This window comes from Barbus barbus (genome assembly GCF_936440315.1).
Source record: "Barbus barbus genome assembly, chromosome: 22".
Taxonomy (NCBI): Eukaryota; Metazoa; Chordata; class Actinopteri; order Cypriniformes; family Cyprinidae; genus Barbus; species Barbus barbus.
Genome location: NC_136750.1, coordinates 1291933 through 1436111, shown reverse-complemented (window position 1 = coordinate 1436111; position 144179 = coordinate 1291933). Strand labels below are relative to the sequence as shown.

The window sequence follows — 144179 nt, the reverse complement described above, 5'->3', positions numbered from 1 at the left end:
AAGATGGTGCTGTCACAATTTAGGCTTACAGTGTCCAATGCTGATGGTTTAAAATAATTTTGTTTCTGTAAGAGAGTACATGGAAGATTGAATCTTCAGTTAATATTAACTCACCTCATGCCAAACCAAACCTGCATGCTTGTGTTCCTGGGAATCTCCATGCAACATTTCCTAGTAATATCTGTCAAGCACCAAATCTAACACAAAGCACTATAAAAGCACAGTAAAAGTTGTCCATGCACTTGTGCTCTAAGATTTCTTGAGAAGCTGTTGTTTTCAGTTCTGTTGTTTCTGGGAATGCCTTTGGTGCAGAAATGACACACTTTAACTCCAGAGACTCGAGGCCTGTCTAGTTTTAAATGCAAGATTAATTCTGGGTCGCTCTAAATCAGTCAGATGGTAACCTGCACTTTCTCAAACCCAGACAAACCTCAAGCACCATGTCAAGCGTGCTGCAAACGAGAAGCCCCTGAGGTTGTGTTTGATCTGGTGCTTTGTCTGCTGGCCGTGACAAGGACATCCTCTCATCTTCCCCTGAAGCTCTGCGGTTTTCTGACTTCACTAGATCTATAGCCACAAACACAAGACGGCACAGGTGTGAAGCCTCGGCACATCTGAGGTGACTTCACCTGCGAGCTAGTGCTGTTGACGTTCTGGGGACCTTCACCTGTCCCGAGGGCTCTGTCCGCTCCGGTGTGTGTGAGCGCTGAGAGGAACGATAATTGAAGAGATGGAGCACTCAGTATTCAGGAGTGTGTGAAAAGATTGAAGCTGATGGAAGGAGACGATAGACAATGGTTTGGAGTGACTTTCCTCGATGCCGAATGGCAAACTAGCACCAAAAAAAAAAAAAGTTGGTTTTCTATCCAACAAAATGTTGAAGTTTTGAATTCAGTTCAGTTCACTTTTTTTTCCCTCGCCCTTAAAAACTGATGGTATATATTAACATCTTGACATTATTATTCATCATAAAGGCCAACTTGACTTTTGTTTTTGTTTTTTATCTCATTATTTTATTTTATTTTATTTTATTTCACGAATTAAGAAAGGGATCTGAAAACATATAATATGACATTGATATTATTATTCATTAAGGCCAACCTGACATTTGGTCTTATTTTCTTAAAAAAAAAAAAAAAAAAAAAAAATATATATATATATATATATATATATATATATATATATATATATATATATATATATATATATACATATTTGTTTTCATAAATTAAGAAATTGCTGTAAAAATATATAATATGACATTGACATTATTATTCATCATGAAGGCCAACCTGATATTTTTACATTATTTAAATTAAATTCAATTAAATTTTGTTTTATTTTTCATTATGTTATTTTAAAAATTAAGAGAGGTTTGTAAAAAACATACATGATGACATTGACATTATTATTCATCATAAAGGCCAACCTCACATTTCTTATTTATTTTATTTTAAATTTTATTTTAAAATATACTTAGATTTATTTTGTTTTCTTTCACAAATTAAGAAATTAAAAAAAATTACATTAACATTAATATTCATCATAAAGGCCACCGTGACTTTTTATTAAGAAAGACTGTAATTTGCAATTGTGTGTGTGTGTGTGTGTGTGTGCAAGAGAGAGAGAGAGTTCCCCTACAGGAACTCGAGCAGCGTTGAGAAATGCTTTGGGAACGCCTCTGCGTGACCGCGTTCAGAAGCACGTGTAAAATCAGTCCAATAGAGAGCAAGACGTGATGAGCGGGGTGACGTGAGCAACCAGGAAGCATAAAAGCGCATCCGGCAGAGCGTAAGTTAGCTTCTGCTCTTCAGTATCGCTCTGTGTATGTGTCAGTCATATTTACTGCTGTCTGTCAGTCCACCAAGCATATCAAAGTCTGTTTCAAAGTCTAAAGTGGCGAGCGAATGGCATTTCAGATGTTGTGTTCCTCCCTGCTCATGATATCTGGCAGCGGGGGACACACACGATCTGTGTGTTGTTTATTTGGGAGCAGAGCATGCACGATCAGCTCTCGAGGGAGCTGATTGTCATGACTGCAAGTTGCTCTCGCTGCGTGTGCTTCGCTCCCGCCTGGCCGTTTTTGATGAGAGCAGTCAGGCTCACGATCCCGCTGGTAGCAGTCCCGCTGTTGCCGAGGCACAGTGTAGACTGTTGTCATGGGGATGGCAAGTGGATTTAGTGGAGGGATCCGAGACAGGCGCGTCCTTATCTCGGTCCTCACCCGCAAGAACCGCGGCTCCCTCTCAGGGATTGGAAGGCTGCGTCGCGGTCTCTTCCCCCCAGAGAGAGAGCCAAACACTTCATCTATCCTGCTCTGAGAAGGTGGATGTGATGAGTGTTGAGACGAGGAAGCAAGAAGCGGTGTTCCAACGATTCCTCCCTAGACGTTCCCAGGTCCATGGGGCTGCTGAGCAGGAGCAGCCACCGCCGTCATGCTCCTCATATCGCCAGTCTCAAAAGCAGAAAGAACGGGGGTCGGGGCGGCGCTCTCAGATGGGGTCTTCAATACTGAAAACGGATCTGCGGACCGTTTTGTCATCGAAGAAGACCTCGACCTCGACTTGGGCAGCCCCACCTGGGGAGGAAAGGATAACACCTCAGTATACTGTGCCCGATCCTCCTCAGTGCCCTCGCGGAGCTTTACTGATACCCCTGTTACCCTCGGTGCTTCCGGGCTCAGTGAGCTCCGACAAGCAAATTTCCCAGCTGCCACCCGGCAATGGTACAGCACGGCACAGGAGAGCTCATCTCCTCAAGTGAGGGCGCTAGAGCAGTCAGGTCGTCGTTCCCTGCCGATCATCCGCTTCAGGTCACCGAGCTAGCTCCTCTAGTGACACCAGAGGCCAGTCTCGAGAGGCTGGTTCCCTTAGTAGACTTTCTGACAGCATGGAAGCTTCTGCCAAATGTCTCAAAATTGGTCCTGCAGACTGTAGAAAGGGGCTACAGAATCCAGTTCGGTTCTCGTCCACCTCGGTTCAACAGGGTCATTCCCACTCTAGTGGGCCCTGAGCAGGCTCTGGTAATGGAACAAGAAGTAAACACTCTCTTGAGGAAGGAGGCTATTGAGGTGGTCCCTCCTCGTGAAGAAGAGTCCAGGTTCTACAGTCGTTACTTCATCGTTACGAAGAAGGATGGGGGGTTGCATCCGATCTTAGATCTGCGTCTTTTAAACCATGCGATCAAACGCCTTCGGTTCAAGATGTTCACGATCAAGCAGATATTATCTCATATCAGGTCCGAGGACGGGTTTGTTACGATGGATCTCAAGGATGTATACTTTCATGTATCCATCCTTCCTCAACACTGGAAGTACCTGAGGTTTGCTTTCAGGGGCGAAGCATGCCAATATCGGGTTCTTCCCTTTGGCCTGTCACTCTCACCCCGCATTTTCACCAAGTTTGTAGATGCTGCTCTGGCTCCACTTCGACTCCAGGGCATCCGAAACTCAACTACATCGACGATTGGTTGATACTAGCTCAATCGGAGCAGATGGCGAGATGTCGTCCTCGCCCATATGAAAGAGCTGGGGTTAAGTCTAAACGCCACTACAGAGAACTAGTGTTGCTTTCGTCAACAAAAATTATGACTAAATATCGTCGTCAACGAACCTTTATCACGTGACGAAAACGAGACGAGATGCAGCGTAAATGCTGGTCATGTGACGATGACTATAATTAAATGTATAATGTAATATTGTTGACGAATAAAAACGAGACTAAATGTGGTTTACAAAATAAAAACCATGCTAAAATGTCTCTTCATTTTCATTGACCAAAACGAGACGAAACAAAATGTTTATTTGAAAAACATTATTTTGTCTCGTTTAGTCGCGTTATTATTATTATTGATAACTGACACTGACAGCATTATTTAGAAGACGACAACAAAGTTAAGTCTGACACAGAGAAAGGGACTGATGGTCGGCCAGCCGGGGTTCGTCTTTGGGAGATGTGTGTGTACTTCTAACATGTTTGGTTGGTAAAATAAATGTAGTAAATTCAAATCAGAGCATCTTCCGTGTCTGGAATGGATGTATTACAGAGTCTATAAGGTGACAATAATATAATAAGATAACCTTGTTTGAAATGGGTTTGGCTAAAATAAAATTTTGGTTTTGTCTATACTACTAGGTACTTATACTATATTGACAAGGTTAAATAGAATTGTATTACTAAAAAGAGACTAAAATACAATTTTCATTGACGAAAACTAGACTAAAATGTCATCAGTTTTCGTTCACTAAAACTAGACGAAAATAGTCATGGGTAATTCTGACTAAAATAAGACTAAAATGTTCAGACTTTTAGTTGACAGAAACTTGACTAGACTAAAAAGAGTATGAACGTGACTAAAACTCATAAAAACTAAAATGACAGCTTCACACAAAGACTAGACTAAAAACAACACTACAGAGAACCACTTATCTGGGTGTGGTGTGGGATTCAACCACGATGCAGGCACAGATGTCTCCTGCTCGTATCGAGTCGATCCTCATGGCAGTCAAGAGAGTGAGAGAAGGCCCGTACTGTCAAACAGTTTCAGAGGCTGTTGGGTCTGATGGCAGCTGCGTTCAACGTGATATCTTTTGGCCTGCTGTACATGAGACCCTTGCTGTGGTGGCTCAGGTCCAAGGGTTTTTCCCCGAGGGGAAATCCGCTTCGCATGATCAAGGTCACGCGGCGATGCTTACGTGCCTTGGACATGTCTAGGAAACATTGGTTCCTGGCTCAAGGCCCGATGTTGGGGGCTCCTTGTCGTCGTGTAATGCTAGCGACAGACGCCTCCGTCACGGGCACAGACAACCCATCGGTGGTCTCTTACATCAACCAACAGGGGGGTCTGCGTTCACGCCCACTTTACAGGCTGCCACGCCGGATCCTCCTGTGGGCTCAGGGAAATTCAATTAATCTCAATCTTTGGGAAGGCGCATTCTCGTCACTCGTTTCCTCCGTGGCACCCTGAGGCTGAGGTCAGTACAGCACACTAAGGTGCCCTCTTGGGACCTAGCTGTGTTTCTGGAGGGCTTGTGTAATGCCCCCTTTGAACCCATAGAGAAAGTTTCAGACAAGTTCCTCACTCTGAAGATAGTCTTTCTCCTCGCTATTTCCTCTCTGAAAAGGATGGGGGATCTTCAGGCACTTTCAGTGTCGTGCCTGGAGTTTGCCCCGGGCATGGTTAGGGCATTCCTTTACCCGAGGGCCGGGTATGTTCCTAAGGTGCCCACTTCTACACCAGGGCAAATTTTGCTACAGGCATTCTGTCCTCCTCCATTCCAGGAAGCAGGCCAATAAAGGCTTAATCTGCTCTTTCCAGTACGTGCACTGGAAACTTATACACACAGAGCTGCCCTGTGAGGCAGATCAGCTGTTTGTTTTCTTTGGTCCGCCCAGGAAAGGATCTCCGGCGACCAAGCAGACTTTGAGTAGGTGGGTGGTCGAGGTCATCTCACTAGCCTAAGAGTCCTCTAGCCTCCTGTCACCTATGGCGGTTAGAGCACACTCGACCAGGAGTATGGCGGCCTCCAAGGCATTCAATTTAGGCATTGCCCTGCAGGATATTTGTGCTGCTGCGGGCTGGTCCTCTCCGCACACAATTATCCGTTTCTATAGCCTGGACCTGGCATCTTACACAGGGTCCCAAGTCCTTAGCTCATGACAAATCATTGTTTCCTCCCAATGAAAATCACTCTCACAAACATAAACAATTAATCATTTGTGGCGGGGGGATAAGTTAAAGGGAATATTTAAAAGCAATATAATAATAATAATATATTTAAAAAATATTAACAGTCTCTCTTACTTTAAAGATTGAACTTGGAAGTACTTTTCATTAACATTTTGTATTTTCAAAAAAATACCAATGAAAAAAGAAAACTAAAGAGATAAGCATGTTTATTATGTATATTACTAATTACTAGGAAAATGCAGAATGTATAGATTTGTAGTAATTCTTAACCCTGCAAGCCAAAATGATTACAAACACACAAGAATCTCAGAGTAGTGGTGAACAAAAATCCGTCCTGAAGTACTCTGCAGTCTAGTAGTGTTCGACAGGATGAGGCTCAATCATCCTGATATTTCTTTGCTGCTTGACCGTGAAGGATCCAATCAGACTCCAGCACTCTTTCCTCCTGTTTGAGACCCTGTTTAAATTTTTTAGATGTTCTGGTTTTCTTTATTAGTGTAGATCCTGTGACAGCCTGGATGGATGAGTGGCGTTTAGACGGAGCAAAGCAGCATCTCGCCTTCACTCAGCGCTCCTCGAGGGGACAGAGATGAGGAAAGAGAGTCGTTTTGTGTTTTCTAGACCAGGCTTTGATTTGCAGCTCTTGAGAGCCCTGGACTAGATTTGACTTGCTTAGACAACACTCCTGATAAACATTTTATGCCGTGAAAGTTCCCGCCGTAATTATTTGGACGGAGAATAATGGAGACAGAAGTGCATGCAAAGCTGGGCAAATATTCCTGAGGATTGCTGAGCCTTCTGGGTCAAATTATACACAAACACAGCTTTTATGTCACATCTTTTCCTTCATGGAAAAAAAAAAAAAAAGGAAAACTCGAGCCCAGCAGCTGTTCATTCTGATATTTACATCTTCCATGCAAATAAATAAATAAATCAATAAATAATCCAAGCCGTCTGGCATCAAAAAGGCTGAAAATTCCTTGTCCTTTCAACACAATGCTCCCAAAGCTATACTGCTCATTTTCAACCCAAATGCTGCTGTGGATTTAGAGCATCATGAAAGCGATATTCTCTGACTTTAAACCTGGCAGAAAAACACCATTAAATGTGTTGGGGAGGTTTCAAGATAGAGAAAAAAACTTGTTGTTCCCCGCAAAGCTTGACACTGTGATTAAACCGTCAAGTCTTAATTGATTTTTCCTTTAGAAGATACATTAAGCCCAAAGGAGTACTGCATCAGGATAATCTACAGAGCTGATGGATCAGTTAATTGCTATAAGAGGATGTGTTTGGATTTCTATATTATGTTCTACATGCTAACAGCCTGGAAGCCAATGCATCTCTGACATAATCTAATAATCTAATGCATTTTCAATTAAAAAAAATAATAAGTAAATAAAATAAAAAAATCAGATGTGCACAATATCATGTATCATTTAAACTTCTCATCTAAGGTTCACTTAAAATAACCCAGATATGTCAACACATCATGCTGTCAGCTAAATGCACATTTACTTTTCACATTTTAACAATGTCACATTGTGAGCTGACTGTGTGAGTGAGTGTGTGTGTGTGTGTGTGTGTGTGTACAGTAGTATATGGCTGCCATCAGCTGGCTAGGACAATAATCAGCATTTCCCCATCCGTCTCACAGTTGCGGGTCATTTTTGAGTTTGTTTGTTGTTTGCATTTTTCAGCTATAGCAAAGAACACATCCGTCTTTACCGAGACAAAAAGAAACATAAATGCAAAAATCAAATGAGCAGATTTCACAGTCAACATTGCCCCCAGCGATCGTGTATTATGTCATATTAATTGTCTGTCTTTTGCAGGAGACGAAAAGAGACCCAGAGAGACATTACATTTATTTCTGAACATGTTTTGCAATTAAATAGCCTCTAGTTTGTTTGTTATTTTGACAGCATGTTCTGCAGGTCAAAATACTGCTTTCTTAGTTTGTGGGATTTACGTTAAGTGCAAAAGTTTTGAAGCCTCTAGAGTGGCCTCACAATCCTGCATTAATGCATCTGAACTTCCTCAGCCAAACATCACAAGCGTATGAGAGAGAGGTTAAATAATTCAGCCTGGAGTGAGACACACACACACGCACACACACACCTAATGTCTGCTGTTTGCATTTACACCAGAGCGGACGCCCCAGGACCCGCGCAAACAAGTCAGCTATCAAAGAACATCCACTGCGCTGTACACTCACATGCTCATAGTGTTTCTATGCATGTGTTGATTTGCGATGGCTGGTTGTGCATGCGACTGATGTGCTTTTTCCTCACATGAGACAGAAAATAGACAGATTTGTATAAGCTTACAGATTTGAGAATGCAAAATAATATCAGATCGCATATCACAAAAACTATATCACAGATTATATTACTATTTCAGGCAATTTTTTTCACACAGCATATAGATGTTGTCACAATAGAAGCTCCTTCCATTAAACCACAAACTAAGTCAAATAGATAGATAGATATATCGATAGATAGATAGATAGATAGATAGATAGATAGATAGATAGATAGATAGATAGATAGATAGATAGATAGATAGATAGATAGATAGATAGATAGATAGATAGATAGATAGAACGACAGACAGACAGAAAAGATAGATATGGGGAATTTGTTTAATTTTGATTATTTGTTAATTCAATCATTAATTGAATTAATTAATTAATTGAACACTCAAATTATTTATAATTTAATACATTTTTACTTTTTAACATTAATACAATTTTAAATTATTTAACTGTAAGTTAAAACTGGTAGAATAGAATGTTCATTTATTTATTTATTTATTGTTTGTTTGTATGCATTTATTTATGCATAAATGCATTTTAACCTCTAACTTTTTGTATTTCCACAATTTCTCTATGACTGTATATTGAAATTTAATACAATAACATAACATTGTACAAGTGGAAATAAAGAGTTTCACTTGTTTTATTGTTAATTTTTTATTGTTACTATATTAAGATTTATTTATTAGTAGAAGCACTATTTACTCTATTTACTCATTTATGCACCGATTTATGCATTTAATGCATTTTTTATTTACAGGAAATGCATTTTTTGGTTTGCATTTTTGTCTAGAAAGAGTGTATTTTTGTCGTCTTACACAGTATGTGTTATATCATAATAATTTAACTGTAATTAATCAACTGTTAATGAAAACTATAGATCCCCGGTGCACCACTGTTAAATCTGAATCCATGTTTATCTTCTGTTAAGTATGAAGCCGTCACTGATAGAAGCGCATGGAAGGTGCGTCAGTGTTAGTGGGGACGAATGATTCACATGAGCCTGCAAACTGCCCTGCATCTATCAGAATGATCTGAAACATCCAGAGGCGTCTCTTCACAGACGGAAATAAGATACAGGGAAATGTCAGAGAACGTTGCTTTATAATAAGGTTTTGTGCGGCTGGAAGAGAAGCGTTCCCCTGGCTCTGGCAGAAGCTCAGACCAGCAGGCCTGTTCCTGATGAATGTATGACCTTTACAACCTGATCTGGCATTAGTTGTTGATTAAGACTTTTTGTGCTTCCGGCTTTTGTAAGATGTCACATATATCTGCTTCTTTGCATGACTCAAACATTCTGTCGGTTTGTTTTAACTTTGATACGGTGGTGGCATGGGATGCCGCAGATACTGCAGCCGGTGACAGAATAATGAGGCTTGGACTTCACCACGCTGTAATTTATGAGACACAACAGCCTTTGGGTGTTTTTCCACAGACAGAGGAAAATGATCATGTGGAAAGGTATCAGAGGTAAAACTAGGATCAGAGAAATAAGAGAATCGATCCATCAAATCTCCAGTTTCTGAGCTGTAATTAAACAACAAGATACAAGCTGCACACATTGTGCCTGCAACCCCTATTGCTTTCTAACACTATCTTATTTCATAAAACAGCATAAAAATTAAAAAATAAATAAATATATGTGCCATCCTTATATAGCTAAAATATTTTTTTTTGACAGAACAGAAGTCTCTTTTGCTCACCAAGGCTGCTTTTCATTGATAAGGAAATATATACAAATAAAATAAATATTGTGAAATATTATTTTGAATTTAAAACAGCTGGTTTCTATGTGAATATGTGTTAAACTGTAATGTATTTCTGTGATCTGCAGCTGTATTTTCAGCATCATTACTGCAGTCTTCAGTGTCACATGATCTTCAGAAATCATTCTAATATACTGATTTACTCCTCAACAAACATTTCTGATTATTATCAATGTTGAACACAGTTGTGCTGCCCAATATTTTTGTGCAAACCGTGATGCATTTTATTTCAGGATTCTTTGAGGAACTGAAAGATCAATAGAAATAGAAAGCTGTAACAATCTTTGTCTTTACAATAATGTCTTTACAATTTTTCTTGATCAATTTGAAGCATCCTATTTAGGGATGCACGATATTTATCGGACAGATAAATTATCGACCGATATGGGTGAAAATGACGTCATTATTATTGCTCCAATAAATAAATGAAATCCGATAACTAGATCCGATAAAGTATGCATGCTGGTAAATCAATCAATCAGTCTGATTTATTTATGCAAGTGACCGCAGCTTTAAACTGCAGTGACTCTCAGCCTGTGTTGTGCTCATTACGTCATCATTTGTGAACATGTCTTCGTCGGTCTGGAAGTTTTTCTCGGTGGCAGAGGAAGACAATGCCATTGCTATTTGCAATGCATGTTCAGCGAGGATTCCGAGAGGAGGAAAAAAGGCATCAAGTTTTAACACAACAAATCTTATATCTCACTTGAAAGGTCGTCATCGCGGCGAAGCTGTATTAAAAGAATATGAAGCAGCAGCTGCTAGTGCTAAGCCCAAAACACGGAGCGTCAATGCCCCCATTCAGCAGGCCTTTGAAAACTGTAAAAAGTTTTCCAGAGACAGCGAAAAGGCTAAAGCCATAAACAACAAAGTTATGGAATTTATAGTCTATGATGACCAGCCTTTTTCCGTGGTAGAGGATCGGGGTTTTCGCGGGTTAGTAGAGCATTTGGAGCCGCGTTACACCCTTCCAAGCCGCCGCTTCTTCTCTGATGTTTCCCTCCCTGCCTTGTACGATTTGGTCGCCACACACATTCATAATTTGATCGACAAGAATGGACTACATATAAGTTTCACCACGGACATTTGGACATCTGACGTTAGTCCGGTCACGCACAGGAGTGCTCCGGATCGCATACAGGGGCAATGATATGCCAAGCTTTTGAAACCATGTTCGAACAGTGGAGAATAACAAAAGACAGAGTGCATGCTGTTGTCAGGGATAATGCACGCAATATGATCAAGGCAATGGAGGAAGGTGGGCTTGCAAGCTTGGGCTGTATGGCACACACCTTACAGCTCGCTGTAAACGAGGCTGTGCTGAGCCAAAAAAGCATCACAGACTGTGTTTCGATCTGCAGGAAGATGGTAGGCCACTTCAAGCACTCCCAACTTGCCACCTCCCGTCTTAAAGACTTACAAAAACAACGGGGCATGAAAGACACAAGGCTTCAACAAGACGTGCCCACGAGATGGAACAGCACGTTCTACATGCTGAGAAGTTTGTTGGAGCAGAGGCAAGCTCTTGCAGCATATGCAGTAGATTTTCAATTACCTGCTTTTCTGAGCATACACCGATGGACATTAATTGAAAACATGATGACCATTCTTGAGCCATGTGAACAGCTTACAAAAGACATTAGCTCATCTACAGCCACAGTAGCCCCCTCCATTGAAGCCTTAAAACGTCTGTTAAACAAGACCGTTGCAACAGATCATGGAGTTAAAACTTCAAAGACCACTCTACTGCAAGCCATAGAACAGCGATTCAGTAATACCTACAGAGAGCCCCTGTTTTATCTTGCCACAATCTTGGACCCTAGATATAAGGACTGCTACTTTGACCAAGCAATGAAAAGGGAAGTAACAGAAAAATTGCGGGCCAGGGTGAGCTGTCCATCAGAGAATGTGGATGAGCTGAAAGTGAAGAAGACCAAGGCAGATTGCAGCAAAGTTTTTTGTGATGAAGCAAGTACCACGACTCGCTTCAGGGGGAGGGGAAAAAGGGAACGTGAGTCTGTGAAAATACAAAACGATGGCTCACTCCCACAGCACTGTCGTGCAGGGAGTAATTTATTTACAGTGCCAATAATCCAGACGGTCCACAGTGAAGAATATATACAGGTGTGGGGGGGGGGGGGGGGTGGAGAGTAAATTGAGTGTATGCGTGTGTGTGTGTGTGTGTTCAGGCCAGTGCCGCTCCCTCAGCAGTGACAAACAGGTGCTTTGTCACACAATGTATGAGGAAATCCTTCAAGAAAACTACGATGTCACAAAAGAGCTGACCCAAGGCCAAACAGAAGGGCAGCTAATTAAAATCATGTTTTTAAATAAAGCCTTGAATATCTCTTAAAATAGACAAAAAAAAGTAACATAGCCTAACATTGTTTTTTTTTTCTTTGTTTATAGTCTACTTTAGGTAAATGTGTATCTCTCAGAGCCCCCGATTCCTAGATCCAAGAGCCCCTTGGAATACTGGAGAAGCAACAAATCCCGGTTCCCAGACCTTGCCTCACTTGCATAGACAGTGAACGTTTATTTTCTGCTGCTGCAAATGTTATAGATGAAAAAGGAAACAGAATTGGTTGTGAGAAGGCAGAGATGCTTCTGTTTATCAAGAAGAATCTCCCACTACTGCCCTCACAAAACAAACAGAAAAGACAATAGGTCATTAAACAGAGACAAGTGAAAAGATAGGGCAAGACATGTTGAGTAGTGCGAATAGGAAATCATTGTAAGTTTATTATTATTATTTGTTTTATGTTAAACTATAATTTCAGAGAAATCTCAACTATGCCCAATGCACTTTTGAGGATGCACGGATGCACTTTTGTTTTTTATTTTTTCGAGGTTGACAAATGTCAATGCATTTTATTTACTATGTATTTGAAAAACATGTTACTTAAAGTCTATATACCTTACTCATCCCTCATGTTTATTTTGTTAAACTATATAATTTCCGAGAAATCTCAACTATGCCCTATGCTCTTTTGTTGAGGATGCACTTTATTTTTTATTGAGGATGCACTTTAGTTTTTTTTTTCTTTTTTTTCAAGGTTGACAAATGTCAATGCATTTTATTTTTCATGCATTTGAAAAACATGTAATTTAAAGTCTATATAACTTCCTCATCCTCATGGCCTAAAAAGGTTGAATAGATGCATTTCTTAATGCATTAAATACTTGAATATAACTTTGTTGTTAATGAGTTATTGCAGAGAAACCATAGTTCTGTCATAATTCTGTTAAACCATTTCTGTTATTAAATATTGTGGTGCCTTACACAAAAATAAAAACATTTGAAGAGTCAGGACTGATGTTTGCTATTATAGTTAGGCCAGAGCTACTAAAATATCAGTGAATCTTAGATTTTGTATTTTCCTGGGTGCACAAACTGCAGATTATATGAAAATTATAATATAAAAAAACTGTTTTGGGTGTCGGTATCGGTCATGAGACGGACTTAATTATCGGTTATCGGTATCGGTTAAAACTTTTCATATCGTGCATTCATAATCCTATTGAATAAAAATATTAATGTATTTTTTAAAATCCTAAAGAAAGTGAATAAACCAAAGTCAAAAGATTTCTGATTGTCCTTTAGGAGTTGTAAAATGTCCACTTGTGGAATCGTTCTTTGTTCAAACTTTGCTCCATATTCACTTGATCTTGTTCTGCCAGCTTTAGCTCAGCTCTGTTTCTTGACTCTTCCTTTATGCCTTTGTTTTACTTTAATGCATCTATATCTATGCAAAGTGCTCATTAAAGCATTTTAGAATGAAATGGTGTAATCTCAGAAACGTATTCAGGAGGATTTAATGGTATAGACAGATCTGGGTGAAATATGTGGCACTGCGTGTGCAAACTGGCCTTTCTGTGGAGTGTATTTTGTCTTCTTCTGTATGTGTTATGTATCATAATTACAGTATATCTCTCAGCAGTGTGACTGTGGGGCTCTGCAGCTATATCACAAAACCCGATGGCCTCCAATTCACTTCATCTTGTTTTCGTTTCTTAGTGTCTCTGCATCTTGAGTCTGTGAAGCATGTGGGGCTCCTTCCACAAGCTGTAAGATTGTGCATCATCTGCTGAGCTTCCTGGAAAACTGGAGAGTGACAGAAGGGGAGAAAAGAGAGAGAGGGATAGTAAGACACAATGGGTTATAGCAGCAGACGATGGAGTGATGGAGATAAAAAGAGAGCTAGAGAGTGAGGGAATCAGAGAGAGAGAGAAAAGTGGCAGCGATAAAAATTAAAGAGGTGGCAAAAAGAGAGAGAGACGTGACAGGGAAAAATGTGAAATATGGGTAAGATAGAAATGTGAGAGGAGCTGCTCTCAGTGTGGGATTGTGGGACTCTGTTCATTAGGACAGGAGCTGATGACTTGATTACAGATGATCAGATGAGTTTGTTTGGAGCTCGTCTGGAGCTCGTCTGCCTGGAGGAGGTTCAGTTAAAGCAGCTCTTCATAGGCTGTGAGAGTCCCTTTCATTCCTGTCCTATCTCTCTCGACATATGCTAATAGGGTTTGACCTTAATTGAAGAAGAAAATGATTTCTGCTACAGTGTATTTCCCCGCGCTGTGTGATGCAGTGGCGATAAACAGCCAGAAGATGGCAGGAGTCCACTAGTGTTATATTGAGTTTACAAACTGCCAGTCATGCGCTACCGTGAGACCACCTGAAATATACACGATTTGTTTGTTTGTTTGTTGATGCATTATGCGTGCATTTAATTATTAACACTTTTATTTTAATTTATTTTTATTCTGATTTTAGAAACCATAATCAAAGGTTTTATAAGTTCTTTCTTCTCTTTTCTTTTTTTTTTTTTTTTTGTAACTAACTATTATACACCACAGTTCATGTCACCCCATATTAATTGGGACATTGGGGAAAATTCATTTTTAAGACTGAACTGAACATCAAAAAAGCAGTATTTATTTTGCATGTATTCATTTATTTATGCATTTATTATTTTATTTTCTTTCTTTCTTTCTATTCTAGGAAAGTTAAATGAATGCAAAATGAATGGTCTTTGCACTGCTGGAGTTTTCTGCATTTAGTAACAGTTGGGCCCATGTCCAAGCCACTTTAGCGTCACTCTGTTGTTTGGTGGTGGTGTTGTTCACAGTTTCCTGGAGCCTCACAGAAGAGCTCAGCCACAAAAGAACTGGGCCATCGTGTCACTTCCTCCAGACCACAGACGTTCTTCCCTCCCTGTACCGCTTTACTAACTTCTTCCACTTACCCTGCAGAAGAAAGTGTGTCCATGTACTCTTCTGTCATTTTTGGCCCATTTATCCAGTGTTTTGCTTCATCATAACCTCCTTATCTGTGGCTGGCACACACTTCAGGAGCACGTAACCAGAGGCACGATGCCAACTGGAGCACACCCATATTAATGCTGAACGCTCGGCTCTAATGTGCTGCTAATGAGTTTGCTCAAGGATTAACGCTTTGTCTACACTAAAAGAATCTCTTCATTTATTAGTCTTACCTTAGGAAGTTTGTTTTGGGTTCTTTAAGGGTTTTCCTTCAGTCTGTGGATGTTGGTGCTATGCAATAAAAGCATTCGTGTTTGCACTTTTGGGTTCATTCATTCATTTATGCATGCATTTATTAATTTATTCATGCACTTTATACAATTGACATTTATTTATATTATTTGAAAATAAACAACGTTTTAGCACTAGTTAAAGGGGTCATCAGATGCCCATTTTACACAAGTTGATATGATTATTTAGGGTCTTAATGAAAAGTCTATAACATACTTTAGTTAAAATTTCTCAATGGTAGTGTAAAAAACACCTTCTTTATCCTGTCAAAATCAGCTCTGTCTTCAGCGCGCTGTTCTAGTTCATGTTTCTTTAAATCCTAGTGAGTTCTGCTGACTCCGCCCCTCTCTTCCGTGGAGTGACGAGCAGACCATAGATATGTGTAGATTCCCTATTCGACCACTCCAGATACGTTGACGCGTCAGCCATCTCGCATTCACCATAATAATCAATGAATATTTAAAGATATACAAGCGTATAACATGCTGTTGTAGACGCACACAGTCAATGCGCTCAAAGATTCGCAGACCATTCCAAAAATGGTGATGGCTTATGTATCGTGGCCCATAGAAACAATAAGGAGGCATCTAGCTATATATATCTATGGAGCATACTTCAGCCGCGGAACTAGCTAACTAGCACAATATTAGGAAAGGTGATTTGAAAAGATTCATAAAAACCCTTATACTCAATTCTTCTGTAGATAAAGCTGGATCACGAATGATTTGCGCGAACATAGACACATTTATGTAGATCAGGGATCATAACATTCCCTTCAAAATAAAGTAACGTTAATCCTCTGCGTCTTCAGCAGCTCAGATGTTAGGAGTAAATAACGACTGCTATATTAATCTGAGACATCTTGTCTGCCCCTGCACCGGAGTCGACACAATGGAGGACGGATGACAGCTCACTCAGGGCGGGTCTAAGGTAAGACGGTGTTGTCAATCAACTCTCGTGGGAGGGGCCTGTACAGAACTACATCATTCTGACAGGAATCTCAGAACAGCATGATTAGAGAAAGGGGATTTTAAAATAGGGATTAAAAAAAAAAAACACTGGGTGGATTTTTATCATTATAGGATGGATGTGTACACTTCCAACACACATTTATGTTCAAACAACTTGAAAAGTGAATTTTGCATCTGATGACCCCTTTAAATATGAAAAGTATATATATCACCTTATAAATAACATATATGGCAATATCACTGTTGATATAGGACAATATGTCATGTATTATATTTCCATATGGGTTTCCTCAAGAAGTGAGGTACTTCACCAAAAAGTCTTGCAGAAGCAACTGTTTTTTTCCCAACACAGAGGTGATTTATACGAGGTGCTGGTCCGCATGGTTTTAGTGTTTAATTTATCAAATGAACATCAATAAAGTATGTAGCAGTAACTGCTGGCAATGAAATGTGTTTTGCTGGTAATGAACTCTAGTGGAACCGCGAGCCTGAGATTGATTGTGTCTTTAAAACGGACACATGCTGACCAAGTTTTGTCACATTTGCTGATTGACAGCGTGGCATGTGGTGTGGTGTAATAAGTTCATTTTTTCTAACAAACAGCTTGCGATATACAGCACATTGGTGGCGAGCCAGAACGAGGGCAAACGCTGCCAGATCAGGCTTCCTTTAGAGGAAAACACCCCGTGTAGTTTGCAGAAAACTAGCCAGTGTTATTTTATCACTGATATACTCTTATGAATTAGATTCTATTGTTATATTTATTTGCATTTTTAGTTTGTTTGTGAAGTTTAGTGATTTTGTTGTTTTTATATTATTATTAATTTCAATGTCTATATTGGTTTTGTTTGTTTTTATTTATTAGTTTAGTACTTTAATTTAAACTAATTTAAAATGAGAAATGTTGCCTTGGAAAGTAGATAAAAAAAATTAATAAACTTTTTATTTTATTTTAGTTAACATTAATTTGTTTTAAGTAGAGCTATTATAGTTAACATAACCCCAACTAAAACTATAAAACAAGTGTGTCACTTGAAATATATATAGTATTTTATTTCAGCTCGTTGTCAAGTAAACACTTTTTTTTCATTTTTATTTAGTTAAATAAAAATACATACATACAGTCAAATAATTATTCTTAAACTAACTGACAAATGAGAAATATTGCCTTGAAAAACAGCTTTAAGTTTAATATTATTTTAAGTTTATTTTAGGTTTATTTAATTTATTTATTTTTTATTTATTTTTTTTCAATTGACAATCATTTTTTGTTTTAATCAAAGTTATGGTAGTTAACTAAAACTTAAACTAAAACCATGAAACAATTAAAAAGTTTTTGTTACTTGAAATAAAATATAACTTAAAATTATTATTATTATGAATTTTTATTTATGAATTTATTTCATAATTATTATTATGAAATAAATTATATATTATTATCATAATTATTATTATATTTTTGTATGTCAGTAAGCATTAATTTTCCTTTAAGCAGGGCTATTATAGTTAGCAAAATCCCAACTAACTAACTAAATTAATTAATTTCAGTTGTCAAGGCATTATCTCTCATTTTCATTTAAATTAACTTGATGTACTAAAATAACAAATATTGAAAATAAAATAAAAATGCATTAAAAAACTATATAGAAAAAAGTTTAAAAAAAAGAAAGAAAACAAAACAAAAACAAAATCACAACCTTAAATGAAATTAAACTTTTTTTATTTACATTTTCCATGGTTTAGTATTTGATTGTAGCCCGTGTTTTTGATGATAACCCTGCTAAGTCAGCTAAATATATCTCAGCAGTAAACTGTGCTCCAGGTTGTTCATTTGATCGGTTCATTTAGATATGGGAGAACTGCGGAGACCTCATCATCAGAAGTGTGTAAGTGAATCTCTCTCCTCGTCCTGAAATAGAAGTGCATCTGTTGACATTAACGACGCACAAATCCTGTTCGCCCCCATGTTTTAATCACGGCAGTGGCCTGGGCAACACAAACACTCTTATCATGCTCTGAAAACTACTCGAGAACAGCTGAAGAAACTCGACACGCAACGAGAGAAAACCCGAGTTACAGAAGAGCTGTAATGTTGTGGACAGGAGCAGACTTGGTGATTTGGGGACCCTAAGCACATTCCAGGTATGGGGCCCCAACACAATAACTATGTGCTCTCCTTACCCTTAATTTGTTCTCTTGCCCTCATAGGTTATAGTTTATGTATCTCTTCACAACCAGCAGTGTTGGGGAGTAACTAGTTACATGTAATGGAATTACATAATTTAATTAGAAAATAAATGTAATTGTAATTAGTTACAGTTACTGAGATTTTTTTTTATTAAATTGCAGGTAATTCTGAAAATGTTAACGATTACAAAGAGGCAAGAAAAATAATTAGGCAGCATCTTGCCGCACAGCCGGGTCTGGCCACAACGCCTCGTCAACATCACAGGCAATATCTTCCCTTGCCAGACATCGAGGGAAGAAGCGCCTTGAGTGCCTTATCCATCCCTGAATTGCACCCACATCAATCTCCTCACATGCCTCTTCCATGGCCTGCACAAGAGGCATGCGCACAAAGGGCTGCCGGTCGTATACCTTCCACCGCCATGCCGAAAAGAACTCTTCTATGGGGTTCAGAAATGGTGAGAGGTATTGCACGAGAAATGTTGGGTGGTCAGCAAACCAGTTTTGGACTGGGGCTGCGCGATGAAAGCTCACGTTGTCCCATACTACAACGTACCAGTTTCTTTGATGGCCTGCATCATTCATACGCTCTGGTGGTATGAGAATGTTGTGAAGTCTGTCCAGAAATGTGAGAATATGGGCTGTGTTGTATGGTCCAAGGTTGGCATGACGGTGGAGGACACCATGCATACTGGAGATGGCAGCGCACATTGTGATGTTCCCACCACGTTGGCCAGGAACATCTATAATGGCTCTGTGGCCAATGACGTTTCTCCCCCTTCTTCTGGTCTTTGCTAGGTTGAACCCAGCCTCATCTATAAAGATGAACTCATGTGGGATTGCATGAGCATCCATTTCCAGTACTCCCTGAAAACAAAAATCAGTCAATATGGTGTTATCCAGTACACTGGGATACAATGTTGCGTGTGGTGTACTGCAGTCAATATAGTACTTACATCCACATATGCTCGTCTGAACTCTGTTTCTTTGAGAGTTGCTCTCAAACGGCACCTTATAAAGTTGTTTCGTTCTGATTTGGTTTCGCTTGAGAATGCGAGCCAATGTGGACAGACTGACTCGTTGAATGTTGTTGAATAAGGTGTTGTCTTGGATGATGTGGCTTTGAATTTCTCTTAATCTGATTTCATTATTTTCCAAAAACAAGTTTGCAATGCCAGCTTCCTGTACCCCGGTGAACATTTGGCCCCTTCCTCCACCATGGTGTCGTCTCTCAGTCCTTTAGAAAAAATAAAAAATAAAAATATATATAGGGCTTGGACAATGCAGCCTAAATATTTTCCCCCACAGTAGAGTACATTGTACAGGAAACTTGTACAGTTCATGAATGGCTGATGTCATACACTAAGTAAACAGGTGTCACCCAACTGATACACTATGACATGGGGTATACTACATGTGTACTACATGAAATGTTGGTTACATACCTGTTCTCCAGTCTAAAGGTCCGGATGACAGAGGTGACAGTAAAACGATTCAAGTTTGGCTGCATTCTCTCTGTCCAGCCTCACGCATTGTCAGCCCATGGTTGATGACATGATTTACTAAGGTTGCTCTGATTTCATTTGAAAGTGTTTGTCTTCTTTGGCCATGAACTCCTCTATCTGCTCTACCCCTACCTTTCACTCTTCCTCCCCCTCTTATTCTCAACCTCCCTCTTCCTCTTCCTCTTCCTCTTCCTCTCTCTGCAATGTCTTCTCACAAAAAGGTTCTCACCTGTGGTCTTTTCATAGTGCTTACATCCTGATTGAAGTGTTAACAATTAACCATTGAGGTGTTTGGCCAGGTGGCACATGTAATTGGCCAATTAGTTCATGTAGTGTTATTTTGAATGGCAGTGTTTTGAAATGGCAAACATGTGACTTTATTTCAGATTGTTGTGTGTTATGCAGAGAACCGTGTTCAGTGTGTTTAAAAAGTGCCATTTTGAAATGCAAAATGTGTTTAGACTTTTGGAGACTTGAGAAGAAGTTTTGCTCTCTGTGTGTCAGTTTAAATAATTGTGCTGTGCATGTCATTTTAGTGTGTTAGCAATTGGAAAAAACTGTAAGTCCGCCCAGGTTGTGGAAGATTGAGCTAGTATTGAAAATGAAGCTGTTATAATAGGCCATTCTGGTCTTTTGTACAGTCAACATTTTTGCACAAAGATATGAAATTTACTGCTCTGTTAATTCCCTCGTTCATCAAATTATTTATTTGTTTTGTGTTCTACTGTGAACGAGAGATAAACATGTACAAGAATGGCAAAATGTTGTTTATTTTGTCCTTTTTAAGTGTTTATTTATTCATGTGTGCCTTTATTTATTTATGTATTTATCTCATGTCTCATGCAGAAGTTCTGAGAAAACTATTTGAGATCTGCTCACCAGGATCAGGCATGCTGTCATGTCCATGTTTACTATCCAGTTATTTTTCTAAATTTAAAAATAAAAGACCTCAGGGACAGACATCAGATGTACAGTGAGTTTTCAGCTGGAGTTCAATGCAGTTATTTGTACATATAAATATTTTGTTTGACAATGCTTTTAGAAAACAATATGAGTGTAACTGACCATATTTAAAGGGATAGTTCACACAAAATTGAAAATTCTGCAGTGAATGGGTGCCGTCAGAAACAAATCCATCTTTAAGGTGTTTTTAACTTACGGCTAAAAAAAAAAAAGTGAAACGGTTGTCTCATCTTAGGAGAGAAATCTGCACAGATCAAACCCTGTTTACAAGCCAGAACAGCTCTAAACAAATGTTTGTGTGTGTGTGTGTGTGTGCATGTTTATGTGGTTTATGATGACACAAATGTGTATAATGACATGGGTATGACAGAGGTATTACAATATGAAGGTGGTTTATGAGGACACTGCCTATGTCCCCGTAATTCAAAAGGCTTAAAAAACATACTAAATGGTGTTTTTTTGAAAATCTAAAAATGCACAAAGTCTCCTGTGAGGGCTAAGTTTAGGTGTAGGGTTGGTGTAGGGCAATAGCACACACAGTTTGTTCAGTATAAAAACCATTACGCCTATGGAGAGTCCCCATAAACCACAAAAACCAACATGTGCGTGTGTTTGTGTGTGTGTGTGTGTGTGTGTGTGTGTGGATTTTGATGTGAGAGACAACAGGAGAAGGATTTTTTTTTTTCTCAAGGAAGTGTTATTGTGAATTATGGACTCTTATTTTAGTCAGAAGTTTAAAACACCTTGATGGATTTGGACTGGAGTGGTGTGGATTATTGTGATGTTTTTATTGGCTGTTTGGACTCATTCTTTCTGACGGCACCCATTCACTGCTACATTTCTCCAAATCTGTTCCCATGAAGACACAAACTCATCTACTTGGATGATCTGAGGGTGAGCACATTTCCAGCAGATACAAAATCTGAGAATCAAACAATAGATTATATTTGAGTAAAGTGAATACATGTTTTATATTTAAGGTGCATTTTCAATCTACTGGAAACACACGAGGATACTAGCTATTGTCCGATTGTGTGAGCAAATATCTGTAGTATTTCTGTTGTGTTGTGGCTTAATCTTGGTTTTGAATTCTTGTTTTCCATCAAAATTACTGCAGATGTTAAAAAGTTCTTTCTCTCTCTCTAAATTGAAGTTTCCGAATCCAGAGCACACGTTTCCTCTGACTGAGATATATTGTGATTTTTTTTGTTTTCATTTTTTCCATTGCGTTAGAAATCTGGAGTGCATAGTTCCCGTTAGAGGAATGCAGTTTTTATCACGGCTATTAGATGCTGTGTTTATTTCTCTAAGTAACAGGCTGTAAACACACATGCAAGCTCTCTGTGACTGGACCTATTCATCTTCTCTAAACATCATGAGCGCTTGCAGTCCTCTGCTTCCAGTCTGTTCTGGTACATATTTTCCTCAGCGCACAAATGTGAGCGTGATGAGAGCTTTGTAAACATTGTGATTTAAATAACTGCCATAAATTTGTCATTTGTTTAAAGCATATTTATGTCCAGCTCTTGTTTGAAGTAGTGAATGCGTCTCACAATGATGAATAAATAAATGAGACTTTCCCTGGGATATGCACCAGAGCCACATTTACACCCCACTATGAAACACATGCCTCTGTGTGTTTATAAGTCCCCAAATATACTCTATGCAACTATGTGAACACCAGCACTTTCTGTATATTGATCTGTGATGTTGCATATAATGATAAATACAAAATGTTAAACATTTACAGTCCACTCCACTTCCCTGCATTTCTGCAAACCTGCAGCTTTAAAGTATGTGCATTTTTTTCACAGCTTCACAGCTCAGACTTCACCAGACTTGAACTTTGGACAATTGCATGAGCTTGTGTTTCCAGTCTCCAGCATGCATTTGCATGGATATGAATAGAAGTCAATGAAATAAAGAGTGTAGAGTGACTGATCCATTATTAATAATATAATGCATGCACGCAGTTTTGCCACAAGGGGTTCTGTAGTGCACATTTCTCACAAACTTTCTTCTAGTGTCTTTCCCTGGCATGGTCGAGCAACAGTATCTTAATGAACAGGTTAGCTAAAATTGGTTAAACTGATGATGTGTTGTAACTATCTGAATGCATGTGTTGTAACTACCCACGGGACCCACCGGTGGGTCCAGAATTCCATCATCAAAGTTATTGTAAAATTTACTAAGTTGCGGAATAGTGATCTAAATATATATTTGAAAGCTTAGAACATTTATGTTACATAATGATTAAGTCTGAATTTGTCCCCCGAAAAACAAAAAACGATGCTCACTTGTCTATGAGCTTGCAAAGCCAAACTACAACCTGATATGTCTGAGATGAGCCAATCGTGTCGATGGACGATTGCGTCATCACGTAATATGTCATATGTCTGAAAAAGCCCCCAATCAGATCTGTCCAACAAGACCTCGATCACACTCCTAGACCAATCCGATGCCGAGTTATGCCTTTCCAAACACGAGGGAGCACTGAGCGCGAAACGGGCACTGCCCCCTAGCGCGCTAGCAGCTAGCTCGATGCAGAGTTACGATACTCTGGATTTTGAACAAATTTAATAATAATTATGAATTATTCCTGCATTAAAATGTAAGGTATTTGGTGAAAAATGAGACAATTTGTATCCATTTATCCCAATGTATGTGGGTTTGGGACAGGTGTGCCTTATCTGGCAGAAGGGATATATCCCTTGTGGACATACAGTATTGCCTCTCTTCAATTAAATATCCATAACTTTTAAAAAATAAATGATACAAAGAAAAAAAAAATCCTTGTTTACTGGCACCTAGTGGAATCAAAAGAAACTTTCTGCATGAACATGGACCAAACAGATCTTAAATAACATACTTTCAAATAAAAACTTAATAAAAAAAAAAATCTATACTAGATTTTTTATTTGTGTTTATAATAAAATTATGAAAAAGATACAATCAAAAATATTTAAAATTTGTGTGTTAAAATATAGGATGTTTTATTTTAAATGAGACCATTTTTATCAATTTACTCCAATGTATGTGAGTAGGGTGCTCTTTTAAATCCAGGTAAAAAATCCAAAATATGCAAAAGAGCTGAAGTGGTTAATATCTTGAGAAATTAACACAAGAATGAATGTTAATGGTAAAATCATAATTGTTGTTGTTTGTTTGTTTGTTTGTGCTTCGCGACCAACCAGTTGCATACATTGGCATACATGATATGCAAAGACAAAAAAGTGCAAATTGGCTAATTGGTTAGTCAAGTGCTCCCAAAAGAAGATGTCGGTTTATTGCACTGTTCAGCAGCAGGAGACACTGGGCTGCACTGACTAGTAATTCCATACAATTCATATATTTATGTGCACAGAAATAATTCCATACCATTTGTATATTCATTTGCACAGAAAACAAGTTTTCCACTTAGGCGCACAGTGCTGGGTAGTAACTGATTACATGTAATCTGGATTATGCAATTGGATTACAAAAGTTAAGTATTTGTAATTCGATTATATTACATTTTAAAGTACTTATAATCAGATTGCATTTACTTTTTTGTGGATTACATGATTATATATTATCCACACAATTACAGTAAATTATACATAATTTATTGATTCTCCCTAATTTTTATTTTTTCTCAACCCTGTTCTAAACCCTGATGTTTTGTTTGTTGCATGTTGTCAATAACAAAAATTGAATATATATCAATGTGCTACAACAACCCCAATCAAATATATAATCAAACCAATCAAATTTGTTTTTTCATGTGTGGTTTCAGTTGGTTCTAAATGTTATTGTAATTTTAGGTTTTATTTGATTTCTTGATTTCTTTTATTTTTTATTTTATGCAAATTTATTGATGAATCATGATTTCTGTGTGAAACTGGTTGTTTAAGGAAACCGGTTTTACTCAAATAGCACACGATCACTGAATGAGACCCGCAGAGTGTGAAGGTTTTCCAAATCAGCAGCATGTATTTTTGCAATTCCATAAATTCCACTCTTTACCTTTGAAGCCGTGCGTTTATGTGTGTTTGCGCAATTGCGCTTGTAAGTGTCTGTTTGATTGCGACTGCTGTCTAACAACAAAAACATGAGCACATCCCTCAGCAAGCGCTGACAGAGCCCAGCATAAAAATTCCCTGGGCTTCCAGTGACCTCACAGGTCAAACTCTCCAAATGTCCAAGTCAGTGACCCTTCGGCCAGATTTGGGCTCGTCTTCACTCCCGCAGCTGTTAGGGGGTTTATTAGGGTGTATGTTGCTAATGATGGTCCACTACATCACGGCCGTGGCACGCCAGGACAGCGGCCGAGAGCCACGTCACGGCTGGAATTACATATTGATTGCTTGTTTGCCAGAGTCTTAACAACCAGCTCTGTCAACACTGGCTCTGAGCTGTCGCTGGATGCTTGCACCATTTACCTGCTCTGGTAATTTAGACAGATGAAGAAACCGATATGCTCTGATATCATGCAAAGATTAGGAGACGCTACCGAGTATCATGGCCTTATGGGGAGAGAGAGATGAGCATGATTTACACACATCTTCTTCAAGCATGTTCTCGCCTCGGACGCGCTATTTTCTGAAATTTGCACGCTCTGCATTGGGAATTCTGACGCTCGGCAGACATTCTGGTCTAAATCCGTGTAATATTTCAGAAAACTAAAATAAAGCCCCTTATCAGACCTGTTGGGTGGCGTAAAGTCTGCTTCTTTGGCAAAGGCACGCAAAGATGTACTGATGTTAGCTCACTGTGCAAGAATGTGTGATTTATTTCCCTTCAACCTTCCACCCTTTTCTTCCCACATCTCCTGCCTACATCAGAGAAATAAACCCGATCATCCCACCTAAAGGCTCCTGCTTTGAGCTAATCGGTTCGCTTGCTGTGCAGTGAACTAATAGAGCTGCATATGTTTGATCAGAGCTCTGTTTTAGAAAATAGCACGGACTAGCATATTTCTCATGTTTCTTCTGTATGTACTGTACAGTAGTACGTGTCTAAAAATTATATGCATGTATGAAGTCTCACAGTGACCTACTTACTGCATTTGTATATGATAGAGCACAGCACATATAATGCATTGCTTTACTTTCATTTCAGGTTTGGTGAATGAATCAGAAACTTTTATAGCTACAATGTCCTTGATCTTAAGACATTTTTATTGAAAATTGGACAAAACATGCAAGCAACTGATTTCAATAACAATAGTGATGGGCTGATAGTAAAATGCTTGCCAATATTTGGCAAATAAGCCTATAAATATTTTATGATATTTATTTTAATGTTTTAGCCAATAACTTTACGTACCTAATAAAGGAAAAATATTACCTAAAATCATTTTATATATATATATTTTTTTGTATTATTATTATTTTTTTTTATGCTGGCCAATGTTATGTATGACAACTGATAATCTTTGTATAAATATATGAAAAATTAAACCCTAGAAACCCAAATGAATTGTTTTAAAATCAAAATAGGCATCACAACATGTACTTTATACCGTAAAGTTTACATTTGCCAGTGATATTTCTGATGTTATTTATAATTGGGGGGGATTCGCTCAACAGCTGCCCATGAAGCAACGATGACAGCATTAGACCTCTTTGTTTGAAATATTAATTGCTGCTTATGCATTCTGTTTCACATACTATGAAAAAATACATAAAAAGACAGCATATCCTGTGCAGAATTCACTATTCAGTAAACTAGTTTTCCATTCTGAACACAGCCAGAGACTCCAGAAGCAGTTGCTAGGGAGACTGTGTTATGTCACTCTACTGCCATCTAGTGCTTCTCACAGCTTCTGCATTCAGTTTTGCAAAAAATTCACGTGACATTTTTTTATTATTGTCCTCTGTTGCTGGGCAGCACATATTGCTTGCTTGTGTGTGTGTGTGTGTGTGTGTGTGTGTGTGTGTGTGTGTGTGTGTGTGTGTGTGTGTGTGTGTGTGTGTGTGTGTGTGTGTGAATTAGCACCTGTGTTCCCCCAAGTCTGCACACATTCAGGCAATTATCATAGTTCTCATTTTTAGATCAGTTTATAATTGCATGCAAAAGCATGTGTGTGTGTGTGTGTGTGTGTGTGTGTGTGTGTGTGTGTCTATAGGGGCTCCGTTAAGATCTCTGGCAGTCATCCAGCAGTCAGTGTAGTTGTTCCTGCATTAAAGATGTAGTATATTCCCTCAACACCTCCACATACAGAAATAGCTACCTTACTCGCACACCTATTTACAGCACTGCAGTCACACACACACACTCTGGACGAACAGAAACGTGCAGGCCGGTCAGCGAAAAGCCCCTCAATTAAAACTGGTACATGAACCCGCCGGGTCCTAATTTGCTTTCTCCAGTTTCACTGATCTGGCAACCTGCACAACCTTGAAAAATGTCACTGCACCATTTCAGCCGGCCAACAGGGAGGTGGTGGAAAAGGCAAGAACATGCATCTCAGTATATAACAAGCAAACAACACTTAAAGGGACAGTTCAGACAAAACAGATCATTTTGTCATTATTTATTCATACTCGTGTCGCTCCAAACCTGTAGGTAGAACGAAAAATAATTTTGATAACCTGACAACTTTGGATCCCATTGACTGTAAATGTATGAATTTATTTCATGCATTTTTCATGATATCTTCTTTTGCCATGTCGATGAGTAAATGATGAAATAATTCTACTACTACAACTATCACTTAATAAGCCTTTAAGATCCAGTCACATCAAGTCACTGTTCAGTGAATTTTCATTGGAAATCATTTCAGTAATCCACGCAATGGTGTGAAAGATTTCACAACAGTTTCAAGTTGTTCACCATTCACCACACCGACCAATAGAAGTCTGCTTGGTTTGAAAGTGACTTCTGTGTGAGCTGTGCTTCATCACTATGTCATCAACAATTCAGTGATTCTCTGAATTGGGTGCCCTTCAAGTCCCCCAAACTTACTTCAAAGATTTTCAATTAAAGGAAATCACAAAATGCATTTTAACGCTGTCAATTAATAGAACCAGGTGCCTTTGCATTATAATGCAACACAATTGCTTTTTTTTTTATTTTAATTTAAATATAATGGGTTGCTTAAGTAGTAGACAACAAGCATGTTTGCATGTCCTCACTAACCATCATTACATTTTCATTGAATATCAAACAAATAAAAAGTGCAATTTATACCAAAATGTTGCTGCTAATATAATCATATGTTGGTCTACTTAAACTAAAATATACATATATATATAAAAATGCATTAATTATATATGAAATTGCAATATTTATACACGTCCTCCAGTTTGTTTTCAACCCCGTCACGCCATACTATTTACCCCCCTATAAAAATAATGGATCAATCCCTGTGGCATCACATCCAGGCAGTGACATCACACAAGTCTCTTGAAGAACATGCTGCAAAGAAAGGCACTTGCCAGTATCTTTTCTTACCTATATTTCATGTTTTTCACTGTCAGATTAAGATTGTCAGGCTCAACATTTCAACTCTGTTATATGACTAAATGATAGTAAACAACGGTTTAAGAAGAATTAAATAATAGTTTTGCAAAACATTACAATTTTATGATGTCCTAAATGCCATGTGGTGCTACTGTCTTAGCTAAGCTAACTGTTTTAGCTACTGTTAGCCAAAAACTTCAACCCCGTCACATTCAACCCCGTCACATTTTTTATTATAACAGGGTTGAATCGTTGTGACAGGGTTGAAAGTTTGACACTTCTTAGTAGATTACTCAATTGTAGACTTGTTGTATTGTAATGTGAACTGTCAGAAATAATCAATTATGGTATTTTATGTTCAATATTTCCAAATGGAAAGATCGATTGATGTTAGTGATTAATTAATGCTTAATGCGTTTGATTTAATGTTAAATACTTACTAAAATGTTTGTTTGTTTTTGCCAACTTTAATAAAATGAAATGTTATTGAATGTGATATCATTAATTTTACAGGTAAGAAATCCATACTATATTGAAATAATGATCATCACTTCAACCCTGTTATCATTTTCAACCCCGTTATGCAGAGTTCAACCCTGTTATTTGACAGTTTTTATTAATATTTTCGTGATAAGAAGACAGATTAGGTCAATGTTTGTTTTGCTGTGTGCAGAATTTACAGGACAGTCGGAAAAAATATGAAAGCCTAATTAAATCCTAATGTTAATGCATATTTTGTGATAAGATATGAAGACCAATGTTAGATGCAGTTTTCATGACCTGATTTGGTATTCAAATGGTGAGTATTTAAAAATAAAATTCTACATGCAATAAATGATATCAAACAAGGGACATCTCATTGAAAAGCTTCTACAAAAATTTACTTGAAAATCTTTTTAAATCATATTTAAACAGGGTCCAAGTGGTCTGTGACGGGGTTGAACTCCAAAACAACTTTCAGTAAGAAAAAACACTCGATATCGATTAGAATTTCATGCCTGAGGTGGGAAAATGTATTTTCTTAAAGGTTTGACTAATCCACGATCACATGAAATGATCAGAAATATAACTATTTAAGGTATATAAAAAAAAAAAGGTATGACCCAAAAGGCACCCAATTCAGAGAATCACCCAATTAACAACGGAGCTTTTTTGCATGCTAAATGTGATTGCACCTTTATGCTGCAGTTTAACAAAGGTATTATCACTTTACTTATGTTTAAATCTGCATCTGTGATGTAGAGAAGGACACACGGTAGATTCGATCTATCCCATCGTGATGTCGGTGTATGGATGAGTAATATCCATTGATTGACAACTGACCTTTTTTGGCTTGCAAACATGTGCTTAAATTTTGCTAATGTGACTGCAAATTTTTAGCACGTAATGTATTTCTATAGAAATGTTGAAATCCTAGTGTGAAGGGCTTTAAAGAGTCCTTTCTAGAGTAAAGTGTTAAAGTTGTGGTGTTGAACTTTAGGGGATTAACACTAGCTGGTGTAAACAGCATCCTCTGGCTGGTGTAAATACACAGAGAGACTCGGTTGTGTGTTATTAGTCACATCTGGGACATTTGCTCATGTGCGCATCTGGAATAAAGTGATTTTGTCAAATTGGAGGATAGAGTGTCAGTAATGTATAAAAATAAGATTAAACACTCAATTTTCAGTTAAAGGCATTTCATTATTGAGTTCAGAGATGTCATTGTCTAGCTCAGTTCAGTTTAAATAGTATCTGCTAAATCAAATTGATGATAATCACTAGAAAGCAAGTGTCCCCAACTGAGCGAGCCAGAGGCGACAGCGGCAAGGAACCAAAACTCCATCAGAGACAGAATGGAGAAAACAACCTTGGGAGAAACCAGACTCAGTCGGCGGGCCAGTTCTCCCAGAGACATGGGTAAGCCACAACTGCATATTGTAAGATTATTGATTGTCATGCTTAATTTTTTGATTATTAAACAATAATATCAAAGAGTATGATCTCCTTCTAAAAATGTTTCTTAAAAAATGCATCAAATGTAAGTTTTTGGTATGCTTGCATTGTGATTTATTTATGTTCTGTCCCATTTATGTGCATTCATTTTGGTAGGAGAAGTCCAACCATAAGTGAACAGTAAATGTTTACTTATACTCATGCCTTTTGTGTTCCTCAGAAGACAGAAGGTCCTACAGGTGTGGAACCACATGAGTATAAATAAATGATGACAGGATTTTCAGTTTTGGATTAACTATTCTTATATTGTAATTGATACTTGTCTCTGACATTTCACCTGATAAATGGATGTGAAATAATCCTTTTTGTTTAGTTTTTTCTACTATTTTACAGGAGCACTTTTGTGATGCTGCAAGTGGGAGTTGGGTATCTTGCTTGGCTGAAAATTGCAGAGAAACACATCTCGTCTTGCTGAAAACTACTCCAAGGAGGTCTAAACGCCATTAGAGACTTTGTTCAGTGACATGCATTCTGCCTGGATGCTAATTAATGGGATGCTGTTGTTTAAGATGGTAAATGTAAGCATTATAAACCTTATGACATTAAATGCACATATGTATTTTGTGCCTTTGCACTGATTTGCTTTGACATTATGATGGTTTAATTGTTGTAAGAACAAGTTCTTTACATGCATTGAAAACATTGAATGGGAAAACGTTTTCATGCACGGAAAAAAATGTACAATGTTTCAATTAAAAATTAATAATTGTAAACGTGTATTGTTTCGTGGGTTTATTTTTTTATATTTTTACCTGACCATTGGTGCTCCCAGATGAGGGAGTTAAATTCACTCTTTAAAGGTGTAGGTTAATGTTTTAATCTGCATTAATATTTTAAAATAAGTATTTACAATATTTACATTAAATCAACATTAAATAAATACACTGGGTGTGTAGGATTAATCACTATATAGTGTTAAATGTGTATACTTGCCAGTAATAATTTCTTAACACCCTGAGTGATTGAAATTAAACACTAACACAGTATTTGTAGAATATGTGTTAGTGTTTAACTCATGTTCACCCGGAAAGTGATCATTTTAACACCCATGGTGACAAATCTCCCAAAATAATTTTGCTGTGTACATATGCATCTGTTATATACAGTAGAAATAGGCAAATTTTGGATTAAATGTATCCCATCATGATGTCAGCACTGATGATTAATGACCAATGACTCTTTCTTGCCTGTGAATTTTTCTAAAGGTCAGTCTTTGCTGCTTTGATCCAATTCAACAATACAAATACATATTTCCTTTAGGCTAAGGTGTATTTATTTAACTTTTGGTATGAAAGGGCTTTTACATTTTACATTTGCCAAAAATATACCTTTTTTACATTAATACCAACAAGCTAGCCCAGCCCAGATGAGAAAACGTAACGTAATGCATTACTCTCCATAAAAAGTAACTAATGCAATCAGTTAGTTTTTAGGGAGTAACACAATATACTGCATTATTTTCAAAAGTAACTTTCCCCAACACTGCTCATCGAAAAACAGACTGTTTTGCCTGTGAAACTTTACCAAAGTGACTACAACATTATTCTGCAAAGTTTGTAGCTCTTTAGGTATTTTTACATTTGCATCTGATGTAGAGAAATAGACAAATCGATTGGCAATGGACCATTTTACGCTGCAGTTTAACCAAGTTTTTAGCACGTTGTTGTATGTTGGCATGCATCTGTCACAGATAAAAGGACATGTAATGGATTCCATCTCTCAATTCAAGATTATTTGTATTGCTTTTTTCACGATACAAATCGTTGCAAAGCAGCTTTACAGAATCAGATCAGATGTAACTGAAGTACAAGAAAATTATTGGTCATCCAATCTTTAACATTTTTAACACACTTAGCTTAAATCATTTAGAAGTTTCATCTGGTCTTGTTGAGATAGCTGAGTATCATCAGCAGAACAATGTAAACTAATCCTGTATTTCCTAATACTGTAATATTACCAAGGGGCAAAATCTCTCCCATCATGATGTCAGCTTGGTTGATTAAAGGCCATTAAAGGACAAAGAACCTTTTTTGACCAAAAAGAATCACCAAAATGCTGCGGTTTAACGAAGCACTTTACATGTTTTTGCATTTGCATCTGTCATAGAGCAAAGGACATGTAATGGATTGGCTCTATCCCATCATGATGTGATTATGCATGATTAACTGCTAATGATCGATGAATGATGTCATCCGTGATTAACGCCTATTGATTCCAGAACAAACTGTTCTTCTAGCGCTATAGCCGTGAGTCAACACGGACATCCCATGGACTTCCCAGTGACAGGACACAGGTCATGCGCGTGATAATGATGTGCCATTACATAAGCAACAGCGATGACTATATAGTAAGCAGAGGGGTCGCTCGAAAGCAACTAGGGCTCCTTTGTTGATTGCAAACACACGCGCGCACTGAGCCGCTCTTCCCAGTCGGTGGCCGCATAGTTGTCTGATGAGTCAGGAATGTGGTTGCATGCTTTACACATGAGCTATTACTGAACACAGGCCCCAGTAGAGCACAGCCAGTGCGCTCATTCACAGACGGGGAGGGCGCGAGCGAGCGAGAGGGAGGAGGCTCAACAATAGAGAGGCTGGAGCGCGCCGAGCCAAAGTCAGAAGCGAAGAGACGCGCAAGAGGAAAGAGTGCCTTTTCATCTTCAGAGGAAACATCTCCACCTCTGCTCCCTGTCCAGCGCTCGTCTGAGCTCCGAGTGGATTGTGGAGGTTTTCTGCGCCTCGCCTGGATGCCCGTTGATTTGGTGATCCCTCCTCCGCTGTGGACAGACATGCACGAGAGCGAGATGAGGCTGAAGATGCGCGTCAGGCGCATCAAGGAAGGGCGAGATCTTAGAGGTGAGTTGGACAGAGAAAGTGCGCGTGTGGGGTTTAGATACACAGTGAGATTCTGCATGCCCTTGCATGATTCATGTCCCTTTCAATTTTACCTTGCCACTCTGGGTGCATGCACTTGCATGATTCATTCCCCCTTAATTTCTTTACGTTGCCACTCTGTTATGGGAAGTGTATCAGACTGAGTGCATCATTGCTTTACAGTATGCGTGCATAGGCTATATGTGCATGCATATATGCAAGCATGTGTCTTATTCGCTTCTTGTTATTGCATCTCTCTGACCTCCTTCTTATGTTTGGACATTGATGACAAGTTGCTTCAGGGGGTGCAGTCGATTTTTAGTTACCTGTCATCCTGAGTTTCAATCTTTGATTGAATGGTAAGCACTGCATTGCTTATTATGAGCAAAGTGAAAGTGAATGCAAACAAGAGTATAATTTAAATAATATAAATAAAAACAAATCATATATGGAATTTTGTTAGGTATTTTAAATATATCTAAATTAAATATATATTTAATTAGATATTTAATTAAATTTTCTATACTTAAAATTAAATAATTATATTATACTAGCCTAGAATATTACATGATTTTTTTTAAATAAACAACATCAACAATAAACATGTATGTTTAAGTACTTTACATTATACAACTATTTTGTTTATGTACTGTATAAGAGGAAATAGAAACTGTCTGATGTTTTATGAATAGTATTTGAATTTTCAATGTTTAGAAATATTGAAATATTTAAAATGAAACGTTTGGGTCATGCATATGTGATAGTCAAGTCAAATGATGAGGTAATGCCATCTGTTTTGTTGCGACATCTTCTCTCACATATCTAATTTAGGGACATTGCGGGACAAAAGTTCAGGTGAAGATTTGCAGAACTGTTTCAGCAGATTTTAATTGCCTTCGATCTATCATGCGCTGACATCAACAGCAGAAGTATGGAAACCTGATGGCTGTGAGATTTGAAATATGACATTTTGTCATGCCATAAATCTGAATGTGTCTGAACTCGCTCGACAAATTTAGCAGGCTTGTTGTAAGCTCCAGCTAAGCAAGGCCCTAAATGCTACAGATCTGTCTTTAGTCCTCACACACTCACATTATGCACATTGCGCTTTTTGAAATGAAATAAAAAATGAACAGACACAACTCTGCTTTTGTTCTATAAAAAAAATACAATCTGCACAAAACAAAATGCATTTATCTGAAGCAACTTACAAAAGACAAACAAAAGCAATTCCTCACAGAGGCAACAGACGTAATATACAATGGCAGGTTTATTAGACAACTATATTTGGATCACACCATATAAACTCTGAAAGTGGGTAAGTTTTCCAGCCTATAAGGGTAACTCCTGCGCACCATGTGGAGTGCGGAGGATATTTTTGGGGACTGATATCATTGAGATCTCTCTGCTCACCAGAGAGGGGATCTACGCTGCTTTTTCCTAAATCCTAATTCAGAAGCTGTATTATTTCAAACCAGATGTTCAGGAAAACCAAATCACATTTTTGTGGATCTTGCCATTAAGTTGCTAAGTCACTTGTTGAGGTTCACTGTTCTTTTTCAGTACGTTTGTCTTCTTTTTTCAGTACAAAAGACTAAACATTGTTAAATAAAGATTAATTTAATGGAGATGCACAGTGATTTAAGAAGTCTTGTTTTCTGAGAAACGGATCAAAATGAAGCGAGTTTATATTTAAAACAAGAACAAATATCTGAGTCAGAAGCCCCACTGTCATGTATTCCTTCTTGTTTTAAGCACAAACTGACTTCATTTTGATCCGCTTCTCAGAAACCAAGACTTCTTAAGTCATTTTGCCTCTCAAGTAATTGTAATATTTAAAAACAGATATCTGTACTGGAAAATAACAGAAATACTGGTTTGTTATACTTAATTGTGACACTGGACCACAAAACCCGTCATAAGTGTCAATTTTTCGCAATTGAGATTTATACATCATATGAAAGCTGAATAAATAAGCTTCGACTGATGTATGGTTTGTTATGATCGGACAATATTTGAAAATCTGGAATGTGAGGGTGTAAAAAAAATCTAAATATTAAGAAAATCTCCTTTAAAGTTGTTCAAATGAAGTTCTTAGCAATGCATATTACTAATCAAAAATGAAGTTTTGATATATTTACGATAGGAAATTTACAAAATATATTCATGGAACATCATCTTTATTTAATATCCTAATGATTTTTGGCATAAAAGAAAAATGGATAATATTGACCCATACAGTGTATTTTTGGCTATTGCTACAAATATACCCCAGCGACTCAAGACTGCTTTTGTTGTCCAGGGTCACAAATGGAATATTAAATGACATTTACTTAAATAGAATATTAAAGAAGTCAGAAATAACAGAAATACTGGTAAAAAAAACATTATATATATATATACAGTATATATATATAGCAGTTTAAATGTGACTGTGCATGTATTGCACTTGCACTCAAATCAGATTTTTCAATGCAAGCACTTTCTGGAAGTTTTGTATTTCAAAACAAGATGGTTGTGTTAATCCTACACTAAAATCAATAATGAAGTCATTTTTATCTCAGCGAGCCGCATGTCATGCAACCCTCAGAGCGGATTGGCTCCGGCCGTCTGTCCGCACTAGGACACGCTGACATCATGCCTGTGGAATGCCAGCCAACCAGGTCTGCACTAATTCAGTCAAGGCAATGTCTGCTCGACTTCTAGTTCTCTGTCCTTCCACATGCTTTTCTTTTGCTGCGGCCTGGAAACTGATTTCACTTTGGCTTGGGATGTCATAAAGCAGGCCACTTAGTCGTGGGATGTTAAAGCCTCGTGTCAGAGCATGTTCGCGCGCCGGTGCTAGTCAAAACTTCTGGGGTGCATGTGTGTGTGTGTCTCGAAGAGTAGAGACGGCCTGTTGAGCAATGATGTCATCCTGCTTGGCGGTTGCTTTTAATAGCTGGAAACAGGCAGCCCTCTTAAACAAAACACATTACTGATTTGAATATTGAGCTTGAGCTTTTATATAGTAAAAACTCCCCAAGCGAGTGGTTTGAAACAGCTTCCTGGTTGAACTCTTGGCGTCAAGTCAATGGCCTGGGGTTAGACCGGTGTAAATCGAGTAACACTTCTTTCCGTGACAAGAGCAGGTCATGATGTCATGTGTGACTCATGTGAAAAGGTCTTTTAAACAGGTCTGTTTGGTTTGACTCACATAGCATATCTAATGGCCTTGCCGAGTGATGTCATGTGAACATTGCATTGAAAGGTCCAGAACTCTTTCTCTGCTGTGAACTGGGTCAGTAAATGTTGAATCGGATGAAACGAATGGATTGATGGATGAATAATTGCCTTCTCCAGTTACATGCATCTGCTCGACTCTTACTTCATGCCGATGAGCTCATCTGCTTTTATTGCTTGTATTCAAATGTTGTGCTTCTTCTGTCGTTATTTTGTTTCTCGATCTCTCCCTGTTTCGTAACAATCATTCTCTCAGCTTGATTTGCATCTGCCTGCATGTCTCAGACTAACGACTCAGGCGAACGCAAACACTAATTCAGAGTGACGTCATTGCCCCGTCTGGGGTAACATGTCATGGACTGATTCCACATCAGCAGCTCCTTTTTTGTTGTTATTTCAGTTGTTTAAAGGAATAAGACAAACACAGTGAATCTGAATAGTGCTGGTTTAGGTCTGAGGTCACCAAATAAAGTTATTTATTATCCTATTATTAGTCATTATTATCCTAGCCTTTGGATAAATCTGCAATGCACTGAATAGAAAATGGTTATGTTAAAATATTGTACATGGTCCAAAAAACAAACAAATAAATATTGAGGCCAGTACATGGTTGGGTGAGTGTTAAGCAGGTCACAAATTTATTTTAAACGTTTATGCAAACAATTTTAATTACGTATTTGATATGAGTTGCATGCAACAGCATTTTATAGAGTAAACCTTTCTGTCAATGTGCTTTGGAATGATATTTATTGTGTGGAATATATTTAGAAAAAAGTATACGTATGATATTTTGATAAATGTTTATTTGATATTTAAATGATTTATGACATTTTAATCATTTGTTTTTAGCACTTTGTTAACAATGATATATAACATCCAAAAGTCTATAATATTGCTTTTTGGGGTCCTTAGCAATAAAAAGTTGAAAATTCTCTACTAGACTAAGACTAAAGTCCCGTTCACAACAGTTTTTTTCTTTTTTTAATTATAAGCTTGAGCAGCAGTTTTGTCGTCTACTGCTTTAAATGCTTGAGCTCTTTCAATCAGGATGGTGTCTGATTGGTTGTCAATGTTTTATATTTCTGAAAGCGGCTTTAACAATATCGTTCCTCTGTGTTGTTATCATTAGGCTCACTATTCTTTAAAACTATATCTTAGTTGTATCATTATATTCGTCGTCCCTGGTGTGAATGGGCCTTTAGACTGGAATCATTCACAATGAGAGTGTGTGAGAGAGTGTGTGTGTGTGTGTGTGTGCTTCCTCAGAGCTCTGGTTGGGTGTCAGTGTTCCTGTGGCCTGCCTCATTCCCGCTGTGTGATGCTGGTCACAGCGAGAGGAGATGAGATCATGCAGGAAGCAGGAGACCGGAGAACCAGACACTGACACCCTATCTGCCTCAGCTTTCACCATGCCCATTGCTTTTCTTATTTCCTTTTCAAAGAGGAGGTTTAACCCAGCGTCGACCGATACGCCAGCTAAAGCTATAGTGGTTACAAACTGGCAGTGTTGGGAAGGTTACTTTAGAAATGTAATTGGTTTACCCTGATTAAAATGTAAAAGTAGCGTAATTATTTAAAATACTTTATTTGATTATGTTTCTAAATTTCAAAATTTTTCAAGCAAGAAATAAAACAGTTATCAAATAAGCATATGTCCTGTTCCTAAACTCCTGAAATATTGGTGTCTCAATGCAATTTGGGAAAGAATTCAATCAAATCGTTATGCGTGTGAAAATATTCAAATGTAACCCCCTTTGTAAACTGTAACATTTTCATAAGTAACCGTAATTTAATTACACGTTTTTTCTCGGTTATTTTGTAATTAATAAATTACGTAATTCTGTTACATGTAACTAGTTACTCCCCAACACTTCAAACTGGCTTGCTTGAGTGAAAGAGTAAACATGGGTTCAGAGAGTGTAAAAACACTACCACAAAAGATGTCTTCATCCTGGCAGAGGGTCATCTACTGTACACTAAGTGTACACTGGATATTCTAGTGCAAGAATTGAAATGGCAGGATGTTTCTGTTGTGGCGGAAAGGCTTCTTGGTCCCTGTGGAGTTTGTGTTTGGGGTTCATGTGTAATTCAGTCGGTTAGGATGTTTGGAAACCCCCTTCATTGTTACTACTATTCCTTTCTTACTGTAAGTAATTGAGTTTGCAGCAAACTGTGTGTATGTGTGTGTGTGTAAGAACAATGTACGTACACACAATGTTTTATGTGTGGTAAGCTGAATCATATCCGAATATATTCATCCTAAAACAGTTCTGTTCTTCTCTGTTCTCTTTCAGGTGGCTTTGCAGCTTTCTCTTCCTGTTTTCCTGACCTGTGTGAGAGTAAACCAGCCACTATTCTACCTCTCAGCCTGTCCCAACCCTGTTTACCTGTGGCCAACATCGGTCCCACCCGCATCCTGCCCCACCTGTACTTGGGCTCCCAGAGAGACGTACTCAATAAGGTTGGTAGACCTCAAGAATTAAAATAAAATTAAAAAAATAAGTTGTATAACTATTGCATACAGACCCCTTGAATAACACCATATCAAGGAAATGCTATCAGTTTCTAGTGCTCGATAATTCCTGTCGTGAAGACATAACAAATTCATGAGGCACGATCAGATAACCAGGAATAGTTTTCTTTTACTAGGAGGGTGTTTGCGCATACCTTGGAACAACTGAATTGTAGCGTATCTCATCACTTACTTAGATAACATGCAGCTGAATGCATTCCGGGAAAATACTTTCCTTGTTGTTGGGTTGATTTAAATGTTAGCCCTGTCAAGTTGACATGAAACTCACCACCAAAACATTTTTTTTTTGACAGATTATCTTTCTACATATTTCTTATTTACAAAAGCATTAGCATGTGTGACAGACTCACTGATACAGCCGGAATCTGCTCGAGGAAGATGTTTTTTACTTATCTTTTTCCCTAGTTCTATATTTGTCAGTGGAATTCTTTGGAACTGGTCCGTTTGTACAAACTTCTTCAAAACTTCCATCTTTTAACAGGAACTGATGACTCAGAATGGAATCACTTATGTTCTAAATGCCAGTAACACCTGCCCCAAACCTGACTTCATCAGCGACAACCACTTCATGCGCATTCCCGTCAACGACAGCTACTGCGAGAAGCTGCTTCCTTGGTTGGAAAAAACCAACGAGTTCATTGGTAAGAATGTCAGACTTTGTGATTTGCTGAATGGACAGTGGAGTATTCACGCTTGTAAGACGTTAGAGAACTCTAAGGTTAGAGGTTTGGTTAACACGAGCCATCTGTGCATCAGCATTTGAGGGAGGTTTGAGTGATGTCAGCATTTGAGGTGGGCAATTGAGATGACCTCATGCTTTGTGTGCAATTTAACAGTGGAACTGCTTTTGACCGGTTTGCTGTTTCTCTCTATCCACAGACAAAGCCAAGGTGTCAAACTGCAGAGTCATCGTCCATTGCTTGGCTGGCATATCCCGCTCTGCAACCATTGCCATTGCCTACATCATGAAAACTAAGGGCCTGTCTTCAGATGATGCCTACAGGTAACTGCAGCTCTTTGGATGTTCAGATACTCTATGGACTGCCAGATCAAGCATAGACAAGTTTGTGTGCTTCCAGTCTAGCTGGTGGAGCAACATATTCATATATGACCATGGACCACAAAACCAGTCATAAGGGGACATTTTTTAAAAATTGAGATGCTTATATCAATGCTGTCCATTGATGTATGATTTATTAAGATAGGGCAATATTTGGCAAAGATACATCTGGAAATCTGGAATCTGAGGGTGCAAAGAAAATCTAAACATCGAGAGAATCACATTTAAAGTTGTCCAAATAAAGTTCTTAGCAATGCATATTACTAATCAAAAATTAAGTTTTGTTATATTTACTGTAGGAAATTTACAAAATATCTTCACGGAACATCATCTTTACTTGATATCCTAATGATTTTTGGCATAAAAGAAAAATCTATAACCTTGACCCATACAGTGTATTTTTCGCTATTGCTAAAAATATACCCGTGCTTCTTATGACTGCTTTTGTGCTCCAGGGTCACATATTTGGTTCACCAACCAAAAATGCTGATTAATCTAGTTACGGAGCCTAGTAGGATGCCTGAGCTAGATCAAGACCAGACCAGCAATTGCATAAATGTCTTTAGATTTGGCTAAAAATAGAAAACCCGTTGAATTTTGGCATCCAATTGAATTTGTTCATATCTGACGTTCCTGTAGGTTTGTGAAAGACCGTCGGCCATCAATATCGCCAAACTTCAACTTCTTGGGTCAGCTGCTGGAGTTTGAGAGAGGCTTGCAGATGAAGAAGAGTCTACCCTGTGACCCTGTGAGGTTTGCAGGGAAGCCGACTGAAGAGGTGGCAGAGGTCCGAAAGATGGAGAGCGATCGGACTCCACAAGCTGCAGAGATCACCCTAAAGCCTCCATCGCCTATCTCGCTGCAGAAAGACCTAAGCTCTCTTCACCTGTCCACCGAACGAATCCTTCAAAACAAACGGCTCAAGTGCTCCTTCTCCCTTGACATCAAGTCTGTCTACTCAAACCAAAACCAGCAATCTTCTCCCAATTCCTCATCGGACCCGGAAAGCATACCCAAACTCTGCAGACTTGACAGTCTAAAGAACAGCAATGGAGTATGCCAGTACCCTTCAACGTTGAACCACCCAAGCCCTGTGGAGTCACAGTGTACTAGCAAGTCCAGGATAAGCCAGAAAAGCAAGAGCTGGGAAAATGGTGGCATAGAGAGGTTAACTCTTTCCCTCAGTCTGAAGCAGGGTAACTGCGTGCCAAGACCCCAGGATCCCATTTGCGAGACCAACTTGAAGGCGCCTTCTTTCCTCAGCTTGCCGCTGGGTACATCTGCTTCTTGGACCATGCATAGAGGCTCGAATGAAGCTACCACTCCTATCACACCCACGGGTGACTGTCCTTGGTTATTAGGCACTAATTTGGCACCATCTGGAACAGGGAGCACCGTGCATTTTGGCAGCAGTCCTGCCTGCGCGGCTTACAGTTGCATTGGCCAAGCTGGCAACTCCAAGCCCAGAGACAAAACACTGGAGCCGCTGGACTTTCAAAACAGTTGGCTCGAGGACGGGAAAGCAGTAGTGTGCAGCGTATCACAAGTGGACACGAAGTACAAGCGCCGCAGCTGCCAGATGGAGTTCGAAGAGGGTATTAACACAACGCAAAGCAGCGAGGAATTTGGGAAGCTGGGCAAGCAGTCCAGTTTCTCTGGCAGCATGGAGGTCATTGAGGTATCCTGACAAAGATGACAATCTAACAAGAAGGCAATAACTCCAGCTAAAGCTGTTTATTTATTACAGAGTTCTGTTGTTAAAGAGCTTTGCATCTAAAAGGGACTCGTGTCTGAAGCCTTTTTCAAACTAGGGTTGAAAGGGTGTAGTTTAGGTGTAAAAGGATACACTAAAGACACTGTCCATTTGGGTTTGCAAAAAGCCAAGTCTCTGGAATGGTGCTGGACTACAAGTGTTTTTAAGGAGCTTATAGACTATATGCACTCACACCAAAGACCTCACAGAGTGACTTTTTTTCTGGCATGTCATCTTATGATAGACTCAAAATGAAGGAGCACGACAGAGGATATCCTTCTAGCATGACCATATAAAGACACTAAACATGAAAGAATGAGTGTGTGTATGTGTGTGTTTATGCTGCTTTTGATGCAAATTAGGGCAGTCGCACTTAACGGTGACTTCTGAAGGGGAACTGTATGTATGTTTAACTTTGAGAAGATGTAATTGCTGTGCGACGTTTATTTTTTTGTCATTGCCCAATGTTTTATTTAGCTATACATTGAGTAAATAAGGGCAGTTGCATTCAATAATGTCACTATTCAGTGTTATATATTTTATCAACAGTGTAATAAAAGAGTGAAAATATGAAGTGTATGTTCAAGCTGAGATACTCTCAGACCTACTACTGTGCACTGAGCATGCTCAGAATGGCTGGGTACCTACAAACAGACAAGCTGCATCCAGCAGCACTATGTACTAAGCTATAAATCTAGACATATTTACATATACATATATATATATATGTGTGTGTGTGTGTGTAAAATAAATTTACTTCAATTTAAATTGTCTATTTAAAGTTCCATGCATTGGTGGTTTAAGTTATTGTATTGGTTTCATTCTGGCAATGAGAAATAATATATTATATGAAAACCTTCTGGTCTTTGTCTGAGTCTCTGGTGCAAATACAACACAAACACACACATTTATAATGGCTTTTAACTACACCTACACACAATTTACGGGAACACTTTAGAATAGGGAACACTAATTCACTATTAACTACGGCTTTTCCCTCAATAAAAATCATAATTTGCTGCTTATTAATAGTTAGTAAGGTAGTTGTTAAGTTTAGGTATTGGTTAGGATTAAGGATTTAGAATAAGGTCATGTAGATTAAGGCATTAATATGTGCTTAATTAGTACTAATAAATGGCTAATATTCTAGTAATATGCATGCTAATAAGAAACTAGTTAAGAGACCCTAGTTAAGTGTTACCCAATTTACTTATGATGGAGACAAACCGTAAACTTCTATTGATTTTAAATTATAAACAATGTGAAGCGTACATTCAATCTCTTACAAGATAAACTTTTACAACATTAGAATAATAATAATAATAAAATAAATGAAAAAAATAAAAACTTTATTTAAAATTTTTAACAAATGAGGACATCCCTGTGCATCAAAAATTGGAGGTTTTCTCAGATTTTTAATTTTGTCTTGAAGGTAATATATATAGAGATCCAGCTAACAGGAAACATTATCGGGACGTTCTAACAAGTTTCTCTTAAAGTTATGAAGAAACGTTCCTCAAGTAAAGTTAATAGAACATTCATTCAACGTTATTTGGTCTTTAATATTCTCCAAAATGTTATTTAAACATTAAAAAAAAAAAAAAAACTTAGTGCTTGCTTGACATTTAAATGTAACGTCTGCAAAAAGATAAAACTAAATGTTGCCTAAACGCTGACAAAACCAAGAATAATGTTTTTATAATGTTTAAAAAACACACACACACACATATATATATACATACATTTACATATAGATTTAGTCTTTTAGCAGATGTTTTTATCCAAAGCGACTTACAAATAAGGACAATGGAAGCAATCAAAATCAACAAAAGAGCAATAATATGCAAAAAGTTTTTTTTTTGTTAATTATATAGATAAAAAGAATTAAGAAAGCAAGTATTAGGTATTTTTTGTTTCATATATATATATATAATTTACAACACATGCTATATGTGAATATGATGCATACAATATATATATATATAAAAGCATATCCCATTTATTAAGCTGCATCTACACTAATGCTGAATATCAAACTGACAAAGACTGTGAAGGGTTGATTAACAAACTGAGACAAGAATACCCTACAACAGATTACAGAGCTGAGGTTAATTTCCAAATATTAAAGTTGCAATCAACATCTAAATCTAATTGTGTATAAGTGACGTTCATCAGTAAGTGTTAGAGTCTGGTCTGGTAGGTGTTGCTTGGAGGAGACAGATTTGTGATGCTTTGTTATAGACTTTCCATTAAGCCACTTGACAGGCCAAGATTTGTGCTCTGTATTCTATATGGTCAGGATCTAATTTAGGCCTTGTTTCTGTAGGTGTCCATGTAAGTGTGTGTGTGTGTGTGTGTGTGATCAATGAAAAGACTTTCACATCAGTTACAGCAAATACATTTCAGACAGCTCATCACTAATGAAGGCAACCATTCACTCTCTAATGATCTGCACCTTACTGAAGCCACAAACACACACACAATAGACACTTAAATTTACAACTGTACTTGACTGATTTAGTGGTTTAAAATCTATGAGCCCTAATTGTCTTTTGCATGCCAGATTCCTTGTTTGACTGTAATTAGGAGAAGGACAAAATGATGAGCGTATGAGAAATATAACTCACCCAAGTAGAGTATCTTCCTCTGGCTTTATTTGGCAAAGACACACCGACTAATGCAGAGACTGCAAAAACACTGAGCAACCTTAGAAGAGTATGTGCTTTTATAAATGCTCCTGTTGTGTCTATATAACTATATATATATATATATATGCATCAATGTTGTGGAAGCTATACTTTTAAACTAGTTTTCCAAGCTACAGTTATCTAAACTGCAGTACTTAAAACTACCATATATATATACAGTCATGGCCAAAAATATTGGCACTCTTTGTAAATATGATCAAAGACGGCTGTGAAAATTAATCTGCATCGTTAATCCTTTTGATCTTTTATTTTAAAAAAATCACAAAAATCTAACCTTTCATTGGATAATAAGAATTTGAAATGGGGGGAAATATCATTATGAAATAAATGTTTTTCTCTAATACACTTTGGACACAATTAACGGCACCCTTTTATTCAATACTTTTTGAAACCTCCATTTGTCAGTTTAACAGCTCTAAATCTTCTCCTATAATGCCTGATGAGGTTAGAGACCCCCTGACAAGAGATCAGAGACCATTCCTTCATCCAGAATCACTCCAGATCCTTCAGATTCACAGCTCCATGACGGTGCTTCTTCTCTTCAGTTCACCTCACTCATTTTCCACAGGGTTCAGGTCAGAGGACTGGAATGACCAGCAGAAGCTTGGTTTTGTGCTCAGTGACCCATTTTTGTGTTGTTTTTGAGGTTTGTGTTTGGACTATTGTATGGTTGGAAGATCCAAACATGGCCCATTATAAGATTTCTAACAGAGTCAGTCACTTATTGATTTTTTATCTGTTGGTATTTGATAGAATCCATGATGCCATGTGTCTAAACAAGATGTCCAGGACCTCCAGCAGAAATATAGACCCACAACATCACAAATACAGCAGTATATTTCATTGTACACATGGGGTACTTTTTATCCCTGTGTTCACCAAACCCATCTTGAGTGTTTGCTGCTAAAAAGCTCATATTGGAGTTTCACCTGACCATAGAAGCCAGTCCCATTTGAAGTTCCAGTCGTGTCTGACAACTGAATATGCTGGAGATGGAGTTTTTGGATGAGCTAGGATAATTTTTCTTGTTTTCTTGAAACCCTCCCAAACACCATGTGGTGATGAAGGGGCTGTTTGACAATTTTGTTTTTAGGTTTTCTGACCCCGAAACTCAACCTTTCTCTACAATTCTCCGGCTGTGGTCCTTGGAGAGTCTTTAGCCACTCAAACTCTCCTCCTCACCGTGCATTAGGACGATATAGACACACGTCCTCTTCCAGGCAGTTTCATAACATTTTCTGTTGATTGGAAATTCTTAATTATTGCCCTGATGGTGGAAATGGGAATTTTCACTGCTCTAGCTCTTTTCTTAAAGCCACTTCACTAATTTGTAAAGCTCAATAATCTTTTGCTGCACATCAGAAATATATTATTTGCTTTTTCTCATTGTGATGGATGATTAAGGGAATTTGGACTTTGTTTTCACTCCTATTTATATTTCTGTGAAACATGAAGCTGTGGCTGGATAATTTCATGTTCATAATCAAAATATAAATCCATAATCCATACCTTTTCCTCCTGAAAAATATGCACAGATCAAGCACCATTTACGAGCCAAAACAGGATTTTGATGGATTTTTGATGTGAGAGACAACAGGAGATGGACTTCACTGGAGGAAGCGTTATTATCGATTATGGACTCCTATTTTAGCCAGAAGTGATGATTTGAAGTTAAAATGCCTTAATGATGGATTTATTTCTTACAAACACACAGTTTTTGTCTTCTCCAGATGTTAACTGATGGACTGGAATGGTGTGGATTATTGTGTTGTTTTTATCAGCTGTTTGGACTCATTCTGACGGCACCCATTCACTGCAGAGCATACATTGCTGAGACACTGATGAATCAGACAAATGTTTTATTGTTTTTTATATGAAAGAGCCTCAGTAACAACAGAAAAAATTGTATTGTAACTGCCATCACACTACCGGAGAAAAAAAAAAAAAGAATTGAGTAGAATCACCACTTTGTGCTAGCTACTCCTTAAAACTGATCTACATGCACATAATGCTATTCCAATTCACATTCAGTTCAAATCAATGTCAGCAAATAAGGAAGGGGTTTGGTGTCACCTTGCACTGAAATACTGACACCTAGTGGTGTGGATTACTGTGCAATAGTGGACACACTCTATGCTGAGCCATGATTCATTTATTCCATGAGCTAAATCATGTCAGGGATTTCCTATAAAACAAATAAAGTGAGTAATATTGAGCACGTCGTGTGATCTCAACAATGCGTCTTTCATGAGGAGACCTGCTCCACATGCAATAATAGGTTACTGATATGAGTTAAAAAAAAATTTGGTATGTGAAAAATGTTGAACAGCAGCTGATTTCACCTCGATTGAGCAAATGCACGGTGTGTTCGCAGGCCTGTGCATGAGAGAGCGTGTGAACAACCGATAAAGAGAACATTTGATTATATCCAGACGTGACACAGTAATGTGGATCTCTGGCGCCCGGATCCTCTGTATGGAAACTGTTAAAGAATGATGATGTCATCAGGACATTTTTCCCTTTCCGTGATCAAGAGCAAGTGACTAATGCTGCTTTACAAATAAACAACACTTCTCATCCCACTTTCCTCTCTCGCTCCTCCTCTGGACTTACATAAGCAGCACGCACTGAACTACTTTTCTTTCAACAAATACATGCCGGGGTAATTATGATAAATGAATAAAAATTTCATTTGAAGCAAATTGGCTTAAATGTTAGAATAAATCGAGATTAAATAGCTGATGGCTGATAGTTTGGGAGATGTTTACTTTTGAAATGGCCCATGAAGCTCTACAGGATGTGAGGAATTATGATTTGGCTCAGTTCAGGGTTATTATCGATCGTTAATTAAAACCGAAACCACAACCATAGCTTTCTCTTTTTGTTTACTTGAGGGAAAATAAAACAAACTTTAACTGAAATAAAAAAATTAGCTATCGCTAGGATATATACTAGACAATACTCGGCGATCACAGAGAGGAAGTCCAAGGTTTATAAAGCGTGTGTGATTGTGTGATCAGCTGTGTGTCGTCAGTGCAATGGATGATGGGAACTGTAGTCCAATGGTGAAGCGCCAGTAGTGTAGTGTAGTGCAAGAGTCCAGCAGTGAGCGAGTTACCTCTGGTGGTGAGCCAATGGAAGTTCATGGCCAGGATTCGTGACATAAATAACTAAAACTAAATAAACTAAAACCAAAAAATAAACCTACACATACATATTTTAATTAAAAAAGGAAAAATAATAAAAATGACAAAACATACAGTAACATTACTAAAAATAAATTATAATATAAATTCAAATGTAAAATAACTTATATATCAGTTGTAAAAAATTATATATAATTTATATTTGTTTTATTATATTTCAGCTTTATTATATTTAATTCAGTATTAAGTAGATATTATGCACTAAAATAACTAAAAGTAAATAAACTAAAATAAGAAACTAAAGCTACATGGACATATTTTTTGGTAATGAAAAAAAAAATGAAAACAAATAAAAAATAACAAAACCAAAAAAAAATTTAAAATTTAAATATAATATAATTTAAAATAAAATATTAAAAAACATAAAACAAAAAATGTTTATTGGACATTTTGTTTTGCTTTATCTATCTATCTATCTATCTATCTATCTATCTATCTATCTATCTATCTATCTATCTATCTATCTATCTATCTATCTATCTATCTATCTATCTATCTATCTATCTATCTATCCTATATATAATGTAGGCCAATGAAATATGTACAATAATACCAAAAACATGCATAAAGAAAGTAAATAATATCGGTAGCCTAGAAATCATGTTTTGCTCCCACTTTCAGTTTCTGGCTGTGTCTTGAACCATTCCCAACAGCGCTTTAACACTTTCTAAAGTGCATCTATTTTTGCAGTTACAGCACAGAGTGATCGTCCTTTGTTCCATTCATAATATATGAGCAGGTAATGCAATGCTATCTCAAGTCTCGTGTCCTTTAATGGCCCCCTGCACAACAAGCTCTCTTCATGAATAAGTAATAGTGTTGCAGCTCGCAGCTTCCGCAGTGGAGAGCAATGGTCAGCATGCGGTCAGATATCAGTGCGGGGTCACGGAGCACACACACTCCTCTTTAACTGGACCGTCCTCAACCTGTTTACTGAAAAAATAAAGTTTTAATAGATCATACAATGGAACTGATGTAGATAAATGTCAGATCAGTTTGTTTTTTGAGCTTATATTGACAGTGAAGGCCATACTGAGTTGTGAGATGTATCTTGGCTTTTCATTCAAACATGCAGCTATATGAGTATGCATAGAATGTCATCAACTGCTGCTTTCTTTAGTTTCATTTGTCATTTATCAGTGTCCAGCATTGTGTGAATCAGTGAAGGTTTTTTTTTTTGTATGTTTTTGGTCCAGTAATTTAATTTTCAGCACATCTCAAGTAATTTATTGTGTTTAGTATCATTCTGTGATGTAAATGGTGGTTGACATAACAGTTTTTTAACAAAAGGGACCATATTTTGTCTTTGCTAATAGAGTAATGTTGCATTTTATGTATATAAACTCAAATAAATTCATATCTATAAAAGTGTTATTTGAATTTGATGTTATTTTTGCTTAATTTGACAAAATTGCAGCTTGGAAATGAACACAGTAAAAAAAAAATAATAATAAATAAATAAATAAAAACGTTTAATACTTTTTACAAATGAAAACTGTCACCATCAACCCTTTTTCTCTTCTTCTTCTTCTTCTTTTTACAGATTTTCTCGAAAGTTAGTGTATGTGTTCAGGTCAGTATTTTTACTGTATTTCATAATATTTTCTAATATAAAATATCTAATATAGTCTATATATAATGATCTTGTATATATATATATATATACACACAAAAAATGCTACATTTACGTATTAGCAAAGAGAAAATGGTCTGGCCTTTTGTTCAAAACTGTCTATATTAACATATTAACATTTCACTAAATAAATATTGCATTAGTGTGTAGTTAAAATTTTATAATGGCTTTACATAATTTTCATAATTTTTGGAAAGATTGAAAATCTGTGTCTGTGACAAGGGTACAACAGTAAAATATATGTTTACAGTATATGTAATGCATTAAAAACATAATAAAAGTATTTTATAGTTTTTATTTATTTATTGGTTTGGTACTATTTTCATAAGTAAGGTGTTCAAAACTCTTAGTACAACACTTTAAACCGATCACACTTGTAACACCACTAGTCATTCTTTCAAAACCTGATCTCATGATTTCATTGTAGTTGCACATATTTTCATTCCACATAATCAATGATACAGAATACAAGATCATTGTGGTATGTATTGAAAATATTTGGCTTAATTGGCTATCTGATTCATTGGAGATTGCCAAAGGCGTTCCCCAAGGATCTGTGCTGGGGCCCCTTTTATTTACCAACTATATAAATGACATTCAGGAGACCAACTTTCATTTTTATGCAGATGACACTGTCATGTATTGTAGTGCTTCTTCTGGGAAGCAAGCCCTGTATAAGCTTCAGTCAACCTTCAATGTCATTCAATCACGACTTAACAATTTAAAACTTGTTCTGAACGCTGATAAAACCAAGTATATGTTATTTTCAGGTTCAGAAAAACTTGAAAATAATTTAATCTCTCTTCAGACCTTACAAGGTACCGTGATTGAATTAGTAAAACAGTACAAATATCTTGGCATCATTGTTGACGATGTCCTGTCTTTTGGCTCTCATATTAGTCAACAGAAAGAAAAAAAAAACACTGAAAATTAAACTTGGGTTTTATTTTAGGAACAAGTTTTGCTTTTCGTTTAATGCAAGAAAGACATTTTTTTTGTTTCCTGTACTTGATTATGATGATGTAGTATATCAGTTTGCACCTTCATATCTTCTTTCTACTTTTGATGCTGTTTATCATGGTGCTCTAAGATTTATATCAGATTGTAAACCCTCAACTCATCATTGTACCCTGTATAGCAGATTAGGTTGGCCTTCTTTGTCTATTAGGAGAAAAATGCATTGGTATGTAATTATTTATAAAGCCATCTTGGGGATGTTGCCTTCATGTCTTTGCTGTCTTGTACAACAGAAAATTGTCGAGAAATATTTCCTTTGTTCGCAAAATTGTTATACTCTCTCTGCTCCTTTTGTTTGATCTGAATTATGTAAGAAGGCTTTTGTGTATGCAGCTCCGTCTGACTGGAATCTTCTTCAATCGAAATTGAAATGGCAAAATTTGCTGTCTTTGGATAAGTGTTTTTAGTTTGTTGTGTAAATCAAAGCAATTTAAAAAACAAAACTGCAATGTGACCTTCATTAACAATAAAGTATCAGCTTTTGGGCCTAAATGGAGCATGTGTGAGTGTTTGTGAATGAGGCTGGAGGCTGCTGGCTCTCCATCGATCTGAACAACCTTGTCTGCCCTGTAGGTGTTATATTCAGCCCTGCACCGAGCTGGCACCGAGCGCGGCGTCATCAGACTCCAGGAGGAACTCTTCACAGCAGCTCCTGTTCTGTCCACAGCCACTCAGTGCTACGAGTCCTGAAGGAGCGAGGGAGGTCAAACAGACGAGTGTGATGGAGAAATATAATGCAGTCCTACCAAAATGGGTGTTTTGTGGTTTTTAGTCCATGTCTGTACAGTAGCTCTGATTTGATCTATATTCTTAAATGTCAACAAAAAAAGACCAAAAATATGAATGACTCAGAATGTGTATCCAAACTTTAGTTTTAAGTCTCCCATATTCTGTATTCTTTAATATTGTGTTGCATTCACAACCAACAGTAAGGCAACTGAATAAACTCTCTTTAACTAAAAGAAAGCAGAAGACAAACACACACGTTTTCATTTGAACAGCAGAGCACCAGTTTCTTTTGATGATAGATGACGCCCTCTGGTGGATTTGATCAAATATTGTACAGGAAACAGCATTACTTAAGTCTTACTGTGACACAAGTGTACTTTCTTTTTTTAAAGAAACCTTTAAAGAAAAAACTAATTGCAGTACATACTCAGGAAACCACAGAAACACTTACAAATCATTCATGTTGCTCAGTTTATTACATTTTTAATTCTGTCATTTTAAAATGAATTAAACTTTTTTAATGAAGCATTAAAATGCCACACTTTAAAACAAAATGTGTTCTTGTCAAACTCAAGCACTTAAATGTAATGTTAAACATATAGGCCTATTACAATATAGCAGGGAAATTGAACATTTTGTTACAATATTTTATACAGGCCTTTTTCTTTGTTATTTTTAACAGCCTTAGTACAGACATACACCAGTCAAATTCAGTAGAAAGCTTCTTTAATCATAGGAGATGAATTTACACATTTGTGTTTATAAAATGTTGCCATTAAAATAAAAAGGTTAACAACAAATTCCAGGTCTTTGTTACATTTATGTAGCAGTAAATAAAATGTGGCATCATTTAAGATTGTTCATCATATCTATCCTATAAAACAAGCAATTGCAACATTTTGCAAAGACATTGACTTGAAGTGTGTTTTCTGTAAAGAGAAATATATTATTTATTTTATTTCTACAATAAACATGATTCCAGTCAAAGACTATAGAAAGATGCACTGCACATAGAGATTATAGCAAGCACTAATTTGCATCTCATGTCCGAAAGGCTTTTCTACAAATCAATATATACTGATATATTCCAATCCTAATAAATAACTAGTAAAGAAGCATGGTCTGGTTTATTTTGAGCCAGCGCTTGACCATCAACGTAAAAGACTTTAAATCATGTATCACTTTAAACTCATTTGGCAACATATTCCACAATTGAGATCCCTTTACAGAAAATGCTACAAATCCTACAGTTTCCAGCCTCAGTGCTCCTATGGTCCGTCCTGTATCATCGTGTCTTTTTACTGAATTACATAAAACAGAAGGTGCCTTACTATGCAAGCATTTAAAAATCAATTTCACATATGATACATCTGATAAACTAAGCATATTTTTTTTAAATAAGACAGTGATGCCATTGATTTGGCTTTTTATCCACTATTTTTAAAGCCTGATACAGCATCTCAATTTTTCTAAAAAAAGAGATTCACTAGTTTGAGACCAAACTGTAATATAGTATGAGATACGAGATAAAGTCATCGAATGCATAAACAGATGAGATGCCTCAATCGTAATGCAATGCCTTATACGTTTAAAACACTTTAAGTTCATCTTATGTTTGAAAGCTCTTTTTATGTTTGTTGTGAGTCTAGAAAACTCTATTTCTTTTTTAAGTGTCCTAATTTGTATTTTTTTCTGTTTTCTTTCCATTAGAAAAACACATTAAAACAGTTTTCGTAACATTTAAAGTAAGATTATTTTCCTGGAGCCATCTGGATATCCTTTCCATTTGCTCATGTAAAAGTGCAGCAGCCTCAGCGGATGGCTTGGCAGATGTGTATATTACTGTATCATCAGCGCAGAGCTGGCATTCAACGTCTGACAAATACATGGCAGATCCAATGGACCTAAAACTGAGCCTTGAAACCCATCTTGTCTCTCATAAACACTGATTTTGTATCCTCAATTTTTACACACTGCTCCCTTTGCTTTAAATAAGAGGTAAACCACTCAATTGATTGTTTACTAAAGAGCTGGCATTCAACTCAAAAATAGCATTGCAGCCAGTTTATTTTATATTTTAAGTCGACTCAACCACTTTTTTAGCATTTAAGTGTATAACTTTACATATTGCATCCTGATTCTTAGCCACACTGTATGCTCCTCGCATCAGTTAAGAATACAAATGCACGCAGTATAACGATTAATACTGCACTGTAAAACCAAACAGTGAAATTAATTCAATCAAATGAGTTCATTTCACTCAAATAATAATGAAAGTTCCACGGACTTAATTGAAATAAGTTCTGTAAACTCAAAATGTCATTGTAGTAAGCTGAACTTAAAATGATTGGGTTTTCTAGTTCCCAGCATGCTTTGCATCAGACAACAAGGACAATAAATGTTGAAATTAAGGGTTATTTTGCACAAGATTAACAGAGAGATGCATACGTTAGTACTTAAATGTTGTGTTATGTTAGGATTTACATACGTTTCCATTATGTTGGTTTTGTAGTGTTATCATTGTGGTGAAGAGTAGAGCCTGTGGTTAAGTAAAGACTTTATTATTTACACACATACTAAATGTAAAGTGATGGTCTTTTTGATAACTATATTACTATGTGCTGATGTGATTTTACTAACTAGCACGTACCTATAAAGATCTGACAGAATGAGCTGTTTATGGAAGGAAGTAGCTTATTTTGGTCTCCCACACTTAATTCAGATGGGTCTCTGATGTATGAGCTGCTGGAATTATTGATTAGCTCATGTCCTTGCTGTGAAAACCATATTATCATCTGATAGACCTGTCTGTAGTTTTTATGATATGCTCTTCCCTATTTGTAAGAATAAGATGTATTACAGTCCTGTTGTTTCTGGTAATTCTAGTTGTTGTTTTTTTTTTAATTAACTGTTGATATTTGTACTTAGTCATGATTATTTTTAAATGAGAGTATTGTCTATTTATTTATATTCATATTCATAGCTACACAATTTGTGATTTTTTTTGTTAAACAAAGTACAAATATTGCATTGCAACTCATAGAAAAGGATGTTTTACTGTATGAATTTACTCATTATATATGGAAAATTATTTTTTTCACAACTGTAAATGGGCAGTGAAAACAACAACCACAACTAATTTCATTCATTTTAAAATATAAATAGGTCACTACCTGTATGCGTTAAAAGGAACAAGAAATAACAAAGCGAAACCCCCCCCCCCCCCCCCCCGTAAATCTACTCTTTAAATAATTTGTAATTATTTGTACTTGTTTACGGACACGTGATTCTCTTATTCTTAGTTCATTAATTTTTTTATTGTGTTCGTTTGTAATTGTATTTGTTTTGATGTAATTTATATGTTATTGCCCTTCAATGTTCTAAAAACGGCAAAAGAGAGAGAGTTAGTGCGCTAGCAGCACGCACTACGTCACGTCTGCGTGTAGTCTTTGACGGGAAACTACATATCCCAGCATGCCTCGGTGAACCGACCACATCCCGGGAGCGTCGAACCTGTGTTTACTTCCGGATTTCCTGTATATGGCAGAGCTCGCAAACAGCCGCTCCACTTGCCCTACAAGCTCAGCGAGAGCCCCGTGTCCCGATCCGATCCGAGACCGTCTCCGGTGGAGCGCGATGCTTCGGTGACCGGAGAGCCGCCATACTCCGGCGCAGCAGCTTTAGACGACCATTCAACACAGAAAGTATCCTTCTGCCACCCTTCGCCAAACGTCAAAGTCAATGCGGTCCTTGATCGGAGCGCTGGAGCTCATCCACCTCTCATGAGCCGATCATTAACGCGCTTTCTCCGGAGATTAAACCGATCCAGACTCTGTTAGCTCGGGCCACCGGCAGATTTATCTCTTTCAGGCATCATGGAGTGGTTAATGGGGTGAGTATGCTTCCAGATCATTGTCCTAATTGACCTATGATCCTGTAACTTGACGCAGCGACGGATTTGTTTCTGGATGAATATAAACATGCATCATCCTGTAGTGCTTTTACATGCGCGTACTGTGACGCAATACTGTCACCGGTGCACGCGCATTTAAACTCATCATCATCATCATCATCATCATCAGGCATTGCGCTCTTTAAAACTAGCATCTGTTATTCAAAGTATCGTTCAGTTGCTAGTATTTATTATCACTAGTAGATATTTCAATAGTGGCTAGAATCCTTTTCAATTCCACATTTTTTATGGTTATTAATAGCTAATATTTCAATAGTTTTACTAATACTCGTGTGTCCCTCTTGGTTCTAGTATCTAATAAACAAGTATCTATTATTTTGCTAGTTGCAATTGCTTTGAATTTTATATTAGGTGTTTTTAACTTCTGTGGATTAATATTTACATTAATAATTTGAAACAATGCATTTGTGTAGGTGCATTTTTTTTTTTTTTTTTTTTAAATTTAAGTACAACAAAAGTAATTTCTGTCAAATCCTTTAACCCATCTTTAAACCTAATCATTCCTTGAAACCCGCCGCTAACTTACCCGTGTCCCCCCCGATAGCACTTGACCGTAGTTATAAACTCCTAATATAAAACTGGACCATTAATGTTACTAATAACAGCTGGAAAACATACTAGTGAATAATACATCGTTAGATTTACAGTGCTTTATACAGCATACTAGTGCACTGATAAACTGTAATAATTACTGTAGTATACTCTAGTTTTCACTTTCAGTAAACTACTATACCATTAAACCTGATTGGTGAGTAACTTGAAGTCTAATTTGCGTCCCGCTGTTTGTCAAACTAACTGTTGCCAAAAAAAGTAATGGTCTGGTTGAGCTATTAATAAAAGCGTTGAGCTCTGTCAGGGTGCTTCCTGGATAGATGCAACTCTACACGCCTTTAAAACATGTTCAGACTGTATAGAATTCACTGACGCAAACATCAACTGATCACATGCCTGATTCTGCTTCCTATCTTCATCCTCATCGTCATCAGCATGTCTGCTTAGAAACAGCATCCAAGCTAGTCGAATATAGACGCACACCAGTGATGATGATATGACCGTCAGGTTAATTGCTGTGCTAGTTTTTGACCTTTAAACCCTTCCAGCGAGGATCCTAACCTTCACCTGCAGAGACAGAGACATCTGTGGAGGAGTCTTTCTGTGCTGACCTTACAACAACAAAAACGAGAGCGTTTGCTGTTCATTTGTGCAATTCTTGCATTGCATTGAGACTCATAACAGCAATGAATTCTAGTATTTAAATTATGCAATGTTCAGCTGTCAGCGGTGGGTTTTCACAATGCTTCTTGATTGATGTCTGTAAAAGAGATGCTATGAAAGTGGACTAAAAGTGGAGCTCCTAGTCTTGGTTTTGTGAAGACCCTGTGCAATATAGACTGGTTTCCTGTTGAATCCCAAAACTGTGGCGGCTCAAATATAAAGGCTTGTATTAGGGGCATAGTTAAAGGAATAGTTCACCCAAAAATAAAAATTTGCTGAAATGTGTTCACCCTCAGGCCATCCAAGATTAAGATGAGTGTGTTTCTTCATCAGGTTTGTAGAAATGTGTCTCTGCATCAGTGTCTCAGCAATGGATGCTCTGCAGTGAATGGGTGCCGTCAGAATGAGAGCTGATAAAAACATCACAATAATCCACACCACTCCAGTCCATCAGTTAACATCTGGAGAAGACGAAACACATCCAGCATTAAGATTTTATTTTACTTCAAACCATTGCTTCCGGCTGAATTATGAGTTCATAATAACGCTTCCTCCAGTGAAAGTGTTCTGGTCTGATTCAGGAGAGAAATCTGCACAGATCAAGCACCGTTTACAAGACAAAACAGCTCTAAACAAATATGTTTACAACAAGAGATGGACGTTTTCACTGGAGGAATCATTATTATGGATTATGTACTTTTATCCATAATCCATAATTTTATCCTGAAGCAAAAAAAAAAAAAATGCTGGATTTGTTTCATCTTTTGTCTTCTCCAGATGTTAACTAAGTTATGTTAGCTGATGTTATGTTTTTTTTTTTTTCATTTTTGGGTGAACTATTCCTCTAAAACTAACAGGAATTGATTACAACGTACTTTTTAAGGTTTTTTGCGCATTGCTCTGATGTGTTCACTGGTCTTTGGCAGGCCATAATGATAGGCTGAGGTGATAGGCCTATTATATTTCAAAATCTTCTCAAGTGCTGCCTGTCTCGTGGCGCTGAGCACATTGTACTAGAAAGCACAGTACTTTCCAGCGTATCTGGTATGCAACCTGGCGACAGCTTTACATTCCTGCGTCAACCCGCATCGTCATTTGAAGGGTGACCGATAATGTCTGTTACATGTCTTGTGGCATTTTGTTCTCTGTCTGTCCCCAGACGCTGACGAAAGATACTTCCAAATATGAACACCTTTAAAAGGGTGCTTCCCTCTTCAGTTCAGTGTTTACGGTGGTCACCCATCAAATGAGACGGTGAAGTGTTTCTAATCCTCTTTTATGGACTTGTTTTACAGCAGATTAGCTCAAATTGAAGACATTTATTTCCACTTCCATGAAGATTGATATTATAGATCTATAAACTGCCCTTTCTCAGCTCTGCGAAACCTGGTGCTTTTCTAAAACCTTGCAAATAGCATTATGGCAGCAGCTGAAATGCAGAAATAATTCCAAAGTTCATGTTTCCTTGGTAAGCATGGAGGCATATTCAGGATCATAATGTGAGCCTGCCGTGCCCCGATATGTCGTCTCCTTACTGCTGCTGGAGTTTGAGGTGGAGCACAATTAGCTGTTTCAGAGCTGCTGGCACAGGCTATTGACCGTCTATCAGTTGTTTGGCGTCTCTGATGCGGGTGTGACTCCGTCGAGCACAGGTTTGGGCAGTTCAGCGCTCCTCTGGAAGAATGTGTGTAGGATGAATAGCAAATGTAAAGTGATCCTGATGCATGACTGAGAACTGAGGCATTGACGCCATGTTCTGAATGGTGGTGGTGTTTATAAAGATAAAAAATCTGAGCCAGGTCTTTTTAAAGCGTTAGTTCACCCAAAAATGAAAATTCTGTCAATCTGCAATGTTCCCAGGTCCAGAAACGTAGCAAGGACTTCGGTAAAATAGTCCATGTGACTATGGTTGGGTATCGTCTGGTTTTTTTTCCGATACCGGTGCCAAATCGATACTTTTAAAACTGTACTGTCTGAACCAATACTTAGAAATATATATACCAATTAATAATTGGATCGGCCATTAGCACTAAACACATGATGTCTTATTCATTCATACTGGACTCCAGAGCGCGCCCTCGCACGATGTAAACCTGCATAAATAATGTTGTTAGAAAACCGATATTTTAGATTTTTATTTTTTTTGTGAAATTTCACAATTCTCATTCCCAATGTTGATTCCATTGCAAAAACTACTAGCCCGACTAATTTAAAGTTCAGGCATTATTAAAGACAAGTAAAAAGTTGAATTGCGAGGAACAGCACAAATGAATGCAACAAAGATACTATAAACTAAGCCGTATTTTAAAGTTTTTCAGGTATGGTTAAGAATAGTATTTGGGTAATCAAATATAAAATAATCTTAACTTTATAGATGAATCCGTATTAAAGTATCAAGCGCTCTCTGAGAGGTGCAAATCTGTCTATCAGACGGTTGTGCGAGTACCAAATTGATTTATCTCTTGTGTTGGAGTTTTTAAATTGGCAAGATTTTAAAACGCATGCAAATAGTAATCTTTTGGGACAATGCAGTCCTTATTGTTGAGCCCTGATGTTGATGTTACTGTCATCTGCATAGGCCCAACAATAAACATAATGTATTAACTGAATAAGAAAATTGACAAGTTTGAAAATGCGTGAATGACAGCAGAAGAGCAATTTAATCAGTCTAGCAAATGGGACAGACACTGTGCCAAATGTTTGTCATTTTAAACCAAATGAGATAATTTTGTGCAAACAATACTATAGAGTTTGATTGGACGCACAATCTTAGATCTCAACAACAAACGATATGGGAAGAATATTCTTCCCCTATTTAAAGCCGATTAGCTTATTTATATATGAACAGTTTTGTGATTAGTTGTATGTCTGGTTGTTCTCTATCAGACATGCAGCCCATTTTTTTGGGTCGTGACTCACCAGTTGACAACCGCTTATTTGTTATACGAGACACAAATCGGGGGCTCGTCCGGGATGCGAAACCAAAACGTGACTTAGACCTCCAAACCACAGCACGTTCAAGTTATTTGCATACTGTCAAGTGTCAACCCTGAGCTCGATGATCTTAAATGTGGTTGCTAGACGTGAAGCAAATCATCAGATATGCCATTTGCTTGGGTTTCTTCCCAGTTAAAGTCAGCAGTGCCTTCACTGCAGGACCAGATATGCTCAACTGGATATGCAGACATGCATCCAGTTGACCCTGATAGAAACTAGGCTTGATATTCTGCAGTTGAAGTGCAGAAGTGTTGAATTCCCAGCACAGCACCCAGCTGAATGCCTACGGCAGAGCTTGTCTCCTGTCCCGCACCTCTTAGGGCTGAATAATTGGGCTTGTGGAGGTAGTGTTGGTAGAGAGCGAGAGAGACTGAAGGAATATGTGTGTTTTCATGTGCATCAGATCTGTTGTCTGTTCTGCTCTGATGCTGGTCAGTGTGAAGGGTATTAGTTGACAGTTTCTTCCACTAGCTGGAAAAACGAAGAGCTGCGCAGACCAAAGAAGGGAAAAGCTTAGGAGTGGACATGACATGCCTTGAGAGTGTGCAGCGTATATAGGGCCTGAGGGGTTGTGGAGACTGCTGGGCTTTACACGTACCTGGATACGGCCTGAATATATGCAAGTTTGCTTTAGATTTGTATTTTGTAGTATTTTAGTAAACAATATGACACTATGAAAGCATGTATAATTGAATTCACAAAATGGATACAATTTAATAACGTCTTAAAGTTCTGTGTTTTCCTTTTTCTTGATATAACTTTAATGGTTTCATTTATTTTTTGTTTATCAAAAAATCAGTAAACCGTTGAACTTTAACTATTTTATGTATTCATTTTTATTTATTTATTTTTTTCTGCAATGATAGGGCCCTATGAAATTATTATTATTTTCAGAAATTCAGCTGTCTACAGCCCTACTTTTGATTTATTCATCTGGAATTTGCAAATTTCACAAATTTTTGCATTACACTGTAAATTATGTCTTGGTTGCGTCTGGATTGCATAAATCATAGGGCCATTAAGTAGGCTAGTCGTAGATTGACATATTATCTGTAAAATGTTGGTTGGATAAATGTACCTGTAAAGTAGTAAATGTTCAATGTATGTTTTATTTAATTTTTTTGTGCGTGTGTGTGGATGTGCAAAAACTTTTACATTTTGGGCATGTTTTATTACTATTATTTAGTTTTCACAATACCAAAAATTCACTGGCTGACATGATACCATAACAAACATGGTGGTGAACTTTTAGATGTAAATATTAACATTTTAAATGATAAAACGTTTAGCCTGTGTATATTTATCAATGAATTAAACATTACTTAAGGGAACACAAGTATACTGCGATTGCTTAAAATGTTTCCTGCTGTTGTGTTGTTCATGTGCTTCCTGTCTGGGACCGTGTTTGAGTGTTGCAGCATGTTTCTCTGAAATGAACGGAGTTGGTTTTGGGTGTGAAGGTCTCTGCTAATAGAGGCCGCTTATGTGAATGAACTAGTTCAAGAGCTTTGCACCGAGTCAGAATGGCGAAGATCACTCTGTTTTATGGTCTAAGTGATAAACCAGTAAGTAGGTTACATCAGCACTCACCTTAAGTAATGGCTTTGTAAAGTGTTTATAGCTTGTCTGTTTTGAATGATTTGAAAGTGAAAGTAAACTTGTGGAATTATCTCTTTCCTAGTATATCCTGCTGAATGTGTTTCGATGCACACGTCGACCGCATGAATAAAAATAACATGCTGTATAATGTTTCACTTCCTATTTCTGCTGCAGAAGATATATGTAACCTTGTGCTTCCTTTTCTCTAAAATAGAAGAAAAAAACAAACATCCTCTGGTTATCTGTGCTTGTGGTGAAGGCAAACAGCCTCTGTCAGGTGTGGGTAGAGTCGCTGGTTTGTTTTTTCCTCAACAATTTTAGCATTTTTATTTTCAGAGGTAGTTTTGATGCAGTTGCAAAAGAGTTTGAATGATTTTTACCCTCGATATCCAACAAGTTAGGATGCCCTTTATCAGGTCAGTCTTTCTGCCGTTGTGCTGGAGGTTTCTAGAGATAAACGATGGTAATGCAATAGTTGACAGAAGTTGATAAATGTCATCATTTACTCACCTTAATGTGGTTCCAAACCTGTATGACTTTGTTCCATTGAACACAACAGATGTTAAACAGAATGTTAATGCTGGTATTTTCAGTCAAAACAAATCATACACTTTATTGAACTGGGCTGACAGTCTTCAAAAAGGTCAAAATGCACCATGACAGTTGTATGACTTGTACATTATTTGTTGTATTGAAACCAAACAATAGCTTTTTGTGAGAAACACAAATCACTTATGTATCTGCATGTTCAATTTTATTTATGTTCGTTGGCTATTGCTATATGGTATTTATTTTGTATGAATTATGGAAAGTTAATTAAATAACTGCTTGAATTTTGGTCTGTTCCACAATGCATTTGTTTGGCTTCAGAAGCTTGATTTGTATGGACCACTTTCATGATTTTGTTTTACATTTACATTTACGTATATAGCAGACGCTTTTATCCAAAGCGACTTACATTGCATTCAAATTACAGTTTTTACATTTTATCAGCTCTTGCTTTCCCTGGGAATCGAACCCATGACCTTGGCGTTGCTAGCACCATGCTCTACAATGAGCTAAGTTTTTATGCATTTTGTAATTGTTTGTTTGTTAAAAAAAAATAAAAATCTTAAGAATAAAATTATTCTTAACTAATAAAATCCAAATAAATACATAAATACAATAATAATAACAGTGAAATCTATTTTCACTTAAGATCGTTCTAAAGACAAACCACTAATTTTCTTCTTAAGGACAAAATAAGATGTTCTTAAGAAAATATTTAAAAATGTTTTAAGTAATTTTGCACATTTTATGAATTTATTAGAATTAGTCATTTTAGACCCAAATAAGATAATTTCATTGTGTTGAGCAAAACTTCTTATTTTGTGTTGCACAAAAGAAAGCCATTTAGGTTTGGACACTTAAGGGTGAGTGAATAAATCAATTGAATTATTATTATTTTTTTTTTTCAAACTATCAAACGAAGAACCAAATGCATCGCTATGCATTGGCATCCAGAGCCTTGCATTATAAATCCCATGCAGCGTGTAATAATGGTTGATTATGGAGCTGTGCTGGATGCATAAATGTGGCTCATAGACAGAGAAGCGCTGTCTCCTCTCTCTCATGTGAGCTGGTGGCGCTCAGGCCTGTGAGTCACTCATCCCTCCTCTCTCTCTGTTCTCGCATCTCTGGCTTCCCGGGTCTGACGTCATGGCTGTGTCGTCTCGGCTGTAGCCTGTGGACGCTGGTTGGGAACATGTGTCCCCTCTGCCGGGGCACGGAGGATGAGGAGATGAACACTGATCGGGCCTCCCTGCAGGCCTGGCGCTTTTTATAGATCCCAGCCAGTTAAACAGAGAGAGTTTAAAGAAGGATGCTGGATGTGCAGCGGGGCCCAAAATGAGAACACTAGTATTTTCAGCATCTAAAAATGGTATTAAGTTAGTTATTTCTATATATTGATGTAGTGTGTCAGTAGGAAATATCAGTTTATATATTCAAACATTAATTTAGCCATTAATTGTAATAATCCAGTGAGATTTTTGAGATCTGATCATCATCAGTCTGTCTGGAATAGCATGAAGAAACAGAACAAACTGAGACAGACTAAATCAAGACGCTTCAAGAAACCTCCTGCAGAGCTCCTGAGAAACTGCACCGAGGACAAAAGCTGCTTTAAACACAAAAGGATTCTCACACCAAATGTTGATTTAATTTAGTTAATAGAAGTTAATTGATAAATGACATTTGACAGCACCCTCATTTTACAGCATTTTTTCACAAGTGCCTAAAACTTTTAACAGCACTGTAGCTTTGCAGGTAGATTTCTTGAAGCGTCTTGGAGACATTAATTGCTGCTCCATTAACTTAATAACTGCTCCAGGCACGTAGATGCGGCCGCCATCTTGGAAGGGTATTTTTGACGTTATTTACCATACTGTAGGTTCGCAGAGAGCCGTTGAGCCGTTCTGTGCATGATTTTGGCATCTTTTGAATATTCAGTGATTTACTATGGTGAATGATGTCAGGTTCACCGCTGCAATATGGTGGTCTCTAATGAGGCATCTAGTATATCTATGGCCACGCCATCATTTTCAAAAGTTTCTGTTTTGCTCCGTTTACACTGAAATGCAACCCTGGAGTTTTCAAACTAAAACGGGGTCTGCGGCGTTTTCAAAAGTCTCCTCGAAAACGCTGCCGTAGTGTAAACGACGTAGCAAAAGTTATGCATTTTAAAATGAAAATGCACTAGTGTAAACAGTCTGTTCCACTCTGCCAGCCGATTTAGGGCTCATCCACACCGAGTCAGAGCTTTCCCTATCTGATCTTATTTTTTCCTCATTCTTCCGCAAACACGGCGTTGTTTCAAGAAATATCTGCATACACACGAAACCACTGGAACGACTCAAAACGATGTAGTATACGTGCCAGACCAGTATGTGTCGGCAGAGATGCACTAAAAATGGAGAAGAGTTGGAGCATGTGCATAAACCCAGTGGATAAGAAGATGCCAGCTTCACTGTTTTATTCATGATTTTGTCCAGTTGGATTTACCAGCCTAGTATTTTAGACTGTCTATACAAGAAAGCTCTTTCATATCAAACAAGCTGAACTGTGGCGCCCAAAAGGGTTGATGTGGAAGCATTTGTCTTGCCGTTCTCTTCCTCTCACGTGTTTTTCAGTTCCTACTGTTTCTGATGACCTACATTGCATCCTCCATTGCAGTGTGAGCAAGGGTGTCGCTTTCTTCCTTGCATCTTTTCCTCTTCCTCCATTTGTTTCTTTGGCTGTTCTCATCCTTGCGTGTCCTTCAGCATGACCTCGGTGCATTTCTTACACTCTGAAACGAATGTGCATAAAATGTCCCAACAGCCTGACTGCTATCACAGAAATAAGTATTTTAGCCAATGAGAAACAAATTCTGCACATTTGGGTGTGCTGACTCGTTTTTGGAGGACAGCAGGGTTTTGGAAAAGGCATGTGTGGTTGAAGTTTGCAAAAAGGCTGGAATAGCTTACATCACCTTTTTAGGGTTTGCATACTTAAATGCAGTGAGGAAAATGCAAATGAAGCGTGATTGAGAGAGAGAGAGGGATTCCGATTGAAGCTTGTCTTTTCCTTGTATGGAGCAGGAATGGGCTTTAGTTGGATTAATGTAGCGTGATATCAGGCATGCTGCAGGCTTCCCCTATACATCACAGATCAACGGTGAGTGTGTGAATCTACATGACTGCAGGATTTGAAGTGCCTCCTCATGTTTTGCACAACCCAAGCTCATTGGAAATACGTGCTTGTGGCAGCATTTCTGCAACACGTTATTATGTAACTTACTGCATGTTTCGCGGCTGTTTCAAAATGAAATGTCCAGTGAGTGGCGCTAAAACACACGTTAAATACGTGACTGTATCACGTTTTTATTGCGTTGCTTCAGGTACGTATTGCAGCAGTTCAGAATTGAAATGTCCGGTGAGTGTCGCTGAAAGGTTAATGCTCTTTTTAGGGCTGTCAAAAAAATAATTCATTTAGAATATTTGTTGAATTTAAAATAAAAATGTAGTGTAGATTGAACAGTGTTTCTCCTGCTTGGCTTTAAACTTTAAACTATCACAGAGTCATTTGTGTTCTTCTCTGAATTGAAGCGCTTTACACTGGATCTCACAGCGCTGTTTAGTGCTTGCGTAAATGCATCTGCTCTAGTGAGCTCACGCCGTGGGGAAGTCGTGGCCTAATGGTTAGAGAGTCGGACCCAAAGGTTGCGGGTTTGAGTCTCAAGTCCGGCAGGGATTGTAGGTGGAGGGAGTGAATGTCCAGCGCTCTCTCCACCCTCAATACCACGACTGAGGTGCCCTTGAGCAAGACACCGAACCCCCAACTGCTCCCCGGCAGCATATATTTCATTTCATTACATTTACATTTATGCATTTAGCAGATGCTTTTATCCAAAGCAACTTGCATTGCATTCAAGTTACAGTTTTTTTTCCATTTTATCAGCTCTTGCTTTCCCTGGGAATCGAACCCATGACCTTGGCATTGCTAGCGCCATGCTCTACTATTTGAGCTACAGGAAAGCTGTGAAATGTGTAAATGGCTGCCCACTGCTCCGGGTGTGTGTTCACTTTGGATGGGTTAAATGCAGAGCACAAAAGCCACACACCACTTCCCTTTCCTTCTTTTTCACAAGGGATGTATGACTAAACACTCTTAGAAACTAGCATTAGATTATTAATAATGCTTGGCCGTATGTCACTTTCATATGAGTGGCGCTGTTTCGTTCCGCTTTTGGCGCATAAACATTATATCGAACATTTATAGAACTCTTCATATCGTTTTATTGAGGAAAATTATATCGCGTTATCGAATTTTGACAGCCCTAGCTCTTATGTTGGAAAATAACATCCCCCTACACAAACATAATCCTAAACCTACCTGATAGAGTGATTGCATGCACAAGTGATGTATAAACACATTTGCTGATGCTATTTTAACTTCCTTATATGCTAGTTTGAGCAGTTTTTTCGAACCGTAGTTTCACAGGATTCGTACCGGAGCGCTTCACCGCACAAGTGCAACGTCATATCGGGTGAGCTGCAGAGCAAACGTACTGCGTCAGAAAAACCATGCATATGAAGCTGGATATGTGACACTAAGATTCAAAAGCATCCGTTTTCAAATCTCACAGCATGTTGGAATTGCTTCAAAGTCATAAGACAATATTGTGCGAAAATTCAGCTTTCTTAATCGAAACTCTGGCCTTGTGTGAAAATGAACAAAAGTGGTCTGAGTTTTAGTGTTCGTTTCAACTGGAAACTGCAGTGATTCATACATATAGGTATGTTTTTTGAGTTTTGCAGAAATGTAGGTAGAGGCACGTATGGGTAGGTTCTGCAACATATCGTACATGTTAAAGTTTGGGTCTGGAAACTGAAAGGTCATAAACCTACAAAGAGGGATTTGTTCCTGTATTTTGCATTAGGGTGCTTTCACATCTGTAGTTTGGCTCATTCAAAGGCAAAAAAGTATACATTGTAGCTATTTTTAGCCATTTTGGTTCCTTTTCACACCACACTGTTTGCTCTGGTCCGAACCAGCTGAAACGAACCAAAATGCAGTCACGTGACAACATCCGCTTCACTGGTTGGCTAGATGTGTCTTTGAACGCATTCCCTAAACTGCTTTTCGATTGGTCAGAACGAGCATGCGGGAAAATTCCAACGGTGCTCCCGGAAGTAAACAAAGACAGGAGTAAAATGCAGCAGACAGCACACTGCTATTTTGAGGCTCCGCACCTCCTCACAACCCCAAGTTTGTCCGCGACCTGCCATGCTTAACTGCAAACTGGCAAATGAGGCAGTTGAGAAAGCACCCTAAGTTGCAAGTGTCATCTAAATGACAAGAGTTTTCATGTACATGTCCAGATAAATCCTGGCCTACTCTATGTAATTCTTACCAAATGACCTTGGAGGTCAAGATTTAACATTGCACAGCAACCCGTTCTCTACCAATCGTACTTGCGCTGTTCGAGACCGTCTGCGGTAAGATTAAGCTGCTGTGTGTAAAGGACAGCGAAGGTTGTGCATGTGGTTGACCTGTAGTAGCCTTCTCACAGTCTTGAACAGATAAGATCGAACAAAATAATCTCCTGTAAAATCACTTCTGAGCTGTTCAGGGATCAGCCGTTTCTCAGAGTAAGAGCATGCATTTTTTTCCTAGCGCTGCTTTTGTGTGGTTGTGATCTCTTTTGCATGAGGTTTTGGTCCTGATTAAATATTCAAATGCATGTACTGAACGTTTGTTAGGCACTGAAAGCTGATCAGTTATTGGTTGAGCTGTGCATCATGCCTCGCTCATTTTAAGTTAAATGGGTAGTTCACCTAAAAAAGAAAAATCCCTCAAGTTGTACCTGTATGAGTTTCTTTATTCTGTTCAGCACAAAAGAAGATATTTTGAGGAACGTTGGTTACCAAACCACCTGGTAGCCATTGACTTCCTTGGTATATTTTTCCATACTTCCCTAATTGTCCATTTAAGCATGAATTGCTAATGTTAATAAATCTGGTGGTGTAAATGTTTAGTTGGACGAATGTTAGAAACATGAAATCTATTCATTTCTCATTAAAAGTCACATTTAATTGTATAGCACTTTTATATAATACAGATTATTTCAAAGCAGCTTCACATGAACAAACAGGAAATTCAAAGTATTAATGTTGTAGTTACTACTATGTCAATTATGGAACTAATTAAATCTCAGCTCTACAGAAGACAATATTGTCATTATTCAGCTGCGTTTAGTTCAGCGTTCATTCAATAACCATGTTGATGTTGCAAAGTTAGTGTCATTATCCAGTTCAGTTCAGATTTTGTTCTTATCTCAAATTGTTAGTGCAGATGAATGGATACATTAATGAATATTAGTTCATAACAAAGCAAGCAGTGATGTTGGAAAGAAGATGAGTGTATGAGCAAGATACTCTTTTGGAGTTTAAGGCATCTTTAAAATATTACTAATGTGCAACTATAGCTCAAGTTTCCAAAAGCAATTATATTTATCTAATAATTTAGTTCATCCAAAAGTGAAAATCAACCAATTACTAACCCTCATGCCGTTCCAAACTCATAAAAGGATTTCAATTTCAAATTGGATTTCAAGTAAGCATTGTAGTTGATAAATATTTGCTTGAAATTGTGGTCTATCCAAAACCAGTTTGATTAGTTCGTATCCTTATGCAAAAATGCATTAGATCATCATCTTTGCTTTGAGACGCAGCCATAGTACCTGGGCCATTTCTTATATGCGAGTCTGGTTAGTATTTGCTTTCTCAGCAGTGTTGCATAATGCCTGTTTGCTATTTCTTGTAGATTTTCAGTGCCTTGTCGTTAGTCACCATCTGCAAGTCTGTAGGTCTGGCACTCATGGCTCATGTGTGCTCTTCATATCTCTGTGTATGTTACATGTTGCCGAGGCGCCCCGGAGGGAGCACAGCATTGTCTGAGCGTTATGTAAGCATTAGCCAGCTGTAGAATGCACTTCAGCTAATGCCTGTGTAATCCAGCACCGCTGCTGATGCTGATGGTGGTCGTGTAGAGATGGAGCTCCTCTCTTCAGCCTCCAGCTCTCATCCCAACCCTCTTCCCGAAGGATTAGAGCACAGATCTGTCCTCACAGAATACAGCCGCCCCTCCATCATTTCTCACTGCATTGCTTTTAGTGATTTCACTTATCATTGAAAATAGAAGGACATTACCATATGACCGCCTGCTTTGTATATCAGTAATTTACTAATTAGTTACTAATTTACTAATCAGTAATTGAGAGTTGCTGAAATCGCGTTTGGTCTCGTACTGTATCGTGTATCTTGTCAGTGTGTGCACTTGCTTGGCCATTTGTAGTTGATAAACAGGAAAGTGGGTCCAGCTGAATTGAAACGATCATTTGTTAGATTGGTATAATAAAGGTTATTATACCGCGGCATCGGTCGCGGTCGCGGCAGTCGTCGTGTGAAGCCCTCTTAGTGTGAAGACCAAAGAGTGTAAAGACCATCGACTCTACCGTGCGACTCCACCGGGCAGGGACACCGGCAAGGGATAGTAGTAGCTTTTTATTTAATTTTTTCATTGATATGTTTATTATTGAAATGTTGTTGTTATATGCATGTTAATTTTATTTAATTTCTTTATTTTCTTAAATATGTGGGTAGATAGTATTTATAGAGTTGTAACTTTTTAGTTTTAGTTACTTTTTCTTATTTGTAAGTCGCTTTGGACAAAAGCGTCTGCTAAATGACAAAAGTAAAGTAAAGTAAGTAAAGTAATTTGGCCTGGACTGTGAACTGCAGGTGGAGGTGAGCTAGGCTAATTATAACAGAGCTCATGCGCTTATAGTCTTAAAGGTACAGTATAGCAAAAACAGCCTGATTCATTTAAAGATTGGCTACAAATGGGATGTTAACCTAATATTAGTTAATTGATCATTTTTATTTGTTTATGCATTAATGCATTTCTTTATAAATGTAATGAATTTATTTATGCATTATTAATGCATTTACAGTTTTAATTAATTAGGTGAAGACGTGCGCTTGAATTTGTCATCGCATCATGCAATGTGGTAAATTATTATTGCTCATTATTGTCTATCGCTATTTTAGTGATTTAAATAACATGGGCTAATATATTATCTAATATGATTAGCCTATATCATTATTATTAATATATTAATGACATTGTAGTATAATATTACACCACCCAAATATGTATTTACTTCCTTCTAATTCTCATTGTCAGTGCTTGTTTAGCAGCTTATATGGACCGTTATGAAAAGTTATTAGTGGCCTGCATAAAAAAAGCCTTGAACATAACAGGACAAAAATATAGTGGGCTGGACATAATCATGTCATGACTCTAGACACTTCTTTGTGAAGACAGTGGCATAATACAGTGAAATAATATGTTCTTTAGCCATATAAAACAGTTGTAATGTGCGCGGGTCAAATGTCCCCTCTGGTGGTTTTAGGTATACAGCGACCCCCGGCGGGTCTAGTGTTAAAGAGAAACAGATTAACATGCCTTGATTTAATTTCAGTCCATGTAAACATCATATCTGTAATATGTAATAATGCACTTTTGGTGTAAGACACCGAACACATGTGGGTGTGTTAAAGCAGTGTAATAGCGTTTGGTTTGGCCTCACAAACACACAGCCTGCTCTGCCCGGGCATGCAGAGACGCCGCGTTCAGGCTCAGCTTGTTTTTCTGTTGAGGCTTATATCCACACAGTCTCTTGTGCTTTTCCCTCAGCCACCTGCCGGAGAGGAGCGCTGCGGCTGGGCTGATTGGCTGGCAGTGGGGCATGGGAGGTCATTAGCCTTCGCTCTTTCACAACACACTTTTCACAACTGGCTCAGTTTGTACAGCTTCAAAGGCCTTTCAGGCTGCAGTACGTTCCCAGATTGCTGCTTTGCTTTCGACGAATGACCTTCAGCTGTGCGGTACCGAGAGCATAAACGCCACTGATTAGGCTAACTATATCATTCACACCCAGATCCTGGCTCTCTCGGATACACTGCAGTGAATCAGTCATGACTGGCGTTGTGCTTGGATTTATCTTGTAGTGAAATGTCAGTCAAAGTGAAATCCGACCCAAGTGCCAGGATCAGACTCACAAGCAGACTTTGAGACACTGACTGGTCATGTTTGGATTGAAATGCTAGTGTACTGCATACTGCACTGGTGTACATTTATATATAAATTATTAATATAATATAATAAATACGCAAATAAATAAATACATATTTAGGGATTTAAATGCTAGTGTACTGCATACCGTACTGGTGTATACATACACACATCTGCTGTGAAACGGCGCTGATCCAGCAGATGGAGCTGAAACGCTGATGCTTTGCTCTCTAAACTGTAGCCGCATGCTTCCAGATAATGGTTTGGTATTGCTGTGTGCGGTATATGAGCATAAATATGAAGAAATATACGCTAATTTGATTGATTACGTGTATCCATAATGAGTGCATATTTTAATGTAGATTAATAAAACATGTCAATGATGTAAGTTCTTCCGCTGTGGGTTTGGAGCAGCTGTGTTCCCCATCTAGGGCTTGTGGAGACAGTAAGTGGCTAAAGCAGGGAGGACTGTGCGGTGCAATGAGAGCAATGTTTAATACGATGTAGTAACTCTCTGCTGAGATGAAGTAAAGGCTTCATTAATATTTCAGTCAGGGTCATCTGAGGTTGCGTCTGCTCTGCACATATCATAATGCACAGGGATCAGATGGGAATGGAGGTGTGTCAGAAGTTCACTGTGGAGCCGCTGACCTCTCAGGATGATATCGAGCAGTATATCTGTGACCAGTCAGCCTCAAGGGAGTGTTTGGTAATATATCACGCAATGCAGAGCATCTTTTACACGGTTTAGCACTTTTTCTGCTTTTTTTGTGTCTACCTTCAGTGTTCATATTGATCCTGCACTGCTCAGCTCTGACAAACACTATAACGACAGTCCGGATCATTTCTGCAATGTTTCAGAATATTATATTTGTCCTTTATTCACTGATAATCAGATATGATGAAGAGTGGATGCCAATAACATCAAATGTCATTTAAAGCAAGTTATAGTGCATTTCTTTCTTTCTTTCTTTCTTTCTCGCTCTCTCTCTCTCTCTCTCTCTGACTCCTCCTTCCCAGTACTGTTACATAATAATAAAAGCGTCCTAAATGTCTGATTATATGTCTGGGGTGGTGATGGCGCAGTGGATAAGACACATGCCTTTGGTGTGAGAGACCCGGGTTCGAATCCACTGTGAGACACCAATGTGTCCCTGAGCAAGACACTTAACCCCTAGTTGCTCCAGAGGCGTGCGACCTCTGACATATATAGCAATTGTAAGTCGCTTTGGATAAAAGTGTCAGCTAAATGGAAATTATATTATAATTATATTATTACTATTTAATTATTTATTATCATCATCTGAACTTTCCCTCAAAGCTTCCTAAATGTCTTATTTCCCAGCAATATAATAATGAATATTAATAGCATTCTTGGTTTGTTTATTCTAAACCGTTTCAATCAGTGATTGCTGTGCACATGTCTGCCTTCTACTGTGGACAGCTGTGTGTGTGTTGTTTGGTGTGTGTGTGTTGTTTGGTGTGTGTGTGTGTTGTTTGGTGTGTGTGTGTGTGTTGTTTGGTGTGTGTGGTGTGTGTTTGGTGTGTGTGGTGTGTGTTTGGTGTGTGTGTGTTGTTTGGTGTGTGTGTGTGTTGTTTGGTGTGTGTGTGTGTGTTGTTTGGTGTGTGTGGTGTGTGTTTGGTGTGTGTGTTGTTTGGTGTGTGTGTGTTGTTTGGTGTGTGTGTTGTGTGTGTGTTGTTTGGTGTGTGTGTTGTTTGGTGTGTGTGTTGTGTGTGTGTTGTGTGTGCTACACAAATCCTCTGTTGTTTTCCAGGGTGGGATTCATTAGCATGGCTCTATTTTTGGAATCTATGTCATGGTAAACTGAGAATGAGATAGATGTGCTGTAGATATTGATTTATCTTTGCTTTAGTCACATTGTGCCCGAGATCGTCTTCTAGCATGTCTTGCTCAGTAACCAATCAGGACTCTCTCCGGAGTCTGTGGCCCTCGTCCCGAGAGCGAGTCGAGTCTAGCACTTCCTCACGTTCCCGTTTGGGATGAACTGATGCTAAAATGTTCAGTGTTTAGTTTTATAGCACAGGCTGGTCTGGGTGGAGCTGCTGAGAGTCCACACCTCCAAAGCAAACCTCATGAACACAATACTGTAGTGTCTCCAGTGCAAGCACCAGATTTAGGCTTTAGAAAGCTCTGAAATGGTTATTTTAGTTGTGCAAGCAAGGGCAGTGAAGAGTTAAGAGACGGCCTCATCTATTTCTGTCGGATCAGTCAGCCTTGCTCACAATAGTGGCTAATGAAATGCTAATGAAAGGGAAATGGATTGTAGCTCAGAAAGCAGAAGCACCAATCCAATGATATTTGAGCGATGTTTAGCTTTTCATAAAGATAACCACACAACCGCATCTTAACTGTGGAGGTTTGCCGCATAGTGTGCAAGTACTTTGAGAAAAACAAGTGCACTTCAGCAAACTTTTATTGTGGAGGTAATATGCTTTAATATTGCATTATCTGCAAGTAGCTTTTTTTTACAAGTGCACATTGAATATAATCAAGCACACTTTCACAAGGATCAATGGTGAGATTTAATGGATTGTTTATCTGAGCTGTGTTTGGACTGTTGGACGTAACAGAAACCACTGCTTTGTTGACTTTCTGTGCCATTTATTCATTAATATCCTGTTTATTTTCTTGTTTTTTATTATTTTATTATCTAAAAGCGTATAAAAAACGGTTTAATTTTATTGAAACATTATCTGATGGACAGCGTTAACTGCTAGCTCTGGATTGCATTACTGAAACAGTTTGTGGTGAAATGAAGTTTAGAAGGTCGGGATCTTACTCTCTGATCAGGTAACGTTTGGTAAAGCGCTCTAATGCAGTGCAGATGCTGGAATCCCAGTTGTTTTATAATAGTGAACTGTAAAGTATGTCAGGGCTGCACAGCGAGAGCCCTTCCACACGTAGCTCCTTCTTGGCCATTGTTTTGCCCCTGCGCTGATGGACGTATCAGACGGTTGCATAACTTCCTGTTGAGATCCTCTGATGGGCTGCCAATGGACAGTGAAAGATCTCTGCAGGAAACTTTGGTGTCCGTTACCCACACAGCAGGAGAGATGTACACAGGTGATATACTGATAAGAATCACATTCGGTTAGGAAAAGCACACATCCACTCATTCATTCAGTCACTACTATGTTCACCAAGGCTGCATTTATTTGACTAAAAATACAGAAAAATGCAATAATATTGTGAAATATTTATACAATTAAAAGTAGCTGTTTTCTGTGTGAATATCTGTTAAATTTTATTTTATTTCTGTGATCTGCAGCTGTATTTTCAGCATCATTACTCCAGTCTTCAGTGTCACATGATCTTCAGAAATCATCCTAATATACTGATTTACTGCTCAACAAACATTTCTGATTATCATCAATGTTGAAAATGGTTGCTGCACAATATTTTTTTGTGGAAACTGTGATGCGTTTTATTTTTCAGGATTCACAGATGAATAGAAAGTTAAAAAATATAAATATTTCTGTCACTTTTGATCAATTTAATTCAACCTTGATGAATAAAATGTTTTTATTTATTTTTTTTAAATCTACTGACACCAAACTTTTAAAAGGTATTGTATGACCTTTACTACGTAAAAGCATGGGGCCTGCTTTGCTAACAGCTTGCGCCAGCACAAACCGTCTTTTGACGTTAAAATAGTAGTGTCAGGTTTTACTAAAGACTCAGTGACAAATTAGCGCTGAAAAGGCTATGTGAATTGAATATGCATTTGTAGGAGTTTCCCTTTCAGACGCAAAAGTTATGGGAGGAGAGTATTAAAATGAATCACGCAACATGTTTTACTAATGTTTGCACTCGTCAAATTACTGGCATTTGCACCTTTATTTAATGCCCCCCCAAAAAGCATGTGTTAAACTGTTTTGCGCTTGAAATGGCTGCTATTATTGTTGCTAGGAGAGGCACTGCAGAGAACAGAGAGCACGTGGAAGGGAGAGGATTTTTTCCATGCATATTAATTTATTTTGAATGCCAGAAGAGCACATTTAGTTTGCAAAGCCATGTTATTTTTAATTTGCTTCAGGAAATAAACTTGGCACCGAGTCACGAAATATCAGCTCTTTCTAAACTTCAAGCAAACCTTATTTTTTTTGGCCTCCGGTTCTTTTTAACGTACTGTGGCTTCTTTATTTGCAACTGCTCTAATTTGCGTTGAACTGTGATGACCAGCTATGTTGGTTGATATGTAAATGAGATGTCGCATCTGTGTTCTTTATTTTGCACATTGTTAGTAAATCACTCACAGAAATTTCCCCTCCCATCTGCGCTGTTTTGGAATTGCGCTAATTTGGCCCGTTTAGTACAACTGGCCCAGTGGCCCTTAGTCTAAGTTTGATACAAGTGTCCAAAAAAAAGCTTTTTGCGTATCATGCAAAAATTAAAGCCTAAAATGCACAACATGTGGTGATAACTCATTCATGCTGTGATCCACAGAAATCTCAGTTTGTACATAATCAGCAGCATTTAATAGTTTAGGAAACACTGGCCTGACAATTTCATTTTAGTGAAACCACTTTAGTCCAAGTGATTTTGAGCTTGGAATGAGGTTTGAGCTGATTTATTGAAGTGAAACACTCTCGATGCTCAGGTGCAGAAGCTTCATCTCGTTCGTTTCTCAGGCAGCGCACAGAAACAGTTTCATTATCAATAATATTTGAGGAAGGCACTCGCAGAAATGCACGGCTGCTTCTTACGGAGGAAGCACATAAACACAGGAAAGCCATTCGTTTGCATGCGAGAGACTCAGGGAAATGGCTCGGCGGAGGCCAAACAATGCATCGGCACATTCCTGCTGTTCTTTTTCTGAAGGAACAGGAAGAAGTGAAAGTACAATCCCTCAAAAGGCAAACTTTAACCCCTGAATATTCCCACTGCACTCTGTAAGCATTAGGCTATATAACAATGTGACCCAAACATTAGTTCCGAAGTTCAAAGTACAGCTTCTCAGTATGACTTTTGTTCCCAGGATGCATATTGCTGTCCATTAATGGTTATATGTTGAGGACTTCACGTCTCGGTCAAGTGCATGTTAATCTTCGTGGTTTAGGCCTCCTTATCAGCAGCAGCAGACAAGAGAGGAACTTATCCAGAAACCACAGCCGTAACTTCAGCTCGTTTCACTCGATGCCCGTATAGCTGGGTGGGCAGACGTGTTGATGTTTGTCTCGGGCAAATAGATAGGAAAAGCCGTTCATGTTGCGAGGAATGATCTGAGAGGTTCACAAATGGCTGAAGCTGAAGAAGATCCGCCGGTTGAATCCGAGAGCCTGGAAAACCCTCTCGGTCTTCTGTGGATGCTCTTCTACAGGTACTTGCTTCTTCAGAGGCAATCAAACAATTATCATATTCAATGTATAGAGATCTACACTGCAATGCTTGCAAAGGAGAACTTGACAAGTTGAGAACTGTTGTATATCTGGGATCAGCTCAGATGGACTCGAATCTGACCCATTTCTAACGTCATTTCTTCAGTATTTCTGCAGTAATATCCGCTTAATCAGGGTGTTGGTAACACTTTAGCATAGGGACCAATTCTCACTGCTAAGTAGTTGCTTATTAGCATGCCTGTTATTAACATAATGCCTGTTTATTAGTGCTTATAAAGCATATTAATGCCTTATTTTGCACGACCATATTCTACACCCCTAATCCTAGCCAATACCTAAACTTAACTGCCTTACTAATTATTAATAAGCAGCAAATTAGGAGTTTGAAGCAAAAGTCGTAGTTAATGGTTTGGTTAATAGCAAGAATTGGACCTTAAAATAAAGTGTGACCCAGAGTTGTTTACAAACAAATTATATGTTCATTTACTCAATTTAGCCTAATTGTTCAAGATCCATATTTCTTTGTGCAGCATTTTGACAAAAAATAAATAAATAAAATGCAATGTTTTGTTATAAATTAAAGGGGTCTGATTTTGCTAAAAAGAACATTTATTTGGTGTATTGCAATGTTTGTGGTTTAAAGTTCAAAAAACACATTATTTTCCCCATACTGTACATTATTGTTGCTCCGTCTTTCTGAAACACAAAGCTCATCGTTCTGAGAAGCGAGGCGTGCTCTGATTGGCCAGCTATCCAGTGCGTTGTGATTGGCCGAAAACCTCAAGCGTGAGACGGAAATGTTACACTCCTCACCGTATTGTGATGCCGTGTCCCAGCGCAACGACACAAAAACAATAAAACCCATTACAAACGAGGCATTTGTTGTCCATCAGGACATAATTACTGATTATAATGACTTGTACTGTCTTTTTACGCGTCGCGTTGCATCGCACCGCATAATCATTACCATGTCTGCATTTGTGATCGGAGAATCGACAAACAAGCACTACTCTACACTGCTCAAAACTCATGTTTGAATCGTCAGTAGCAGAAACATACTTACAGGCTGTGAGTCAGAAGCGGTGTTATGAAAATCTCCCCACATCGTGACGTAGACATATTGAGGCGTGTTTGAACGAGCCATTTTAGGAGGACGTGGCAGAGTCTTAACTTTTATAAAGCATATCTCTTTGGTTTTGAGACTTTAGTCTTTGCAACTTCAGGGATCTTATCTATGCACAAACAGCTTGTAACACTCCAAAGAGAAAGGAAAACTTGAAATCGCATCATATGACCCCTTTAATTTATGTATTTTTATTTGATTTGTACGGTGGCCGAGAGAGCTCAATGCGCTGCAAATTCAGAAAACACATGCAAATAGAAAAGGCACCAGCAAATCAAGAAAACATCTTCATCAGTTTGACAGCAGGTGCTGCAAATACTCACAACTCAAACAAATACATTTTATTTGCAGTGCGTTTCTTTGTTTGTTTGAGTTGTGAGTATTTGCAGTTTTCTGAATTTGCAGCGCATTGAGCTCTCTCGGCCACCGTAGATTTGCATTTAAGTTTTAATTAATTTCTCTAGACACCATTTTTGATGAAACATTTGTATTAAATCATAAAACACAGTCCTTAATAAAAAACAATAAAATTGAAAACAGAATTTAGGATACACAAAAATGCATTTCATGGGATGCTAAATTAAAAGGTATCTTGCTCTGTGGAGTTTAATTGTGAACAGACAAATTAAAGTTATATACATTTATTCTCAAGGTCTAACAAACTTGTGGAATTTATTTCCTTAACCATTAACTGAATTAATATTGTGATAAATAATGATATCATATGACATGGTAAAAAAATAATGTTGTGATATTTTTGGCCATATCACACAGCCCTAGTTCAGAAGACCTTTTTTTGTCCTTTTTGTACTCTGAGGTAAAAATAATCTAACATCCTAATGAAATGTGGTTAGTATGACATGTATAACATGTTGGTGACTTATATATATCCATATATCCAAGATATTTTGGTCCTCTGAGGTAAAATAAAAACAGGGCCAATCTTAAATTCCTGCAGCATTGAGTACACTAAGAAAACTTTCACCACGCTGCGGCATCTACATGTTTGCGTCACTGCTTTCGCAAGCTACTCTTTAATTTTCTCTCACCTGTAGAGGCCATGAAAGCCTCCTCTGTCTGCCTCCCTGCCCCTGTTTTTTTTGCCCTCCTGGGACAACAGCAGCCTGTGAAGGCTCAGCGTCAGGCCCCTGTCCCGTCCCGCTCACACAGGCCTCATTATTTCACCACTCCCACCCACAACCTGACATCCATGCCTCATTTTAGAAAGCACTTTTTCCACTCTCTTTTTCCAGCATTTATTTCAGGCTGACCTTTTAAGGCTTATGCAGTAATAATTGAAGGCTGATGCTTGTGTTTGGATTGAAAGAAGCAGCCAGTATATTAACAGCGCTGAACACTTTTAGCATTTCGACCTTCTGAAAATAAGCTGACGTCTGTGTATGCTGGTGTCTTCTATGCATATACTGTATATATAAATAAAGAGGGTATGCATGCTTATTTTTATTTTATATATTAGCAGAAAAGCTAAAGAGGGCCCATGCATGGAGCCAGAGAGGCTGTGAGTCTCTAGCATGTGTTTGTCTGTCTTGGCATGCTGTTAGATGACTAAAATACTAGTCCCAGGGCCAGACCGGCTCTTCTAGCTTTCCAGTGTCGAGTCTGAACATGCCTTCGAGCTCTGCAGGAAAATTCCAGCCTGATGTTCCACTGTAAATTACATTGTCATAACACGAATTGCTTCATCAAAACATGCGGTGAAGCAACCTGTAAAGGAAATGCTTCAGTGGGTTAACATATCATCGAGCGGTTACAGCGGTTTCGTGCTTCATCAATATAGAAGTATTTAAAAAAAAAAAAAGTTAATTATTCTGCTAATATGCATTCAAACTAAATATAGTTTGTTAATATTCAATTAAAATTAAATGTAATTTTAGTTAGTTTTAATAATCATGACATGTTTTTAAGTTTTAATTGTTAGCTTTAGTTTATTTACTTTGAGTTATTTTAGCAAATAAACTAAATAAAAATTAGATGTTGACTAAGCAACTAGTTGAAACGTATTTTTTGTAATATTTAATTTTCAGTTTTTTTTTTTTTATTTTATAAATTCATTTATAATGTTTTAGTAGTTTATTATTATTATTATTTGTGTATATGTGTGTGTGTGTGTGTGTGTGTGTGTAAAATCACACCTCCGGATTATTTAAATGAACTTATAAAGGGAAAAAAAATAATAATTTCTAAATGGTGACCATGCACTTATAAAATAATACTTTTCCTTATACATCCTTTAATTGAACTTGGCACAACTTTTTTGTAAACATCATGTTACTGATACAATATATACTGCAAAATGTATATATGTATGCATTTATCCATTTAAATTATAAAAATGCCAGGCAAAATGCTATTAGAAACTTTAATAAATGAAGTAAATAGTTTAGTCAGATAAAAGAGGTTTCCAGTGAGGAGGAAGCTGTACATTTGTAGATGCGTGATGAATATAGTGGAAAAGCATATGCATTATATTATTCCAGTAGAAGTACAGGAATCATAACTGTTTGTGAGTTATTGCTGTGGTGGTGTTTTGGGGGAAAGCCAGTTCTACTGTACCCAGATCCAGCACAGTTTTCTGCGTCCAGTGTGTGTGGAGAGTCACATGCATGAGGTTTCTTACATTCCAAATATTGCGCCTTGGCCCTTCCCATCCGTTCTGCGATTGGCCAGAAGTTGAGCTGCAGGAGAAGCACAGCAGAGCGACTCTTTTGCAAACTCTGGGTTCACTTGATCAGAATCTATGAGCGCGTTCGGAGGCGTTCAAAGCGAGCGTCTGGAAACATGGTCGGAGACGACAGCGCGCTCGCGCAGAGATCCCCAAAAAACGGATTAAGCTGTAAAATGGTCCTTCAGGCGGTTGGCAAAGTGCTGAGGTATCGTTATCTGTCTCCTGAGCTCCTCTGATGATTGCAATGATTTCTGCTCAAGTTCTTCGCGGTGCGTTGCGCGTCAATGTGACGGAATGGAACTTTCCACTAACTTTTAATTGTGAGCAGCTCACTTATATTGTGCGTGTGATTTGCATGTTTGCCAGGTTTCGTCAAGCTGTAATGATACACTATCTTTCCCCGCGGGGCTCATATAGATAAGTTATTATTAGGCTGAATAGCTGCAGGGCCAGCGCGGTTATTTCTGTGTCAGTGGACAAAAAGATGCACCGGTATTTTTAGGCAACATATAGGCGGTTTATATATAAATTACCCCAAAAGTGCTTTATAAAGTGCCCAAAAGAGTTAATTTGATGTATATATCTTATTTTCTAAGTCCGTGGAGTGATGAGTTTAGTACCGTTTTGTTGACCTGTTGCTGTCAGATACCTGCAATTCAATTGCAGTTTGCTTTGTTGAAAGTAATATGAATATAGACTTCTTCTTTTTTTCAGTATGCATTGAATAAGTAACAACTTACAAAAAGCAAATTAAATGGACAAATGAATGTGAGATTTTATATGGATATAAATGTTATGGAATAATATATAACACAGAAAACAATTCTTTATTTTAAAGATTTAAAAAGATTTTAAAGTGTGCACCCTTCACACATTAAATTGTATAGAGAAAGTGCTATATGGTGCATAGAGCAATTAATATAGTTGTTGACATTAATGTTATGGATTTATTTATGTTATGCATGTAGTGTGTGTGTGTGTGTTGTACCAGCAGTGGAGACTAAAAGACTAATTTCCATGAAAATGGATTATAGAGTTTAAATAAAAATAAATATTAGCATTACAAATAGCTGCTTGATTTCATGTATTATTATTTTATTATATATTTTTTTGCGAGTAGTTTCAGACTGGACCCCACTGTATATAAGATATATCATGCATATGGATGCAGTCCCCAGAATGCTGTCTAGGTAGGCAGCACAGTAGGTTTTGAGACACATCCAAAGGTTTTATTTGTTATGTAGTTGGCACTTTTTATCCAGAGCGCGGTTTAATCACTAAATTTTGGCTGTGTGTTTTCCAGATTACAGTGGAAGCTCATTTCTTGTTGATTAATGCTCAGGTGCATTGCTTTAGTGAATAAGTGAACAGGTACAGTCTGATCGTCCGGTGGCCTCAGGTGACCGACTGAAAGAAGAGAGCTCTTCCTGTCTGTCAGTTAATCATTTAACAAACTCTCATTCTGTGTGCACAGCTGCAATGAGCACTGATCGCATACAGCGTGTTTGTTGGGGATTTCAGAGATTATAATGGCCAGCCATAACTATCTGGTACATGCTTGCGTTTTCATTTTACAGCATATTTCTTTGAGAAGCATTATGTATGTAAGTGTTGGTAATGATCAACTCTAGGGATTATTGCATACTTGATAAATGCAAGTTGAATAAGTGTGATGTTTGCAGTGTATTTGTGAGGACAGTCTAGTTATCGGTCTCTAAATAAGTTGCAACCAGTTAGAAAGTTTATGTATTGTTGTTTATAGACTTGCATTTATTTGCACTGTAGATAAGTAACATTATAGCATAGAATGCCACTCTTTGCATGAACTGTAAACGTCTGGATCTGTGATTTAATGCACAGCTTTGCAGGTGAAATAAACCACTGCTCTTTTATAGATGTATACTATAGCATCAGCCTCAAGCTGACATCCATCTAATTTTAGTCTCTTGAAAAACAGTCTTGGCGTTCCTGCGTTCCCACAGACTGTGGTTTTTCAGAGAAAGGACTAATTTGATGTTTCTATAATGGTCTTTTAAATGGCACTTTTCGGGCCTGGAGCATCGGTGGCGGCTCAAGTCAGCCAGTCTGGAGTCAGAAAGCTGTTCCGTCAGCTCTGTTCATATCAGCCGTGGCTCAACTTAATCTCACAGATTTGCTAATGTGTTTTAGGTGGGATCAACGTCTGAGGAAATATGTGGAGACTCCCTAGTTTGAAGAGGTTTGCTAAGTGACTTTGCCTTTTAAGTCTTGCAATAGAGCGAAAGAATTAACCCAGTTAGCAAATTAAACCGCATTGCTTTCTTCTTTCATGACCATTAAAATATTTGTTTATTAATTTGGGATCTAAGGCATGTATTTCTACCCCCTCGGTCAGGTTTATTCCTGACATTTTTCTGAACCTGAAGGTCAGTTCGTACGTAGGATTCTCATGTTTTTGAATAGCTTAAATAATTGAGATTCTGCTTGGTTTATATAAATGCACCAAGTTGCAAAACAACTTCTACTACTTTAGAGTCAAATACCATGCTTTTTTTTGGATTGTGCATAATGCATTAATAAAGCGTGGAATGTATTTTATCTCCATCTTGACCCTGAACGAAGGAAAATGCGTCAGCGAGTCAGTGGAATGTTTTTCAGTGTCTCGCCCATAATGGACTAGGCATGTAGCTTCTGAGTATTTGCCAGAGAACATGCCCTGAGAATAAAAATAGGCTCGATTCTGCCCTGTCAAACCTTCCTAATTGTGCAAACTTTTCACGTTTCACTGTCTGAGAACGACACCAGTCTCTGATCGTATCTTACACAGCCATTCATAACAGCAGAGCTCGTCTTGTTCCCACAGAGAGCATCAGAAGTGCCTTCTCAGACTTCACGTCTGTCTGCAGTCTACATCTCCTTGTGGGAGTCTGTAGTTCATTGTTAGATTGTGATCCCGGGAAGGAAGTTGGGTACAGCGATTAAGCCGAAACGTTTTGTACTTGGCCTAATGGCTGTGGCACATTCAGCCTTGGATGCATAATCGCATTGGACTGTGAACAGGGTTTGCGATGTTGACCAAAAAAAGATATCTCCATATTTTCTAGGATTTTACAGATACCGATAATTAGGCAATATTTTGCTGAGTGGGATGTTGTGCTGAGGACTACCGTGGACACCTAAAAGTCTTCATATTCTGTGTGGTACCTGTTTATGTCCACTTCTACCTTTTATAAAGCCTTATTTTTTTCTAAAAGTGTGCTTTTTTTCGTATATTTAATCAGTCGATTAGAATAATAAGACATTTGGGCTGTTACAAGGCAAGTGAAATCAGTATCAACACAATTGATTTACGCACTGTTTAATGCACGACATGAATGCATTTAACTTTCAGCTATAAATGCATAATGTTTTGATATTTTAAATTATTTTAAAAATGAAAAGATACTTTAAATGTGAAATTACAACTACCAGTAGGTGGCAGCAAGTCACTGTTAATAATTGAGCCATTGCTATTGAACCGAATCATTTTAACGGTTGATTTATTAAGGAACCAAACTTCGTCATTGTCATGTTTGGAGGTATTTTTGTTGGCGATATAGAGCAAAAAACAGGCAATATGGTGAACATAAGTCTCTTAATATTAACTTCTTGTTTATTAAACTGTTGTATAAAATCAATATCAGATTTGTAATCATGCTGATTTTGAGAAGAACTGCACTCTTCGTGATATTAACTGTATGAGATTATATAAATAAATACATTTTCTGCCTCCATACCTTGAATGTTGTGATCATTCTAAGTGTATTTTAATAGACTGCATCACGCAGTGAAAGAACGCTCTAAACCTACTAGACTTCATGGATGCGTCCACAGTGGTAAGTAGCAGTTGGTGCATGACTTTCAGCACCGTTTTTTGTACTTTTTGGTTGTTGCAAGTTAAAAGCCACGATGTTGAGTGCTTCAGAGCTTGTTCCGTGAGGAACAGGAACAGTCAAGATGGTTATCATTGTCTGGAAGCGCAGGAATGAAGAAGCTCCCGCTGTAATCTCAAACGAATGCTGGCAACCTTTGATCTGTACAGTATATCAATTCAGGAAATGGCAAGGCAACTGTAAACTAAAAATACTGTGTACGTTTACGATTATTCTGTAGGTTGAACAGGTTTGTGTTGTGTTTGTGTAAAAAACAAGAGCAGATCATGTACGGTCTCACTTGGTAGTGCAGCATATAAAAATGTTTCATGTACAATTCAGAGAAAAAAATAAAAATCAAATAATAGCAGTGAGAAAGTTTACCTACACACAGGTTTCTTCTATGCTCATTAATTTACCTAAAATATTTGCAACTTTTTAATGGAGTGGAATTTTTATTTTATTTTATTTTTTTATCATCATCGCATCATTTTGAGCTCTTCCAGTAAAATTGAAAACCTTAGATTTTTCAATTGAGAATTTGAAAAAAATCAAATATACTTAATCAAAACATGAATGAAAATAATGAACAAAAACTGTATAAAAAAGAGACACTCATGTTTGTGATATGCTACTATGATAGTCAATGAGTTGTTCTTTTAAGTGTGCAACTGAACGTCTACAGAAGTGAATCTGTGATTGTAGAATGAATGAAGCTGCGTTCTTTAACCGTTGGACAGCAGTTGCTCTGTGAACAGCTCCGCTTCTCTCGTGGGCTTCCAGTTGTTCAAGTGTTCCAATCGGCCTTTGTTTCTGTATCTCCTACAACACTGCATGAATGCAGACAGTACAAAGAGCAATGTATCATTCAAAAAAATAAAAACTGCTGTAAGAAATGAATGCAATATCAAATCAGGAAAACCATAAGCAAACCAAAAGTGTCCTTAAATCACTGTCAAATAATGCAGCTTCAAGTTGTTTATCATTTGTAAAATCAAATGCACAATTTATCAAAATAAAGTTGCAAAATAGCTTATAGCATTGTTATATGAACGTTTAATACAGTTACAGGCCTAATGAGTGCTGAGTTTAATGTGCATTTTGGAAACACAACGTGTTGACATTATTTATACATTTGCATAATTCCCAACATTTCTGTGGAAGTTTACAGAATTTTACCAGTTATTCCACAAAAATAAAAGATTAAGGATTTAAAAAATGTTAGAAGCTCAAGCGTTTGAAAGTGCATAATTTAAAATATAAAGTTGGGTAACTTGGAGTGTAACATGAAATATTATTATATAGACTGCTTAATATATTTGTCTTCATTTTAATCATTGAAATATAAATAATAATAAAAAATAAACACCCTGCAAGAGGTTTGTTGATTTCAGAAGCAGCCATATGCAGTATAAGTAAATAAATAACAATACAAATAAAACAGATAATAATAAACATTTTATATCGGAGTGATTATCCACAAACTCTTGACATTCATTATGTGCCGTTCAAGATGAAACGCACCATTAAACACCCTCACGATGACTTTCCCCTAAAAGCTGTTTCCAGAGGGCACTTCCTGGCTTTAGTGCCATGCTTTTCCAGGAATCAGGAACTGTTGGTCTAAATGGGCTGAAAAGGGAACAAGAGAATCCAAGAAGACTGACTTTGCATTTGAGACGGAGGGAATTTGTGGATGCTGCAAACTGGAAAATCAATTCATAATTGTGACCCTGGAGCACAAAACCAGTCATAATTTGTAGCAATAGCCAACAATACATTGTATGGGTCAAAATTATAAAAAAAATGTATGACAAAAATCATTAGGATTTTAAGTAAAGATCATGTTCCATGAAGATATTTAGTAAATTTCCTAACATAAATATATCAACTTTTTTTTTTTTTTTTTTTTTTGCACCCTCAGATTCCAGATTTTCAAATAGTTGTATCTCAGCCAAATAGTTTCCTATACTCAATTATTAAAATTGACCCCTATGACTGGTTTTGTGGTCCAGGGTCACAAATGATACCCAACATTTCTTTTTCTTTCGATATAAATGTTGTTTTATCACGTATATAAAATTGCTTCAGGTAATGAAATCCTCCAGAAGGCGGCCCCAGACCATCTCTGCTGTCACTGCAGGCCGGTTTCTGGAGGTTGCTGGTGTGTTAGTGGTCAGCGTGTGGACGTGAGTCTCTGTGTGTTTAGCAGCGCTGGCCTCTGGCTGAGGGTTTCTGTCGGGCTTCTTCATTAAAGCAACAAGGCTGCTCTCTGTGTGGAGAGCCTGAACTGGCCCCGGGCCCCGGAGTCAAACAACATGAGAGCAGCTGTCTAAAGAGCAGGCCGGTCTGTCCTTTCAGATGGACACAGATGCGGCTTTATATCGCGCTGCTGTTATTGGAGGAAAACAACAAACTAAGATACGAGACCTCTTTATGGTTTCTAACTGCTTGGCATCACATTTGATATCAGAAACACAGCTGATATGAGAATATCCCCATAAAACAAATACAAATAAAAATCCCCCAGTGTTAAAGATAAAGCCAATTTCCAATTAATAGGTCAATTGTTTTTATGTTCTGCTCATATATTTGATTATCTTGTTGATATGTGTATGTATGAAGCAAAAGTTAGCATATAACAAATATGACCAGCAATTCTTAAACAGAATATCACTTAACATTAACTTAGTAACCTAGTATTATTATTATTATTTTTGGGGGGGTAGTACTTAAAATAATTATAAATATTAACAGAGAAACTATTATTATTATTATTATTATTATTAATGATGCACTGAAATAAAGATTCTGGATGCACTTGGCCGAAAACAAAACTTAAAAGTAGATATTTGTATAATAGAATTGATATTGTTGCAGCATTTTTATCAAACAAAAAATATATTTGATTTAATAACCAATTAATTAATCAAATTTAATAATTCAAATATTTTTATGTAAATGTTTTAATAGCGAAGAATTGCTAAAAGGTATGCACATCCAAAAGACCCCAACATGTTTGGAGCTCTAATTTTCAGTGTGCTGATAGAGTTTTGAGTTTAGCTTACTTTAGTTTAATTTTTCGTTTCGTAACATAATTGTATTTCCACTTCACTTTATTGTTGACATAAATCTGTCTACTCCTCACAGATTAAAGGTAACTGGCATGAACAATCGTGCACATTCTTCCTGGCCTACTCCGTCATCTTTGACTCGGTAAAAGTTTGTGAAAGTGGTTTTGTATGAAAGCTTGATTTCCAAAGCCTCTCCTGTCAGAAGCGTTGCGTTTTAAAGGTGCTGTGAGGTAATTGTTGGCTCTTGAAGCTGAAAGCAGCTCTTGTGTGTTGGAGTGGAGTGTTATTACTGTATTAGCGCAGGCGTTTGATGTTGGGACGGGTGTGGTGTGAGGACGGGGTCTGATGGTAATATAACCCGTCTGTGCTAAAAATAGATGTGGAAGGAAAAGTGGTCTGCTGCGCTAATTACAGGGCAAGGTTAACCGAGCAAACCTGCAGTGGAAAAATGGATGTGCACAGATTGTTGCGTATAGTTTGCCGCGACGTACGAGGTGTAATGAGCATTTTAAAATGTAATGTACTTAACTTTTGGAATCTGATGATGTAATCTATTTAGATTGCATGTAACCCAGTACACTCTCTCTACAGTGGTGTGGAAAAGTGTTGGCCCCTTCCTGATTTTTTATTTTTTTGCATGTTTGTCACACTTTATTGTTTCAGATCATCAAAAAAATGTAAATATTAATCAAAGATAACACAAGTAAACACAACATGCAGTTTTTGAATGACGTTTTTTATTATGAAGGGAAAAAGTGCTTGCCCCCTAAACCTAATAACTGGTTGGGCCACCCTTAGCAGCAACAACTGCAATCAAGCATTTGTGATAACTTGCAATGAGGCTGTTACAGCGCTGTGGAGGAATTTTGGCCACTCATCTTGACAGAATTGTTGTAATTCAGCCACATTGGAGGGTTTTCGAGCATGAACCGCCTTTTTAAGGTCATGCCACAGCATCTCAACAGGATTCAGGTCAGGACTTGTGGGTTTGCATTTTGTTTTCCCTTCATAAAAAAAACCCTTCATTTAAAATCTGCATGTTGTGTTTACTTGTGTCATCTTTGATTGATATTTAAATTAGTTTGATCTGAAACATTAAAGTGACACACATGCAAAAAAAAATCAGGAAGGGGCCAACATTTTTTCACACCACTGTATCTCTATCTCTGTGTGTGTGTGTGTGTGTGTGTGTGTGTGTGTGTGTGTGTGTATGTGTGTATTAGGGATGGGAAGATTCACCGATTCGCTCGGTGCATCGGCAAAAAACGTTAACGATTTAAAGAAGTGTGCATCGGATACGGTTGGCATTTGTATCGCGATGCAAGTTTAAGACCTTGTTCACAGCTCTATCAGGTTGAGTAACCTCAGTTTGCCCTCGTTTCATCCGCACAGGAAGGGCAAAGGAAAGCCCAATGGAAAGAAGCCGCCCATCGAGGAGAAGAAGCATTACCTGGAAGCAGAATACACCAAAGTAAGAGTCGTCGACTTCGACCTCAAGGAGCTGGTGGTTTTGCCGAGGGAGATCGACCTGAACGAATGGCTCGCTTGCAACAGTAAGTGACTCACAGCACCTCATATAGAATTAATCCTTCAATAGAATTAAGACCAAATTAAATTCACAATCAGTTTTTGATGCTCTTTGGTAGAAGATATACCCCGAATGCGGTTTAATTATATTTAGATGCTTTTAAAAGTCAAAAAGTGATCTAAGAACAGCATTTCTAATGTGAAATTTAATCAGTAGTACGCTTTACTCATTATTTTTGGTCATGGGAATCTTAGAAATGCAGAGGAAAAAAAAAAGTTCCCAATTTTAGGTATAATTTTCTCACGCTGCGGTATGTTGGTTGTTTTTAATCTGGCGAAGGGCTGTTGTGTTGGGTCTAGTTACTAGGTGTGTTTTGAAAACATCAGAGGGAATGTATGATTTCACCTCTGTGTTATATAACCGTATCATAAATCAGCTCAGAATAACATTCCAGAGACACGAATCACACCATTGTTTGCATTTCCCTCCATTTTATCTTGAAAGAAAACATGTGAAAAAAACCAAAACACAAAGTATGGCTTAATTTAGGAAACTTTAATACACTTTCAAATTCCACAAGCACTTATTAAACCAAATCACGACCTTTTATGGTTAATCAAAGCCATTTCTCTGGATCAGTTCAGTTTCCAGCTGTTCCTCTGAAAGCTCATATGGTGCTTGTTGAGTGGGTTCTTTCATTTACATAGAATATATATGTAATATATTTCACCAAAGCTGCATTTATTAGATCAAAAATACAGTAAAAACAGTGATATATCATTATGTGATAAATTATAGGTCATTATTTACATAATATATATAGACACAAAAATAACATGTTCATAAATTATAATTATACACGTAATTTTATGAAATGTGCATATTTGCATCCATTTATAAAAATGAAATATAAATGTTTATAAAAAAGGAACACATCAGTTTTTATAAAATGGCTTGGAACATATTGTGAAATGTATATTCTTTCTCATATGATTGATTAATAAAGGATTGCTGTGTTTTATCATTCGTTAATCTTTGCATCATCTGTGATTTTTATTTCTCCTAGCCACGACGTTCTTCAATCTCATTAACCTGCAGTACAGCACAATCTCAGAGTTCTGCACGGGGGAGACGTGTCCGGCCATGACCGCCTGCAATACGTGAGTGTCGTCTTCATCCTGACCCTCTTATCCATTATACAGACTCTCAGAGACGCACCGAGCGGAAACTAGACGCGCAGGGGTCGCGACCTGGGGCCGAGGTCATGATCCGCAGTCCAGCTCGACCTCAGGGAGAGATGTGATCGAACAAGAGCAAGTTCCTCATTTTTAATAGGGATGCACAATTAGGGCTGGGCAAAAAAATCGGTTTCGACGAATCATTTTTTTTTAAATGACGTCGATTCAATATTGATTCTCAAAAGCCGTAAACCTCTGTTGTGCAGCACTTTGTTTTCCAAAACATAGAGGTTTAATTTTTAGGATAAATTTGATTTGGATAAATTAATGTTTATTGATCTGATTACCAGAAAAATTAAGAAGAGCATTTTATAGGGACCTATTTTTGTTTAAAAAAAGGACCTTATACAAAAAAATAATAGGTTTAAAATACAGCCCTGTGGCTCTTAATGTCTTTTTATTAATTCACTGTTTACTGTTCATTTATTTTTAGAAATATCAACTGCATTTGTATTAAAACTATATTCACTGAATGTAATCAAAAAATCTGAATCGATACCCAGCCCTAATTTATCGGACCGATATCAGAATCGTCTGATAATGGCTTTTTTAAATGTAAATATTAGCATCGGCCCGATATGAAAAAAATATTACTTCTAATAAAATGAAGCAAAATACACAAATAATATTTAAACTGATTAAATATTGTAATTGATGCCATAAAATGATGAGTATGTTTTGATTTAAAGGTCAGAAGCTATAGCTTATATAACTAAAAAAATTATAAAATCGCAAACATGACACTTAAATTAAATAGTTTCATATATACTGATTTATTAATGCGTAATATGTTGTATTTTTAAACAAATTGTGAGCTCTAAAAGATTTTCAGAATTTGTACAACTCGTTTGCTTTAGACCTGTAGCCCATGTACAAATGTTAAATCTTAAAATAAAATGTTAAGGTTACCCCGGCATCTTTCTGGAAAAAAAATGATGCGATTTGATATATAATTGATATATAATTGCTTATAATTTCCACACAGCAGAGACGTAGTGTTGTTTCCAAACAAAAGGAAAAATATCGGTATCGGCTATCGGCCAAAATGAGCTGAAAATATCGGATGTCGGCAAAAGTTCAATATTGTGCATTGCTAATTTTTAAGCAGATTTGATTTGATTCGTTCTTCCTGTTATGCCAGAGGAATGGTTGTGTGTTGCTGACGCTTTATGTCCTGCTGGGAAAAAAAACAAGAAATTCTAATGGTTTTCACTACAAATATCATTACAAACTATCAACCTTTAACCATTAAAAATGTGACCTGCATTGGCAAAATGAGTAGCAATGCACACGGTCTAATGTTGAGCTACAGAAATGAGTTCATTAAGCCCTCTTCTAGTGATCCTAGTACTCCACAGTGACTAAACATCTACAATTATCTTTATTTCTACACTTCATCTTCTGAGAGTGCTTTTGATTAAACTGTTTTTGTAGTGTTAATGTATTTGTAATGAACACACCGAAGTGATTTTTACATTTGATTTATTTGTTTTTCTTACTTTAATGCTTTTGTTTAGATGTAAAATGAAAAAAGTAGTGCACTATGCCTATTTGAATCTTTCTTATATTTGTTCTACTGTTGTTCTTGTTTTGGGCATCTGTACTTATTTTTAATAAAGAAGAATAAAAAAACTGTTATTGAGATTTATTAATATAGTAAATAATATTAAGAAAGGAAGTGGAGGAAACAATGCAATGTTGCTTTGGAACCTTTAGAAAACGTCAATTTGATTTTTCTCAGAACTGACTTTGCTCAGTCATTTCTCGTCCAATTCCAACAAATCATTTATCATTTTCAAGGTATTTTAATGGAGCATGTGAAAATAAATAAACTCATTTTTGAAAATTTGCTCATTGAGACTCATTTTGCCAGCACAGGTCTCACATGGCTTTCTGTAGTGTGTTTTGGGACACATTCCATTAGGATTTATTGGTTTTAACAAGTCACCACCAATAGAAGGTGAACAATTACCAGTAGAGACCAACAGAGTGCATTACAGTTTCCATTAAAACCAATACAAGTCCCATTATAACCAGTAAAACCATTACAAATTCTGTGCTGTTTCAACAAGACATTGATGATAACTGAGTGTTTACCGAAGCATTTATTGAATAAGTGACGCATCTTAAATAAATCCTGGTCAGGTTTATGGGAAGATTCTCTATCAGACCGTTTGGTTAATGAACAGCCGCTGAGCAGAAAGTGTGTCAGACAGACGATTGGTGGAGGGACGAACATCATTTACTGTGAGCTGTTGGAAGAAAGAGCAGTGAACGAAGGAAACGATGAGGATGATGATGCTGTACTTCTGTTTTAGATTGATCTAGCAGAAGCATGTGTGTTTCTAAGCAAACATTTTCTCAATAAAATATCTGTCTCAGGACATACTACTGGTATGATGAAAAAGGGAAGAAGACGAAATGCACAGCGCCGCAGTACGTGGATTTCGTCATGAGTTCAGTCCAGAAGCTGGTGACCGATGAGGACATCTTTCCCACCAAATACGGTGAGTGTCTGCCGCCACCTGGTGATGCATGTGCAAACCACACCACTTCATTTCCAACATTTATGGAGATATTGCAAATGCAAATATAGTCTTAAATAATATATTTCAGTTCTGTTGTGTTTATTTGAAAGCAAATAGAAAACTAATAAAGACTGGATGTAAGACAGTGGATGTGGACATAAACCATTAGCTGTTGTGCAACATTCTGTACATTTAAACATTAACACTTCACCATAAGGTCCCATTAGACAACTACTTAACTAATTACTTAAATATATAAATACTGGAACAAATGTATTGTTAGTTAATATTTTGTTATTATAGTCAATACAAAATATTAGGGCTGAGCTGATTTTGAGAAAAATCGAGTTAAAGATTCCGACGCAGAATCACCAAGCAACGTTGCATATTTTCCTCCAATTCTTTTCTTAAAAATAATTACTATATTATTAATCACAATATAGCTATTTTTATTTTATCTTTTGTTATTAAAAACCAGAACAAAGATGCAAATAAACAGCATTTAATCGAGCAGCGAGTGATTCTGTCTTTTCTTTTAATGCAACATTGAGACAGATCTATAATATATAGACCTACTGTAATGCATGGATCAGATATAATGTTACACATCAGACTTTCCCCCAACTATTAACTAAACGTTCATGTCAGTCATAACAGATTATGATGTGAATCTCGCCAATACATATTTCACAATAATGTTCTTTATAAGGGAGATCGGGCGCTCGTGGAAAGGCACGTCTTATGCTTTGCAAATGTCAGTCGGCACAATCGTCATCAGCATGGGTTTGAAAATCATATTTCACTGGTTTGGACTTATGTCATGGAAAATTCGATATGAATATTAACTTCTGACTCATTTCTCCAGAACGGGTCACACATTACAAAAGATTTGTGTTTCAAGTAAATGCTTTCTATTCATCTGTGAATCCTTGAAAATTACATGTATGACCGTTTCCACACAAATATTGAGCAGCACAGCTGTGTTCAACATTGATAATAATCAGAAATGTTTGTTGATCAGTAAATCAGTATATTATTATGATTTCTGAAGATCATGTGACACTGAAGACTGGAGTAATGATGCTGGAAATACAGCTGCAGATCACAGAAATAAATTAGTTTAACACATATTCACACAGAAAACAGCTATTTTAAATTGTAAAAATGTCACAATATTACTGTGTTTGTGATCAAACATACGCAGCCTTGTTGAGCTGAAGAGCCTTTGGTTACACTTTAAGGTGTCCTTGTTACAGTGTAATTAAATATTTAAGTTTTTGAGGAATCTTAATTAACTACATGCACTTACTATATGGTTAGGTTTAGGGTTACTTGCATAATTTATTGTTATTATAATAGTAAGTACATGTAAAATGTGTAACAAGGACACCTTAAAATAGTGTTACCGAGACTTCCTTCAAAAACATACTCCAGCCTTTTGAAGAGTAGTGCACACGTCATGTATTTATCAAATGCACTGGTCTAAATGTGTGGACACTGATGTAGTTTGTCTGCTCGTCTGCAGGTAAAGAGTTCCCCAACACCTTCGACTCGCTGGTCAAGAAAATCTGCAGGTATCTCTTCCACGTTCTGGCCCACATCTACTGGTCCCACTACAAGGAGACGGTGGCCATGGACCTGCACGGACACCTAAACACACTCTACACGCATTTCATGGTTTTTATAAGGGAATTCAATCTGATGGACCCCAAGGAGACGTCCATGATGGACGATCTGACGGAGGCGCTGTGCACTCCGCTGCCCCCTCAGCCACAGAACCACGTGACGGAGAGATGAGTCCGGCGCCGCTCCATCTCTGACCTGCCAAGCCAGGGTTCAGAAGGACTGCTGGGACTCACAGACCTTCACCCTCCCAGAACATTGCTCTCTTTAGGACCCAGTGTAAGGAGCGCCCAGCCAGGCCTCTCGCCGAATGACCTCAGACGCGGCCGTCTAACCCTTTAACCAAGAACAACCTGACCATGCTTCGGTTTCCTTCCCGTTTTGCGCTTTCTTTGGCGTCTTCCCTCGTCTTTGCCTCCGTTTGATGCAGCAGCTTCCCCTCTCTTGGTTTCATAAGGGTGTCGGCCTGGTCATTGTGTACGGTATAAAGGTTTCTTTTTCATTTTTATAGGGTAAAAGGGGTGTGTGTGCGCGCGCGTGTGTGTTCAAGGCTTTTGCACTCAGGAACTGAGAGAGCTGTCAATGCTACCTGCTCACCCACAAGCCTCTCGGTGTCACTTTACTCATCATATAGCAATCCCATCCTCTAAAACGCCGGCCCTCTACTTATATGGGACAGACTTGTTAGCATGTTAACCACCGTAGAGGAGAGCCGAGTTGATTCGGGCGGTCATTTTGGCTCCAGGGCCTGGGTTTCAGGCGTTCTCCCTCGAGAATGACAAGGACATTCGTGTTGTCTGCTGTTGAACCCGAACGCCTGCTCTCCAGGCTCTGGAAACGGCTTGTAATCATGTCTAGCCTCATTCTGAAAAGACGATTTGTGAATGGAAGAGAATGTACGCTTAGTCTCTACGTATCGATTGCAAAGATTATTATCTTAGAGCGACTGAGAGAGCGACAGATGTTTTAGTTCTCCCTTCATCACTGTTCAGAGAGTTTGTGTTGCGAAGAGAAGATCAGACTTTTTGCTTTTAATTTATTTCTCTGTTTTCTTTTTCCTTTTCGTTTCGGTTTTAGTTGACGTTTTTCAGGGCTCCTCAGTTCTGGCTTTTGTTTTATGTATTTTAATAATACTTTAAGTTAAAAGCGATTTAATATTTTAAGCTCTGCAAATTATAACCTAATAAAATATTTAAAAGTCAAAAACAGTTTAATGTGGTCTTTTTTTTTTCTTCCCTTTTTCATCTGTGAAATCAAGAAGTGTCAAGTCACAAATGTTGCAATTTCATGTGTTTTGATTATTTGAAGGTGCTGTAAGTGGTTTTAGTTGTCACGAGAACCCCGCCCACAATACACACGTCAGCCAATCAGGTTACAGAAGTAAAAATCCCATTCATTTTCTCCATATTGGAAGTTATTTTGAATGATAATTGTGTCTCTGGAGCACAAAAGCAGTCATGAGTAGCACAGGTATATTTGTAGCAATAGCCATCAATACATTGTATGAGTCAAAATTATACATTTTTCTTTTATGACAAAAATCATTAGGATATTAAGTAAAGATCATGTTCCATGAAGATATTTAGTACATTTCCTATCGTAAATATATCAAAACCTCATTTTTGATTAGTAATATGCATTGCTAAGAACTTCATTTGAACAACTTTAAAGGAGATTTTCTCAATATTTAGATTTTTTTTGCTCCCTCAGATTCCAGATTTTCAAATAGTTGTATCTCAGATAAATATTGTCCGATCATAACAAACCATACAGCAATGGGAAGATGATTTATTCAGCTTTCAGATGATGTATAAATCTCAATTTCGAAAAAGTGACCCTTATGACTGGTTTTGTAGTCCAGGGTCACAATTTCTAAATCTTTAAAGACAGAACTACTGTGAGCAACAAGGTGTGCTTTTGTTAAAGCCTCGTTTTTAAATAATTGTTGTAATATTTTTAACAGCAGAATTTCTGGTGGGAAAAACTACATTACCCATGATTCTGTAAAGAAATCACCTATCAGAGAACAGAAACAATCGTGGAGCTCCGCCCACTCCCATGAAGCACTGCAAATGATGCAATGCATTCTCCCTATGAGCTCAAACTATTTATTTGAGTGCATAATGTTCATATTTTGCATTCTATGTGGAATATGTTCTATACGCATCTAATCAACATATTTGAATCAATGGTTTTAGATCTCCATCTTTTTTTAATTTGAATATATAACCATGCTTCATGGGATTGTAGTTCTTTCCCTCATTAAAGCCTGCTTGTCTTTTTGTCTGATATTCTCATGCTTTAAATCAAAGTTTGTAATGTGATTCTGCTCGTAGCTGGTTGTTCGGTTCATGATTTATAACTCTTTTTTTTTTTAGATCCCTATGGGAAACACAAAATACACAACACAAGCGTAATGTTACATTGACTTACATGACAAGATGGCGGCGCGAACACATCGCGAGGCTCAGCGTCTTACCAGATTTTGGAAAATAGTGTTAATTTACCTGGTTATTTCACTCGTGTTCGCGCGATCCAGTTATGCGAACTACAGCTATAGTAAACAATCACTTTTGGACATCAACAAACAGTGTTCCAACATAGTTTTAGATCATCCTTTCGACTTCAGCGAACTCCCGCCGGAGCTACTGAGATCACCGCGGACAAGCGGATCACTCGTACCGACCGGAAGTGCTCGGCGTCGGCGTCGAGACCGTAAACAAAGACGGGGAAAGCGTGGAGGGCTGCGTGCTAAGCTAAGGCTAAACCCACATCGACCAGCTCTGCCCAGCATCTTCCTTGCCAATGTACGGTCTCTGATGAACAAGATGGACGAACTAAAGATCTGGACCCTCACACAGAAATGGCTTATGGACTGTAATGTTATGTTCTTCACTGAAACATGGCTCTGCAACGATGTCCCAAACAGCGTGGTGCATATGGATGGACGTGCTCTCTTCAGGGCTGACAGAGTAGCAGCAACCTCTGGTAAAAACAAGGGTGGTGGAGTATGCATTTATGTAAATAAATCATGGTGCAAAGACTCTGTCATTGTTGATACCTACTGCTCTGCTGAGCTGGAGTTCCTGATTATCAAGTGCAGGCCATTCTATCTACCACGTGAGTTTACTTGCATTGTTGCTGCTGCAGTTTATGTACCTCCGGACGCTAATGCTAACGTGGCTATGAAAGAACTCTGTGCTGCTATTAGCAAACTACAAACCCTGCACCCGGATGGAGCCTTTATTGTTGCTGGGGACTTCAATCACTGCACTCTTAGATCTGTTCTCCCTAAATTTAATCAAAATGTCTCCTGCACTACAAGAGGACATAAAACATTGGACCACGTTTATACTAATGTGAGTGATGCCTACAAAGTCACACCCCTCCCCCACCTGGGTCAGTCTGATCACCTCTCTTTGTTCCTGCTCCCCAAGTATACCCCGGTCATCAAACGTGTGAAACCTACAACAAGGACTGTTAAAATCTGGCTGGAAGGTGCTGACTCCACTCTTCAACATCAATTCCAGCTCACAGAATGGAGTGAGTTTGCTGCCCAGGCCACCACAAACTCTCAGATTAACATTGACACTTACACCAACTCTGTCATGGAGCACATCAACAGCTGTGTGAGCAGAGTGACTACACACACAAAAATAAAAATCTTCCCCAATCAGAAGCCCTGGATGAACAGAGAGGTTCGCCTCCTGCTCAAAGCAAGAGATGCAGCCTTCAGGTCTGGAGACCAGGAGGCTTACAGCTCAGCCAGAGCCAACCTGAGGAAGGGTATCTGCCAGGCCAAACTCACACACAAACAGAAGATTGAAGAACACTTCAATTCTTCAGACCCCCGGCGTATGTGGCAAGGCATACAATCTATCACGGATTACAAACCACCTAACTCTGTGCCCCCCTCCAGCTCTGCCTCCCTCCCAAACGAGCTCAACCACTTTTATGCTCGTTTTGATCAAAATAATAAGGAGATCTCACTCAAAGCTGAGCATCAACCCAGTGAACTGCCTCTCACTCTCTCCACATCAGACGTTTACTCCACTTTGCGTAAGGTGAATGCACGGAAGGCAGCTGGCCCTGACGGAATACCTGGTCGTGTGCTTAAAGCCTGTGCGGAGCAGCTAGCTGAGGTCTTCACGGACATTTTCAATCTGTCCCTGGCCCAAACAACTGTCCCCACTATCTTCAAAACCTCCACCATCGTACCAGTACCGAAACATTCCACTGCCTCGGTCCCTAACGACTTCCGTCCTGTTGCACTCACCCCCATCATTGCCAAGTGTTTTGAGAAACTGGTTGCATCCCACCTAAAATCCTGTCTCCCTGCTACACTGGACCCATTCCAATTTGCCTATCGCCACAATAGGTCAACAGAGGACGCCATCTCAACAGCGCTTCACTCTGCCCTCACCCACCTGGACAGTCAAAACACACATGTGAGAATGCTGTTCATGGACTTCAGTTCTGCATTTAATACAGTAATCCCCTCCAAGCTGATCTCCAAGCTCAGCCAGCTTGGAATCAGCACACCCATCTGTAATTGGATTCTAGATTTTCTGACTAACAGACCTCAGTCCGTCAAGTTAGATAACCTCTCCTCCTCCATCATCACCCTGAACACCGGCGTGCCACAGGGCTGCGTACTGAGCCCTCTCCTGTACTCCCTCTTCACCCATGACTGTGTTCCTGTTTATGGCTCCAACACCATAATCAAATTTGCAGATGACACCACGGTGGTAGGTCTGATCAAGGATGACGATGAATCAGCCTACAGGGATGAGGTGCAGCACCTGGCTGTATGGTGTGCCACCAATAATCTACAGCTAAACACCCAGAAGACAAAGGAGATCATTGTGGACTTCAGGCGGACTAGGAGTCATGCACACACACCCATCTACATCAACGGAGCTGAAGTGGAGCGTGTGTCGAGTTTCAAGTTCCTTGGCATCCACATCTCTGATGACCTCACCTGGTCCCATAACACCTCTACTCTGGTCAAAAAGGCACAGCAGCGCCTTTACTTCTTAAGGAGCCTTAAGAAAGTTCACCTGAATCCCAGGATCCTTGTGGAATTCTACCGCTGTACCATTGAGAGCATACTCACGAACTGCATCTCAGTATGGTACAGCAATTGCTCCGCATCTGACCGCAAAGCACTCCAGCGGGTGGTGAAAACTGCTCAACGGATCACCGGCACCCAGTTAACTTCCATTGAGAACATTTATTATAAGCGCTGTCTGGGCAGGGCAAGAAACATCATCAAGGATGCCTCTCACCCTAACCATGGACTTTTCACCCTCCTTCCATCCGGCAGGCGTTACAGGTGCCTACGCTCTCGCACCAGTAGGCTCAGGAAGAGCTTCTTCCCCGAGGCTGTGACACTTCTGAACGCCACACCACCAATCTAACCTGCACCTGCTTATTACTGCACTGGTCACAGTACTTTAAACACATGCATTTGCACTACTCATATTTTGCACAGACTGCACATCGTTCAAGTCATTACACTATAAACTGTTTAAAGTTGTTACTGTACAAGCACAGTAAACTATTTCTATAAAATATTGCACTACTGCTATTTTGCATAGAATACATTGTTCTATCAATACTTTGCACACTCATCCAGCTGTATTTATTTATTACCACTGTTCTCACGTTCCTGCTGTTCATAATGTGTATATATAATCTGTAATCTATATAATCTACATTGCTCTGTTCATAATGTACATACAATCCCTACATTGCATTCCTATTTTATATTCTGTATATACTCTGCTCAATACTGTATATAGCAATTCCACTGTATATTCTGTAAATCATATCTTCACTTACTCTGCACTTATATGTATATAAAACACTATATTCTTGCACTTCTGGTTAGATGCTAACTGCATTTCATTAGCTCTGTACTTGTACTCTGCATAAATGACAATAAAGTTGAATCTAATCTAATCTAATCTAATGATTGCTATGGCAAATGGGTGGAAAGATTTGATGAGATAATCCTGAGAAGTGATGCCCATGTTGTTGTTTTTTGGTTTGCGCATGTAAGGGAATTATTAATTGTGTAAACCACTTTCTAAAACACACTAGTATCAGTGCAGTTCGCATTAAACTCAGTCGATCATGTTGAAGATGATAGGTGGCAGTACAGGGGTCAAACACCACTGTGTAAAGATCAAACTAATTCACTTACAGCACACATCCTGATGTTTCACAACAGAGCCTCACTTTAGATCTCCAACAAGCTATTGTGGAATTCATCATTTTATTAGTTTACAGGACAATTGTACAAATATTACACAAACCATATACAACCATACACATCTGAATTTTGCATGATTCTGCCTCCATCCATCCATCTTTATTTGTCTGCTCGCACAAACGCGGAGAAAACGCTGTCCTTCTGCTCCAGTAGGACGTCCGGTTCATGGTATTCTAAGATGCCGCTGTGTTTCATCACAATCACCACGTCTGAGCCCAGGATGGCGTGAACACGATGCTGTCCGACACACAGCACATCAGCCATCAGATCACAGTGAGCCTCACCCTTTAACCCTATGGAAGCTGGATTCTGCCGCAGAATAAAATAAAGGTAATTCTGGGAAACAAGGCCGAATTGTGAGAAATAAACTCAAGAGTTAACTGTGAATAAAGTCAGAATTTGAAAAAAAAAAAAAAACTAACCTTTAGACTTTTGCTCTCAGAATTGTGAGAAAAGCCAACGATGAGACATAAACTGAATTTCAAGGAAAAATGTCAGAATTGAGACAAACTGAAAAAAGTCAGAATTGTGAGGTAAAAGAATTGTGAGATAAACTCATTGTGAGCTATATCTCACAATTCTGACTTTTTCCTCACAATGCTGAGTTTCTCATAATTCTGACTTTTTCCTCACAATGCTGAGTTTCTCACAATTCTGACTTTTTCCTCACAATGCTGAGTTTCTCACAATTCTGACTTTTTCCTCACAATGCTGAGTTTATCTCATAATTCTGACTTTTTCCTCACAGTGCTGAGTTTCTCATAATTCTGACTTTCCTCACAATGCTGAGTTTATCTCATAATTCTGACTTTCCTCACAATGCTGAGTTTCTAATAATTCTGACTTTTTCCTCACAATGCTGAGTTTCTCATAATTCTGACTTTCCTCACAATGCTGAGTTTATCTCATAATTCTGACTTTCCTCACAATGCTGAGTTTCTAATAATTCTGACTTTTTCCTCACAATGCTGAGTTTATCTCATAATTCTGACTTTTTCCTCACAATGCTGAGTTTATCTCATAATTCTGGCTTTTCCTCACAATGCTGAGTTTATCTCATAATTCTGACTTTCCTCACAATGCTGAGTTTCTAATAATTCTGACTTTTTCCTCACAATGCTGAGTTTATCTCATAATTCTGACTTTTTCCTCACAATGCTGAGTTTATCTCATAATTCTGGCTTTTCCTCACAATGCTGAGTTTATCTCATAATTCTGACTTTTCCTCACAATGCTGAGTTTCTCATAATTCTGACTTTCCTCACAATGCTGAGTTTATCTCATAATTCTGGCTTTTCCTCACAATGCTGAGTTTATCTCATAATTCTGACTTTTTCCTCACAATGCTGAGTTTCTCATAATTCTGACTTTCCTCACAATGCTGAGTTTATCTCATAATTCTGACTTTCCTCACAATGCTGAGTTTCTCACAATTCTGACTTTTTCCTCACAATGCTGAGTTTATCTCATAATTCTGACTTTTTCCTCACAGTGCTGAGTTTATCTCATAATTCTGATAATGATTTATGTAGATCATGTGACACTGAAGGCTGGAGTAGTGATGCTGAAAATTCAGCTTTGATCACAGAAATAAATGACATTTTAACAGATATAAACAGAGAAAACAGCTATTTGAAATTGTAATATTTATACACCATCTGAAAGCTGGATAAATAAACTTTCCATTGATGTATGGTTTGTTAGGATCAGATTGGCCGAGATACAACTGGAATCTGAGGGTGCAAATCACCTTTAAAGTTGTCCAAATGAAGTTCTTTGCAATGCATATATTACTAATAAAAAATTAAGATATTTTGAACATTTCCTACCGTAAATGTGTCAAAACTTAATGGAACATGATCTTTACTTAATATCCTAATAATGTTTTACATAAAAGAAAGCTACAGCTTCTTATGACTGGTATTTTTGGTCCCGGGTCACACATTTCACAATTTTACTGTTTTTATTTAATTTAAATTTTTTTACTTCTGTATTTTAACCAATAAAAGCAGCCTGTGTGAGCAGAAGATATATATATATATATATATATATATATATATATAATTTTTTATATCTTAATTATTTCAAATGTTTGACCGGTAGTGTTTACTGCTTATTTTTGTTCTGCTCGTCCAGTCCTTACTTGTAAAAAAGACTGAACTCATTGATCTCACCTAGTCCTCCAGGTAAAGCTTTAACTGGCATGAGCTGAGCAATCTCAAGAGCCTCCCAAAGCATCTGATCAGTGGCCTTTCTCTCCGGATCCAGATTAAACCTGAGAAACACAAGTGCATGCTGAAAGACTAGAAAAGAGTGCACTGGATGATTTGTGCATCTTTGTACAGCGAAGCTGATTGAAAATACAGAATAAAAGGCTGGAGAAACGTGTAAAGCCTCACCGAATCGTTCCACTGAATAAAATGGGATCCTGCAGGATGATGGAAAACTTTGATCGTAGAGTCTGCAGAGGAAGCTTGGCAATATCAATCCCATCAATGACTATTTGCCCTGTGTGAGAACAAAACACATCATGTTCTGAGCTCTTCTGGGTCTTTGTGATTCCATGGATGAGTTTGATCATCACGAAGCTCCTGTTACCCTCAAACGTGTCCAGCATTCTGAAGAGAGCCAGAGAAAAGGAGGACTTCCCACTTCCCGTCCGTCCACAGATTCCCACCAAGCCATAAAATACTCTTCACGTGTAATTTGCTCTTCCAGCGAAAGCTGTGAATGTGTTTGTGTAGAGCGTCAGACTGACCTTCTGTCCCGGTCTGATGTGAGCATTGACGTGTCTCAGGACGGGCTTCAGGCTGCTGTCGTAGCGAACGCTCAGGTTCTTGATCTGGATCTCACTGTACTTTGGCCATCCGGCAGGAACCTGAGCAGGAGCTGCAATCACATCACATCTGCTGATGAACACTTTCTAAACTTTCAAAAATAATTTACAAAATATTTCATTAATGTTCCGTGAACCAAAATATATAATGTACATTCCAATTGTTAGAAATGTTATACATTTTAAAAATTAATAATGCATAGAATATTTATGTGTTTCAAAATATCAATATTTTAATTTGATTATGATTTGAAATTAATATTCGGTTTGTTATTATTATTATTATTATTTCCTAAAATGTTATTATTATTTATCTATTATTATTTCTAAATAAACATGAACTACTAATGTATATACCTGGAATATAGATCACTCATTTATGTTGCTTCAGATAATTGTTATTTAAAACATTTAATTTAAAAATACAACTGATTACAAAATTTATTTGGAGTTAATATTTAATTCACGTTCATTTTTTTATTTAATGTTCCCATGAATTTTCTTTTTTAAAATTCCAAAAATTGTTTGTTTTTTGAATATGAAGCAAAATTTTTAAATAACAATGACAACAACATAAAAATAATAATAATCCACTAGTTTATATTATTTAATTTTTTTATGTATGAAAATATTTTAACATTTAATATTATATATATATATATATATATATATATATATATATATATATAATACTGTTAAAATATTTTACATATTAAATAATGTATATGAACTCATCTGCGAGTAAAGAATATACATACATAGATTTTCAAATATTATTTAAATTCATATTTTATTTTTTATGTTCCCAAAAATGCTGTTATTATATTTGTTTGTTTTCTCTGAATGAATATGAACGGGCATATCAATCAGCAAAAATGCATTGCATTTAATATATATATATATATATATATATATATATATATATATATACACATATATATATATATATACAGGTCCTATTCAAAAAATTAGCATATTGTGATAAAGTTCATTATTTTCTGTAATGTACTGATAAACATTAGACTTTCATATATTTTAGATTCATTACAACACAACTGAAGTAGTTCAAGCCTTTTATTGTTTTAATATTGATGATTTTGGCATACAGCTCATGAAAACCCAAAATTCCTATCTCAAAAAATTAGCATATCATGAAAAGGTTCTCTAAACGAGCTATTAACCTAATCATCTGAATCAACTAATTAACTCTAAACACCTGCAAAAGATTCCTGAGGCTTTTTTTTTTTTCTTCACATTTCAATGCAAAACATTTATTAATTAACCAAACCACATTAATTAAACAATGACTTCTTTGCATTAAAAAAGGAGAAATCTCATGACAAATCTCACCATCTCATGTGCTCATGTGAGAAGCAAAAAGAAGAGATAGACAAAACACATTAACCGAAGACTGTGGGAGAGGCAATGACCTAGTAAGGGAGAAATGACTACATGAAAAGAACGACACTGAAATCTAAGCAACACTTAATGAGAAACTTTAAAAAGATAGAACAGCGTAGATGCCACTACATACAGATATCGCAAAAGAAAATGTGTAAATTGGGAATTGCAGAACTCCAACTCAATTTCAAAGTTTTTACTGATCATACTGAACATTTATTAAAAGTACTCTCTAAATGCTTTATCGGTCTATAAGGACCTAACAAGTGTTTGTTCTATATATGCGAAAGGTCCTCACAGTCGCTGATTTGATGCATCGCTTCAGCACTGTCAGCACTGTTGTGCCTGGCATACTAATGATGGGGTCTGATCATCCTACAGGTTTAGTGGTATAACAGGCCAGTACTTGGGCTGTTTTTTGTCACAGTTGCGGTCAAAGCTGAGCTGCATGGCTGTTTCCATCCCCTGAATCTTTGCTGCATCTTTACCATACAGCTTCATCATCTCTGCAGTCCTCCTTTCTCCTGGACGCTCTGAAGGAGGCAGGCTGCTGCGCCAGGAAACTCTGTGCAAGTCTTGGTCAGCTAGAACATACAAGTCCTACTGCTCTGCCTCCATCTGCTGTTGTTTCTTGAGTTCCTGCCTGTGTTGCTCTGTCTGGGCAAAGTATTGTCGCAGCTCTTCTGAGATGTCCATGTTACTGACGTCACACTCAATCTGGCTCTCATCCGAACTCTCCCCCATCTCACTGTCTGAATCAGTGGCCTCATTCTCCCCTTCTTCTCTACCTGTCATTCTGTCTCTGTGAGCATTCCTCCAGCTCTCGTCTGCATGCCAATCTGAGTATCGCTGGCTGGCAGAGGGGTACATGGAATACAGTGCCTGGAAGAAGCCAGCCTCCAAAGCTTTTCTGTATGCCCGCTTATGCCTCTGGTGCCAGTTCATGGCCTGCTGGTAGTGCTGCCAATACCGGGCGTAAACCGGATGGGCGTACCACACCTCTCCAGCACCCTGACTGGCCATTATGAAGAGGCGACTAGTTAATGGAATCTATTTCTGTACCACTCATGCCTTCCTCTGCCACCTTCCTGAGGCTTTTAAAAACTCCCAGCCTGGTTCATTACTCAAAACCGCAATCATGGGTAAGACTGCCGACCTGACTGCTGTCCAGAAGGCCATCATTGACACCCTCAAGCAAGAGGGTAAGACACAGAAAGAAATTTCTGAACGAATAGGCTGTTCCCAGAGTGCTGTATCAAGGCACCTCAGTGGGAAGTCTGTGGGAAGGAAAAAGTGTGGCAGAAAACGCAGCACAACGAGAAGAGGTGACCGGACCCTGAGGAAGATTGTGGAGAAGGACCGATTCCAGACCTTGGGGGACCTGCGGAAGCAGTGGACTGAGTCTGGAGTAGAAACATCCAGAGCCACCGTGTACAGGCGTGTGCAGGAAATGGGCTACAGGTGCCGCATTCCCCAGGTCAAGCCACTTTTGAACCAGAAACAGCGGCAGAAGCGCCTGACCTGGGCTACAGAGAAGCAGCACTGGACTGTTGCTCAGTGGTCCAAAGTACTTTTTTCGGATGAAAGCAAATTTTGCATGTCATTCGGAAATCAAGGTGCCAGAGTCTGGAGGAAGACTGGGGAGAGGGAAATGCCAAAATGCCTGAAGTCCAGTGTCAAGTACGCACAGTCAGTGATGCTGGTGTTGGTCCACTGTGTTTTATCAAGGGCAGGGTCAATGCAGCTAGCTATCAGGAGATTTTGGAGCACTTCATGCTTCCATCTGCTGAAAAGCTTTATGGAGATGAAGATTTCATTTTTCAGCACGACCTGGCACCTGCTCACAGTGCCAAAACCACTGGTAAATGGTTTACTGACCATGGTATTACTGTGCTCAATTGGCCTGCCAACTCTCCTGACCTGAACCCCATAGAGAATCTATGGGATATTGTGAAGAGAAAGTTGAGAGACGCAAGACCCAACACTCTGGATGAGCTTAAGGCCGCTATCGAAGCATCCTGGGCCTCCATAACACCTCAGCAGTGCCACAGGCTGATTGCCTCCATGCCACGCCGCATTGAAGCAGTCATTTCTGCAAAAGGATTCCCGACCAAGTATTGAGTGCATAACTGAACATAATTATTTGAAGGTTGACTTTTTTTTTTGTATTAAAAACACTTTTCTTTTATTGGTCGGATGAAATATGCTAATTTTTTGAGATAGGAATTTTGGGTTTTCATGAGCTGTATGCCAAAATCATCAATATTAAAACAATAAAAGGCTTGAACTACTTCAGTTGTGTTGTAATGAATCTAAAATATATGAAAGTCTAATGTTTATCAGTACATTACAGAACATAATGAACTTTATCACAATATGCTAATTTTTTGAAAAGGACCTGTGTATATATATATATAATTTTTTATTATTATTTCTTTTCATTTCCCCCTCTTATTCTTATGAATAAGAATAAGAGGGGGAATTTTAAACATTTATAAATTGATAAATAATTACATTAAGAACATTAAATATAAATTAAATTATAAAAATTAATGTTGTATCATTAAAACATTTTTTAAATGTAGGAAATATAATAAATATAAATACAACGCATAAAATACGAAGAAATATACTAAAATGTTTTTTGAAGAAGTTCATTGTGGGCTGCGGTGCCATTTGATTCAGCTGGATACAGCCATGCCAGGTTCTCCGTATTTTAATCTCACATGGACCCGGAGCAGCACGATTATGCAACACACCTAAAGCGCCAGTGTCCTCATGCCGTCTTTTATTGTCTGACATGGAGGAGAATGGTTAAAGGCATTTTTTTCCAGGAAACATTTCACACATATATATATATATATATATTTCTTTTCCAGCAGATTTCAGTTGTCTCAGAGTAAAAAAGAACATTTATGTTTATTATCATTATTGTTATTATTATTATTATTATTAATATTTGTAGTACTAGTACCATATTTTTTATTTCATTTTATTTTATTTTATTAATTGTTTGCAATAATGCTAAAATGTCAATGTCCATGTAGCATTTTGACCAATCAGACACACAATTTTGCATTTGATTTAACAAATCAATTAGCTATTAGATTAACAAATAGTCACAGACCCCCCCCCCCCCCCCCCACCCAATACACATACTGGGTGCAAGTCTATATTATGTGTCGATACCTATGCAACATATAAGTGTGCTAAGAATCTTTAATAGTTTGTATATCAACTTCCAATCCAGTTCATATGCAAATTACCATGCATGGAGTCAAAGAGTCGTAAACTTTCCCTCCAAAAGTTCAAGTCACCATAGGCTCTGACTCCCAGAGGAGTCTATAACAGATAAAGCTCTCACGTAAGAGACGCCCCGGCAGTCTGTGGTTTTGTTAGATCCTATGAGGATGTGAGCTAGAACTTTTTCTGGACCCTCTAAGTTTTTGTGCCAGGCCTTGCGGCCTTGACTTTCCATTCAACCAAGGATCCTCGGCTCTCAGCAGATCTCTTTCTTAGCTCCTTTCCCTTTCTACCTGGGAAGAAACTCCCTACTACCACCGAGCCAGAATAACATCTTTTGGATTTCCTCACCCTTCAAACCCGGAAGTACCTGAAGAACTCCAACACCACCAAACCTTCAAACCACCAGAACGGTCATCCGAGACTGCATCCGCACACTCATCCGACGAGTATCGTACATTCAACTAAACGAAACAGAGGTTTAGTATAAGTTATGAATGGCGCTGATGGTTTTATTCAGGTGGTTAACTGACTCTTTTCATAACTTCATTCTCTGGTTTCCTGATGATTTCGTCCATCAACTCTCATTTGCCTTTTTCCCATGTATGAGTGATTGTATGTATGTTTGTTTGTTAGACTAGTCTGCGTTAATAAAAGGCGTGTTCACAAATGACATGAGTTTGTGGTTCTGCCTTGCAAATTAAATGTCTCTTTATGATTTTGACCCTCGCTACATGCTCTAATGCATTAATAGGACAGTATTTCCTGTGGCCAAGGAATATCCTTTCTTAGAGTTGATACGAATTACACTGAATGTGCGCTGGACAGACAGATTAGTTCTTGACAATTTATTTCTGCTACAGTTATAACTGTCAGCTGATATAAATAATTGTAATGAATCATAATTAATTGTAATTATTTATATACTATTCCCTTTGAGCTTATAAATTGTTACATCCATATGGCTTAATTTATTGTCTGACATGGAGGCGAATGGTTACTAGGTCGTTTTTTCAGTATTTTTAGCAAATGCACTTCACATAACGTTTTTATATAAATATTTTTTTTCTTGCAATTGTGCAATAAAATGATCAAAGATGCAATTTTTATGCATGACATTTCTGATGTCACCAGTGGAAATAATGGTAATGATTCTGTAAGTAATGCTCAGTTTCTCGCAAAGACCGATTGTTTCACTTCATAAGACCTCAATATATAAATTTTCTGTTCCTTGATGTGTTTTTTTTCAGTTTCAGCTAAAAATCTTCCTTACTGTTCTACTGAAGGAAAAAAGTCACCTATATCTAGGATGGCCTGAGGCTGAGTAAATTAACGGCAGACTTTCATGTTTGGGTGAACTGTCCCTTTAAACACTGTCTCCATTAATCCACTCTCTGTTTGGCAGATATGCATTATTTTACACAAACCCACCGACTATAAATAATCCTCTGACCCTGTACTTACCTTCCGCATTATCACATTGACCTCGACTCCCAGCAGCAGGCCGTACAGAAGCGCCAGCAGTCCTGTGATGCAGAAACACATCTGCCTCAGACCGATGCCGTGATTGTCATACTTCACAAACTTAATGGTTTTTGTGATAAAGGCCAAAGTCCAATAGATCAGCAACGCTGGATAAGAAGAGAAATATTTCATGAGCATATTTTGAGATATTTTTCCCTTGTTTGCATACTGTCTGGTCACCGCAGCTCCACTACGTTCAGCGTTTATCTCAGGGATCATCAGTTCAGTGTGAAATCATGCTGTCAGGGTCTGTTTTTGTACCTATAAGCAGCTTGGGGAAGAGACCTCCATGTTGTGGTGATAGACGATGGACTTGATGGCAGCCAGGATCCCGAGTCCTGCCGGCATGTAAAGGTGGAGGTGACGGGAATGATTGAACCTGGTGGAGAATTATAGCAGAATCACTCGACACGGACTGAACTGACTATCATTGTCTATTTTTATTTGTTCTGTGATGACAATTGGGCTTTATCTACATACAAATTGTTATTATCTCAATACAAATAACAATTAACTTCATATATATATATATTGTGGTGGGAAGAGCAAACTACAGACACAGTGGGTGTGGCGTCAGGCCTCGGAGAGGCTTTTATTAAACAGAAATAATAAAATAAAGTGTCCAAAGGGGATAAAGTGTCCAAAATAAACATCTGATCTGGTGTCCTCGTCGTGCTGCGGGGTTTGTGAAGGAGGGCAGTGTTCTGGAAGGAAGGGTCCAGGTGACGCTCTGAACCAGAGTGTAATCTGTCCAATGGATAGGCGAGACGTCATAGGCGGGTGACGTCACCGACCGGGAAGCATAAAAGCACGTGCGGTGGAGCCGGCGTTTGCTTTTTGTCATTCAGCAACCGCTGCTCTGTCTGTCGATTTGTGTTGTGAGTCTTATTTAGTGTTGTTTGTCCAAGAAAAAAGATAGCACAATCACTTGAAATAGGCTCCAGCAATATGTGCAAGCACTGGGGCGATAGCAGATCGCATTACGGGCTGTGTGTTCCTCCCTGCACGTGTTATATCACTGCTTGGGATACACGCAGTCTGTGTGTGGTCTGCTTGAGAGCAGAGCACGCAGATTCAGCTCTCGAGGGAGCTGACTGCCCGTTTTGTGAGCTTTTTTCATTGCTTATGCCTGCTCTCTGAAGGCTCTCTTTGAAAAAGAAAAAGAGAGGAGTGAGTTTCATTAGCGTTGAATGAAGACGGGCGAGCCCCTGTCTTCTTCCCTTCCCTAGACCTGTCTTCCTCCGAGGAGGTGGACGCGTCAATGAAACAGTGTTTGCACAAGCATATTATGAATGAGAATGGCGCGCAGTCAGCTCTAAAAGAAAAAGAAAAGGGGCTGATTGTGCTTCTCCCCGCTGTACATCTCGCATTCCCGCCGCTGCTGAGGAGAGTGAGATTGGATGGATCTGGCGAACGGGTTGGAGACGGGTTCGCTCTTTCTCCTCCTGCATTCCCCAGATCTAGCGCTCTCGCTCGTGGAAGCCCGCGTGTGCGGTTCTTCCCCCTTTGAGTGAGAGCTCGCTGTTGCTGCGCGCGTTGCCGAGACGACGCGTGCATTATGTATTCTCATTCATATCGGAGCGATGCCCCGGGTGGAACAGACGCTCGCGAGCTATCTGTCCCCTTGCGTGGCGTTGTCTCTGAAGGCTCGCGGCTGCAGGTCAGGCTGGTGCGTGTCTGCACATCATGGCAGTGTTACAAAAAAAAGAAAAAAAAAAGAAAGGCGCACCAAGCTGACGTACCTGCTTAGAGAGCTGGACGAGGGATGAGGCTCAATTTGACTGGAATATAAGCTGATCTCTGAGCTTCCTAGAAACGCTGTCTGTGATCGACCCTATCTGACATGAAGGAGAAGATAGGGTCTTCCTCATGCACGCCCCGCTTGCGCCTTCTGGCCTGTTCGGCGACGCTGTTATTTTCGTCGTCGACAGGTACCAAGAGGCCTGTATACAGGCGGCGGCGTTTCAGCGGTTTCTCCCTCGCCGCGTGCCAGCCCCTCTTCAGAGAGGCACAAAACAGAGCGTGGCTACTCGTACCCCACCGAGGTGGGGCCGTGGTGGCAAACGCTCTGGGTCGGGGACCTCTAAGGCTAAGCCGGCTCTGCGGACCGTTCTTAAGTCTAAGGGGTCCTCGGTCCTCGGCCAAGAAGGTGGGGTTCCAGAGCGCAGCTGGCTCCAGCAAGTTCTCAGTCTCTTCCGCCCCGAAGTGTAGCGAAGCTTGCCTCCCCTGCGGGGGTCTCTAGAGCTCCTGGTGCCAGCAGTTCTGAGTACATCAGAGGCCAGTCTCAAGAGACTGGTTCCTTTAGTAGACCATTTAGGCAGCATGGAAACTACTGCCAAATGGATCTCATTGGGTCCTGCGTACTGTAGAGAAAGGCCTTTGTATTCAGTTTGGCGCTCCGCCACCGCCTTTCACCGGAGTGATTCCCACGTGCGTGGGCCTCCAGCAGGCTCTGATCATGGAACAAGAAGTACACACTCTCTTGAGGAAGGAGGCCATCGAGGTGGTCCCTCCTCACGGAAGAGAGCCCGGGTTCTACAGCCGGTACTTCATTGTTCCAAAGAAGGATGGTAGATCTGCGTCAGTTGAACCGCTCAGTCATGTGACTGAAGTTCAGGGTGCTTACACTCAAACAGGTCGTGTCTCAGGCCAAGTCCGAGGACTGGTTTGTCACGATAGATCTAAGGACGCATATTTCACATCTCCATCCTTCCCTCTCACGGGGGGTTCCTGAGGTTTGCTTTTGGGGGCAAAGCTTACCAATATCGGGTTCTTCTCGTTGGCCTTGCACTCTCACCCCGCACTTTTACATCAACGATTGGTTGATTCTGGCTCGATCAGAGCAGGTGGCGATTCGGCATCGAGATGCCAAAAAATTGCTATTCTAAGGCATCGCAGTGAAAACTCCTTTTGAAAACATCATTTGTAAGCGTATTCCTGTGGTTTTTCTCAATGCACTTGAATAATATTTGTATCTCAAATAATGTAACAATATTTGTGAAATCTTAGAAAGCATCTCACCGATGAAGAGGATGGGGAAGGTGCTAAACAGCAAGAAGACATGAGGGACGACACCGAGAGCGTCCAGAAAACAGCCGTTATTCAGCAGGCCATTATCAACCTTATACGCTGAGGAGTTATCAGAGCCACAGAAGGACAGAGTCGAGTTGGAGACGGGAGTCTGTGGGGGACCAAACAGACAAAGAAGTTTGTTCATCAGTTCTGAGACAATATGAATGCAGCAGACCAGTCATTATAAAGGATTTGTTGTGTCTGAAGCACTGGGTGTCCTGAGGTAAAGCTACTGTAATCCTACGATCCACGGTTTGAATAAAAAAGCCATATTGCAGTTTAATATATAAACCATGCATTGCTCTGAATGTGAATATGACATATCTGTCATTGACAGCAAACTATAAAAATGTGCAATTAATGAACTATTTCTTCCAGATCTTTGTTAAAAAATTACTTTTTTTGGGATACCTCAGGAATCCGTGATATATGAACTAATTTTAAATAAATAAATAAATAAAAACATGCACAAGTTATTTGTGCAAGAAACATTTCTATCACAGCATTATTCTCCTAAGGATAAAAAACAAAAACAAAAAAAAAAACCAGCAATTTAATAATAATGTCAGTGGCTTATTTCTGTACAATACAGTATTTTGCAGTAGTTATGAAAACTACAATTAAAAACCGATGTAATCCGAGTTTGTTTTAACATTTTTTAAATCGCATGTTTGTGAAAATGTTAACATTTGAGGAGATGATGTTTTTAAATATTATGAAAAAAAAAAAAGCAAGTTCAAATTATTCTCCAGTGGGGAAAAAAAATAAAAAATAAAATTACAAATAAAAAAACATCCATAATATTCACAGAATAGGCTAACTGTTCAAACTAAAACTTTGAATGAAAATAAATTGATAAAAATCAATGCAAATGCATCTCCTCACCGGTCTGTATCCTCGCATCATCTTCAGAAGCAGTTCTAGAGCAGGTGGTCTTCCAGCACTGGTTATCAGGCATTAATCTCCACCCTCATCCTCTCTCCTTGCATTTATACGCAGGACAGAACTAAGAAATGAAGCGATAAAGTAGACATGACTTGACATAGAAACTCTGCCACTTAGTGGTAAAACAATGCAATGCACGAGCACTGAAAAATATCATAGAAACAATTTTCACTCAGAAATTGCTAGTAAATTTCACAAATAATTACAAAGAAACAGCATCATATTTAATATAACATTACTTTTTACAGAGAGGAAGAACTCTTTTAATCATTTTAATAATTTATCTAATAATTCACACATTTATTTTTGTTGCCGATGAAAGCATGTGAAACAGAAGGCATCTGTTTTTAACCAAGAGATTCGTCTTTAGTTGGGCATTTATTATTTGAAAAATATTGTATTAAAATACATAACTTAAAAAAAAAACGTAGAATTTTGGAGAAGCATTCGTTTATATGTATGAACATACTTGATATTCAAATACTTGATAATGATAATGAGGTCAGTCAACAACCACTTCAGCACCGCGGAGAGCAACCGCCATCCAGCGCGCTGATTGGCCGACGAGGTGCAAGAGGGCGTGTTCAGAACGTAATACTGCACTCCTATTGGCTAAAATCCGTCAGCGTAGTCACTGATGCGTCTGTATCTGCGAGGAATGTTAACTCAATGAAGATTATTTCAAACTCTAGAAAGAATCTGAAGAAACGAGCGCCTCTGCTTCCTTTAGTTTGTGCTGGTGTTTGATTGGGTTGAATGAGTGTTTAAGTATGCACTAGAAGTCATGTTACTGTAGGCTGCTCGGTGTGCAGGAGAAGGTAAGGAGATTATTTCCCCTCCATTCAGTCTCTGTTAATGCTCGAGTTTAGCTGGAGCTCACATGATGGATGGATTTCATTTGCTCACTGTTTGTAGTAAATAGCCGAGAAACAAACACATGCAGCATTAGGGATATAAACAATAGTCCGAGGATAAATGTTGCACATTTTAATGTGTCAGTATAGAAAACAGACACTTCAAGCCTATCCTGCCTCTTAATCCAGGAGCTCTTAACACAGCCTGCATACATCCAGACATTAAACACTATTAGCTTCAAGACTGTTCAAAGTTTCATAGCTTTAAGCACAACTTTGAACATAACACGATTCCAGAGATCTTTTTGACTCCTGTTTGTCTGAGACTATATTCAAATGCCCACATACTAAGGCTAATATGTACCTCAAGGTCTTTTTTTGATTGTTTGATTATTATTATCATGTTAACATAGGCTATATTACCAGTGTCAGGTTAGAAGTCATTAAGACCTTTTGTAATGTCTTCTCAACAAGGCTGCATTTATTTGATCAAAATGCAGTAAAAACAGTAATATTATTACTATTTAAAATTGCTGTTTCTATGTGAATATCTTTTTTATTTCTGTGATAAAGTAAATGCAGTCTTGTGAGCATAAAAAAGGTAATTGTTTAAAACTCTGTGACAACTTGCCCCATACAAGCCCTACTGTTGGTCAGTAAATGTTCAGGATGTGCATTGGGCTGATCATATGCCTGTTCTTCACTTATAGATTCACTTATAGATTCACAGATTTCCCAATGGCTGGTAAGGACCCTAAATCAAAACTAAACAAATATATTCTTAATAATAATAATAATTCATTCATTCATTACAAAAGTATAAACAATAGCAAAGTGCATTTTACATTTATGCATGATTCTGTATATTTGTCCTGTAGAAAACAACTTTCCTCCCCTGCCTGGCTTTATTCCTCTGAAGCCGTGCTTCTATCAGGACTTTGAGGAGATTCCTGACCAGCACCGGACCATGTGCAAGAGACTCTACCACCTGTGGATCTGTGAGTCTGGAAAACACACCAAACCAACATAAAATAACAATCAGGTCTAATTCAGAGATTCTGCTGGGAAAACATCGACTCATTTTCTGTCTCGGACCCCTAGTGGTGCAAACTGTGATTGCATGGAGTCCGTGGAATAACTTTTAAAAACAATGTAGGTCTGAGATTAGAATATCTCATTAAGTATTTGTATATTTTTACATATATTTAATTATTGAAGTACTTTTGCCTGAAACGCCAATCAAAAACCAGTGAGAATTTGTAACAAATAACCTCCATAATGTTGAAAATCTGCAAATATTACTAAATTATATTATCTTGCTAATTATCCTAAGCTTCTCCTTGTGATGAAGTGTGCTTAATTGTATTGAATGTGAACTTATAGTGTACATCAAATCTTAAAAGTATATTTAAAAAAAATATATATGTCCAGAAAATATAATATTAATGAAATAAAAGGCCATCTGAGTGACTTTAATAACTGTTTCTTTAACTACACTTAAGTACATTTAAAGTGCACTTTGTGATAATACTAAAGCACATGCAATTTTAATGTACTAAACTTTAACTTTATCATTATAAACATGCAATTACAAATATATTAAGTATTTGTTTATTTGTTCATATTTTTGATATACACTGTAAAAAAAAAAAGGAAAAATTGAGCCAACCTAAAATGTTAAGGCAACCAGCTTCAGCAGATTTTTGAGTTCTCTCAACTTATTTTTGTAGGAGATTCTCAACTTTTTGTTGTATGAACTTAAAACATCAAGTTGAGAAAACTAAAATTGTTGGCTCAGCTTTTGCAGTATATCTTGCACATAACTGATCCGGCTGCAGACTGGGTAAGCCTACTAACTAGTGGTGATGTATACTTTATTTGCTCACTGCACTAATGAAATCAGTAAGCATATTTGGTTCTGAGGGGTTTCAAAAATGATGTGGATCCAATAACGTTGAGAAACACTGGCCTATATATTAGAGACACACTGCTGTGAACGACAGCGTCTCAGGCTGTGCTGTATTTACATTAATATTTGTCATCTCCTGCTGTAGATCCTACTTGTAGCTGTTCCTGCCAAAGGTATCCTCTATTTGTTGTTTTTTAGTGAAATGGCATGCTTTTCTACAAATGCTACATATTTATTATTATTATTGTTGTTGTTATTATTAACATCATCATCAATTATTATAAATTTAACATATTTGTTCCCCTTTAAATTCCTACAGTTATTTAAAATGTGTTTGTATTGCATGGAACCAGTATGTTAATTGTGTTTTGTCATTGAGTAGACTGCATGTAACAGCTGACACGCATTTATTGGCTAAACTGCTCTGGCTCTGTGTTCAGTAAGTGTGTGTCTTCAGTTTATATGACATTCATAAGCTTTGTTCAAATGCAGTGCAGTAGCTGAGATGCTGGATTGTGGGTCCTCAGGTTACTCTGCTTGATAAAGCATTTACTCTGTTTGTTGACAGCTGTGTTTTCTCTCTCTCTCTCTCTGAAGTGGTGTAAGGTGAAAGGAGGAGCTTTATTCTCTTGTACTCTCTGGAGCAGAAGGGTTTCTCTAATCTCTGACTCTCTCACACAGATCCATCTGTGCAGATATCCGGGTGGGTTTGTGATGGTTTAATAGTCTGCTGTTGTTCCAGTGTATGGAGTGACGCTGCTGGTGAATTTCTTCGGCTGTATGGCGTGGATGTTTGGAGGTGGAGGAGTGACTAACTTTGGCATGTCCATCATCTGGGTTGTTCTCTTCACCCCCTGCTCTTATGTGTGTTGGTTCAGACCCATTTACAATGCCTTTAAGTGAGTATCAGTCCACCTGTTTATTACCAGAATATTTTTATATGGTGTTTATATATATATATATATATATATATATATATAAACAGTGCTGCTTGAAAGTTTGTGAACCCCTTGCAGAATCTGAAAACGTGAGTAATTTTAACAAAATAAGAGAGATCATACAAAATGCATGTTATTTTTTATTTAGTACTGTCCTCTGTAAAATATCACACATAAAAGATGTTTACATTTAATCCACAAGACATCAAAATAGCTGAATTTTTTAAAATAACCCCATTCAAAAGTTTGTGAACCTTAATACTGTGTGTGGTTACCTGGATGTTTTTTTGTTTTGTGATGGTTGTTCATGAGTCCCTTGTTTGTTCTGAACAGTTAAACTGAGCACTGTTCTTCAGAAAAACCCTCCAGGTCCTGCAGATTATTCAGTTTTCCAGCATCTTTTGCATATTTGAACCCTTTCCAGCAGTGACCGTATGATTTTGAGATTCATCTTTTCACACTGAGGATGATTGAGGGACTATTAAAAAAAGTTAAAACATTCACTGATGCTCCAGAAGGAGAAATATGGTGCATTAAGAGCCGGGGGGTGAAAACTTTTGAGCAGGATGAAGATGTCCAAATTTTTCTTATTTTGTACAAATATATATATATATATATATATATGTGTGTGTGTGTGTATATACATATATATGTACTGTATATATAGTGCTCAATTTTTGAAACATTGCTATTATTATTATTAAAGAGCAATTTATTATTTTATTAAATGTATTCATAATGGTAATAATAATAATAAGCATCTTCATACCACTTTCATAATAAAAATATGGCAAATGTATAATTAATCCATTGTCGTTTTTGTTCTTTATTATAATAATAATAATAATTTTACATAATAATAATATTATATTTATCATTATTTATTATTAATACTATTTTGTATTTTATGAAATGCATTAGTATTTTTTCATTTTTATCATCATGTAGTAAATGTATATTGAATTCACAATGTTGTTGTTATTATTATTATTATTATTAAGGGTTCATTACACATTTACTATACGGTTTGTTTGTTTTATTTTCAGGACCGACAGCTCATTCTACTTCATGGCGTTCTTCTTTGTCTTCATGGCACAGCTGTTCATTGCTATAATTCAGGCCATTGGCATACCAGGATGGGGTGTTTGGTAAGATTAAGCTAAGATTTATGTGTAACGAATGAACACTCTTCTCTGTTTTCTACTCTGGTCTGATGTCTGTGTTTCAGCGGCTGGTTGGGCACCATCTCCTTCTTTGGCACGAGCATCTTTGCCTCCATCATCATGTTAATCCCCACCCTCATGTTCACCGCAGTCGCTGTCATCTCATTCGTGGTGCTCACGAAGGTGCGTCCCTCTCTGATCTATTAAAGCGGGACAGGCCTGGGTTTGCCTCATTGCCTGCGCAGTCGGCCCGTCTGTCACAGCTCGTTTAGCTGACATGTATATCGAAGACGAGGGGCTGCTTTGTTGTCTGGCGTGTCATTAAATGTGATGCTGGAGCATGTAGTGCTTGTTAATTAGATATGCGAGAGTAAATAAATAATTTACCTTAGTATTTGTGCCTGAAAAGCGGAAGCCAATGAGAATGGGCGATAATCCACCTACCAGTGTTATTTTAGTATGATTGAGACAATATTATAGTTAAATATTTTGAATATTTGTTTTTATGTAGGTTGAATTGGTTGTATTGTTTATTCTAATTATTTTATAATTTGATTTTATTTTAATAATCTTGTTTTGTTTTATCTTTTTTTTTTTTTAAATGTCTATAATATTTTTATTCATTATTTTTGCTATTTCAGTTATACCTAGTTATTTTAGTACGTAAAGTAAAATTAAATAAAAATGATAAATGCTGCCTTGGCAATTAAAAAGTTTTGTTTATATCTTATTGCATTTCAGTTATTATATTATAAAGATATTCTCTGCTTGCCTTTTGAAAAAGAAGTAGCTGTATTAAATGTGCACTTGTAGTGTGCTTTGATTTGAAAAACTTTGTTTTTAACAATGAAATACACTTTAAATGTGTACTTGGAAATTATTTCAATTTATTTTTAAAGTACATTTTAAATTGTTTTATGTTACATTAATACATTTTAAATCTACTAAACTTTAACTTCATCATTGCACATGTGTAATTATAAATATGACGTACCAGTTTCAATGGAAATCACATGAAAAAGTATATTTTAGTTGATCATAAATGCTTCTCAGTAAATTCAGCAGTAACTTAATAAAAAAAAAACACGACCCTTATGACTGGTTTTGTGGTCCAGGGTCACATATTTCAAAGATAATATAAATAATTATGAAATTACATATAAAGATGTACTGAAGTCCTACTTAAGTGGGTCAAAAAAACACTCATTTTTAATTATTATTATTTTGTAGAAATAATGTATTTAATATGTATTTCAATTTAAACTATATTTTCATTTAACTAAATGTAATGAAGAGTCTGAATTAATTCAGTTCACACTTATTCTTTTAAAGGTGTTGTTTCTGTAATAAGTACTCTTTTTAAAGTATCCTGGTTTAAATTGAGTATTGCTTGTGTTTGTCAGGTTCATAACTTCTACCGCGGCAGCGGCGGCAGCGTGAGTAAAGCGCAGGAGGAGTGGGTCTCCGGCGCCTGGAAGAACCCTCACGTCCAGCAGGCGGCTCTGAGCGCAGCGGGTGGAGCGATGCAGGGGCCGCAGACACCACCCTACTCCACTCCCTCCTACGACAACACCCTGTGAAACACACACGAACCAGCAGGCATCAGAGCAGACAGGCCGAGCCGGAAACACCACGTGGAACCAACCAAGTGATGCTTGGGATGTTTAGTTTTTGTAAATGTTTTTGTCTATTTTGGCCCATTTACTCCCAGCTAAGTAAAATATGTTCTGAGAACGTTTTTCTAACGTTCCTATTAAGTTATGAGAACATTCGAAACATCCAGTTTTTAAAACTTTTTTGAACGTTTAATTGTATCATTTTCCAAACATTCCATGAACGTTACATTTGAATGTTCTCTGAACATTCTGAAAAATTAAATAAATTAGATAAATGTCAAACTAAAATGTTTCATAAATTAAACATTCTAATGAATAAGGTATAAATAACATTTGTGTGCTAATGTTTTGAGAACACTATTCAAGACCAGATACTGTAACTTTGAATGAACATTGTATTTATGTTACTGATGTTTGTTCATAACTTTCAGAGAACCTCGCCACAACGTTAGACGAAGTTCTGAGAACAGTTCCTATTAGCTGGGTTGCTCTTATGTGACTGTATTAAATTATGAATGAGTTTATGTAGATTAAAATTTGTAATCAGGGTTCCCATGGTCATGGACAAGTTGGAAATATCAGGGAATTTTAAAAAGGTGATTTCTAGTAATGGGAATTACAGTAATACAATATTTAATATATCATGGGAATTCCTAATGTCTTTTTTTAAATATCAATTCAGCTAGAAATTGTCTGTGAAATGAAAACGATAGAAACATTTGTATCTTTTAATTACAAACTACTAAAAATCTATATGCATTTTTGTCGCGAATATATATATTTTTCTAGTTATTCTAGTTTTAAATGATTTGATCTTCTAGAAACGGCTCAAATGTGTGCAATCTCAATTAAATAAATGATTTCTAAAAATATTTTAGTATTCATAAATGACTAGATGATTACTGTAATACAGTCAATGACATGACACCGTTTTCAACTAAAAACAGCAAACGTTTTTGCTCTTCATTTACACGACAGCAGCATTTCAGAAGCCTGAAAACCGTTACCATCTCCATGTAAACTACAAAAACGTGAATATCTGAAAACAGTTACAGTATATCATGCACATAATACAGTGTTTTTACTTGTTTACGCAGATCCCATTTTTGATAACGTTGTCATCTGTACGCACAACTTATCAAGAATGCAAAGAATAAATGTGTCTATTTGTGTGTCTTAGACTTGTTTTACTTGAGATATGTGTATGTGTTGAATAGTTTTCTGTCACTTAAACATGGATGTTGAAGAACGCAGATGAAGCAGTCCTGTTTGAAATGCACTTTATTATACCCGTATGTGAAAAGGGAATTGACACCAACTTTCCTTTGATTTTAGACATTTGTTTTTCATGTGATATCATATGAAACAAATGTTACTGATTCATAACTTGAATTTAAATAAAGCACCAACATCTATTTGCTTGTTTGTTTTTAATGCCATGGCAGCTTCTGTGGCTATTTTCATGACAAGAACATTTTATGTAACTATATCAGGTCTATTTTACTAAAAACCCAAACTATATTTGGTTTAACATTGTTAAAAATGTCTTCAGTCTCATTCAAATACAGCATGCTGCAAGGATAAAGGGTTCCGACAGCAAGAAATACAAGTAAGCCTGTTTGCTCGTTGGGCTTCATGTATAAAAGCGTGTTTGTCCAGCAGGGCGCAGTGTTGTTCTGTGCTCAGATGTTTCCATATGATTATCATTCCCTCTCTTTGCAGACTGGGATTCCCCAGACACACATCACCCAACAGCCCTGACTTGCAGATTGCAAATGGACAAATGGACAACAACACTACTTAGTCAGGTTAATAACTTGATTCTCACTTGCAAATTTAAGCTGGCGCCTTTTCAGCATGGACATGTGTCTGCCCCCAGATTAGATTGCTGAAGACAATAAATGGCTTTGTCTCATGCTCCCTTTCTTTCTCATCATTTGTATCTCCCTGCACAGAGCAATGATGGAATCATTCGCATTAGAGTTTGACAGACGGAGCATCCCAGAAGACAACAGCACTACCCACCGCCATAAACATCAGCGACGTCCTCTGCTTTAGCATGAAGAGACACCATTTGCGCTAGGACGTAATAAAACTCAGAGATAATGAAGATGAGCATATTCCCCAGCTTAAATCAAATTGTTTTATACAGTATAACCCATAAAGTCAGCACCATCACAGTGAAACATGTTCCTTATATCAGTGCATACTGACTATTATATCATCTCAAACCCGGGCTCTGCTACATTATATTACTGACAGCAAAGGGCCCGAGTGTTTAGTGCACCAATAGATCAACCGGTAAATGACGCAGGCAAGGTCAAGGTCATGGATTGGATTCCCAAGGAAACACATAATAATGAAACATATATGTCACTTTATATGTTACAGTTCTGTGAATAACAACCTAGTGCATTTGTGCATTTATAACTGTTGTAGTTGCCTACCAGTAGCATTTAACGTGCCTACAATGAACATGGCCATAAAAGAACTGATGCAACACTATTTCTAATCAAATATTGAATATACATGTTAGTTTTATCTGTATTGCAACTCAGTTGGCGGTATTTCCTGTATAAGTGAACATAAATAAAGGTATAAATTCATGTAGAGTGCAGATGATTTGCTTTAGGGTTGATCTCTGAATATCCTTTTCTCTGTGATACTCACCACACTGCTCTTCTGTTGCTTGTATTAGAAGGACAATCAGTAATTCTGAACAGTATTCAAGTTAAATTACTGTATTAGTGGATGATAACAACACTATTAACAATAACTACAAATATTCAAATCTCTACCGCTTTGAAGCAACTGTATGTATGTTTTTACATTGAAACTTCGTTTTAAAATCATTACACTGGCTAAGATTTGAAGTACACTAAAAGTGCAAATTCAATACAGTTAAGCACACTTCTGTTTCATAAGAGTAGGTCCCAGGCTGATGTATAGCCTGAGTCCATCTCTGGCCATTCATTCTTTGCCCAAGCATCTATGATTAACAAGCACAAGGGTTTATAGGCATTATTCATTACAGGACATGGTGCAGCACAGTGTATAAAATACACAGCTCACATAGTTCATCTGCAGGGTTCTTTGTCCCTTGAGAAAGTCCGTTAGACATTCGGTGTAGTATTCTTGGCCTGGGCATGAAGGCATGATAAAGTAATGGTGGCTGGGACATGACTTCATCTGTCTGTTTTGGTTTTCGGATCTCCATGGCAAGTGTGAGACAACAGCTGGCTCTTCCAGAATGCTGCATTACCACTCCAAAATCAACAGCCATTACTCAAAAGAACAGGATTTCATTCTGGGCCGGCCCAGTGGCCTGAACCTTATCAATATTGTGATAAACACTATCAGGGGGAACATGACGGGCAATTCAAGCATGGTAAATATGGCTTTAGGTCGTGATGCGGGTGCAGAGAGGCTGGATAAAAGAGGGAGAAGAGGAATAAAATGTATTTGAAGGGGAACACAGAGGAAGTCAGTTCTCCAGCCCAGAGTCCAGCAAACAGAGTGGCTTTATGTCCTCCAGCTCAAGGGTGAGAGAGCTTCATCCTTGGGTTTTATAAACACACACACACACACACTGCAGACACACCGTGTAGAAATATCTATGCTATGATGTCCTCTGTCCTCTGTCTCCTTCTTATTCTTTTATGGAATTCTCCTTTACTTTATGGTCAACACGCTCTTGAGCTTCACAATCAGTGCTGCTTTACACATAAACATCTGAGGAGATTCTTACTTGTTTTGAGATATAATAAAGTGAATCTAAGAAATGTTGCTTTGCAAAGTCTGGGTCATGAACTGCTTTATTTGCACATGAATATATATATAAATGAAGTAAGGGATTTAATGTTAAAATGTATCCTTGTATTGTTCAACTGGTCGAGGTTGGCATAGGATTTAGAAAATAATTAGTAATTAGTAATTTAAAACTTTTTAGAGAGAGTAAAATAATCTACACTGTTGAAAATGTATACAGTGTATATATATATATATATATATATACAGTGTCCTCCAAAAGTAAAACATAAGAAATGGGTGGGTTCCAAGAAAAGGTGCTATCTTCTAAGTTGTGTATCAGATCCAGATGAAAATACCTGTAAATAAAAGATAAAATCTTAATCTCTCATCTCATATTCATCTCTTGATGTCAAACCCAAATGTTTACAGTCTACAGCAAAAATAAAGGAATTGGCCTCACTGTTCGAGTGTGTGTGTGTGTGTGTGTGTGTGTGTGTGTGTATGTATGTGTGTGTGTGTGTGTGTACTTGGTGTGCAGTGTTGAAAGTCATTGAATAAAAGCATCTGGTAGATCCATGTTTTGAGGACAAACAATCAGTTTGTCCTTCGTAATCTTGCGTAACATCAGCTGTTGTTTGTCTTTTGTTGTCTACTTGTGTACAGCATTCATCACGTCCCTGCAAACAATTGCAAACAGATAATGTAATCCAAACTTTATTTAAACTTTTAACCGACGCCTCTGGCTGATTTTTAGACTTTTTCTTCTCCGCTTTTATTTAATGATGGGACTCATTGTTTATGAATTATAATCATGCCTGTAAGCTACTGATGCACCCGCAATGTACTATTTCACAACATGATGTGCTATTAAGCATCATAGTTCTCTTGACCATAATGTTGAGATTAACTTTCTTTATATGATAGATAGATAGACAGACAGACAGACAGACAGACAGACAGACAGACAGACAGACAGATAGATAGATAGATAGATAGATAGATAGATAGATAGTTCAGTTTTATAACGGTCAGTATGTTGCATAGCTCGAACGGAACAACAGTCATCTGCTTTGCCAGTTGAATTAAAACCCAATGGCCTCATCCTGTGTGATTTGCATTGGATCAGCTCTCTTGAGCCACCATGTCCCAAAGTTGTCAATGTTTTAAACCATTGCACCACATCAGCATCTGTGAATTTAAAGCCTCATCAGGACTGAGAAGAACCTGTAAAATAAGCAACTCCAGAGCCGTTCCCAGTCATTTGTTCCAATTGTCTGAGAGTCTATAAACAGGCGTATCCCTGCGACAGTTTTGCCCTCTGTTAGTAGCACCTCTGTAATGAGAATTTATTCCCCCATTGCTCCCTTGTTGTCTCAGGAACGGCCCATTTGTGAGTAACTGAGAATTGAGGGTGGAAAGCAGGCTATGGAAAATCATCTTCACCGAGGACAGGAGCGATGCGGCACGAATAAGGAACTCCCGGTGTTTACTGCCATGAGCTAGACTGCCAAGACATCTCACCTTCTTTCTTCCAAGACCTTCAATCCTAATGGCACACATAAATAGAGATGATGAGGAATTCTTTAGCTCAGGAGAACGGCCTCGGCGCGCCACGAGACGCGTTTGCAACAAGTAAACAAGCCGCTCACAGATGCTGAAGTTAAATATCTTCACACTTTTGTTTTTCAGCATAAGTGAATTATTTACCGCGGCACTCTGTCTCCCTCTTCACATCTGAACAGTTCAAGATAATCTCCCACTGAGTCCGAGTTGTTAATCATTTGATTTAATGGTGGAGAACGCCGGCACTAGTCTGGAGATAAATCACAACCACATCCAGACCACCGCGTCGTGATGTCGTGAGAGCAAAACAAGCTCACTGCACAAACATCTCAGGTCGACCGCCTGCTGTTATGTTTTCAACTTACTTTATCGTCACAAGTCATGCTCGATGAATATTGAACAGCAGATCAAATGCTCCATTGGATTTGTATGTAAACAATATGGCTTTACTAGCTACGTTTTTACGGGCACCCAAATAATCTGTTTATAATCGGACTGATGACTCAAGCCAGAAATACATTCTAAGGAAGTTTTTCTGACATTGCATTAAGTTATGAAAACATTATTTCTGAATGTTCAATTTGTATTTTATTTTATTAAATGAAAGAGTATGGGAATGTTATTCTTGAATGTTCTTTGGATGTTTTGAAACAAGTAGCCCCATTTTACATTAAGCATTAAACGCCCAACCAAAATACATCATGAATGATGTATAAATAATGGTTTTGTGCTAACGTTTTAATATTATTAAAGACCAGATAACTCTGAATAAACGTTCTATAAACGTTACTGGAAGAACTTTTTTCATAACTTTCAGAAAACCTCAGAGCTAAAGTTCCCTGTTAGCTGGGCTCACGAAAACACCTCATTTGATCTGAATTAAATTAAAAGAGGTGATGGAGACCTGAAATAATCTGATCAACAGGAAAAAATACCCTAAGCATTTAAATCCTTGAATATGACTATTTTCTCAATTGGATTCAAAAATTCCCTGCATACATGTGCAATACCTTAATGCATGTTGCATATACATTATGAGCTGGTCAGTGGAGGCGACTGAATATTTACTAAATACTAAAATGCAGTTATGCTCTGGTGACATTATTGCAGTGGCTTTCTTCGTTTCTGAATGTTATGACTTCTGAGTCATAACAAGCTTCATAACACAAATGACTTAATTGAAGAACTGTTACATGTTGTTGCGTCACTCGAGCATCTGCCCTCACATACGAAACGTGAATGTATTTTCCATTGTTTTACATTCCTACCATCTTGCTAGTCTAAACTGGTTTTCAGAAGCTCTGTCTGGTTTTCCAGCCTGCATGGCCTAGCTGGTCAGCAAACTGGTCTACAAGCCTGAACTAAGGCTAAAACCTCTCTAAAACCACCGAACTAGATCAGTCTGGTAATCAGCTAATGCAAGAAAGAACAGCCGGTTTATGCTGGTTTGCTGGTCTGGCATTTATATTTTCTCTTTCTATTCGCTGTCATCTTTGCTCTCTTCTTGTTGAGGGCTTGCAGACCTTAAGACTGTTCTCTCAGTGAAGGAAATCAGCTCGCGCACGTGTTTACTCTAAAACCCAAGCACACGTATTACTTGGCGCTCTCCTGAAAATGGCTCCTCGTTCTGTTCTTAATCTGATGTCATGTTAGTGGAATTCACTAATAGGTCTCTGACTCGGTCTTACCCCTCTTATTTGGCGTTCTTTTCTCACTGAAAACACACAAGCATGTAGTCTATAAACTGCACAGTTCACACTCACTAAAACGGGTTTTCACACCAGTGGTCTCTCAAAATTATTAAAAGCATTGTTTATGCTAAAGAAGCCATTCCCTGATTTGAAGAACAGACAAAAACTAAAATGCATGCATGCATTTATTTATACATGCATGGATTCATTCATATTTATAGTATATACGCAAACTAGGGTATCAGCTGGTGCCAAAAAATACAAATAATTATAATAATACAAATCTTTTGTTGCTTAGCCAGCATCTCATAGCATTCTCCAGCTTACCAAACGCTTAACAAAGGCTCATTGTGTTCTGGCTTTCCCTTTTGTAAACTTTGGCATCACTGTCTTTTTCAGAAATGACATGTTTATTACTTTTCATATTATATATCAAAGCAGGCTGATACAAAACAAAAATGTTTTATCAATTTATAATGGGAAAATCATGTGCCAAACACAAGGTACTCTTTGTAGTCATCTGTTCAAGCTGGAACGTGTGTGTTTTGGGGAAGGAGAGGCATTTCAAGTGTTCTTAATCGTTTCTTTCCCGTTTACCTGCACTTTAAGTATTTAACTGTGATGTTTATAAGTGTAGATTGTTGTTTAAAACAAGTGAATGTGATGTCAGTTTTTGCTCTGCTTCTGGGGTTACAGAGTTCTTATTACTGGCCTAATTCTTAATCAAAATGTTGTTTCGGTACGCCAAAACCGCTGGCATTCAGTACAGTACATGTTCTGTGCAAACACAGACGGCAGATGGGAAACTTTCCCTAGAACTCGGCCACTTTAGCAGTTTGATGAGTGTGAGGCAGAATTGTATTTTCCAACCACTTCAACTGAATTTAGACTGTCTGAAGTCAAAAAATGAAACTGCACTTGCACTAAAAAAGCTGGTATATACTTCAGTCTTTATTTAAAGATCCAGTATGAACTCTAAGATGATTCTGAGCACAAAAAAATAAAACCGACAACCACAACAATGATAGCAACAACTCAAAGAGATTGATATGCAAGTGTCATGGACCACAAAACCAGAAACAAACTTACTGTCTACACTATAAACAATGTTATAATAATCATTTATGCAGAGTATAAAGAGATACGATAAGACAAAGTCTGTTCTGCATTTGATCTGATCTTGATAATGGAAAACACTGTAACATGTTTTCATAATAAAAGAACTGCTCACCACAGAAAGGAATTCATTTAGCTTTGGTTGAAGCGTGTGATGCATCAGAACACACGCTCCATTCACACATATCTGACGACCCTCACAGAAAGCTTGTTTTGTATGCATTTAACAGAATTTATTAGATTATAGCATATGTGTTTGATGTTTGTCATTTAGGGCTCTTCAAGCGTAGCGTCATAAGGAGCTCTTTTTCACTGCATATGTTTAACTTTCTCTTTCCGAGGTAGGTACGGATAGAATTAAGGCTGTCAGTAACATCAAGTTATGCAATGTTAGCTTTACAACAGTAGTATCAACTAATTCTGTGTTCGATTTAACGATCAAGGCATAAATCTCAATTTCAGATACAAAGAAATATGAATTCCTGGAGTGTAACACAGCAAGTACAGCATTTTCCTCCACACAGTACATGAGAACAGTGGGTATGAATATAATATGCTAAAATAAATTCATTTCTTACCTAGATAATGGCATGCATCAGTGGTTAATTGTATCATATATGGCGACCTGTGGCAGCTGACCAGTGTTGGCAGTAAAAGATATGTTCCAACATGGACGTCAGAACAAGTAAATCTCAAAAATTAAGGTTTACAATCTCAACACTCGAGGAATATTCCTGGCTTGAATATACAAGTTCAATACGACAACTCTTGTGACAATGTTTCTGCAGCTTAAATAACAGATCATGGCATTAGAATTCCCAGGGAACTGACAAAATGCATACATTGAATGCAATACAATTCTTTTTTGGATAAAACTGTCTGGTAAATGCAAATGTAGCTCACGCAGTTAGTAACAACAACGTCATGAGTTTGATTCTCAGGGAATGCACTGACTGAAAAAAAAAAAGAATTGCTTGAATGCAGTGTAATTCACTTTGCATGAAAGTGTTTGCCAAATGCATACATGTAAATTTAGATCATGCAGTTAGCAACAGCAAGGTCATAGGTTTGATTCCTAGGGAATGCATGGACTCATAAAATGCATACCTTAAATGCAATGTAAATCACTTTGCATGAAAGTGTCTGCCAAATCCATGAATGTAAATGTAGGTCATGGTACTAGCAACAGCAAAGTCATGGGTTTGATTCCCAGGGAATGTGTTGACTTATAAAATGCATACCTTAAATGCAATGTAAGTCACTTTGGATAAAAGCATTTGTCAAATGCATACATGTTAATGTTGATCATGCCACTAGCAACAGCAAATTTCCTAGATAATGCAAAAACTGATCAAATGCATATCCTGAAAGCATTGTAAGTCACTTTAGATAAAAGCGTCTGCCAAATGCATACATCGAAATGTAGATCAACAGCAATGTAATGGGTTCAATTCCCAGGGAATGCATGAACTGATAAAGTGCATGCCTTGAAAGCAATGCAAGTCTCTTTTGGATAAAACTGTCACTGACACAAAAAAATAAACTTTTTCTTTAAAAAGCATTACAGTTTTAAAGCACTTACAATGGAAGTGAATGGGGAAAATCCATAAACTAAATAAAACCAGATGCTCATACTTGTTTCAATAGTACAGCCACAAGCTGTTTTTATTGCAGAAAATCACTAATTTGTTTGTGCGTAAAGTTACATCCAATTTTACAATTTCATTGGTATGATAATGCTAAAATGACAGCTCAAATGATGCACAATTTTTAACAGAAGAATCTATTTTAATTCCAAAATTGGCCCCATTTACTTTCATTGCAAGGGGTTCAGTGTAATTACTTAAATTATTTGTGGTGGTAATCAACATTATGCCACAAATTATGTCGGTTAATTCTTGTATTGAACCTGGAATATTTATTTAATCACTGAAAACCAAACTGATAGAGCTTCAGCTGCTTGTAGGGGGAACATCTCAAGTATTGCTTGAATTTAAGTAGTTTGCTTCATTGCATTATCAATGGACAAAAAAAAGGCAACATTACAATCCAATTTAATGTAAATCACAGCAGGTTAAGTAAAAGACAAAAACCTCCCAGGTAAAAAAAAAAAACACCTTGATAAACTGCCTCCAGCTTTTGTATTCGAGACATTTATTCAAAGTGCTTTAATCCCAAAGCTATTTTTTCCCAGGCCCCTCATTCAAACTAAAACCACTTTTTACTTAATTGGTTAGCTGGAGGATGACTGACAGGCTGGCTGTTCTCTCATACGACTCTTTCTTCAATACTGCACCTTTGCTAAAGTGACACAGACAAAGAGAGAGGCTTGGAAAAAAGGAGGCTTGTTTCCAGTTGCTGATTTTCCTGATCTGAATGACAGAATTACAGTTCAACAATGCCATACCTGATCTCACTTTGCATTCCAGCGATGTAAGCCACTTAAAAATGGTGAAGGAATTAGACTTAATTGGGGGCAGCGAATGTGTGTTTTTATGAAAAACCAGGGTTAATGGGGTGGCCGGAGGGAAAATAGACGTTGGTCTGCGGTGTGCTGTGAAGTATGGGATTCCTCAGTGTGTGTTTGGTTTTGCGTGAGTGTGACATTATGTGTGCTCCTCCCAGCTTCACAAGAACGGCACAAAAACGGGAACCGAGACAAATGCAATAAGCAATCACAACCGAACCAGGAATTCCATTCACATTGTAATGGAACAGCTCTTCCATGGAGATTCATCCGGATCTGACAGATCATGACCTATAGGAGCAGAAGAAACAGTCATTTGCTCTGTTGAGTTTCATAGATGTGGAAAATTAAATGTTCTTAATTGGTATTGATGGTTCCATGAAGAACATTTCCCATCCATTTCCATTGACCAAAAGGTTCTTTAGATTATTAAAGCACTAAGAAAAACATGGTCCTTTTATGAGCTGATCACTGAAACCCAAAATGGTCCTTCTATGGCTCTGCAGTGAAAACTCTTTTTGGAAAAGCGTGCAGATGAATATATGCCACACATTATGGATCCATTAACATAATCAAAAAGCAATTTGTACTTACTGGGATATTTTGCAGTTTGTTGTCTTGACAAAGCGCCCTGTGTAGTGGATATTGCACCTGACTACATTGTTGGTGTAGTCCGACTCATGCACCAAGTACTTTGGGTTAACCTGGAGCTGGAATTTAAACAGAATTTAGACCTTCAGTGCAGTGCAAAAGTAAGTGCACCCCATAAAACATCAATTAACACTTGCCAAATTCAGAGTTGGTGAGTACACAAAGCAGTGCTGCTCACCAGCTGGCTGGTTACTTTTTTTGTTTTATTATAAATTTTAACTAGGCCTGCGAACATGATATGGTTAATGTTGATTATCAAACTGCAAAGACTGTGTTGTAATTATATAAACTTCATTTGAAATACAACATGTGCCAAACATCCTCCCATGTTGTAATGAAAATGGTTTAGAAATCTGTTGTCAACAAAAGAGAAGCATTTTCCGGTGGCTTTCCACCAAAATAAATGCTCCATGGTTTAACATTTAAAAACAAAGACAAAATAAAAAATAACCATAAATATTAGTATTTTAATTGTACTGTTGTTATATAATAACATCAATAATAACAATAATAATTGTTATTATTATTATACAATTGTAATTTAGTAATATTTATTTATTGGTTTGTTTTTTAAAATAAATAAATGCATAAAATGCATATGAAGTAATGCACATACAGTTTTATAGCCATTGGCAGATGTAGAAAAATTGTAGTTTTAGGCTCTGGTGGACAGTATTGATGGGTGAAAGTGGGATAAATTTAACATAAAACAATGAAAAGTTGACTTTGAAATATTTTTCTCACCAAAAATATATGCAGAAACGCACCTGTCATCTGTGGACAAAGTAAATAGCCTCTACATTTAATAGCTTTCTGTCTATCAGTCTCTTGCCTTGACTAGGAGACATTTTTTGGCAATTCTTCCCATTTCTGCAGAGAGTGCTTGCCGTTCAGTCATCCGTTGCTATGAAAGCATATTAAAAACTTAGCCTGAAAGCAGAAGGTAATGCAACCTCTTTTAACAGCGGTGTACTTCATCTGTTGTGTTGTTGTTTTGCTGAAGGTCAGAAAGTGAGCGGCTGGGATCTGCCTGAAGAGGCATGTCTGTATCTGTCTTATTTATGAGCACAGGCTGTACCGTACGCATACCGAACTCATTGCACCAGCATCATCCATAAGAAAGAAGAGTTGGACGACATGCGTGACATCAAACGTCTCTTCATGCCAAACCTTTAGCGAGACGTATTGTATTCTGTTGATGTGTTAGATACAAGATACTCTCTGAGAAGACTCTCTTAGAAGGTTATAAAAAAGAAAAACACATTCGGTGTGAAATAGAAGACAGAGTGTAAATGTTTTGGTCGTCTTTGAGAATGTTACCTTGAGTATATAGTTTCCTGGCTGAACATCAGTGATGTCAATCCATTGGCAATCAATATCTGCATTGTATGTGTCAAAGCACCCTGGACTGAGACCCTGGAACATTAAAACAAATTTAGTATAATCAAAAAAAAACAATGGCATACTAATAATTTTATTATCAATCAAGAGAATGTGTCTCAGAAGTATACCTGGGTGTGTGAAGTACATGCGTATCGTTTGAGATGGCCGAAGTCGCAGGTCGTGTCCTCCAGACAGAAGCTGGCCTTGTGTCCCTCCGCCACCTTCCGGCCGCTGCTGACCTCTAACAGATCGTAGTGACTGAACTCATCCATACTGTGGTAATGTCTGATCGGAGAGAGAGAAGAGACGACACTGGCATGAAAAAAGGACCATGGCAATAACACCTAGTGTTATTTTATTATTATTATTATTATTAAAGCTGCAGTCCATAAGTTTAGCCTCTTTGTATACTGAATCAGTAAGTGATATCATCTGAACGAGTAAGTAACAAGTCTGCCACTTTTGTTCTGACCAACTGAGGAAAAACAAATTACAATTAAATCGTGTTACCAATGGTGATTAAATCTAACGATCGGTTAATTAGCTCATATCACATCAAACTGTGCAAATTATTATTACTAATTATTTACTAATTTTGGTTATACTTTGTTCTCAAATTGTTCATGTTAAGCATTGCGTGTATATATTAGCGTTAGACTACATGTAGATTTAGTTTTCTGTACAGTCTAATCTCTAATTGTCATAGCATTCAAAATTCATATAAAGAAATTATTTTAGCCCAAAAAGCAAATTATTCATCTTTAGAACTGGTTCTCTTTAAAATACAAATCTTGTGTAATCCCACGTAGGCTATCTGTAATCAGATGCATATTTCAAACTGGAATATAATCTAATGCCAGTCACATGTGTTTCATAAACACAAACCTTTTTGGATTACAATCCACCATCAAAATGATAAATTATTCCAGCTGCTGTGAGAAAAGGCTATACACGATCTGCCACCTACAGCATCCATAGCATTACAGTTTGTTACATTGAAGCACCTACTGTAAAATAATCTATTAATGTTAAAATCTCAATGTAAAAAAACAAAACAAAAAACACATCAATAATACATTTATGCATTTAGCAGACGCTGACTTACATTGCATTCACGTTATAGTTTCTACATTTTATCAGCTCTTGCTTTCCCTGGGAATCGAACCCATGACCTTGGCGTTGCTAGCGCCATGCTCTACTATTTGAGCTACAGGAATGCCATGTAATATATCAATAATATAGACAAACGTTTGACAGCCATAAATCAATCAATAAATAATGATCGATAAACATGGAAATAATAATTTAAAGCAATGCTCTCTGTTTCTGGTCAAGTGTTAGAAAAGCATGAATATTCCTGCAGGAGCGTCAGGAGTCTGACTCTACGTGTCACGCCACAGTTTCTTACCGTCTGCTTGGTTTTTTGGCAAAAGTGTTTTCTTGGAAAGCTGTGGAAATACCTGAAGGACTGCGGCAGGGAAAACAGGTACTTTCCTCTGACAGAGTTCAGAGTTTCCACAGGGATACTATATTTCCCATAATATGCCAAGCATATTAAATCTTATTTGATGAGGGGATGACAGACTTTTCAGTGGTCGGTTGCCAAATCCCTGGGCAAACTACATTTGAATGATATATCGCACACACACACACACACACACACACACACACACACACACACACACACACACACACACACACACACACTAATCACTTAAGGCAACTCTCTAACATGTGCAACCGACTTATACTGAATCCAAATAAATATGAGTTAAAATTAGTGCTGTCAAACGATTAATAGTTTTTTTATTTACATAATATATGTGTGTGTTCTGTGTATATTTATTATGTATATATAAATAGACAAATACTGTAAATAATTTAGAAAATATTTACATGTATTTACTGTACATGTCTATCCCCTGGTTTCACAGACGAGGCTTAAGGCTAGTCCTAGACTAAAATGCATGTTTGAGCTGTCTCAACTAAAAATACCTTGCTCTGACATATCTTAAAACATGCCAGTCACATTGTTCTGTCTCAAGATGCACAGCTGTCACATTTTCTTCCAAAGCATTTTTATAAAAGCTGCTAAATGTCTTCATTTAACTAAAGCCTAGTCCTGTCAAATACAGCAAAGCTGATTGGGCGGCACTTCATAGTACAAACAGACGATGACCCAAAACATACAGCAACAGCAACCCAGGAGTTTTTGAAAGTAAAAAAGTGGATTATTCCTGATCTCAACCCGATTGAGCCGCATTTCACTCGCTGAAGACAAAACTAAAGGCAGAAAGAGCCACAAACAAACATCAACTGAAGTCAGCCGCAGTAAAGACCTGGTGAAGCATCACAAAGAAGAAATCCAGTCCCTGCTGATGTCCATGAGCTCCAGTTGTCCAATTACATTTGATCCCCTGAAAATGGGGCTCAACTAATAATTCTTATTGTCGTTTTAGTTTTACTTATACTTTGCAAATAGCTGAAAACAGCAATAAATAAATACAACATTTTAAAATGTCTGCACTTCACCTTGCTGTTGTCTTTGTGCATGCAGAGAGAAATCAAAGCAGTCAAAGCACTGGAAAGCAGTTTCGCCGGCTACGGCAGTTTTCATTTCAGCTATTAGTAATGAGATGCCAAGGACACTTTCAATCTCTACAAAAATATTCAACATGTCGAAGCGGAGATGTGCCAGCAATTATAGATTATCTTCTGCTCACTGACAAACATCTCCCTGCAGTTCTTCTTCTTCAAAGAGAGTCAGGTGCTTGTTCGCATGCACCACCGTCATCACACCGCTCAGCTGTCTAATTGCATTAGAAATGAGTTAAAGTGCTAAATACTTCATGTACTGACATTTTCAGGTTACATTAATAATCTGTTCATGAGCAAATGCTCATCAGCCGTAGAAACTCACACTCGCCTGCATCTCGACTGAACTCCAGTCAGCGCTTGCATTCATTTTGAGATGAAAAGTGAAGTTGGGATGAATGTTGGTGCTAATGCGAGTCAGGTTTAGAAAAACAAAATACATCTAAATGCATCTCAGCCTTCCATTGCATCACTCAAACCAACAGACCAAATACACTTTCATCTACATTATTGATTTATTGCAGAATTAAACTGTATTATTCACTTCCAATTTATTTTTAATAGGACTGTCTGCCAATTAAAAATTGCAATTAAATCAATTACATGATATACCAATTAAAATTATTTTAAAATTCATTAAATTTAATCTCAGTTAATGACATGCATCAATATAAAAAAATAATATGTAGACAATTTACATAAAAAAAACTGTTATTTTACATTGCAATAATATTTCACTATTTTTACAGTAATTTTGATTTAAAAAATGCAGCTGATTTCTTTCAAAAACATCAAAAAAAATTATGACTGACCCAAAACTATATGGAAGTCTATATATAGTCTCTCTCTCTCTCTCTATGTATAGTCAGTAAGATTTATCAATATCATTTTTAATTAATTAGACTAAATTAACATGTTTAACTGACAGCCCTAATATTTCATTAATCGTTCATTTTAATTTATTTTCTGAGGTGGATCAGGTCAAGTTTGGGGACCCATTATTAGGAACATTAAGATTGGCAGAAATTTGCAGCTACAGTGAGATCCTAAACCACTCATTTTCAATGACAGATGACCATTTGAGCCGACATGAGCGACAGCCATCATCGATGATGTTCAACATGATGCAACAGAACAATTCTCACAAATCTCGATCGCGACGCAGACGTGATGTAATGAACAGCTACAGGCGAATAAACACAGACCTGACAAGTACTGACAGACATTAATTTGCACTTGTCACGAGGCCCAGCTGATTGGACATGTTATGGAAATCCCCTCGGAGGATAACAGCCCTTCGCCAAGTGGAACCAAATACATAAATCGATGCCAAAATTAATTTAGATTCTGATACAAGGTAAGGAATATAAACCAATTGAATACTTGCACAACAGGGCACTATTATAATCCATTCTGGGACTTTTAATGCAATTCCCTCAGAGCTTAGGCAATTATTAGGAAATGATATAGCTGAAAAAACAAATTTAGATTTTAGTCTTAAATTGGAAGTTATAAATATAAAAGAAACAAAATCTAATGATAATTATCTTAGAACGATTTGCCACATTTCCAGTGTTCCTTTAGCCACTGGTTTTTGGAGATCACAATTTCAAGATGTCAACTGGAAAGAGACCGTTAAGATCTCCAGGTGTTTTTTTGTGTCACAAATAAAATTAGAGAGGTATTATTTAAGATTGTTATTCATATTTATCCTGTAAAATAGGTAATTGCAAAATTTTGTAAAGACTTGACTTGAAGTGTGTTTTTCTTGGCACTTCATAAGTTATTATTTCTATATGAGTCTGTTTTGGACTTTCTGCATGAGAGCGCCCTCTGGCTTCGAGTATGAATGAAACAAGCACTGCATGAGAGTGTTTAGTGCTCTTTAATGTTCACGTCACCTCATTTGGTGAATAAAACGTCAGGTCATGCATAAACTATCCTGTCTCTTTGACTTCAAATGTAGATTTACACTGGCCCTAGAAAATATGTACGTGAACACACCTGCCTGGGAAAAAAGTGCGGGGGACTGATTTACATTTTATTAAAAGTGCACCGCGTCCCCTGTGTATTCTATGCCCATGAGGTCTCCACATATACAGATGTAAAAGAGAGACTCACTGGTGACAGCTGTGCCACTCCCAGGTGTGACGAGGTCGGTTGGGCATGAAATCAGCCGTGCCTTGGTTCTTCACTCTCTGAGGGAAGCGCAGAAGAACCCTGACACTGTAGTCTGTGGTGTCAGCACTATAGGCGGAGCTGAGGAGAAAAAACCTTAATGAAGGACTGCAGCACTGAGTAATGAAACATGTTGTGTATATGAGATGAGCTCATAACAGCAGGCTGGAATTTATATGACGTGACACCACCCATACTTCTACATCAGACATCATCTAACACTCTTCTCGTTAGTTGCTTGAAGTATTATTGTACGGTATGGTGTAAACAGTTGTAAACGAGTGTGGGAGGGTTATTGTGTAAATACTGCCTGGCCAGCTTTGTTTTGCCATTTCATAAATAGAAGAATTGAGGATTCTCACCTGGCCAAACACTTCTCCTCTGCAGCACAGCGTAAGGAGTACATATGGGCTCTTTGAATGTATGTAGAGGCTTGGACATAATTCGGGTCAGGAACCAGGTCAGGCAAACCTAAAAAAAGGGAGACATCATCGGGGTTACAGAGTAGAACCAGCTGCTGAAGCTCATTTCCTGAAATTTGGGGGAAAAAAAAACTTCTTAAATGGGTCATATGATGTGATTTCTTGTTTTCCTTTCTCTTTGGAGTGTTACAAGCTGTTCGTGCATATACAAGATCTCTAAAGTTGCAAAGATTAAAGTCTCAAACCCAAAGAGATATTCTTTATAAAAGTTAAGACTCTGCCACACCTTCGTAAAACGGCTCATTTAAACACGCCCCCACATGTCTACATCACGGTGTGGGAAGATTTGCATAACACCGCCCAAATGTATACTCATTGAAAGAAGGCATAACTTTTATTTTCGCTGTAGTATTGTTGTTGCCGTCGCCATGTCATGGAGACGCTGTGTTTCGTTGTGAAAGTTAAAGTACTTCCCAAATGAGTACACAACTAAAAATCAGTGGTATTTACAACACTGTTCCAGAACAGTTCAACCTGGGGCGTAGGCAGGACTGACGGGCAAAGGCCCGCCCACGCTGATGAAAGCCACCCCCCCACGCTCAGTTTATTATTCAAATATAATATTTGTTAAATAATTATAGTTTAATCAATTTGAACATAATTAGAGAACTATTATAACATCTCAAATAACTGAAATAAAAATATTTACATAATTCTTAATGAGTTAGTTTTATAATATATATAATAGTTTTCTAAATGTTTTCTAAATATTTTTATGCATTATTGTGTATCTGGTAAGGTTTTATTGTTTTAGTCTCGTCACGCCAGGACACGGCATCACGACACGGTAAGGGGTGTAACATTTCCGTCTCACGCTTGAGGTATTTCACCAATCACAATGCACTGGATAGCTGGCCAGAGCACACCTCGCTTCTCAGAACGATGAGCTTTGTAAAAATCGACACATTTCAGAAAGGCGGAGCATAGAGCAACATCAATAATGTACAGTATGTGGAAAATAATGTATTTTTTGAACCTCAAACCACGTAAACACATTGCATTACACCAAATACACCAAATAATGTTCTTTTTAGCAACGTCATATGACCCCTTTAAATGGTCTTAGTAGGTCATAGCTGGTCTAGGCTGGTATTCAACCCTGGTCAAGCTGATTTTCAGCTAGTTTGTAGAATAAAATACACCCAAAACCCCCTGAACCCCACATGATATGTGTCTAAATTACTTTAAAACCACCACCTGGTCAGTGGTCACTGAAAAACAATCTAAAACTCTAAAACCATCAAACAGACCACCCTGGCCACCTGAAAAACACCCCAAAACCACTCTAAAAACCACCAAGCTGTCCACCCAAAAAGTGTCTAAAACTCTAAAACCTCCAAACTGACTGGTCTAACCACCTAAAAAAAGTCCAAAACCACCAAACCAACTGGTCTGATGAACTGAAATGAGTCCAAAACTCTAAAACCACCAAAATGACAAGTCTGACAACCTAAAGTGTGTCCAAATGCCTGGCCACCTGAAAAGTATCCAAAACCACTTTAAAACCACCAAACTGACCAGTGACAGTCTGACCACGATGAACATGTCCAAAACTACTCGAAAACTACCAAACAGACCAGCATGTCCAACTGAAAACCACCCTAAAACCATCAAACTGACATGCCGAACATGTCCAAAACTATTCTAAAACCACCAAACAGACAAGTCTGACTATCAAATCCCTTTAAAACAAGCAAACAGACCAAGAAAAGTGCACCAAAGCAGCAAACGGACCATCTTTGGAGATCAACTATGACCATAAAATCCCAGACGTTTTTTTTTAAGGATAATAACAATGTCAGGTCTCATAACACACTGTCATGGGGACAAATGTGCTTCTTTAATGTTCTGAGCTGTTCTGATGTTACATACTATTAAATGTAAAAAAAAACAACAACATTTTTTTTTGTTGAAAAATGGCTGTATCCAAATAAGCATGCCTTTGACAAAATACACAAGAGATGAAGAGGGTTTTGAGGAGGTAATGCTGAAGCCTCAAAGTATAATGCATCAAACATTGTTTCTCATCTGGTTTCAAGGTCAGGCAAAAATAAGAAAAAAAGAACAAAGTGTTGCACGTAGAGAGAGAGTAAAAAAGATGAGGGAGAGGTGACAGCGAAACGAAAATGAGATCACTTCCCTGCTGGATCCAAATGGGGCATGTGACCAAGTTTGTTAAAAAAAAGAGAAAGTTAAAGAAAAAAGAAAAACAAAGCTAGCGCTAACAGCTAGTTCATAAAACTCTGTATAGGGCCAGTACATAAACTACTTATCACCTTTATTTACACTTAAAATACAAGCTCACATTATGTCTAAATAATCTTATGAATATAATAACAGTGCAGTCTAAGTCCGTAGGTAGACGTTAACATTTCTTCAAAGGGAAGGCGACAGCATATTTGCTTTCCTGCTTTGCATGTCATGGATTTCAGAGAAAAGAACCCTGTTGAGAAGATCAGGACCGATGGACTCCAGCGTATGATACCGGAGTCCCACTGGCCTCTTAATTACCTTAAGCAGCAAGACTTTGATGGTCATCCAGCAGAATTTTTTGCCGACAGTCAGACCAGCAATAACAAACATAAACCACCTTGGAGTAGCATGAAATTTCAACTGTTTCCAGCAGGGAGGTTTTTTTTCAAAGCAACAATGTGGAGTGCAGATCTAATCTCACTTCTGCTGGAGGCATGTTTAGAGTTGGGAGCAACTTTCACTCTATAAAATATAATGCCCTTGGTCAGTCTACTTATTTTAGACTAGTTTGTGCCGCCCCTCTACTCCAGTGAATGCTTTGCCATCTCCACCTCTGTGTACACAACTGGTTTGCCAGCTCTGTCTGAAACAGACCTCAGGAAAGGCCTCAGGAAACTTCCTTGGTCAGCTTTTGTAAACAGTGTAAAGAGAGTGTGAAAGACTGTGGTTATCCAGCAAAAGTTTCTTAAAAAAATCTGCACTTATCTCCACAAAATTCTGTTCTCTGGATGCATGCTTTACACCAATATTAATTATAAACAACTGTAGATTAAGATAAACTTTAGGTTGTGTTGAAGTTGATTTAAATTCCCCATAAAGTCCACAAGAATTAAAAAAAATATGATGACAGCATACTGTTTTTTAGGAAGATGTAAGTAAAATAAATGAATGTCCACTGGTCAGATACAAGTCAGATCTTAACATCCACCTTAAAGAGGTTTAATGCTATGAGTCAAGTCAAGTAAATGCGTCCCATCTAATGTTATTTAGGTTTCTACGACTCAGATTCAAAGATAATATATGTTCCCACAGGCTGGAGCTCTGATTTCAACTTATTTGTTTGTGATTGCATCATTGGGTAATGAGTAATGTAAATTTTTTCCACATGTGTACCTTCCAGTGGATTGAGTTTACACCCATTTCCCTTATGACCAGATTTTGTAAACTAGGGTGATTAGTCGTGCGTGAAGTGACTCAAGCAAGATACAAAGACCATTTCATATTACAAAATGAGCCTTGGCAGTGGCCAGAAACTCAGTCCCAAAGGCCTTACGCACATCCGCCTCCTCACACACGTTCACATATATGCACACACACACACACACACACACACACACACACACACTTTTATTTAGGGGCTAGCAAAATATTTTTCTGCTTCCTGAGGCAATGGACCCCATGTGTGCTGGGTACTTTCCATCTCCCACTCCTTATGTAGTAACACCCCACAATCCCCAACACACACCTCTCATGTTCACCACCCACCCTGCAGCAACCAAGCCAATTGAGCCCCTTACCCCGCCCTCTAAAGCAAATACAGGGAACATTCACCCTTAGCCCTCGCAATGCAGTCATCACCAAAACCAGAACCAAATCTTCAAACAATGAGCCCTCTTTGTGCGGAACGAGGATCCATAGGCACTAAGCACACACACCAACTACCACATACTCTTACACCCACGCACACATCCCACAACACCTGGTTCCAATAACCCAGCCTCTGAGATGAAGATGGACTTGGAACTTCTTTGATTGTAAATTGAAACACAATGGCAATGGGAGGATGGGAATGAAAGATGCTCAGACATTAGGAGAGAGTAATTTTCACTGACTGCTTGTGAGGAAATAAACAGAAAAATCTGCTCAAAAGCAATGCCCATTACCAGCTGCATAAGCAAACAGCTTTACAATCAATTTTGTGCAGTTTGAGTCCCTTGGATTATATATGTTTGCTAAATCCAAAGGGCTGCCAGGAAACACAAAGAGATGGCAGAAGAACAACACTTTTTAAATGTCTCTCTGTTTTTCTCACTTCCTTTTCTTGAGAGAGAGCGAGAATCTGAAATGAGCTCCACACATGCATCCATTTCCCCAAATCTCCAGCCGTGCAAGAGCTTAAGTACCTACTGTAGTTCCTCTGTGATTAACTTTACTTAGCATAGCAGCCTGCAGCCTTGCTCGACACATGAATCATGAGGAAACGCAGTAGCATTCACTGCAATATCTGCAAAACATACTTTCTGGACTGCTGGTCTATGACCCAATAAGCAAACTATTGAGTAACACTGGTGTGGGATGTACAAAGAGATTCTTTCACAAGTGAATATGATGTTGATATGCATCATACCTCTTTGCTGAGGACGATAAACACTCCCTGTATTTATGTTGGGGCTCTCTGCGTTGTTAGAGGTGAGAGGGTTGCGTGGAGGTGGTTGTACAAACGGGGGCTGTGGTTGGGGCCTTCCAAAGGGGGGAAACTGTTCATACTGGGGGCTTTGCACCGCAGGCTGGAACGATGAGCCTGTGTTGCTAGAATCAGGTACTGCAGCATCTCGAGAGTCCTCGTTGTACAGACTGTGCATGTACCTGTGGTCCAATCCATCAGAGACCGGTGGCTGCGCAGGCTGGGCAGGAACAGCTTGGTATGGTTGACCGTAAGAGGGATAGTATCGATACCTGTCGTCGGTTGCAGGACCCCCTCCATTATAGCTACCTCCTCCAAAACTTCCAGTGGAGTACCCACCTCCTCCATATCCTCCTCCGGCATATCCACCACCAGTAGAGTACCCCGTTCCACGGAAGGGAGGTTCGTATGACCTGTCCCAAACCGAGTCCTGAGGAGCAGAATAAGGAGGCTGTTGAGGCAACGGATACTGTGGATAAGAAGAAGAGGATGAGGATGAAGAGGAGGATGAGCCGGAGGATTGTCTAAAGCGAGAGCCGGTAGATGACTGGAAGCGACTCGATTCACCTGTTCCAGCTGCACCTTGACGCCAGTTGTCCGGTACCTGGCCAAACCCAAACGGATGTCTGGCTTGGCCTCTCACAGTCTCAGAACTTCCTCTTGAGGGTGCTTGCCTCCGTACATTCCCACCCTGTGACCGACGGTTGGGAGTGTCCGCTAAAAGCACTCGGGGGTTCCTGTCACGCTCCTGAGCCCGAGCCGGGACGTATTCTGCCCCACTGTTGAGAAGACTGAACACACGTCCATTGTTCTCCCATTGAATCATCTGTCTCCATGGGTTTGAGTCGTCAGTCTGAGATTGATGCTGAGATTGGGGCTGTCCCCCTACTCTTCCAAGCAACACCCAGACCCACCATGTCACGAAAACCACAGGCAGCATATTGAGAAAATTTGCATGGAAAATAATTTCAGAAAAGAGTGTACAGCGAAACTTCAAATTGTATCCCTTGATCCAGCAGGTTAAAGGTGGAAAGGCATAGAGGGCTTACAGTGTCCATGTGAAAATCAGACTACATGCAGTAAAGAAACTTTGTCCTTGGTTCAGTATGTGGTGCAGGCATTGCTGTGAAGAAGGCAGATGATTTCTGAGGCCTCAGGGCAGGATGCAGTATGAAAAACCTCCCTCTTTCTTACTGTCCGGATGCTGAGTTGTTGTCAGTGGACTGAGCATTGCTCTCAGGCTCTCTCTGGAGACGACTGCTTGTTGCTCTCCTCTGCATGTCACTATTTGCCTCTCTGACTACTTACAATGATCTGTGAAAAAAGAAAAAAATGTTCTCATCTCACCCTCCCTCTCTCTCTCTCTCGTTCCTGCTCCCTCGCTCACTCAATCTAACATGTTCTTTTTTTTGAGATCCCACATGGCCCTAGTGCTAGAGCTGTTTCCTAAATTCCAGCAAAGCCAGGTCTTTGCACAGGCTTCCAGAGTCAACATTACCATCTGTGAAGGGACTTGAATATCTAGCGTGCCTGCGCTGACTTCCTTTGATCCTTCTGAACAAGCAGGGATGTCTGGTGCGTGGCCTAGGTTCATCCACCCAGGTGCTAGCACAATTTCCAAGCAACATTTATTGCACTCATCATCATCATCATCATCACAGCAGAAGAGAGGACATTAATACAGCAGGATGTTTAGAAATCCAAGTTATGTACATGATAGGAGGCCAGAAAAGTCAGCAGAATTCGGAATAAGCAGTTCCATTTAAAAGCACTTTCCAGTAACCAAAGATAGATGAAAGCAGGCAAATATGCATAACTTACACTACAAAACCTAATAAAATTCAACAAGCCTTATTTAAATATGCAGAAGGAGCCCAGACTCAGTAAACATTGGTATATGTAACAGATATTAGCATAATGTAAATAAACTATAAAGACTGGAAACTAATCCTGAGTGCATGGTATTAAACATTTTTACCAGTAGGAGCTGAACTCACAAACTAAAATCAAATTATTACTTCTGTAGCCAATTATAGCTACCACTGTTACAATATTGAAGATACATTTCTGACAAAATGCTATTTTTGAAATATTGCATTGGATATCTTTAGAGTGGACTGAACTGAGATAATAAATCATGTACAATTTAAAAGGGTCATATGACGTTGCGAAAAAGAACATTATTTTGTGTTTGTGTTTTGTGTTTACGCGGTTTAAGGTTAAAAAAATATATATTTTCCACATACCGTAC

The 144179-nt window shown here is 38.0% G+C and overlaps 5 protein-coding genes across 8 annotated transcripts; 3 read left to right on the top strand and 2 right to left on the bottom strand.

Annotated features, from left to right (window-relative positions):
• Positions 1 to 33010: 33010 nt before the first annotated feature.
• Positions 33011 to 42687, top strand: LOC306888022 (dual specificity protein phosphatase 8-like). Its single transcript, XM_079446115.1, has 5 exons — positions 33011 to 33243; positions 38778 to 38944; positions 39498 to 39657; positions 39896 to 40019; positions 40716 to 42687. The coding sequence occupies exons 1-5, from the start codon at positions 33135 to 33137 to the stop codon at positions 41761 to 41763; spliced, it is 1608 nt and encodes a 535-aa protein (XP_079302241.1). The 5' UTR covers positions 33011 to 33134; the 3' UTR covers positions 41764 to 42687.
• An 11956-nt stretch (positions 42688 to 54643) lies between these two features.
• On the top strand, positions 54644 to 94819 carry LOC306888772 (MOB kinase activator 2-like). Of its 3 annotated transcripts, none has more exons than XM_079447214.1 (5): positions 54644 to 55014; positions 88093 to 88253; positions 89295 to 89388; positions 91849 to 91973; positions 93520 to 94819. In XM_079447214.1, exons 1-5 carry the CDS (start codon positions 54998 to 55000, stop codon positions 93789 to 93791), a joined length of 669 nt encoding a protein of 222 aa, XP_079303340.1. In that variant the 5' UTR covers positions 54644 to 54997; the 3' UTR covers positions 93792 to 94819. The 3 variants fall into 3 exon arrangements, with proteins under 3 accessions (XP_079303340.1, XP_079303339.1, XP_079303338.1); XM_079447213.1 differs by lacking the exon at positions 54644 to 55014 and adding an exon at positions 75720 to 75908; XM_079447212.1 differs by lacking the exon at positions 54644 to 55014 and adding an exon at positions 79785 to 79941.
• A 9680-nt stretch (positions 94820 to 104499) lies between these two features.
• On the bottom strand, positions 104500 to 105209 carry LOC306888212 (gem-associated protein 8-like). The gene has a single exon (XM_079446406.1). It carries the CDS (start codon positions 105152 to 105154, stop codon positions 104732 to 104734), a length of 423 nt encoding a protein of 140 aa, XP_079302532.1. The 5' UTR covers positions 105155 to 105209; the 3' UTR covers positions 104500 to 104731.
• Positions 105210 to 113516: 8307 nt separating this feature from the next.
• Positions 113517 to 120809, top strand: LOC306888437 (secretory carrier-associated membrane protein 5-like). Its single transcript, XM_079446737.1, has 7 exons — positions 113517 to 113733; positions 114480 to 114514; positions 114648 to 114767; positions 116421 to 116577; positions 117663 to 117764; positions 117845 to 117962; positions 119183 to 120809. The coding sequence occupies exons 2-7, from the start codon at positions 114508 to 114510 to the stop codon at positions 119357 to 119359; spliced, it is 681 nt and encodes a 226-aa protein (XP_079302863.1). The 5' UTR covers positions 113517 to 113733; positions 114480 to 114507; the 3' UTR covers positions 119360 to 120809.
• Positions 120810 to 127319: 6510 nt separating this feature from the next.
• Positions 127320 to 143246, bottom strand: LOC306888315 (lysyl oxidase homolog 1-like). 2 transcript variants are annotated; one of them, XM_079446530.1, is made up of 7 exons: positions 141872 to 143246; positions 137152 to 137260; positions 136733 to 136870; positions 132145 to 132301; positions 131954 to 132049; positions 130577 to 130692; positions 127320 to 130273 (listed from the first exon to the last, which is right to left on the bottom strand). In XM_079446530.1, exons 1-7 carry the CDS (start codon positions 142866 to 142868, stop codon positions 130267 to 130269), a joined length of 1620 nt encoding a protein of 539 aa, XP_079302656.1. In that variant the 5' UTR covers positions 142869 to 143246; the 3' UTR covers positions 127320 to 130266. The 2 variants fall into 2 exon arrangements, with proteins under 2 accessions (XP_079302656.1, XP_079302657.1); XM_079446531.1 differs by lacking the exon at positions 141872 to 143246 and adding an exon at positions 139783 to 139990.
• Positions 143247 to 144179: the final 933 nt, after the last annotated feature.

Coding starts and splice junctions, on each gene's coding strand:
- LOC306888772 (XM_079447212.1), top strand. CDS start 79,850: ATGGTCGGAGACGACAGCGCGCTCGCGCAGAGATCCCCAAAAAACGGA. Junction 79,942..88,092: donor GCGGTTGGCAAAGTGCTGAG/GTATCGTTATCT, acceptor TCATCCGCACAG/GAAGGGCAAAGGAAAGCCCA. Junction 88,254..89,294: donor CGAATGGCTCGCTTGCAACA/GTAAGTGACTCA, acceptor TATTTCTCCTAG/CCACGACGTTCTTCAATCTC.
- LOC306888315 (XM_079446530.1), bottom strand. CDS start 142,868: ATGCTGCCTGTGGTTTTCGTGACATGGTGGGTCTGGGTGTTGCTTGGA. Junction 137,261..141,871: donor TTATCGTCCTCAGCAAAGAG/GTATGATGCATA, acceptor CCCTTTTTTTAG/GTTTGCCTGACCTGGTTCCT. Junction 130,693..131,953: donor CAGGAAACTATATACTCAAG/GTAACATTCTCA, acceptor TTTAAATTCCAG/CTCCAGGTTAACCCAAAGTA.
- LOC306888022 (XM_079446115.1), top strand. CDS start 33,135: ATGCCCGTTGATTTGGTGATCCCTCCTCCGCTGTGGACAGACATGCAC. Junction 33,244..38,777: donor GGAAGGGCGAGATCTTAGAG/GTGAGTTGGACA, acceptor GTTCTCTTTCAG/GTGGCTTTGCAGCTTTCTCT. Junction 40,020..40,715: donor TCTTCAGATGATGCCTACAG/GTAACTGCAGCT, acceptor ACGTTCCTGTAG/GTTTGTGAAAGACCGTCGGC.
- LOC306888212 (XM_079446406.1), bottom strand. CDS start 105,154: ATGGCCAGTCAGGGTGCTGGAGAGGTGTGGTACGCCCATCCGGTTTAC.
- LOC306888437 (XM_079446737.1), top strand. Junction 117,765..117,844: donor ATACCAGGATGGGGTGTTTG/GTAAGATTAAGC, acceptor TCTGTGTTTCAG/CGGCTGGTTGGGCACCATCT. Junction 117,963..119,182: donor CATTCGTGGTGCTCACGAAG/GTGCGTCCCTCT, acceptor TGTGTTTGTCAG/GTTCATAACTTCTACCGCGG.